Source organism: Hirundo rustica, chromosome 1, assembly GCF_015227805.2.
Source record: "Hirundo rustica isolate bHirRus1 chromosome 1, bHirRus1.pri.v3, whole genome shotgun sequence".
Taxonomy (NCBI): domain Eukaryota; kingdom Metazoa; phylum Chordata; class Aves; order Passeriformes; family Hirundinidae; genus Hirundo; species Hirundo rustica.
The window spans coordinates 126147125-126291303 of record NC_053450.1 but is presented as its reverse complement, the minus strand read 5'-3'; the positions used below and the strand labels follow the sequence as shown (position 1 = coordinate 126291303).

At 38.5% G+C, this 144179-nt stretch overlaps 1 protein-coding gene across 2 annotated transcripts; it reads right to left on the bottom strand.

Moving 5' to 3' along the window:
* Positions 1–77616: 77616 nt before the first annotated feature.
* Positions 77617–142092, bottom strand: SNX13 (sorting nexin 13). 2 transcript variants are annotated; one of them, XM_040061335.1, is made up of 26 exons: positions 141870–142092; positions 120919–121031; positions 116270–116372; positions 112120–112209; positions 111568–111689; positions 109064–109185; positions 108815–108916; positions 108090–108178; positions 107551–107634; positions 105058–105196; positions 104497–104585; positions 103739–103838; positions 102089–102282; positions 100987–101091; positions 99439–99571; positions 98670–98707; positions 94266–94335; positions 91635–91807; positions 89063–89170; positions 88213–88323; positions 86755–86916; positions 85473–85544; positions 84491–84636; positions 82651–82719; positions 81688–81800; positions 77617–81201 (listed from the first exon to the last, which is right to left on the bottom strand). In XM_040061335.1, exons 1-26 carry the CDS (start codon positions 141879–141881, stop codon positions 80954–80956), a joined length of 2907 nt encoding a protein of 968 aa, XP_039917269.1. In that variant the 5' UTR covers positions 141882–142092; the 3' UTR covers positions 77617–80953. The 2 variants fall into 2 exon arrangements, with proteins under 2 accessions (XP_039917269.1, XP_039917276.1); XM_040061342.2 differs by having other exon boundaries at positions 91635–91774; positions 141870–141994.
* Between the last annotated feature and the right edge of the window lie 2087 nt (positions 142093–144179).

Below are 144179 nucleotides of genomic sequence, written 5' to 3'. Positions count from 1 at the left end.
AAATTTCAGAGCATGTCTATGTACAGCTGCAAGAAAGAGATATACAATTTAGAAATGATCATTCACCCCAGTGGCTGTGTTTTTTCAAACTGATAAGAGAAAAAGTTATATAGGAAAAGGCAAAAGGTATTCCCTCTCCATACATGACAAGACACATTCCAGTTCTAGAAGTCTTTGACCTTCTTTAAACTTGGTATGTCTGCTGCTAATGATCAGAAGTTTTTTTCTGTAAAGTACTTTAAAGTTTATCTGTTTCTCTAGCCTCATTTTTAATAACAGGTAGAGTTTAAGAAGATAGATTAGAGGCATTTCTGACCAGCCAAGGCAGCTGCTCATCGTTACATTACCACAAGCCACCAATTCCCATTTTATATTCAAAGACCTGAATAACCTACCCAACACAGTTTGATATTTCTTTGGACTGTCAATTATTACCTGAACAATCTAGCTCTGTATGTAAGGGAATTTTTTAAAAAGTATTTTGTTACTAAATTTAGCTGCAGGGTTAATTGGGATCCTTTTTTCTGGGCTTGTTTCACAGAAGTGGTTTCAGCAGGGAGGAAGCATGCATGTGAGAATACACTTTTGTGTGTGTCATGAAGAAAAAATGTCTGGATAAAAGAGTTAATAGGACTGAAAAACAGCATGGGCCCTTAGAGCAACAGAACTAGGAAATTAGCAGTGTGCCATAAAAATTTAGAGAATTTTTATTAATATTGATCATACTTTCAGTCTTCATGTTGTTTTTAGTGAACAATTAAAAGCCATCAAACTATTCATAAACTGCAATTATAAGATATAAAGATCCAACCTAACTAAATATAGTAATTGTTCATGTTTATGAAAATATTTCTGAATTCTCTAGGATATGTTGAACTGGTAACCAGTCAACAAACCTTCTTTTTACAGAGATTTTTGGCAAAGACATTTAATAGTAAAGTTGCTACAGCTTTTAAGCATCTATGAAGTGAATGGAAATAGAGGAATGATGATGAGCAAAATTTTAGGATTCATTTTGCCTCTAGTTATGCTAAACCATACCTTGTGGGTCATTAAACCAAGTCTCTGCAATCAAGGGTGAGTTGGCCCATAAATAGGAAATTAAAATGTGTAAGTCTGGGAAGTTGTACGGGTAAGGAACCCATAAGCAACTTACCTACAGCACATACAAGGAATGAGAATATTGGCAAAGTGACAAAATTAACTACATATTTTGACTATTCCTGAAACATTATACATAAAGCACAAAAAGTAGGTGCATTTTTTGCATTCTCTAAATTACAAGAGTATAAATCTGTCAGAAGATTCTTCAGTACCGGTTTCTTTGCCAAAACTATGTACGGTTATATAATTCAAAGTGAAGTGAAGTGTTTTACAAAGACAGTAATATGGTTTTTTTTAAATATAATTCATAAGATACATATAGATATGGACATATGATTATATATTTATATGTATGTATGTATAGCACATAAACCTCTCCATAAGCATTGAAAATGTTCACTAATTTTTTGTCACAAATATTTTTGTAAGTCATCCCAAAACAGCCCCATGGTTTGACAGACTGGACATCCCAGAGTTTGCCAGGACAGCCAGTAGAGTCTGGAATTTGTCTGACATATCTCTATCAAATTTATAATAATAAGCAATCTGAAAGAGCAAAAGTTTATGATACTGATGACAGAATTATGGTCTGGTAGAAACCAAAACCACTGGTAGACCCCATGAGTTTACAAGGTGGATACAAGTTGGGTATACGATACTCTGCTTGGAACTTGATGCAAAGGTGTTTCTTCTAGTCAGAGAGGCTCAGAATTTTCTGCATTATGTAAATGACATTCATCCATAAGGATTTTAATGGGAGGAAAGCACAAAAGTTTAAACAGATTTTAGTGAGCTTTTGGAGGCCATTGTACACAGGAGCACACAGCTGGAAGCACAGAAAGCAAGCACAAAGTCTGGATATGAAAGGAGGTGGAGTGGCTCAGCTGGTCTAAATCAGTCTGACTTTATGGAAGGATTTCAGTTTGGACCACATGAGATCAGAGCTCTAATATTAAGAGGTTTTTTAAAGGGTGAAGAGGAAATGCCACCTTCAGAAATTAAGATAAGGAATCAGCCAACTTTACTCTTATATGTAATGTTTTCAGAAACATTTAGTTTTTGGACTTTGATGAGATTATTCACTAATCTTTCAATGAGCAGATCAGGACTAGTGAATTTTAGACTAATAATTTCCATGGTGTTTCCTAAGGTCAGTCTGCAGCTCTCCAGCTAAATTTGTCCAAAGCTATGTAAACGAATGAACTCAGAAAATGAACTCTGTTCTCTGACTAATGTAAATAAGAGAGGTAAAACCACAGATAACATATGGGGACAGAAGGGTAAGGAAATAATTAAAGATTTAAGGAACACTATAATACGCAAAACACTAATTCTTCCAAGGAACTATCTTCCAAGGACAACTCAAGGAAGTAAAGTCTATTTTCAAAATAAATGTTAATTCCTTAGCCTGAAGCAGAGAAAAATATTAAAGAAGGAGACAGCCATTGGATTATCCCACATTTTCAGAATTACTGGTCTTGTCTGCCAGATAAGTCATTCAAATTAATTATTAGTCATGACCAGGATGTAATTTTTAAACAGTAAGCGTTAGTCCATTTCTTTATCTTAGACAATGCATTCTTCTGTTTTCTTCAAGAAAAACAATTTAGACCTGTCCCTTAGCTTTTAGCAGTTTATCTTGGTTGTGAACAGAAATGGATTTTTATGAGCAAGACCAAAAAATCTTACTTTGAAATGTCATTTAGAACAATTACATTTCTTTTCCTTTTGTGCACCTAGGGCTTTATTGAGTTCCCAGCCACACTGAGGAACATTACTCTAAAAAATCCCACTCAGTGAGTGTCACAGTGTCCCTCATGCCTAGCTGGCATTGACCACAGGCTAGCTCAGTCCTGCACTGCAGCTAATGCAGATTGGTCGGGGTTGCAGGCAGGGCGAGCAACCTCCTCCCTGCGGGTTTTGGTTCCCCACACCGGCAGCTGGACCTGATGGTGTCGCAACTGCGGCCACAGACAAAGGGTCGACTCTCTCCTGAGCAGGTGTAAAGGTAGTTTATTAAAGGGGAATCTGGCAAGGAGCTCCACCTCTGACCATGCTGCCTAGAGAGAGAACCCAGAACAAAGCTTTGCAGCGACTTATAAACAGAGGAGGATCAAGGGGTGGCAACAACAGGTCAGCTAATCAGGGAATGTGGGGGTGTAAGAAGGGGTGTTAACTTTTGAACATCGGATGAATCACAAGACGGGAGAAGGGGATTTCCCAGGCGCCAGCCTATCCCTCGACGCCTCCCCTGGACCTTTCCAGAAGCCAGGGAAGGGCCCCGATGTGACAGACAGGATGCCCAAGAGGAGAGAGAGAAGATTGACAAGGACAGGTGGGAGAGTGGGGTGATTGACATGAAACGACTGGTTATATAACAAACTCAAACTGGGGAAACCATTACAGAAAACGGGGGGCACAGTGGAATGAACCATTACAAAAAACTTCTTATAAAACCTACAAAAATTACTTAAGAACTTAATAAAACACCACATAAAACAACACGCTTGCATCACCACAACTGAGGGCAGTGAAAACACCAGTGGGAGAAGCCAGAGAAGTGCTACACCAGTGGAACATACTGATGGCACCAGACTAAGCAGGTCGTCCAGAGCCTTGCACTGACAGGTTCTCAGGACACCCAGTACAGAAGACCAAGCACATAACAGGCATAATTTCTGAGCAAGCACTGAAGCATCCTGAATAGAAGTCTTCCTCACAGGGTTCTCAGTCCCCGTTCCAAAATGTGTGTCATCTTGTAGAATAACCTAAATGATTTTTGACAGAAGGAAATCCAGATTTCCTTGTCCTCTGAATTTTGTGACATTGAGCATCTTTATAGCAGTCACTTTTGTGAGACCACAAATGTCTAATTGAAGTAAAACAGCCTCAATAAGGCATTTCTACTCCTTTCAGTCATTGCCTGTCCCTTCCTCTGCAGTTATATCCATTGGTAGAATTATCACAAGCTCATTGCATTTGCTTGGAAGCTGTCAAAGACTCGAAATTCAGCAAGAAGTACAAGGAAATGAGTTTGGTTATCATACATTTGCATGAGAGTCCAAATCACTGAATTATTGAATTAAAGATGGGCAGTGTAGTATCATGACAGCTACTACATAAGGAAAGGTACATGAGAAAGGCTATCCAATTGTGACGTGTCCCCACCTTCAGGGGAGTTTTCCTCTTCATATAATAAATAGCTAATTTCCCACTCCAAGCTTACTCCAGGTCCCACAGTTCCACTGCTTCAGATGTTAAATCTACCATCGTAATGTGTAGTGGTGGAAGAGTTCATTTTATTGAGTTATTAAGTTATTTTTGTAAGATTTATAAGTTATTTTTGTAATGGTTCAGTCCACTGTAGCCCCTGTGTTCTGTAATAGTTTCCCCCTTATGAGTTAGTTATACAACCAGACGTTTTATGCCAATCATTCCTTCCCTGCACCTGTCCCTGTCAATCCCCCCTCTCTCCTCTTGGTCACCCTGTCTGTCACTTCGAGACCCTTCCCTGGATTCTGGAAAGATCCAGGAGAGGCGTCGAGTGATAGGCTGGTGCCTGGGGAATCCCCTCCTACCCTCCTGTGATTTGTTAATGGTTCAGAAGTTGACACCCCATGTTACACCCCCATGTTTCCTGGTTGGCTGACCCGTTGTCAGCCCTCCCCCATTTACAAGTGGCCGCAAGGCTTTGATCTGGTCTCTCTCTGGGCAGCAGTGGTCTGAGGCGGAGCTCCTTGCCGGACTCCCCTTAATAAACTACCTTCTACCCTGCTCAAGAGAGTCGACCCTTTTTCCGTCGCCGCAGTCGTAACTCCATCAGGTCCACTCGCCTTTGTGGGGAACCAAGAATCCACTGGGAGGAGGTTACTCGCCCTGCCTGTAACCCCAACCGATCCACGCTGCCGCAGTGCAACACTGAGCTAGCCTGTGGTCAACGCCTGCCAGGTGTGAGGGACACTGAGACAGGTAGGGTAGATTTTTTTATATTTTCCTATAGTTTATGGTGTAGGTGTACTTGGTGAAGAGCTGACACATCTCTTAGAATATGTAGGTCCATGTTTTTGCCAAGTAGAAGATGGCTAAACAGTTATAGTTTCAAAGAAAACAAAGATAGACCCACTATCATCAGAAAATCCAGTTTTGAAGATAAATAATTCAGGTATCACATCATGTTTATTGAGCTACATTCCTACTGGAACCCAAGCTGGTTACTAATGACTGGGCAAGGTATGGCACTATATCACAGATTCATACCAACTAGTTGGTCATAGTTTCAGCTTTCTAACATGGAATTTAATTATTTCCATCTAGCCATATCATTGCTGATGTAAACAAACACCAGAGACAGTGTTACTTGAGAATATTTTTATCAAATTCATCATCTTTTGAGCAAGTCCCCAAAGCAAAAGTTTGATCCTGTCATTGCAATTCTGGACTAAAAAATTGCATTTAACTCCTGCATCGTAAGAAATCACCTTCACTCAGTGTAAGCAACAATCCATCCTATCATAAGTTCACTGTAAAAATCAAGTATTAAAAAACTCTTGAGGACAAAAGTGTTTCAGAGAAGTGCTGAAGATTTTAATTCGCCCCTTACACAAGACAAAGGATTCAATTTTTAAGATGTACAGTTCTACTCTACATAGAAATCAGCCTTAAAAACATATACTGCACAGATTTATAGCATGGCATGGACCAATTTTGGAGTTAAAGGAGACCATGCAGATTATCAAGTCTAATCTCCTGCAGAGATTTTGGAAAAAATATTTTTTTTAATAAAGGCACACTTTGAACAACCTAAAGAAATTCAACTTTTGTTTCACACAGTGATATTAAAATCCAAGAATAAAGCTAAGAAAATTCATACTTAGGGTTCATAATTACAGCTTGTGGTTAATAGAAGACCAGAATGATGTCTCTCATGTAAACTTTTTATATATTTCCTAATTAAAATGGGTCTAGCTTTCTCATAACTCTCTGCTGGTGGTCTGGTAATGTGACCACAAACTCATTTTATCCTCTTACCTCATTGCTGTGAGTGCCAAGTAAAACTTGTTTGTAGGTCTTCTGGAATACATATTACATTTACTGCTGGACTGCACAGTTTTTTTAGTGATTAAATAGATCTCACAAAGCTCACTAAACCTGGCTTTGCAGACAGAGGGAAAGTGAGTGGATGGCATGTAGCAGAAAATTAGAATGGCATGCAGGAGCCCAAAGAGCACTATATAAATTGGGAATGGGAGTAAGGCTAATGTTAGAAATGGAGAGAATATTCAGAACAGCAGCTGGAAGGAAGAGTAATCCTAGAAGGCACAGAGCTAGATGAAGAGGATGGAGAAGCAAAAGAAGCAATTACTCCTTGCTTTGAAGGCTGTGTACACAGGAGATGAGTCAGACACAAACCACCTCCATCTCATTAGGTGTTTAAAAGGTTCGATTCAAAAAGAAGAAATAGAGAGAGATTTCTACAAAGGGGAGAGAAAAGCTGAAGTCTCAAAACAGTTTGCTGTGATAGAATGGAACAAGCCTGTTTCAGCTTACTGTATGCAATACAGTATATAAAAAACTAAAATATATTATTGCTAATGTAACAGAAGATTGTTCCCTCCCCATTGGGGTGGAGGAGATTTTTTTTACTTCTTTATTTTTATTTAAAGTTACAGAAGTTTTGAAAACAATATAAATTTGCAATAAGGAAAGACCAAAGTAACATGTTAACAATTATTATTATAATTAACTATAAAGAATATAAAGTGCAACATTAAATAAAGATTGGGAGCATCAAATGCAAACATACTTCCTGTAAAAAAAATTGTTATTTTGACACAGAAGCAATGATTTAAAATGTAAAATAACTGCATGAAGATGAAACACTATATTCCTATGTTTCAATAGCTATTTGTAGACAGAAATGTTAGCTATTTCTGGAGTTTGTAGTTACAGGATCAGATACTATAGAGTAGCTCTTTTAGGAGATCATCACCAAGAAATATTTAGATCCAGTGGTTGAGATTATGATCAGGTTATTTCTGACATCCAAATCCAAGACATTTGGCAGTTGCTTTCCAAGGTTCTCTTTGCAGATATGAAGTGTTTATATTAAAAATATTAACACGACGGACACTCCTGTGATACTGACAAGAGCTTGCAGCAAGATATCTCTTTTTTAAAATACAGTATTTATCTTGTTAAATTTCACCTCACATTTAAAGCTCTGAAAAGGGAAAGAAAGTTTACTCAAAGGAGAAGAAGATGAATTCTAAGGTCTGATCATCTCTGCCACCTTACACTTTCTGAGATGACACTTGTTCAATAGGGTCTCAAAAAAATGTTCTCTGACAAATATTGTAGCATTTGCAACCAAGACTGGTATCTCTGTGCCTTAAAAATTTGGTGCTTCTGCTTTTGTATTGGAAAGTGAGAGACAGAGATTGAATTAATTGTGTTTGCAAAAAACTTCAATGACAAAAACCTGGTATTTTTAGATTTCCGCTACTTTGGAGCAAAACACAGCAGCACAATATATGGTACTTTATGGGTCTGACCTCCTCAAAGGCTGCCCTGCTGTTTCCTGGAGCTGCAATTCTGGGTTCTCAGCCACTCCCAAAAACAGATTAATTTTTGTGCCTTAAATATAGACTCCTCTATATCAAAACCTTATTTCAGCTCTCTGTGACCTGATTTTCTTAATTGCGTTTTGTTGTCATCACTGAAGAAACAGCTTCCAGCTTTTGTGCTTAAAACCACTTAAATCTAATTTGGCTTCCATAGAGGACCTTCACTCTGTGCTGACTCTCTGGGCACAGTTACCTCATGGACATATTAAAAGCACAAATCTTACTCTTGAATTTCTAAACAAAACCACTCTCAGAGGAATTTTTAAGATGCTCACAACCTTTGCAGTTTGGGAAGGATGGACCTCCCATCAGTTTCTCTCAAGTCTGAATCTCTCTCTGGCTTGGACACATGGGGGCCAGCTGGCTGTCCTTGATAGCAAGAGTTAGTTTTGTGTCCACTTTCTATAATATTGTGTTAGATATTTGTCTGAAGGACATCTTGGCATCTGCAAGTAAACATCACATTCAGGAAGGCCTGTGTGTACACAGTCTTAGTCATTTATAGAAGAGCAGGATGCTTCTGAAGAAAATGCTAAATTTAGATTGAAAACTCTCATTCACCAAAAAAACCCCTATTCAAATTAAATTTTTTTTCTTCACTCCCCTTCTAAATATTTCCTTTTAAGTTTAACAAACCTATATGATTTTCCCCTTAAGCATAGTAGCAATTTTTTTCATGCAGAACCAAGGAGAAGGTAAGCAGGATATAGTTTCTTTTTTTTTTTTTTTTTTTTTTTTTCCCTCAGCCAAGATGTGTCTTTGATTAAGTACTTTTAACTTTTGTAATGAATACTAGAGTGTCCAATGTTCTTTTAACTAACTTTGATATAGCTTTGGTTGAACTTTGAAAACAAAAACTTACTTGCTAAACAGCTCAATCTAATGCCAAACTATTAAAAAAAAGACATTAAACGCACTAGTAGATATGCGTAGCTAACAGAGCAAAAATGTTACTCTCCTTCAAGTGCGCTTGTGCTTTCATTTCCCTATTGCACTGAAATTTGTATTATTTTACAAAAAGCTTTCTATTGGATGTAGAACTATAGCTAGGAATTATTATACTATATGGTTATATTATTATAATTATATATAATATAGAATTTAAGCATAAATGAGGGCAGATATAATTTATGCTTGCATTCTATATTCTATATCTCATTCTATATTCTATATTCTATATTTAATCTATACTCTATACTCTATATTCTATATTTTATATTCTATATTCCATATTCTATATTCTATATTCATCTCATTTCTCAAAGGAGAAACAGATTTCAGAACAACAGGGAGAGAATGGGACCAGGCTAAGTGGAAAGAAGCTCTTTTACAGAGAGAGCACTCTTGAAACATGCTGTTCTGTTAGGAACTTTCATGTTTCAAGTCATTGGTTTTAAAATCATGCTGTCCTAGGGTGACTTTATGATGCTTGGATCCCCAATCATCTGTTCTGTTTGTGCTATATATTGAGGTCTGTCAATTTCTCCCATATGTTTACAGATAAATTGTTCTAACTATATATAGAGTAAGATCTCTCTGCAGCTGATGTGGCATTTCTCTTCTGAACCGTCAACCCATCTGTATATTAAAGCCTTAGGCAGCAGCTTTAATTTCATTAGGCAAAAAAATAATTTAGGTTTTCTGTCACCGATAGCTGAGAGTAATTGTGAAGTGAGTAAATAGACAAGCTGTCCTTTAACAAAGGTATTGCTGTGCTGGAAAGGGTAGAATTAAGATGCCAGATGACATGAAAAATACACTGATTTCTTTGGTTAGTGCAAAATCTTTGCCACCCTGACTATTCTTAATTTCAGTGTTCTAAATATTGTAAATGGTGACACTGCATCTTCTTTAACAACATTCCTTGGAGAAAAACTGTGGGTTTGTTGGTGCCCAAGTTTGCTTACAAGGTGGAGACACCGAGGCGGTGGGACAGTGTGGAGCCAGAACAGTGGGGAGGGACAGATAGCAGGTTTTTCTGTACAAGCACTCTGTTATTGCCTGGTGTGGTCATAACCTATTCATATCTATTTGCCTTGACATAAGAGCAGGGGAGCCAGGGGTGCTCTGGGCCTGGCTTTGTGGTGCAATGGACCAGCAAAGAACTGCTTTGCCCTTGCCTTTCCATTTCTTGTGCAAATAGTTTAGAAATAACCTCATTTCTTCCAGGTTTTGTTCCCTTCTTCATCCTTTTCAGTCACTATGATAGAGATCTGCTTTGTGTTCTCAGAGATATGAACATAAATTTCATCTCACTCAAAAAACTATTTAATTTCCCCTTTATACCTCCAGAGTTTAGATAATTTCTGATTTAAAAAAAAAAAATCAGTTTATTAAATCTAAAATATAAAAATATAAAGAAAAATAAAGTTTTGAACACAATTTTCTTAATGTTAGTATGACCTAATAGCATCATTAAACATAATACAAAATTTCACAAGTTTTTTTTGCTTCTGGTGCATGGTTTTGATTCCAGTCCTTGAAGAAACACTGTAGGGTTTGTAGTTTGGGATGCTAGACTTTTAGAAAGTCCGTTGCATAAAGGGGAGCTTTCTTTCTGCTTTCATTCCTGCAATAGGAATTTAACTCCTGAAGCAGAAAGGCTCACTGTAAGGCAGGCATTACAATATAGGATAATATTCCTGACCAAAAAAAAAAAAGTATTCCATCTTTCTGGTTTCACCACCTCTATCTAAGTCCTAGTCTGTATATGCATAAAACAAATATGGCTGACAAAGAGGCATGCTATGTGCCTTTTGCAGTGCTAGAATGTAACTTCAGCCCCTTTATAATCTGACACCACTCAGGATGGAGGGACTAATATAAAGTTTAATTGCTGGTAAAGCCTACAGTAAATATTTGCAAAGTTCTTTAACTCCCTTCCCACAGCTCTGTACAACACACAAAACCTTGGCAACCTCAAGTTTCAAACCAGAAAACAAAAGCACCATTGCTGAGATAAGTTATGTGTGCCTAATTTCACCAGGGTGAAAATCTCTGGTTTAGAGAGAGATGGCAAATTCACAACTTACTCCTCTGGTACCAGAATCAGAATTTTCTATCCCAGTGACTCTGAAGGAAGAAGAGTCCAGCTGTCCTGACTTGATTCTCTGTTATCTTGAGACCTGGCAAAAATGTTATCCTCAAGACCTCATATGAGATGTTTCAGTCTTTGAAGAAACGATTCAGCACCTTTAGAGTCAAACACAGACGTGTTTTTTGGCAGCTAGATGGAGAAGCAACACGTGTTGGGAACATATGGCCTTGGCGAGTTCATATTTAGCCATTTTTACTTTCCAGAAATATAGCATTAACTCTGAGTTGGTAGAGCAGTGAGTTGTTCTCTTTCTTTTTTTATTTTGACAGACCAGGAGATATCCATGTTCTTTACTGTCTGGAGATTTTTTTAGTTACACTTAGAAGCCCCAAATAACACAGGAGTCTCACTCTGGATCAGGACATACGATTGGTTAAATGTGAAAAGGATATTCACATCACAGTCAAAGCCTGCAGTCCTGTGTCCACAGTCTGAAATGTGTCTATGTGTGTCGCCATACTGAACTTAATGAGGCAGCTTACCTAAGCAATGTTATGGACATGCATATGAGCATGACTCACCCCTCTGACAGAGAAGTAGGTGGGAAAAAAATGTCCTGCATAAATAATTGAAAAGGCTTTGGAGTCAAAGGCTGCAGGCCAGCCCATCCTCCAGGCCCTCCTTCTCTTTGAAAAGCTGTCATCATTAATTACAGTACAGCACATGGAGCTCTGTTTGAACGGGCACGGCCCCTGACATGAAAGGGGGGGACTGGTACCTGGCAGGGCAAAGCAGGGATGTTGCAACTGTGTCAGTCATCAGGGAAGAATTGGTGAGTGAAAATGAGAAGAGGCAGCATGAAGGCGTTTTGTGCTGTGTGTTTCGGACAGGCACATGGCTCTTTCAGTACACCAGTTAAAGTTATGCTCAGATTGGAATCTCACCTTTATAATCTCAAATACCTTTTAGGCTGAAATATCCCTGAATGCACTTCATTTAATGATGCCACGATAATTCTTAATTTCCTATTGTATTTTCTTGAGCTTTTCTAAATATAAGGAATGTAATTGAAAATGCTCGCAAAATGTTTTAAATCACACCTGCACCTAAGCTTCCTTTGTTCATCAAATATCATGTGCCTTACTAAAAAGGAAAAAAACCCACATAGTGTAGGGTTTTTGAGGGGGAGATGTTAAGTGATTGTGAAACAGTGTGTTTATGAACCCTTAATTTTCCTTTAAGTAAAGACACACAATTTGTATACACTGTACAGGAACAAGAGATTCCTGTGGTGTTTTGTACTGAGCGGATTCTTGTTTTGTGGGTGTTTCAGTGGACACAATGCAAAAAACAAAGCTGTGATGATTTATTAAATGTTTTCTTGGTATGCATATCTCTTGCCACTCCCTTCCTCTCCTTCCTCTGGCCAGGCAGAGGTCAGGAGGAAAGCAGGCATGTAGTGGAAGAATGAACTGTGGCAGTATTGGCTGGATCCTCAAACAAAGGCAGAAATACTACAGTTGGCCTCAAAAGCCCAAAATAAAGTCAACTCCCCCTCAGATATGCTTCCTCAGCACCCTCCATGCTAAGAGCATGAGGAACGTAGTTCAGCTATGGTTTGCAGGACAGGAAGGGCACATATTTCACTAAGAAGCAGAAGTTTATTCACTTCCAAGGAAAAAGCTACTAAAAGTAAACCACCATTTTCCCACTGAGACAGGAGAATGCGTCACTCCCACACCCAGGTTGCCCAGGTACTTACTCATACACATACACGTTCATGTCTGTCCTGTGACATTATTAGATAATAGAACAGTGATAAAAACAGACAGTCAGACTAATCCCAGTTTAGCAAAGCAACAAGTGTTTAAGGTGATTAAGCCAAACAGGTGACATGAAGAGCCTCCTGCAAGGCACAAGGAAAGGGTTTGGTGAAAACTATTAATTTCAGTCCAAACTTATATAATTCTTGGGATAAAAGCAAATATCAGACAGTGATTCTACAGCTGAGATATGGGAAATTAAAAAAAAAAAAAAAAAGCTAACCTGTAAGTATTCTTCCCTTTTCCTGTGTGGCAGTTCAGCAGCGATCACAGCACGTTGCTTTCCCACAATAGCAAGAAGTCCCTCACACATTTGTTGTACTGGAAGGTGACAGCATTGCCAGAGAGGCAGCAATCTGTGCTGAAACGTGCAAGCTTTCAGAGATGGACATTTTCCATACAGCCCGTAAGTGACTTTGGGGAGCTGAGGTTGATGCATTCTCATTTTTCTGGGATACGTGAGAGCGTTCCTTCTCTAGCTGATAAGCTCCACATACCAACACAACTGGAAGATCTCCTGAGCTGTCATTTTGAAGATGGAAAGTTCATCAATGGCCCAAAAATGATTTTGTGGGCCATTGTTGTTTATGTTGGGCTGTTCACTCCAGGAGTTATTTTGGAATGTGCTTGCATTGGGGTTTGATGCTTTTCAGAAAAAAAAATGCTGGCTTATATTTATGCTTAAAATATGCTTCTGAGGAAGAAAGGGAAGAATCCTTTGTTTTGTACATTTATGCAAGATGCGCTTTACTGTTAAATTTTTAGTTCCTTATCCTGCTGTCCTATATCTTTTTGTTGAAGTTTTGACCTAAAGCATATGGTATGGGCCGCTGAGGGACTCTACTTGTCCTTTTCCTACCTTACCTTCTGCTGCTCTTGTGCCCCCGCTGAATAAATAAAAGGGAAGTTATTTTTACTTGAATAAAGGTCCTAATCTCAAGGAAATTACAGGATAATATGATAAAGCCCTAGCCACCTACAGAATTGGTTTGGATCAAAAGACTTTGGAAAACAGTGAAATCACGAATCCAGATAATTTTCTTAGGTAAAGTAAGTTATTTTAAATACCATGAGCATGTTTACAACACTTAAAATTGTAATGTCATTTACCCAAGAGTTTATTCATCCCATTTTTCCAGCAGTAAGGGAGCTGTTTAACCTATGGGCTGTAGTGTTAATTGTAGTTCTCTTAGTAAATAAGGGATTCAGTGGCCTTTGATTCAATACAAATATGTGATATGGTGTATCAACAATAATTAAAAGACTTTTTAGCCACTCTACAGCTTCTGATTCCCTGTGAAATAATTTTATCCGTAACTAAATTCCATTTACCAATGGAAACAAGATCTTAAGTCTAATACTCATAAATTAATATATGAAACTACTGTAAGTAAAACATAAAAAGAGATTTTAGGCACCTGTACAATGAAAATAGTCTTAATAATTTTTAAGTAATTCCAGGAGGCTCTTAATGAAATAACATCTCTACTGAATGCTTCACATATCTACTTAAAAGATTAAAGCTGAGAAAACATGAGGGTTAAATCTGCTATGCTACAATCTCTGTAACATTTCCAGTGCTACAAAGGAACAAAACGCCAGACAAAGAGGAAGAGCACAATACCTCTGTGCTGTCCACTTGAGAGACCCAATACTGAAGGCCTGCAATGAGGATGCTTATGGTGGATCCAATGTATGGGGAGATTCCTCTGCTTCAATATCTCCTGGAGAAAACACAGTGAAGAAAATTTTGCAGAGTCCTGAGTAAAGTTGTACTTACCCATACTGTGGGCAAAATAAGGTAGACAAAGTAGACAAGAACATTCCTTCTTTCTAAATCATCCTCCACTTTTAGACAGAAAATAGTTTAGCCAGAGCAGAGCATCAGGGTCAGGGTATGCTTTTATTTTGATACAAAATATCATGGCCCATTTAAGCTTCGAGGAAAGATATTGCATTCAGATAGATTTTTAGCACAGACCACAGAGAGGCTATTTTGTACTTTAAATTAAAAAGGACATGCATTCCAAATCATGCTCTGAACGGGATCTGGCTTTGGTGGAGAAGAGAGGTTTGTTGCTCCCACGATGAGGACTTACGAAATATTTTAATAAACAATAAGGCTTTGTTTAAAGAGAGAGCCTTGACATCCAGTGTGCAGAACTCATATATATGAACAATACATTCAAACTGAACCACTGTTGTATTCAGAGAAACCATGGCAGACTAGTGGATAAAATCCTTATTTGCACAATTGTGCACTTATTGAAGTGGCCTTTCCCAAAGTACTTTCACAGGGGGTTTAACTCCATGCTGGTCATGTTTTCTCCTGTCTTCTATCCTGACAAACATTTTTCACTCTCTGAGTAACAAGGGATCTTGTGTGGGAAAATGTTTTCCCTTTATACCTCACAAAGAATTGTCCTTTCATTCTGAAAAATTATGTTGTTAATTGTGTTAATCCCATGTTCTATGTGAATGCTTATTCCAAGGAATACTCTCAAAATTTTATGGACCATAGTTTTTCTTTGTTCAGGTTACTGAAAAGCTACTTAGGAAAACATTTAGAGTATAAAAACTGTGACTTATTTTGATTTTTGCAACACCCAACCAAAATATTCTACCTTTGGATGCAATAACATTATTCACTGATGGCACAACTTTTGTTTCTAGTACTTTTAATACAAGAGAAATCAGTTTAGTTTTACCAGACCTCTGCACATTTCCAGGCTTTGAATACCCACATCTCTGGCCATACATGAGATACATCAGGCTCAAAAAAGGCGGGAATCCAGAGTCAGAATTTTGGGTACAACAGCATGGGCCGTAGCTTAAGAGTTCACATATATGAATGTACTGCACACTGCTCTCTACCTTAGCACTGCTAGAAAAGAAAGAATTTAGAAGTTCCGCTTTGTACACTTACATGGAGATTGAAGGACATGGAGACACTCTAGGAGTTTGATTCCAGATTTCATGACTCACTAATGGCAATGTTTTCATCTTGTTTTCCAAACTGTCTTGTTGTTTACTTGCAGTGAAGTTGCAGGCAAGGTTTCCATTGACTTCAGAGGAAGTCGGATGGCACCAGTGAGGTTCTCATAGTTTTAGAAAGCTATCCAAATTTGTCACTAACTTCAAGAATTTGGTCTAAAAAGTCCTTTTATATGTGGGCTAATTACTGTGGGAATAAATACAGTCACAGTATGTACCAAGATATTTTAGCTTCTCTTCATACTGTAATTATATGTATTATCTTACATCACTAATTAAGTTCAAATGTTCTTTTCTTAACCCCATCATTAATAAACTGTAAAAAATCTCTCCAGAACAAAACTAAATTAAAAATCCACTGTACAGACCACTTATAAGCGGGTGATCTGGTTGGGTTTTTTAACTACTGGGTTTCAGATACAGCCTCAGGGACTCCATTTGGGTGGTCAAGTAATTCTGTCTGATGAGTAATAAACAAATAATTCTACACCCAATTCTGTTTTATTCCCACTGAGTGGTAGCTCCTTATGGAAGCAGTTCCACTTCAGGATTTAGGCATGCACTTAATCCCAGCTATTTATATGGCTAAACACCACTCCCTGAAACAAGGGATATGGTATTAAGCCATGTGTAAAAAGGCAGAAAATTGCCCAGCAAAATGCAAAAAAATCATATGTTGAAAAGATACATTACATTCATGACTCAGACATCAAACTTATTACAATTTTCCATTAAAAATAAAGCTTCTCAACACCATATCTTAATGCATATTTTTTCTCCAAATTTGAGGTGAGCATTCATAAGGTTCACATATCTGTTTTTTGAATGGCAGTAATTTTTTTAGTAAGTAAAACATCCCTGCTGTCTTGATCTTTCATGTAGTCAGTGTTAATCAGGAGTTATTTTGGTGCCAAGACTATTTCACTGAATGTTAAGTGTTGTTTTATATTATCTTTGAATAGCAACTGTCAAGTTTTGCAGTTTCAAGGGAAGAAGATTGTTTATTGGAAAAAAAGAAGAAAAAAAAAAAAGACATCACTGTACCTTCTGGGCACCCACACCAAAACTCTTGTATGGAAAATACAGAACTATTTTCTTTATTAGTTGGTTTAGCTAAAAACAGACTTTGGCAGCTAATCTTCTAAACATCTAAACCTCATCAATTACTTTCCTCTGCTGTTGGAGCAAAAGTATGCCATTCTTTGGAGAAAAATATTCAGGATGTGAAATATATATGCATACATTTTCGTATATGCATACTCTGGCAAAGATTTTTTTGGAACCATGTCACCACAATTCAAGTTCAATAAAGAACTGAACAGTCCAGTCCACAAGTTTTATCTTTCAGTCTTTAGGGGTGAGATTTTGATCCCTTTATTCAACCTAATAATCAGAATTTTCAGTGAGGTTTAGTCAGTATCAGTGAAAGCTGAAGCTGCCAAGAGAGACCCATGGGTCAAAACACCATGGAAAATAGGCAGCTATTGTGTTTTTTTACCCTTGTAAACTTGCTGTGTTATAACTGTAGGTAGAAAACACGGTCAGCCTCACTTTCCATTAATATTTAAGCACCATAAAAAGTGCTATACCTGAGGATTTTTTCCAGAGTCCCCATTTCATAGCACGGGCAGGAATAAACTCATATGCAGCTACGTGGCCATGTGCAGTGATACACAGCACAGACTCAAAGGGTCCTCCTGCAAATCTCCTTCTATCTGGAACACCTTTATCACTTTTTTTTTTTTTTTCAGATTTCAGTTCAGTCAAATCAAAGACAGTTTACTTAAGGAACAAAGAGCCTTACTGACACTTCTGGCAGATTAGAGAACAGCACCTTAACCTCAGATTTCACAAACAGCATAAAGAATCTTGATTTAGGCAACTGCCTGTCTTGCTGAACTTCAGAGCCTACATTCTCCTCTGCCTATTCTTGAGCCCTTTAAAAATTAAATTTGAAAAGGCTCATGCAGCTGTGTCTGGCATAGTTTTGCCTCTGCACTGTAAGACTAAGTTCTACCAGCTTGTCTTGGTTGCTTCAAATCAAAAAATTCCCAGAATAAATCTCAAAAAACTGCCAGGAAGTACAATTTAAAACCAAAATGTATAAAATTGATGATATAAAAGGAAATTAGGTATGTTTTGCTGTGCTTTAAGGTAACTTTCCATCAGTAATTTTTAAATGGACTTCTATGCTTTAGGATGGCAGAAACTTACAAAAAATATATTATTCATAATCTCAATAATTCCCAGGTATAATAATAAAAATATTACAAAGGAAGTTTAGAAATTACAATTTTATATCAAATAGGAAAAGGATATTTCCTAGAGCATATATGCATTTGAGGCTAACTGTAGTAACTGGCACCTCTGCATTAGCTCTAGAGATGCCATATTTGCCACAGAAAACACACATTAAAGAATTAATGAAGAACATATTCAATACTGCAATAATAAGAGAAGATAGAGTGAACCAGTGACTCTCCATTTCTTCTGGACAGGCACTGTCTTTCTGTAGCATAATTCTGTAGAAAGACGCCTGCTTTGTCATCTGACAAGCTACCTCAATGGAACATGGGAGAGCACAGCTACCAACCTCTGACACTAACAAGATAAATTCCCTGATTTGGGATCTAGCCAACAGCACCTTAAACTCTTGTCCCGAGGCTTTGGTAGTTCAGCTTATCCAGTGTGATTTTTATTGTATATTTAGTTGAAGCACAGACTGAGTTATCTTGGGGAGATTTTTTACTCTGAACTGTGAACTGGGAGCAGGTGGGGGAAAACCTTTTCTTCTCTAGAGCTCCGTTTCCTTGCTGAATTTACTGGGAACAGCAGAAGTTCAGAAACAGTAAAAACAAGCCTCTGTTATTTATTCCCCTTAAAGTTTTGTAACACTGCATCTTGTTGTCAAAGTGCATTAATTCAAATTAATATAATAAATTGTGTGTTTTGTGGTTTGGCTCAAAACAGCCTTTAAAGTCTTTAAAGTTTATTTTGCTTATGGATTTCTCAGATGCTATTATTACAGTTTGTTTTTTGCAAAGTAGTCTATGAATAGAATAAAAATGAGGATTGTTTGACAATTAGCAGAAGTATGTCATTCAAAGCACTGAAAATGCTCATATTCTTTCTCACCTCCACTAAGGGTTTCTTCTTTGTTTTTTCCCCTCACTCAAGACAGAAATATTCTGGAGCCAGTGCCCACAGCCTGTCTGTAAGCGTAGCTGTTGTTTCTTTTAGGACAGAGGACAGAAAGGCTTCTTACCCAGATATAAGCATAAATCTCAATAGAAGGCATCTGCTCCAGCTCAGTGTGCCACAAGGCTGGTTTTTGCATTTCATTTGTTTCTTTGAAATCATCTGAGCAGGGAAGTGATTTGGACATAGCTGTGCCCTGTGATGAATCCCATTTTTTCAGAGCTCTGAAGGTTCCCTCGCAGAGTGTGAGAACCAGGCACACCCCTCTTCTGTTCATTTCAGATGATGCTATTTTTTTTAAAGATGCTACTAACATTTTGACCACATATTATTTTTCCTAAAGAAAAAGGTTCAAGTCATGAAATTATCTGAATTTTGATGTCCACACCTGTTATACAAAGCCACTGTCATCTCCAGTGGGAGTGGAGCTGTTTTAACCACTCTTTTCTACAAAAGACAGGCAACCCTCTTTTAATGTCAAGATACAGGAGCACAAAGGCATGGCTGTACTAAAGAGATAATGGCATACAGTCAAACTAAATCAACACACTTAAACAACAGGTAACATGGAGAATTTTCATCTTCTGGAAATTCACTTGAAAATAACTCTGAAAACTTAAACATCTCATGATATGGGTACTAATGGAACAGAATAAATGAGACTGGGAGAGTTGCACAGACCCTTGAAAAAGCAAGGTAAAATCCATAATTAGTCACCCAGCAAGTCAGGTGGTATGCCATAATGTCCTTCTTCAACGAACAGCAAAAGAACAAGATGCAGCACACTAGTAAGGACAATCCGGCTGTGTTGCCTGTCCTAGGAAGTGGAAGTATACAATGTTAAAAGATCCACTTAACTATTAACAGAGCTTCCCAACACAAGTTATTGTCCTTACATAGAGATGTCCAAAAACAAAGATTAAAAAAAACAAAAAAAAAATTTGTTCAGCCACTTGGATTATTTGTATACTTGATAAGGAAAAAAGTTCTTCTATCCTACACAAAAATAATTAAATAGGCATAATTACCCACTGCTTAAAATTCTGTCAAATTTTAAATATTTTATCCAAAAATATTTCAAAACAGGTGGAGTAACATCTAAAAATAAAAAATGACATGGGATTTTATTTCAATGAGACATAGAAACATAATTAAAGACATTAAAATTAAATGTAGAAAATAATTTTGGGAATCTGGTTCAGTTAGAAAAACATCAAAGGGTTTTTACTGTATCTTGAGTTAACTAAGCATGTTGTCACTCTAACAGACTGGTTTTAATTTGCTGAAACCACCCTGTTGGGATGATTTATATCCCAATAATTTCTGGCAAACACATTTAGTAGCGGTAATTTTCTTTTCTGAGAGGCGCAACAGGTTTTCGTTGACTCAACTGCAGTACAGAATATCAACATATAAATTCAAAAACTTTGAACAGGCTGTTAAAATTGGGTATTCTAATTAAGCAACTGCAATTCCAATCAAAATCTCCCACTTTCAGGTTAGAAAAGGCTTTTTAACTTTCTTTTTTTATGATCTTCTTTGGTCTGGGGGCAATTTATGGGATGAAATTTATGGGGTGAAATGAGAGCCTCAGTGACCCTAAAGCAACTCTGCAGTAGTTCACTACCCCTTCAGCCACACCAAAAGAGCCCTTTACGGGAAGAGGGATTTTGATTTGGGTTTTTCTGGGGGGAGTTGTTTTGTTCATTTCAGTAATTCAGTTCACTGAGTAGCCCCATATGCTGCTATTCTTGTGCAATGGGGATGAAGTTTTTCAACAGCTTAAACCAACTTTGCCACCAGCATCCCCATCTTTCCCTTGTGATCTCAACGCCTCTGCTGCTGGCACTGGAGATTCCCAGCAGCTCAGAGCTGGTTCAAAGGGCTTAAAAGAAAGCTACCAGCAATTTCTGTAGCCTGGCATTCTCATGCCAGGAGTAGTACAAGAGAGGGGAGAGACACAGAGCAAAGTATGAAGATGGGACCATGACTGAGCTGACTAAGCTTTGTTTAATTCATCACAGAAGTGAGACCTGAGGGCATGGTAAACACCAGCATGAAGGATACAAGGCACTAGGGCAGAGGGGGTGACTGGAAACTTCTAAAACCAACCTTTCCAGCAATGTCAATGTCTTGAGTAATTTCAGCCACAGGGCTGAGACTGGCGTAGAAGGAGCCTGTGCTCACAGCATGTCCTGGCACAGCTGGTCCTCCTTCAGACCTTGTGCCGTTGACTAATGTAAGGGAGAGAGGGGTGAGAAGCAGAGAATCAGCAGATTTAACACAGCTAGGAGACTATTCCCTGAAGGAAACATCTATGGGACATATTCAGACAGCTTTTAAATTCTTACCCTCTTTCAAGTAAAATAGTTATTAAATACAGTGCCGGTTACAACACTTCGCAAGTTGCGTTGCTGCTTGTCTTTTTGCTCTTCCACACTTTGCATCTTCAGTATTAACAAGCATTAATAGCTCACCCTATTGCTTGGATTCCTTCTGGGGGTGATTTCTCACCGGGATCATTTTTGTGTGCGGAACTGCAGACCAGAGTGAATACTTGTAACCCATATTCCCTAGTAAAGGGTATTCATGTTGAAGGAGGGAAAACACAATCAAGTCTGCAAGGATAATGTTATGTCTGGTCAGTGGAGGAGGCGCATGCACTCCCCTTACACTCATAACCTCATTAGGAGAGATGCACAGTGAGGTTTCTAAATCTTCTTTTAAGCACAGCGTGCAAGAACAGAGATTGTCCCAAACACTGAATTTATGCCTTCAAGGGAGAGCAATCTGAGCATTTTAGGATTGGAAGGGATTCTCAAAAATTTCCTAGCCATCTCATCAGGGAGAAAATCAACAGCATCACTGAGGGATTCAGTTGTGTTCCATATAAATTAAGCTAAAAGTAGATGGAAGACAAAGAAAAAAAATATGGCACTTATAAGTTGTTTGTTTTGGCAAGCATCACGCTCTGTGCAACTCCATAGAAACTTCAAGAGAGTTTATAGAAAGTTCAACATTTTTCTTTAAATCTTTTTGGCCCATTTCAGGGGACAGTGACCTGTGGGAAACATTATGCATGCTTACTCAGAAAAATATCTGAAATACCACTGTAGACTCCAGCTGTTCAAATGAGAAGGAAAAATGATTTAACTGCTGGCCATGACCAAACTTGGATGACAATAGTTAATGTGGGATTCCCATCTCAGTAGACATTTACTTCAGCATCTGCAGCCTTCAACAATAGAAGGAAATAGTGGAAACCAATAGCAGGATTTCCTTTGAAAATTCACTTTTATTCCTTCTTCCCTTAAATCCCTTTATTCTTTCCTAGTAAAAATTGTATACGTAGTAGCAGATGGAGGGGATGCAAGGTCAGGCCTCAAAACACTTCAATCCATCAGCAGAGAGGAGTGGCAGATGGTCAGTCTGCTGTCTTGCAGGAAGGAAGTTGTAGTCTTCACTGGGAGTCACGAGAAGCAGCCAAGGAGGGAGGCATCCATGCTTAGATGGTGGATGTGGCAGGGTCAAGATCTGGAGGAAAGTTGTGCACAGAAAACACTATCAAGCAAAGCTGCTCTATCATCAGTTTACAGCAAATGCCAACGTATATCTATGTTCACAGCAAGGAGCTGAGATCTGTCTGTGTCTGCCTTGACAAGTGATGGATTGTAGAAGACAAAGAAGACAAAGTTGTTCCTGAAGAGCTAGATTCTCCACTTTGCTCAGTAGAGAGGATTTTACAGCAGATTAGTTCTAGTCTGGCCCAACTGGTCAGAAGGTGTGGGTGTAAGCACATGAGTAACCAGCTGGATCTCTTCGCATTGAAAGCTCTCCAGTTTGGTCAACAGTGTAACATTGTCTTGGAATGAACAAACTGAAGAAAGTGGGCATAACAGGAGACTTGTTTCAGAAGCAGTCTTACAGCAGCTGGGTTTTCTCTGCTTCACTAGTGAATGAGTTGTGAGATCAACATCCTGATAACAGGAGATGGAATGGCATTACTAGCAGCGATCCTTGGAAGGACAGTTCCTATCACTTCCCCTGGGGTCACATCAGAAGGATGACTTCTGGTCAGGAGTTCTGAAATCACAGCAGATCCTCTGCTGAGAATACTCAAGCAGCTACAGCATAACACAAGCTTTCCATTGCAACCAAACCCAGCTGTGTGAGAGGGTATATAGTTCAATGACACGATAAATCTCCCTTGAAAGTCTCTCCCATACGTTGCATTTACAAGCTTTTTGAAGTTTCTTAAGAATGAAGGCTAAAAAATATTTAACCAGACAAGAAGATCATGTTTAGAGCTGGTGAGCACTCTCTGTTCCCTTTCCTTTTCAGAGCTTGTTATTGTGCTATGTAGTAGCATAAACACAACGAACAACACTTGGTTGCACAAGGTAGCTGAAGGATCCTGAATCAGCTCTTGGTTGGCTGCCTGGCTTCCTCTGGGTTTGCAGCAGGCTCCCAAAGAAATGCTTTGAAGAGTTCAGAAAGACCACTGCAAAGAAAATTATTATATGCAATAGTGTCTTCTAACCATTGTTACATAGTAATAAGGACAAACCTTTGGAAATGCAAGTGATTTATCTTCAGAAGACTACAGGAGAAGCAGTGGTTTTTTTGAAGAAACATGGACAAACAACTCGGCGACCCTCATATTGTGTCCATTCTACTGATACAGGAAGCAAAAAGGAAGAAAGGCTGATCTTCATATACTCTGACTTGGCATTTTGACAACATGCTGTAAAAAACATAGTCAAAGACACTGAAATGTTACAAAACCCAGTGTTAGTGTTCTTTCTTGTATATATACAAGCAGAAGGAATCAAGAATTATGACTGAAACTCCAGCATCAACTCATGAAGTCATACTCAAAGAATTCTGTAAAAAGACAGGGATGCTTAGGAATATAGAGATCCAGTTAATGATAAGAAATTAATCTAAACCTGCATTTCCAAATTCAGCAAACTACTATAGTTGCAGATGTATTTAATTTAATTTTTGAGTAATTTTTCTTCCACTTAGATTATCACCTCACTAAGAAACATCAATTGCTACTGTCACAATTTCTTCACTAAATGCATGAAAAGACAAATTTAATTCTTCTTACATCACACACTGGGGGTAAACAAATAGGAAAAGAAAAAAAAAATAAGGATCAACTGAATTAATATTAATTTATATGAAACTACATTGATTTTACTGGAGCTGAGATTATCCACTGGTCCAACAGCAGAGCAGGGAATGAGACCAGGTCTTTCTTTTAGTATTTTCTTTCTATCTTGTGCCAGTATGTTGCTATTTGACTCTGTTGCTAGTGCCTAATATGCTTTAACTAGCATGAGATTCATTACCATAAGATTCTTAAAATTAAGAGGACCTACTGATTATTATTGAAATCATTACTTTAGCAAAAATCCATTTTGCATTGTCTATGAAATTGTATCATGGTTCCCTGGCCCATGGCAATCCTTGAATCACTATTCTCCTTCATTTTAACAAGAAATCTTTCTCTGTAATGTCACAGCTCTTGGTTTTGTTCATTTCCATAACTGATGACTTCTGAAAATTTCCAAAGTAGTATTAAGAAACAAACACAGTGAACTTTTGTGTTCAATATCTACTGAAAGACATGTTGTAATGTCTTATCAACTTCAATCTTTAGAACAGAACGTGATGTTCTTGGGCTAAGAGAAAAAGCACAGGGAAACAGCTCACTGGGGCTGAAGCAGGGGTGTGAGCATTAAGCATACATTTCACTGTTAAGTCATCCTCTGTATTCTAAATTTGAGTAATGAAAACTATTTTCTTCTACCAGTGATCAAAGCTTCCATTAAAGCTAAGTGGCTTATGTAAAACTGGATGAAATCACAATTCATAGCCTCAAAGGAAACCTCCAAAGGCATGCGTGTGTGCACACAGACTCACACATATCACCACCTTTCAAAATGCTTCTATCTTGCTGATCTCAGAGTATATCTGTGGGTATCTCAAATCTGATATGATTGTATTGAAATTGGACACTTCATAAAAGGGCTTAGAAAGAGCAAATGGAAACATGTGGCCTAACTCTCCTCTCACACTCATATCAGAGCAAATTAAATCTAACACTGGATTAGTTTGTTTGACAAGCTTCAGAAGCTGTATAAAGCTTCTGGGAAAAGCCAGGCTTTTGCAAATTTTTATTTAGCCTGACCAAAAATTTCTAATAGGAAAGTATTTTTGGCATTTTGATGAGAAATTATTTTCAATTTGAAATTAATTTTTAACATAAAGAAGTGTTAAATAAATATTAAAACGTATAGATTGTTTCTTTGCCCTTTCTGCAAATGGGAAAATCTTACATGAGGTTATATTTTCCATTTCTGTGGTGAAAAAGAATAAAAGCAAACAGTTTAGTATTGTGCACAATTGAATTCAACATGTGACAGCACAAAAAGTAATAATGCACTCTCCTTCCAAGGGTCAATTTTGCTCAAACACTAAAATCAATTAAAATTTTCAGACTGCTTCATTACATATCAGTAATGATCTCCAGAAAATTTGATCAATTCCTTAAAGATTTGTCACATTTAAACAGATGACATTTCAATGAGATTTACAGAAAATTTATACTCCTATACCCTGATTAAAGACAAAGGATTCCCACTTGCAGTGAGTACTCTTCACTGTTTGGAAAAAAGAAGCAATGTAAGGTGTACTTAGTTCATTCCAATTTATCTTCACTTAAATTTTCCATGTCCCTCTTGGAAACATTCTAAAGGGTCTTAACATATACTATAAATCTAAGATATGCTGATATAAAACTTCTTTCAATTATATGGTAATGATAGTTTTGTAGCCAACAGAGTTCAGAGCACTCAGCCAGACCCTATTGGCTCCAGCTTTGACACCACTGAATGTTTCACATCTGGCCAAAAGGGAGTTAAAATTGCAATCCTTGAGCTAACCCCTTGTGATTTGGAATGATGCCTCTTTTCTACTCAAGAAGAGAAGCAGATGCCTCTACTGAAAATGGTGTTAGCTATCAGGGCAGGTTTTGTGATGGGTCCCTCTCTACAACTACTTTATTACTGCAAACAGGGTTTTTTTTATTCAATGTTGACAACTTTCAGAGCTTTTCAGTCTAACACTGATTTGAATTGCAAACAAAAATTAAACCATTGGGAATTCAGTTTTTTCCAACCCAGATTTTTAAAAACTTCACAAGACATGTATGCATTTATGCCCAGTTTGCCTTGTGTAATCTTCAACACTATCATGAATATTTATCAGTATCATTTGACAGTCTAGACAGCATGATGTGGCCAGAGAGCAGATCTAGTCTCCTCTATAGTCAAGAGAAGTCTTCCCACTCTCTGAGGGTTTACTTCTTGATTTCTCTTTTTTTTTGTCAAATATTTGGCAGTCCATTTTCTATTCTTAGTCTTCATTGAAAGACAGAATTTTAAAGGTTAAATAGGTCATGAACTGTAGCATGGACTGCTGTCAGGGATGTTTTGAAAGCTGCTAAAATAACTCCTTCATTTTCTTAGCTATCAGTCTATCCATCTAGGTGTTACAGGGAAAGGGTTGAAAGCAGAAGATGTGGCAAGGGGGGAAAGTAGGGTTGTCTTCTCTCAAGATGACCTTGCAGCTGGGGAATATCCAGTGTGGAAAATTTTGAGCATTGTGCTTGATTTGGGGTTTCTCTTTGTCTTGAGAGGTGGAGTTTTTATAAAGGATAACAGAAAGCTGTCAAAGACTTGAGGCATTCTTCATGGCCAGGCTTGTTAGAGAGATAAGGAGCTAGGGGTTATGGAAAGCAAAGTGCTGTGAAGCACTGCACATGCCCCAGGCCCTTGGAGATGCTGAGGATCGGAATGTGGTCCCGGCTTTTTGCCCCTGCTAACATGGTCTAAGTTTAGCAGTGCATGTGTCCCCTCTTGTTTTTGGAATCCTCCAGCTAGCAGGGTGATGGAATAAATCTGCTCTTTGCACTTCAGCTGTGGGTCGTGCTGGCCTTGGTTACTTGCAGCCATCAAAGCACACACCAGGTTAGACTGATGGACAACTATCCACACAAGACAAGTACGTGCCAAGGACAGAGGGAGGGAGAGAGTAAAATTACCAGTTCTAGATGGATAGAGTGTATTGGCATAATTTTTGGATAACTGCTTGTTCCGTGCACAGGTTAACACTTCAAAACACTCTCTGATGGGAAAATTGAAGAATGCACACAGTTTCAAGATGCTACTTTTCTCTTACAAGGCAAAATGCCTTTTGAGTATTGTCACATAGATAAGCTGCTGGGGAAAAGCAGGAGTGAAGTCATAAGGATGAGTTTTGTTGTGCCAGCTCTCATAAGGAAAGAAAGGATGTTGCCAGGCCAGCACCATTAACAAGTTCTCAGACCTTTACTGCATGCTGTGAAGGACTAAGGCATTGTGTTGAAGCTGCCGTGCATTTCCTTCCCAAACCTATGGCAGGAAACAGGGTTCAAGGAAACAAAAGAAGAAAGAGAAGTCCAGAGATAGTTCCATTATAACCACATGTGACACTGCAAAATACTTCCTCTCCTCCATAAAAAAAAAAAAAAAAAAAAATTAAACTGAGCTATGAACCTGGACAAAAAGTGGTCTTCAGTCCTCCTTGAAATTGCCCTTTTTTACTCCATGTTCAAATTTTGTCACATGATTGGCATTACTTATTCTTTCCTTTCCTGCCCAGCAAAAATTTTAAGTGTCTGACTAGTCAGCCAGGAAAAAGACAAAGAGAGACGACTAAGTTAATAGAAAACCCTCCTGATTATCTCCCTCTCAGTTTAAAGGGGATACAATGGATTTATTGCTTAAAAATATAATGCTTTTTTTGGTTTTAATTGCTTTTCTTTTCCTCCTTTTCCCTGAGCAAAATATTTCAATTTTTTCCTGGAAAGATATCCACTCTAGTCCAGCAACTGAAGATTGCTAAATCAAAGGCACCGGAGGAATGCTTGCACTCCAAGCCTTCATTGACTCCAGGAGACTTTGTACTGGGAACCTCTAGGGGAAATATAATATGAGACTAAACAGGTTTTCCAGTAATCACAGTTATTCATTCTTCCTAGTGCAATAAGATACACCCAAAGCTACTCCATATAAACCAAGAACATTTTTAGCTTTCCAGATATATTTTGCACTGTTAAATGGATAGATAAACAGCTTTGGAGATTCAGTTTGATAGGTCCCCTCAGTATTAAAATCATCAAAACACACACACAAATATTATTCAGACTTCCACTGATATAGTTAAATAATATTTAAAGAGAATCTTTCCATAACAGGATTGGGAATATTATCTCTGGGCTAATGTGTACAGTTAAGGAAATTAAAAGAGACCGTAAAGCAAAAGTAAAAGTAGAGCTGGCCCTTACTGAAGTCAGTGACAAAATTCCTTTAAACTGCAGTAAGACAAGAACAAACCCCAGCAGCCTGGAGTGACTACAAAGCCAAGGGAGATTTTAAGACATGAGTAATAAGAAGAGAGAACAGTACAAAAATTATTAATACTAAGAAACTAGGAATCACGCCTTTTAATTTTTAAAATACTTCTCCAAATACACATTTTAATTTGTCCTTAGGATCTGTACAATGTTTTCAATACAAAAGAAAGGATCTATCTTCTTAGTCTGATTGTGTTGGTTTTCCCTCCACAGTATACATACAGTGTAAATGCATTCATACTTTTGTATATCTTTACCATGTGTGCCTGCAGAGAGGGAAGGACCATAGTTACATAGGCAGGAAACAGAAAATGTTCCATTTTCCAAGCTTATCCTTGCCTTCGAATCATTACAATGCCAGATTTTATCAGGAACGTTGCTTTAAAAAAATTAAAGAGAATTTCAGTTCCAGATGGAGTCTACAGTGATGTTACAAAGATAATATAAGAAACAGAAAGTGGAAACACATGTGTCATTTTTGAGGAGATGGATTATATTAGCCTAAAACTCTCCAAATGTTCTGTGAGATGTGACATCTGCAGGAGTATTTTCAAACCTGGGTAGTTCTCTCCCCTTCCCACTGTGGGTTTCTTGTTTTGGATGGTCTTTTCTTCCATTGTAACTTCATAGATTGTAAGGGACCATCTAGCCTGATCCTTTCACAGGCTGCAGGACTTCCCACAAATAAGCCCTAAAAAAAACTTGCCTTGAATTGCAGCAGTGGACAAATTATGACAATATTTTCTAGCCATACTAATTAACTTTTTGTAGATAGACAGACAGGCAGAAACCAAATGTTTCAGGACTGTGATCCTGCTCACAGGATTGTTACCATGTTCCTGCTGTCATTATCTCCTCTGTTGCATTGCTGCCATCTTTCATACTTTGATTAATAACTTTCCCATACAAAAAGAAATTATCCTCTTTCTTTCTGCATCGATACATCAGAAAGTAACCACCTGTCCTCTGAAAGCTGCCAGAAATTATTAAAATGTGAGCTATCACAATGATGTTTTAGTCTGTGCTATATTACCCTTTCATGTCTTAATCAGAATGCCAAATGAAAAAAACACTTCAGTGCCATTGCCTTTAACAACCAAACTTACCTCAATTTATTCAAAGCAAGATACAAAAGCTGTTTGCTGCAAACCTATGTCAATTGATGTTGGCACTGGGACCTTCCTTTCATTTTGCATGTAGAAGTTCCAGCTTCCCACAAATCCTCCACCTACTGCAGTCACAATCTTGTTCCTTTAAAACATTAGTACGGTGTTAATTTTTCCCATTTCTAGATTAGAATAAATGTTTATAGTGAGGCTTATCAAACTAATGTAGTCTAAAATATCTAACTTGAATGGTATGTGTTTGATGTCTTTAAATACGGGATGACTTAAATGACTTAAATTTAATACTTAAATTACTTACAGAGCAGTTCTGCCTCTCTGGGTCATTATAGACAATAATAGCAGGTTCTTTTAGCAATGGAACAATATGATTGCAACTTTTCTTAATATATTTTAAAACTTTCCTTGTACATGCTACATGTTCTATCTCTGTGGTTTTTTGGGGTTTTTTGTGTGTGTGTGTGTGGTTTTTTGATTGTTTGGTTTGGTTTTTGTTTTTGTTTTTTCCCTCAACAGCTGTTGAATAATTTCTACCTTCTTTAAGGTCCCTTCGAGCCCAAACCATTCTATGATTCTATGATTCTGACTTGTACCACTTTCAAATTCGCCTTTCATTTTTATATAAATTTTCATTCTTCCTGGGTTTATTTTGTTTGTTTGTTCCATATCTGTTTCCACTTTCCCTTTGAGCCAGGGTTTCATTTTGTTCTGTTTTGTTTGGATGGTATTTTTTTTTAAAAGCAACATGGCCTTCTCTCTCATTTGTGGTTTTTGAAGCATTTGGTAAAATATTCCTAAGCAGCTCCCAATTATCATTCACATTTTACTGTTTAAAAGCTTTTTCCCCAAAGATTTAGCTCTTAATTGTTTTCAGCTTTATGAAACTGCTCTTTCAAAGCACTAAGAGAGGGGGAACGTGAAGTTGTTTTTTATATTTTTTGCTAGTTTGAACACTCTTTTGCTTTGATATGCCTAATATAATTTTGCTGAAGATGCATGGCTAAGAATTAACAACAGCATTAACAGTGAGTCTGAAATTCCCTTTTACCTAACAAGATTGGGTTAGTAGAGGGCTCAGTGCTCCAGAAATATTTTCTGATTTAAGAAACAGTTAGAAAAGAAATTCCTATAACTTTTTTAATGTTGAAAATAATTATTTAAAGAACCAATTGTCATGGTCTGTTCTGTTACTTGGTGCTGCAATAAGAGCAAAGTTAAAAGCAGGGTTTGATTCATCATTCAGTCCCAGGTAAATAGATAAATATTATTCCTGCAAGACTGGTCAGATCTTCTCAAGAGACAACACTCACCACTACACTTCAGAATTTCACCATTCCTTTTAAATGTTCCTCAAGTGTCTTGACTTTTGCTGGGTGCTTGGTGAAGAGGGATACAGGCTTTTCGGTAGAAAAACCTCTTGGGAACTGGGGGGAATGGGGTTTCAGAGAGCAACAATACATCAGTTTCTATATTAAAAAGTAATGTAGTTTATATATTTGAAAGAAAAATGCAAACAAAGTTTGAGCTTTTGAATGTACAAAGAACTGGACTGTATCTATGAGCGGGTGAATAATCACACCGTCATCCCTCTGAGTTGGCAGATCCTTCCATTTGCTCAGAAGAATTATGACTGGGTGACAATAATTTTTTTAGAACTTATCCAATCTCAAATTTTTAAATTAATTTAGAACTGACAGGGATAAAAATAAGAAACAGTGGCAGAGAATAACATCCTCCTTCATACTTGTATTCAAAGTTAAATACATTTGAAACTGATCTTTAGTTCTGACCCATTTCGCTGCCGTGAAAGAATTTCAGAAGATTTTCCGCAGTGTTATAAAATTCAATTATGGGCTTTGTTTAATGATTCAGAGCAGAATTTAGACAATTTTTCCAATGATTTCCTTAAAAATCTAATAATCACTAAATAATCATTATTCTCTTAACAGGATTAAAAGTTATGTAGCAACTCAGATGAATTACAAGAGTATTAGTGACAGTAGTCATTTGAAGAGATCCAGTGTGAAATAGGCAGAAGTAATATGGGTGTCAAGATCAATTTCCTTATTATTGTAACAGATCTTATGCTTCCAAAACTAATGAATTGAAAGACTATCAAGATTATACTGCAAAATATTTTAATAATTTATTTGGAAGGGATGAGGAGTGGTCACATACGGGAGAGGTTCAAAGACAGCTAGTCTTTCAGGTTTAGTGTTATATCAAAACTCTTTCCAGACGAGCTTTTAGGTATGTGGTTTGGATTCTCCCTTTAACATAATCAGCTTCATCTCTCAGTGCTAACATGCTTTTTCTGTGTCTGGTCAGCAAAGAAGATCCAAAAGGGACCTGGATAGTTGGGGGAGGCAGAGTGCTTTATTTACAGTGCAGTGTAGTTTTCCCCACGAGATTAAACAGCCGCTGATGGCAAAAGAAGAGTCTGGCTCTCTGGCACCGGCTTGGGTATTACAGCTTTCATTTTCTTAAGTCCTGCTCTGGTTGCTGGAGACCTTTCCCAGTGACTCGGCAATGCCAGAGAGCCCTGGCCCCTCCCCTGCCGTGGCTTTTTCCCCCAGGGAGCAGGGCCCATAGGCAAGACCCAGAGGCACCACCCTGTTGGAGTCCAGGGCATTCCTTTAGCTGCCCTAGAGGGTCAGAGACCTAGACAGGGGAGTCTGGGACCCTGGCCCAGAGCCCAGAGGGACATTAGCTTTGATCTCAGTCCATGGGAAAGGCTTCCTTCACTGCAAGAAGGATTGCAAGCCACAAGAGTGTGAAAGACAGTAGTTTAGCTTATCACAGGGTGAGAAAATAGTAGATTTAAGTTTTTTGTATTGAAGCGAATGGGGGCAAGATGGAGGATTTGGGGCATTGTCTCCTGCTTCTTCTTTCTTCTTCCCTCACTCCATTTCAGCAGTGACAGTGGCAAAAAGTAGTTTAAAGAGATTGGGTCAAAGTAAAAATGACCTGTTTAGTATAAGTGATAGGTATTGGCAAAAAATTATAAATAAAGAATACGTAGCAATTAGTATAAAAGATAGCGACAGCCCCATGCGGGAGGAGTCGAGGAGTCACCAGATGCCCGAGCAGCTGCATAGACCTTTGTTGGGCAGTGAGAAATTTGTAAGATAAGAAACAATAAACGAAGCATGCAACCTTGAAAAATCAGAACCTGAAGACTCTGTCTCTTTCATCCGTTTGGCTCAGAGCTTTGCAGAGGGCAAAAAGACTCTAAAACCACCTGAATCTCAGAGAAAAAACCCACGACCACCCAATCGATGATAAGTGGGAAGGAACAGGATTAGGTTACATCTCAATGAGGGGGATGGGCACTGCTGGGCAAGGACAGATAGAAAAGAACATTACAAATCCGATGAAATATAAACCAAATTAATGCATTACAACATTTTCCCTTTTTTTATTAAATTAAGAAGGAGGAAGGCTCGGTTCGTGGGAGATGCTCAGAGTTCGGACCTTGAGTACCTTTAAAGTTCCAAAAGAAAAATGACCTTTAGTGCAAACTGTTTAGAAAGACACTGTCAAGGAATAATGATAATTAGAAGGAGAAGGTTCGGCGCTTTCTCCTCCTCCAGGCAGTACTGGCCACTTGTGGGCCCTCTGCAGAGGGTTTTTTGGGGATGAAGGGTTTCACCCACTCAGCTGGCACCCACTTGAGATCTGGGGGAGTGGACACATAGGCGTACCCATGACCCCAAGTGACCTGATCATGAGGACTTTTTGTTTCTCTGGTCGCTGGATCCTTTACTATCATATCCGGTGATTTTTGCTGAAAGGCAGAACTGGTTAAAGCAGGATTATTTAGTTTAACATTTACATTTTCTAGTTTCTTTGAAAAATTTCCTTTAGACCTTTGAGACCTCCCACCCCATTGTCCCGAAAGTCCAGAAATGGCTTCGTTAAAGAGCATTGAGATGCCCAATGTCCAGCCTGATCACACAGGAGGCATGTTGTTCTTCTCTTGGGCAGTGGCCGTGGTACACAAAGCATGGTGTTTGCAGCAGTTTTTGTGGTGGCTTGACTCTGGAATTGTGGTTTTGATGAGCTTTTATGAAGGGAATCTTCCTGGCACACACCTGGAGTATGTCATGTAAAGTTGGAGCTGGTTCTGTGGACAGGCTGAGGATAGCTGCCTTGCACTGTTCGTCTGCATCAGCCAGAGCCATCTCCTCCAGGACCCGCTCCTGGGTTCCCTTATTCTTAACCTGTAACTCGATAGCTCATGTTAATCGCTCCACAAATGTTACTAAAGGTTCTGATGGAAGCTGCTTTATTTTACTATAAGGTTGGAAAGACTTATTGGGCTGGGTTGCTAATTGAATTGGCAGATTCTTATTATCAACAGCCATTTCAAGATTTTGCCAAAGCTCCGGAAGTAAATCTTTTTGGAGGTCAAAGGGAACTGTAGTATTTCTTGCTAAATTTGCTTTTGAACAGTTGCAAAAATATTCTCTTTCATATTTGAATTTGGCCTGAGCTTTGCATAAACCCTGAATCACTTGTTGGGGGAAGGGGTCCCAATTACTGTGGGCAGCACCCCCTCTTTTTGATTGTTGATATGTGAAAGGGGTGGCAGAAAAGTCGGGATCGCTCCCTGCTTCTGGGTTCCCAGCTCACCCACCCCCCCCTTCCCTCCCCCTCCCTCCGGGGCACGAGAACCAGGACTGTGGGCGGGGAAACTGTGGGAGCCAGGGACAGGGAGGGGCTGGAGGCTTGAGTCACATGGGGAGGAGTCGGAGGGTGGAGGTTTGAGGGTAGGGGGCAGAGTCAGAGGAGAGGGCGGTGCCGGGGGAAGTACCAAGAGAAGGAGGGGTCAGGCAAAGGGAGAGACTCCTCATGGCTCGGAAGCACATGGCTTCGGCCATTTTGGACAAAGGAATCCCCTCCATCCTGTGACCCCCCCACCTGGGGACTACCGAGATGGGAGGTTTGAGCGCTCGGACTGCCTGCAAAGGTACAAGCTGGGGAAAATCCACTAAGAACTGGCCTTTTTTCCTTTTTATTTTGCTTTTGCAATGCAAACGTAATTTTTAAGCTATAAAAAGCAAAATTTACATTTTCTTTATTGTTAGAAGAGCCAGATTCAACTATTTTTTTTTTTTGTTACAGCCTCCCAGAATTCTGGGGAGCTTATTTGTACTAATGATAAGTGTGGAAACTGAGAAAATAACCACAGAGTTAATTTTTTCAGCTGTTTCTTTGAATAATGGGTCTTGTCATTATTCAAGGTATATAAAATGTAATAATAGACTCTTTTGTGAGGAACAGACAGCCTTGCACCCATTTTTGGCTCAGATATTGGGTTTCCGTGTCCTCTCTATTGTGACTGAGAAACTGAAGGGAAAAAAACTTGCTGGAGAGAAGGAAAGCCAAAAGGGGAAACAGTTTCCTTTTCCACCCCCGCCCCCCCCAAGGCTGCCAAAAGAAGCGTGCTATTTTTAAAGCACTTTGAAGGTTTATTCTGAAAGCAAAACCTTCCCCAATAGAGGAAAAAATCCTTTTCCCTGAGGAATCTCACATCTGAAAAAGATTTTCCCTTAGAAAACCAAAAATAATACTCACCAAAATTCCAGCGTTCCTTTCCTTTCTTTCCCAATCACTCCTTTTACCTGAAGACTGACTGGTTTTGGTGCAAAAAGAGCTTCCTGTCTCTGATCCCAGGGTTATATTTCTACGAACATGTGGTCACCACCTCTGGGAGCTGCTTGCCATTCGTTAGGGCTTCTTTGCAGCACTCTGATGGGATTCTTGAGTCCAAGGGAGAAAAACTGCGGCCCTGGCCTGTAGAATCCTGTGTTTTGGAGACTCCACTGTGAACGTCAAGCCTGACAGGTCTGTATCTGCATGGGTGGGCTACGTTTCATGACTTACGTACCTGCATGAGATTCCTCGGCCACGTGCTCCCAGAGTGGTTCTTCCAGCTTTTTGGGAACCTTTTGTGGCTTCAAGCCCCATGTTGGGCTCCAGTTGTAGTTTTCTCCACAAGATTAGACGGCCGCCAATGGCAAAAGAAGAGTCTGGCTCTCTGGCACCGGCTTGGGTATTACAGCTTTCATTTTCTTAAGTCCTGCTCTGGTTGCTGGAGACCTTTCCCAGTGACTCGGCAATGCCAGAGAGCCCTGGCCCCTCCCCTGCCGTGGCTTTTTCCCCCAGGGAGCAGGGCCCATAGGCAAGACCCAGAGGCATCACCCAATCAATGATAAGTGGGAGGGAACAGGATTAGGTTACATCTCAGTGAGGGGGGATGGGCACTGCTGGGCAAGGACAGATAGAAAAGAACATTACAAATCCGATGAAATAGAAACCCAATTAATGCATTACAACAGTGCAGGCATGGAGATGTTTATTCTTCAGTGGCAAACACATTGACACATCAACCACGGTGCTGAATGTTCCCACTTGAGAACTATTTCAAGAATAAGAGCAGACTCTCTCTGGTTAGCCACCTCTATTTTTTCAAAGCAGTCAGACTTTGCTTCACTTATTATGTCCACAAAGTGAATGATTTAAGCAGGTAATCAGAAAAGTTTGATAACTGATTCAAATAAAACAAAACAGAACAGAATTACTAGAAATAAAAATAATGTTTTGGATTAAAGGAAAAAAAAAAAAAAAAAAGCTTTTCAAAGAAGGTATCACAGACAGAAAGAAAATTTTGTTTTAGAGAGTGTGTCCTCCAAAGTGTCTGTAGTAAGAGTCTGAGAAACAAAAAAACATATTTTAAAATGCTTAAGGTTTTCTCTTAATAGCCAAATAAAAATCATTAAATGTTTAAAACTATAGGGACTTTGGTTCCATTTATTAAGGAATTTTAAATCAATGTAATCTAGTTCCTGAACAAATGTCTGAACAACCAGGTTATAGACTGGTTTTGAGAGTACCCTCAAACTCCTATTGTTTTTCCTAACTACATATTAAAACTCAAGACAATAATTGGAAATAATCACAGGTTTGAAATTTGCTTTCCAATCTCCCAGGGCAATGGTCCAAACTATGAGGCTGGAAAGTAATTTTTTTCTGTGCTCCAAAAAAAAATCAGATAACTTATATAAAGCAAAACTCCACTGATAAAATGGGTCAGACTTTATCAGGACACTTAGACAAGATCACTAGAGCACTCTTTCATGTGTACAGTGCTGTTAAAAACATTTTAAGTTGAAGTATAAGGCTCACAGTTTCTGATCTCTGGCTATTATTCAAAAGACTGCACGACACACAAACCCCAATGTGTTAAGATTAATCCTATGTGATCACTATGTATTAGGAGCCTCAGAAATCACACAACTAGAAACAAAACTTTCAGAGAACTTAGGCAAGAGGAAGTCTAATTCCTTGACTTCAAACCTCATTAAGCAGAAGGCAGGCTACTGACAGGAATTTACTCAAACCAGATGAGCTTCTGGTGCACACTGCAGTAACCAGCTTGAGAGGCTGAGATTGTCTTTTGCCAGTCCTTTTGGGGAGTTGTTGCATCAGGTACGCTCTCAGTAGTTGCATCATGTTTCTATTTCTCCATCCTCTACATATGCACCAAAACTGCACCTTTCCCGCTACTGCAAACCTTACTTGCTTATTTACAGCTTTGAAGTTATCAAAGTAAATTACCATTTTCTGCAGGCACAGATGTGTTCAGAAAGGCCCGATCAAACCATTCAATACCCTCCCAGGCTTCTGCTGGATTTCCATACCCCAGGTGTCCACCGGAGTCCCACCTTATGCTGAGTCTCTCCACAACTGAGGCCAAGTACAATGTTTGGTGGTCTTCTCTTCCTTTGGCACCTCACATAGAAGGCCCAACCCCCATCTCCGCTCTATTCCGCTCCAGCACGATAGTAGTGACCGGAATCTTACTCCTTATCTGAACCCGCCCTCTATTTAACTCGAACCAAACCGCCCTCACTCTATGCCTGTGCCTAGGAGCTCTTTCCGCACTATTTGCCGCTACATGGGCCCTCACCCAAAATGACATCAAAAAAATCGTCTTTTCCACCTCAAGCCAACTAGGCCTCATAATAGTCACCATCGGACTCAACCTCCCACAACTAGCCTTCCTCGATATTTCAACTCAAGCATTCTTCAAAGCAATACTATTCCTGTGCCCAGGCTCCATCATCCACAACCTTAATGGAGAACAAGACATCCGAAAAATAGGAGGATTACAAAAAATGTTACCAACAACTACCTTCTGCCTCACCATTGGCAACCTAGCCTTAATATGAATGCTGTTCCTTGCAGGATTCTAGGTAGGTGGAACCAGGGTTCTAGGTGGGGCAGGTCTAGGTAGGTGGAACCGCGGTTCTAGGTGGTGCGGTTCTAGGTAGGTGGAACCGCGGTTCTAGGTGGTGCGGTTCTAGGTAGGTGGAACCGCGGTTCTAGGTAGGTGGAACCGCGGTTCTAGGTGGTGCGGTTCTAGGTAGGTGGAACCGCGGTTCTAGGTAGGTGGAACCGCGGTTCTAGATGGTGTGGTTCTAGGTAGGTGGACCCGTGGTTCTAGGTGGGGTGAGATGGGGGAGGGTGACCCAGAGCCTAGCAGCAGAAGAGTCCATGTTTGCCTGCTGTCCAGGGCAGATCCAACAGCTCCAGGCTGTCCTTAAAGTGCCCTGCTGGAACTGTGGTTCTAGGTAGGTGGAACCGCGGTTCTAGGTCAGGCGGTTCTAGGTAGGTGGAACCGCGGTTCTAGGTGGGGTGGTTCTAGGTAGGTGGAACCGCAGTTCTAGATAGGTGGAACCGTGGTTCTAGATAGGTGGAACCGCGGTTCTAGGTGGGGCCATTCTAGGTAGGTGGAACTGTGGTTCTGGGGTGGGGCATCCAGAGCCCAGCAGCTGCACAGAGTCCATGCTTCTGCTGTCCAGGGCAGATCTAACAGCTCCAGGCCATCCTTAAAATGCCCCCCTGGAGGATTGAGGAGTGGTGAAAGAGGTAAGAAACACTGCCTCACCTGGTTTTCATGGCTGGGCCATTATCAGAAGGTATCAGTCTCCCTCTCCTCTGGAAGGGTTAGAGAAAGATAAAACGTGTCCCAAAAAACTGCTTTCCACAGATGAAATAGAACACACATTTTTAGATTACATAATCCAATACATTCAGGTTCTTGCTCACAGAATCCGGGGCAGGGTGGGGGTGCTCAGCACTGGGAGTGAGTTTCTTGCCATGCTTAAATCACTGACACCAGCTACAGGAATTTTGTCATTTACTCAGGCTCAGAGCAAGAAGTTACAAAAGGAGAAGCTCATCATTGCACCTCAGCATTCCTACCAAAGACCGCTGTGTTGATTTGGCACAGCCTGGTTTTGTGGTAGCAGCAGGGAGCCCACAGAAGTGGCTTCTGAGAGAAGATGCTAGAAGCTTCCACTGGGTCCAACAGAGCCAGTTGCTGATAGCTCAGAAGATGGGCATGCCGCTGGCCCAATTAGAAAGGTGGGTAAGGCCTCATGGTCCCATTGACAAACAACATCAAAGCAGCCCACGGGCTGTTGTAATGAATTGATTGGGTTTATATATGTGGTGTTCTTTTTTATCGGTCCCTGCATGACGGTGCCCATCCCCCTCGGGCTGGGTCTGGTTTCCTCCCACCTACCACTGATTGGGTGATGCCTCTGGGTCTCGCCTATGGGCCCTGCCCCCGGGGGGAGAAAGCCACGGCAGGGGAGGGGCCGGGGACACACTTGGGACCGGCGAGCAATCGGGACAGTTCAGGAAACAAAGCAGGACATGTGAATAAAGGTGTAAAATCCCAAAGGAGCCGGGAATAGACTCTCTTATTTTGCCATTGGCAGCTGTCTGATCTCGTGGGGAAGTTTACAACTGGCGTCCAAACTGGGGCTTGAAGCCACAAAAGGTTCCCAAAAAGCTGGAAGAACCACTCTGGGAGCATGTGGCTGAGGAATCTCACACAGAGACAGACCCGTCAGGCTTGGTGTTCACTGTGGAATCTCCAAAACACAGGATTCTACAGGCAAGGGCTGCAGTTTTCTCCCTTGGACTCAAGAATCCCATCGGAGTGCTGCAAATAAGCTCTAACGACCAGCAGGCTGCTCCCAGAGAGAGTGACCCACGTGTTTGTGGAAAAACTAATCCGCGAGACCAAAACTAGAAGCCCTTTTTGCACCAAAAGGGTCAGTCTTTAGGCAAAATGAGTAACGAGGAAAGAAAGGAAAGAAACGCTGGAATTTTGGTGAGTACCACTTTCGGTTTTCTAAGGGAAAATTTTCTTCAGAGGTGGGATTCCTCAGGGAAAAGGGTTTCTCCCTCTATTGGGGAAGGTTTTACTTTCAGAGTAAACACTTTCAAAGTGCTTTTATCAGCTTTGGGGGGTGGAAAAGGAAACTGTTTCCCCTTTTTTTGCTTTTTTTCTCTCCAGCGAGGTGTTTTTTTTTTTTTTTCTTTTTCTTCCTTGCAATTTCTTAGTCACAATAGAGAGGACACAGAAACTTAAAATCTGAGCCAAAAATGGGTGCAAAATTGTCTGTGTCTCAAAAGAGGGTCTATTACAATATTTTAAATGCCTTGGAGGACGGGAAAACCCATGTTTCCAAGAAGCAATTAAAAATTTTCCTTTGGTGGTTATTTGCTCAATTTCCAGAGGTATCTGAGCAAACAAACTCCCCAGAATTTTGGGAAACTGTTGTAAAAGAATTGTCTCAATCGAGCTCCCCTAATGATAAAAAAAAAGCAAATTTTGCTCTTTGGAGCCTGCAGATTCTATTTGCAATGCAAAAACAAAATGAAAATAATAAAGAGCCGGTTCCTTGTGGACTTTCGCCAGTTTCCTCAGTTTCTCCCTATACTGACCCCAAAATCCCTTCCCCAAAATCGCATATTCCTCGAGAAACCCCTAAGCTTTCCCCAAAACTGCCTTCTTCCCCAGCTTGCAAACCCAGAGTTAGGTTTACTTTTGCAGGCAGTTTGAGTGCACAAAACCCCCATCTTAGTGAATCCAAAGCTAGTCTTAGTTCGGAAGGAGGATCACAAGATGGAGGGGACTCCTGTGTTTCCCAAAATGGCCGAAGCCATGTGCTTTCGAGTCACAAGGAGCCTTTGTCTTTGTTTGTTCCTCCTTCCCACAATCCACTTCGTAATCCCTTCCTCCCCCCAGACCCCCCCTTTCTCTTTGGTACTGCCCCTGGCACCGCCCTCTCCTCTGACTCTGCCCCCTACCCTCAAACCTCCACCCTCCGACTCCGCCCCATGTGACTCAAGCCTCCAGCCCCTCCCTGTCCCTGGCTCCCACGGTTTCCCCGCCCACAGTCCCAGTTCCCACGCCCCGGGCTGGGGGGAGCGGAGGGGGGGAGGTGGGGGGAGCTGGGAACCCAGAAGCAGGAAATTATCCTGGCTTCTCGGCCACCCCTGTCACATACCGACGGTCAAAAAGAGGGGGTGCTGTCCACAGTAATGGGGACCCCTTCCCCCAACAAGCGATCCAGGATTTGTATAAAGCTCAGGCCAAATTTGGATGCGAAAGTGAATACTTTCACAGCCTTTTAAAAGCAAATTTAGCAGGGTATCCTATTGTTCCCTTTGACCTCCGGCAGCTTTTTTCTGCCCTCCTTTCATCCACACAGTTCAGGCTTTGGGACTCCACATGGAAAAAAAGATTAAGAGATTTACTTGCAGAGCTTTGGCAAAATCCTGAAATGGCTGTTGATAATAATAATTTGCCAATTCGGTTAGAACATCTATGTGGTGATGGTGAATGGGTTGCAGCACTAAAACAAGCTCAAGAAATTCCTTTAGCTGTTTTAGAATGCATTAAGAGACTGCTTTAAAAGTATTCTTTTCAATCCAACCCGATGGGTCCTTTCAACCTTATAGTAAAATTAAGCAGCTGCCATCAGAATCTTTTGTAATGTTTGCTGAGCGACTAACTCGAGCTGTCGAGCTACAGGTTAAGAATGAAGGGGCCCAAGAAAAGGTCCTGGAGGAGATGGCACTGACCAATGCAAACGAACAGGGTAAGGCAGCCATCCTCAGCCTGCCCATGGACCCGCCTCCAACCTTAGATGACATGCTGCATGTTTGTACCCAGAAAGTTCCTTTCATGAGTGCACACCTTAATCACAGTTCCAGAGATGCATTCAGACCACTGCAAAGAGCTGCCGCTGCAGATGCCATGCCACCTGTGCCTGCACCACAGCCACCACCCAAGAGAAGAACAATGCGTCTCCTATGTGATCAGGCTGGACATTGGGCATCTCAATGCCCTTTAAAGAAGCAATTTATGGACTTTCAGGACAATGGGGGCGGGAGGTTTCAAGAGCTCAAAGGGAATTTTTCAAAAAACTAAAATGTCAGTGCTCACTTGCCCAGCATGCCAACATAAATAGGGCAAATCAGAGGGGAGGGAGAAAAAAACTAAAAAATGCAAATGTTAAATTAAATAATCCTGTTAAAATCAGTTCTACCTTTCAGCAGAAGTCACCAGATAGGACCCTTTCAGATCATGACGTAAGCAGACCCTGTCTAACCACAGAATGCCTCCAAGAGCATTTTAGGTTGCAACTGATAGAATCCTTGCACTTAAGTGACACAGACTGGCATTTAGGTTCATTGGATCTACAAGTGCTAGGCTCCTGGCAACATGTTGGCAGTAAGTATGTCATCCTTGGGGACACCAAGTACACACCGAGAGAGATCGAGATCCTTCCTGGTCTCATTTCATCAAACCCCAAACAACTAGTTCTCTGGCTGCGCTGTGTTCGCCCACCTTTGTTTCTGCCTAAGGGGCAGATAATAGCTCAGGCAATTCCAGCACCTGACCCGTTCCCTGGAAAAAACATCACAAGGAACAAACACCTTGAGGTTTGCCTCACACGACTTATTGGGAGGGACGAATTCATAATAGGGTGTGAAGTCCATCACAGTGGGGAAGTAATAAACCTCAAAGGAGTTTTGGACACAGGTGCGGATGTAACGATTGTACCAGAAAGGATGTGGCTCTCACACTGGGAACTGCAAAATGTGGCCGGGCACATAGAAGGTGTAGGGGGAATGAAATGGGCAAAACAATCAAAAAGTGTTGTGCAAATTAAGGGGCCAAATGGACAATTAGCTACACTGCGTCCATTTGTTTTAGATTATTCAGAGCCCTTGGAGGGGAGAGACCTGATGGCCCAGTGGGGGTCACGATTGGCATTTCAGATGCCCCCCCAGCAATGCTCCCCCAAAATTGGAATTTGGCAATTATTGATATCAAAGATTGTTTTTTCCAGATCCCTCTGCACCCTGATGATGCCCCAGGTTTTGCCTTCTCAGTTCCTACCCTCAACTGAGAAGCCCCGAGGAAAAGATACCACTGGAAATTTTTTCCCCCAGGGATGAAAAACTTGCCATCCATTTGTCAGTGGTACCTCTCTTCCCTGTTGTCCCCAGTGCGCGCAGCTGTAGGAGAAGCCGTCATCCTGCACTACACGGATGATGTGCTCGTGTGTGCCCTCAATGATGACTTACTGTCCCACATGCTTGACTTGACAATTGATTCTTTGGTTGCTGCAGGGTTCGAGATTCAGGAGGAAAAGAATCAAAGGATGCCGTCTTGGAAGTAGCTGGGTCTGGAGATTGTGCTGCAAAAATTGGTTGTCAAAAATAACATCAGGACCTTAGCAGATGTCCAGCAGCTGTGTGGGTCCTTAAATTGGGTAAGACCTTGGCTAGGTCTGACCACTGAAGACCTAGACCCCCTCTTTAATCTTTTAAAAGGGGGAGAGGAGCTAAGTTCTGCGAGGACCCTCACCCAAGAGGCAAGAGTACAGGTACAGGACTGTATAGCCACCAGACAGACCAACAGGTGCAAATCAGACTTGCCATTTAAATTCATCATTTTAGGCAAATTGCCACACTTACACGGGATGATTTTTCAGTGGGAAAGAGTGGAAAAATCAACAAAGGACAAAGACCGTAGGGATCCCCTCTTAATCATAGAGTGGGTTTTCCTCAGTCACCACTGGTCCAAAAGAATGACCAGGCCACAGGAACTGGTAGCAGAATTGATTCGGAAAGCCAGGACCCGGATCAGGGAGCTGGCAGGAAGTGATTTTGAGTGTACTCACATCCCAATTGAGATAAACTTGGGCCAAATCACAAAAGCAATGTTGGAGCACCTGATTCATGAAAATGAAGCTTTGCAGTTTGCTCTGGATAGCTACACAGGTCAAATTTCAATTCATCGGCCTGCTCACGAATTATTTAGAGAACAAATTCAGTTCAAATTATCATTAAAAATGTTCAGAGCAGGAGGCCTTTAAAGGCTTTAACCATTTTTACAGATGCATCTAGAACATCTCATAAATCAGTAATAACATGGAAAAATCCTCAAACTCAGCAGTGGGAAAAAGATATTGTCGAGGTGGAAGGATCGCCTCAGGTAGCTGAGTTGGCTGCAGTTGTTAAAACTTTTGAAAAGTTTCCTGAACCATTCAATTTGGTCACAGATTTGGCCTATGTAGCAGGTGTAGTATCCAGAGCTGAACAAGCTGTACTGAGTGAGGTCTCCAATTCTGCACTTTTCAACTTGCTCTCAAAACTAGTAAATCTGATCTCCCACCGAGAGCAACAGTTTTATGTGATGCACATCAGATCACACACCGATTTACCAGGATTCATAGCCGAGGGCTGATGCTCTTGCTGCGCCTGTGGAGATGGCCCCACTCCCAGACATCTTTGGACAAGCCAAAATCAGCCATCAGCTTTTTCACCAGAATGCACCAGGCCTAGTCCACCGGTTCCATCTAACTCGGGAACAGGCTTGGGCAATTGTGACAACGTGTCCCTTGTGCCAACAACACGCACTCCCAGCCCTGAGTGCAGGAGCAAACCCCAGGGGATGGAACAGCTGTGAGGTATGGCAGACAGACGTGACACACATCATGTTCTTTGGTAGACAAAGGTACGTCCATGTATCTGTAGACACCTTTTCTGGAGCTGTCTATGCCTCTGCCCACACAGGGGAGAAGTCTAGTGATTCCATGAAACACCTAATACAGGCTTTCTCCTTCCTGGACATCCCCAAATCCATAAAAACTGATAATGGACCCACGTACACATCCAAGGAGTTCAGAAGCTTCCTGCAGCAATGGGGAGTAGAGCACAAAACAGGCATCCCCTACTCCCCAACAGGTCAGGCCATCGTGGAAAGGACCCACCAAAATCTCAAAAGGGTCCTAAACCAACAACATCGGTCTCTAAAATTAGAAACACCCCAGATCCAGTTGTCCAAGGCCCTGTTCACTCTGAACTTTTTAAATTGTATGTTTGAAAATCTTAACCCACCAACTGTGCGCCATTTCAGAGAGAACTGTCAACTGCAGCTGAAAGCAAAGGCCCGGTAACGGTAAAGGATCAAGCAACCAGGGAAACCGAGGGTCCTCATGATCTGGTCACCTGGGGTCATGGGTACGCCTGTGTGCCCACTCCCTCAGGTCCCAAGTGGGTGCCAGCCAAGTGGGTGAAACCTTTCATCCCAAAAACCACGAAAACACCTGCAGAGGCTCCACAAGTGGCCAGTGCTGCCTGGAGGAGGAGATAGCACCGAACCTTCTCCTTCTAATTATCATTATTCCTTAACAGTGTTTTTCTAGACAGTTTTGTTTGTATAGCAGTGTTTTTCTAGACAGTTTTGTTTGTACTAAAGGTTATTATCCTTTTGCAGCTTTAAAGGTACTCAAGGTCCAAACTCTGAGCATCTCCCACGAACCCAGCCCTCCTCCTTCTTAATTTAATAAGAAAAGGGGAAATGTTGTAATGCATTGATTGGGTTTATATAAGTGGTATTCTTTTCTGTCGGTCCCTGCCCGAGGGTGCCCATCCCCCTCGGGCCGGGTCTGGTTTCCTCCCACCTACCACTGATTGGGCTAGGCCTCTGCGTCTCGCCTGTGGGCCCTGCCCCCGGGGGGAGAAACCCACGGCAGGGGAGGGGCCGGGGACACACTTGGGACCGGCGAGCGATCAGGACAGTGCAGGAAACGAAGCAGGACATGTGAATAAAGGTGTAAAATCCCAAAGGAGCCGGGAATAGACTCTCTTACTTTGCCATCGGCGGCCATCTGATCTCGTGGGGGGGAAGTTTACAGCAGGCAGTTTGTTCCAGGGGTTGGGAGGCGCCTTGCCGGGGCCCATCCTGGCAGGGCACAGGGGTGTTACTATGTTACTCAGCTGCCTCTCAGATTGGTCATAGGGAAAGATTTAAGAGAAGTAGCAACTCATCTGAATGCCAGCAGTTTTTTCAGAAGAGGAAAATACATTTTCTTTACAAAAACTCAGCTGCCTCAATGTGGCAGAAGATGTCTGCGAGATTAGTTAGGAGACTGAAGCTTTGCAATTGTAAAAGGCTCCCTTCTAAATCAATACGACTTATGGGAGATCTCTTTCCTCTGCTGGTAATGGGCATAGACAGCGATGCAGTGTCACATCTGCCCTTCTCCTTCTCCCCATGCCAGTGACAGCACTGATGCTGCTGATGAAAATGAGGTTTCCTGAGGTGCACATAGTGTCTGAAAACCAAATAGGAAGGGACAGTGTCAATGAGTTTTTTTTATTAATTGTAGGAACACTGAGGAAATTGTCAGAGAAATGAGGGTTATGAGGAGACAGACTGCACTGAAGACTGAAGGTGATGTCTTGAAATTCTGAAGTAAAAGGCAAAACTTCTCCTGGCATCTACAGGGCCAGGAGCTCATCCTCTGTATGTAAAACAGTGAATGTAAAACTTACTAAAGGGAATAAATAAGTTCCACCTCAAAAAAGAATTCTGTTAGGGAAATCACTCACCCTGATAAACATACCATGTTTAAAATGGTTTAAAAGCAAATCTTTACATTGCTTACAAATGGTGATATAAATTAAGCTTAAAATGACCACAACAAAGAAGCTTCTAAAATTATTGAATGCTTGATATGGCAGCATGTTAACTTGTGACAAGATTCACAAGGCTTCTCCCAAGGCTGAATAATTTGGAATAAACTTCAGAGCACAGCAGAGGTATGTCAGTTCTGGTATGTCAGGAGAGTTACTTTGAAAACCTCTGTACACACCCAGGCACCAATATGGTCTTCCTAAGATCCAACACAATTGAATAATGTAGCTGTAGCCAGCCTTGGTCATAATACATATATTAATCATCTTATTTTACCTAGTAACAGGAGAAATGTTACTGCTGCAATGAAACATTAGGAACACCAATAACCCAGAAGGGAATTAGCCTGGATGAGAAGCTTGCATCCTGATTTCCAAAAGCTAAAATCTACCCCAGCTTCTTCTCTCCTTGCTCATTTTCCTCTGCTGGAAAGTGACAGTGATTGATATCTTCTCCCACCCTAAGTCTGCTGTGGTTATTTCTCCTTATGGTTAGAATTAAGCTAACAGCCCAGCTCGAACACTCACCCATTTAGATGAAGTACTTATTAGCCACGAATCCTTCTGTTCTTACACCACCTCAAAGTTCTTGTGTACGTCACTGAGGGACACAAAAGGAAGGATTCTGGCATTCACTCGGAGGCTCCAGCACCAAACCCACTAACAAGGCGAGCAGGCATGGAACGGCTCCGAAAGCCCAGATGTTTAAACCATATGAAGCTGCAGAAGAAAATAAAGAGCAGCTGAATTACAAAGGAGGGGAGGATACAATGTTTGTGTATGGTTAAACTACTGTAAACTTTGAAATCTGTATTATGGAATCCATTAGGAAACCCATAACTTTGATTTAAAAGTAATAGTCGTAAGATTCTTACTTCGCCATTATTTATGGTATAATGAGAAGGTATGTTACTAGAATCCCACAAACTAAAGAGATGGATTTCATTAAAACTGTCCTGATGAAGAGTAAAATCGAAGGAAAAAGGAAATAACAACTTTTATTTTATGCCAATTTATTTTCATAGGCTGCTTTGCACAGCAGAAACATAGGAAGATGAAAAGACAGGGAAAACTTTTCCCTCTCTTCCATAATAGAGAGAAACTTTTTAATGGCATTTGAAGGGCGGAAATGACCTATTTCCAGTTGCTTCTATATTAAGAATCTAGTTACGTATCCAAGAGTTGCCTGAAGAATCAAAGCAATGTACAAATTCAAATCAGGATTTATTTGTCAACACATTGGTTGAATAGAAAATTTGTTGCTAAAGAATGTGCTGTAAAAATGAATGCTGGAAAGTCTGCCCCAGGAGGGTCCTTCAGGGACATAATTCCAATATTTGCCTCGTCTCCCCCCCCCCGCTCTCTCCTCCCCTCCCTTCCTCTCTCCAGTCGGATGACTGTCCTGAGGAAGCAGAAATCACAGGAGCATTACGGCTTTATGCCCACCTTTCAGTTCAGCTTTTTACTCCAAAGGACCCACAAATCAAGTCTGCACAAAGTGCAGCCAGGACTGTTATGGGTATCCACTGGGGTGGTTTTTTTTTTTTTTTTTGCAGGGATCCCCTTCCCACCCAGTGAAGCCCCAGGAGTTCATCAGCCCCTCCCTGCCCCAAAACTGTTCCTGCCACAGGTTTTTTTCACAAGACAGAGCTCAGCTCCTCCAGGAAAACTGCCAAGACCAAAATGAAGTGACTGTCCTATCTCATGGATGCCATTTTAAATAAGCAACTGGTGAAAGAGATGGCAGAGGCCTGGAGGGCTGGTCTCTGTGCAGATAAGCCAGCACAGCAACGAAATCTGTGCAGGGCATGCACAGAAAAGCTGCTCTCCTCTTCCTCCTCCCCAAGAACAGTCCATAGAGGTTTATGCTTGGGATAGCATGAAACAGATGATAGGTCACATAGCATCACTTCTGAGCTGCACCTATCCCGTTGGTGGGAGGAAGAGGAATGAATGATCCAGCATTTGCATGTTATTATCTCATGCGGAAACAGAAAGGACACAGGCAAGTCCAGAACTGTTAACTTTAGTCTTGACTTATAATTATGGATGTCACATAGTCTATAGTTAATTTTACAGTAATCAAAGGGTGCTGTCCACGAAAATCTATTTATTTCTCTGCTTTACAGCTCAAATGGCCACTATTCCCCAATTAGTCCATGCTGCCACTTTCCTGCACCCTAGGCTCTGTTTCTGGCATGCTACAGTTGGCTTCCCAGGCATGCCAGTGTTTTTTCCATTTCAGCCCACACTCACCACCTCCCAAGGCAAAGGACTAGAGCTGGGTGCAATGCTCTAGGTGAGTGTTCAGCCAGCCTCAGGTCAGAGGTGCTAAAGCTCCTCCAGCTTCACTGGGAACTCTTCCCCTTGATTCTACGCCAAACGTACTTTTCGTGACTTTTCATATCATGAGCCCATTTGATTCCGGTGTGACTTGAGCCGCCTTCTCATCTCTTCAGTTGTAGCCTACAGACAAACTTTTGGCTTATTCTCCCTAAGTCTGAGCCTTTGCATTCCATTTTGATTATGTGCATCACCTTCAGATGGCTGGAGCCCTCATGCTCCTCTACTCTTGTAGTGCTACCCTCCAATCCTTCTGCCCACAAGAGCATGGTTTCCAAATCTGTGTCACCCCTCATAAGGGCCCCCAGTGTGTTATGCTGAGCCCCCAAGATCAGTGGAAGCTGAAATCTACAAGCAAACCCCATCTCACTGAATACCTGGAAAAATAGATTTTTTTTTCCCCAGCTTTTTCCTTATGAAGTTGCATCCACTGGTGTGCTTCTCAGATGTACCCCTGTGTGCACATACATAATATGAGCATTAAAAGAGTGGGCTCTAAAACTGCTCAGTCTTTTTGGTAGTTTTGCACTCTCAACTGTTGAACTAATGGCCTGAGCAGCTGAATTTTGTTTCTGATGACATGTTTTCCAACAGGCTGTAAATTCAAACTATGAAGAAACTTTGATACTCCCAATTCTTGTTCTTATTCTGATATTTTAAACTCTTCTTGTTGATTTATTAGGAGTTAAATAATCATTGCAAGAAAATTAGAGCCATTAAGCACTTCTCACTCATTTAATTTTAAATTTACAGACTTTTGACCATAACTGCCTTACAGTGACATCTTCTGGAAAATCTAGGACGAGTGGGAAAGCTGCTCCATAAAGAGCGAGTGTGTAGGGGACAGACATGAATCAACACAGATCAGTTTTGGAGCACTTATTCCTGGCATTGATGTTTAAATACCTGTACAGTGCTGTTAAAGACACCCTACAGTTCAGCTCTCTCTAAGAAAACAAATCTATTGTTGTGTCATTAATCTGGCCACATTTGTTTTCCTCCATAAAGTGGTGTTAAAGTGCAGGGTAGTTTTAGTATCATTCTTATCATCTCACAGAGATAAAATAAAATAAAATTAGTAGTAGTTCTTTTTGCTGGTTTAACACTTACTCTGTTTGAAATACTGACTAAAAATATTTCTATATGCTAAGAGAGACATTTGTATTAATACTAAGTCTTTAAGGGGCAACCGTGTCTGCAGTAACAGGTTCAGCTGATTCGGCAAGCAAAGCAGGGAAAAAACCCTCAAAGTTCATCAGAGAAGACTAGCAGAAGATGTGAAAACAGTTTACACTTCTAGAGAGCAGTTCAGCTGCTGACAACCTACTGTCATGGCAGAAGTCCCAGATTCTGGGAGGCCCTCTCAATGTTTAGCACACAAAGGAGTTACACTGGCATCAGCAGCAGCCTCTGAGAGCACGCTCAATAGAGTCACAAGAGTGGCTGTGTTCTGTCTCACCAGATTTAGACAAAAAGGAGGCTTTGAGGCTGGCTACCATTTAGGCAAATGAAAGTTTTACGAGGAAGGTCTGGGATCTGGGGATGGTCCCATTCAGTTCATTAGCCAGGTTACGTTGATGAGCAGCTTGTGCAAGAATGGTGTAGGAGTAGAGACAGTTTATTATAAAAAGCTGAAATCTAACTGAAAACAGAGCTGTTAGGCCCCCACAAAAGTATGGCAGGGTGATTTTCCAAATTCGCAACTACTGACGTCACAAGAACCAACTCCAAAATGTCTCAACATCCTTACTCACGTTGTCACTGATGACCCTTGTGTGATGAGTCTCCATCTATTTGTATAACAGTGCTAGCTGTAAATTTCCAGCTCATTAGTTATATATGCAAGCATGAAATCAGCACAGCCATGATAATTTAAACCAGATGAGGGTTCACCTTTAATTTGGACACAGGATCATGTGGAAGAGGAAATTGTATTGCATGGGGAAGAGTCATCACAACTATCAAAATAAAGCATTAATCAGGTGAGCTTGGCTGTACTCAAAGGATACTGACCCTTGTGCCCAAAGCCACCAGGGCTGGCTGGCACTGACTCAGCCCAGAGCAAAACACACCTGGGTGATGCATTTTCCAAGCTCTCAGCCCTGAGAGATGGGGCAGGCTGGCAGTGTGGTGGCACCTGCCACCCACGCAAACTGGCTCTGCCTGATATACCTGACAGGGGACATTCACAGAGCACATTTCCCATCCCCAAAGCAAGTCAGCCTGCACAATTCATCTGTTTGGTATCGGCATGTGGCCAAAACCTGCATTCAATCGCAAGAAACTGAAAATTGTCCTAGTGCTTCCCATAAGAGAAGACTTCAGTCTTCAGGAATGGGAGGACTTTACAACAGAGATCTTTCCAATGCAGATTAGTTCAATTTCTCATTTATTTCCAAAGGTTTCTGTAATCGTTTGTGTGTTAGTATTTTTCTTTATTTGATTACATCAGAAAGGGTACTTTACGATTCGCATACATAGTGTTTAACATCACAAAAAGGAAACTTTGCTATGGAGATCCAGTTTCCAGAGGAAAAGAGGAGAAAAATCCACTGAGCAATAAAAAAAAAAAAAAAAAAAAAAAAAAAAAAAAAAAAAAAAAAAAATCAATCCAAACAGATTTGGTTTAAAACCTATGAAGTTTCCAAACTTGTGACTACCAACACTTAGAATTTATTTAGTTAAATACTCCAGCCTCACCTAGGTGAGGTCTTTAAGCAGACAAACCCACAGCAGCTGGGGTTTAGAAAGTACCATGTACTGTAGGATTTTCTATAAAGAAAAGAATGAGTCAACCCCAATTGTATTTCTAAATAAATCTAATCTCTTTTTGCACGTCTTGTTATTCCAAAGGCTGTGCTCTTTTGTAGCAGCCCACTACAAAGGATGCCAGAAAGTGGCACACAATAGGAGTAATATGGAGAGAGCAAGATGAAGGTAAACAAAACATGGACTCACAGAACTCATGAGAGTAGAAAGGGAAAGAAGGAGTAGCAGAAGGTATGATCTACGCCTAGAGAAGAGATTCCACCGCAGTGGTGTAATTTAAAGGAGCTTAGTGCTGGAATGCAAAGTAGTGGCTCTTAAAATTTGATTTCTGTTTTTTAAAAAGGAGGAGTCAAATGTCACAATAAGCTCAGAACAACTCACAGTAGCTTCCCCCACTGAGGCTCTAGAAACACCACTGCAATAGAAGCATGAGAAACTGGAAGAAGAAATGGCTTTTGCAAGAACAGCTTAAGATGGTGACTATGAGATTTTATTTTTCGTCAAGAACTGCTGAATTGTAAGGAAAAATTATTCAAGATACAAAGGATGTATGCATTTTTCATTGATAACTATGAGAGTCATATAGCTGTAATAAGAAATTTATTTCAGCCTGGATACAAACCATTGGTCTTGAAACCATGAAATGAAGGAGAGAAAGAGAGACGGAGACTGAGACACAGAAAGATAGAGCCTGTGTATTTGCAAAAGGACACAATATGCTGCCTGTTACTGCTGGGTGAAGGACAGGGAGCCTTCTGTACTGTCAATGTAGTTACTATAATCTGCCCCTGAGAAAATATTCAAATGTAAGTTTCTTTTCAATCCAAGAAACAATCTTCAAAAAGAACTCTTTTAGTTTAATAGTAATCCATGTTAATTTACTACAACAATAACCAGAAGTCCATTTGCCAGTTGATGTTTTGCTTTTACTATAAAGCTTGAAATGGAAATTGTGGCCTCGATGAAAATGGTAAAATTCCAGTAAATGGGATTAGTCATCCTTTTGTGTGCCCCAGTTCCACATATCAAATAAAAAGCAGTGACACCCTCAGCTAGCAAGTGGAAGTAAATATACTTCAAAAAGGAAAAAAAGCCACAGAGAGGATGAGTAACATTTGACATTTTCATGTACGGAATTTCTGTAAATGTCTCTCCCAGAGGAGAAATAACTTCCAAAATATTTAGTTCATTGTGGTATTTCTCTTTGATAGAGTACTGTGAAATCCAGAGCGTTGAAGTCCTTAATTAAAACATCTATTAACTCTTTGTAGCCTGGGATCATTTAAGGCTTTTCAAATCAGAATTAGTATAACAAACAGCAAAGGGGAAATGTATTTCAATCTTTAAGATTCCTGCTGATTGTGGAAAACTTCACTGCATGATCTCTCTCCATCTGTGAACCTTTAATTTCACCTTCAAAAGGATTTCATTGAAAAAGGAACTGCTCCATTGTGCAAGCAAATATTTCTCACACTAATACTGTATGTCTAATCACTTTGATTTTGATGGAATATGGTTAATATTTTCCTCCCAGTACTCACTGGCCCCAGCAGAAACCTCATATATTCAGTTTCTGCTGATCTTGGTTACAGAGTGTGTTTTATCAAAGCATGATGCATGCTTGCAGAAGCAAGGAAACTCCATTTAAAAAGTTATATATATATTAAGTTTCTGGGTTAATTAACTGTTTCTGTTGAGTAAAGTACCTGACTGTTATAAGATTTTAGCATTTTGAATGGATCTTAAGCAGATTTCCAGTCCAAACATGCTGTCAGGAACATGTTATAATAGGTATAATTCTTTTGATCCATAGTCATATTACAAGACAATAAAAATCCATTTAAAAATTGCAGTTACAAATTTTAGTATTTGACACAAAATGAAAACAGCTCTAACAAACCCAAATCCTTGCCAGTGCATACTGGTTTTGTAATTCTAACTTCACATCATGGATCAGAAATAAAAATCCCTACATAGTACCTTGCCAGTATCAATTAAATCCTCACAATTCCTGGTAGCTCCACAGCACTGGAAACACCCTAAGTCATTTCTCTCCACCTTGCAAGGAAGCCATGCTCTACAGCAACCCCAGCTTTCAGCCTGATAAAGAAGGACCTTTCTCCAGAAACTCAGCCCTTCTCTTGTCAATGTTAGAAGGAAAGTCAGAATAGGAGAGCTCCAGCATCCAGGATACCCATGGCCCATCCCTAAATGGACAGGTGAAGTTCAGAGAGCGGGAACTCTTCTGCAGTGGCAGGATGTCACAATAAAGTCTTGGCACCCTTGCCAACTGGCCTGTCAGAGGTGAGGAATGGACTGAAGTCATAAAAAACCCCACCTGCTTGGCTTCTCTTGGACACCCACAGGAGTAGATTTACACCTCAAAAAGCTTTGTTTTAAATAACAGTCCCAAAAAGAAAAGATCTTTTCTTTATTGCTGTTATAAACATCAGTTGTACCACGTTCCTGTTAAAAAGAATGGAAATTTACCTTGCCTTTTGAGAAAGCAAGGTAAATTTTGCACACTGCATACAAACATTTTGTGGACTTCAGTTTGGGATCTACTGTATTTCAGTCTTTAGTTTTCATAAGTTAATGTCTTACATGTCATAGCAGCTTTTACAAAAGTTGAATGGAGAAAAATACAGCACCTTTCACTACATTCACTGGCAGGCCATGGCAAGCAATGCCTGTAGAGGAAAGGACAGCTGGCACAGGCTGGCCAAGGTAGTTTATGTAACAGTAGGAAAAGGCTGCGTTCTCCAGGCTCACAGTAATTATAGCAGTTAGGGCACAGGGAGCACGCATATGCTGCACAAAGCCCGGCAAACCCAAGTGGGGCTGCAGGCAGAGCTGGCCTCCATGCCAGCAGAAAATGGAAAACGCCATCAAAATTCTCCTTTTAAGCTACAGCTGGCTGCCAACTCTTTAGCAGCAGCAGAGGAAAGGAGGAGAAACAGGGAAATTTTACAATTTAACAGCATATAGCTTTGGTACAACTAATTTCAAGGAGAAATGGAAGAAGAAAGCAAACACATTAAATTCTCCCCCTTGTCCCCACAATTTTAAAGGGAAGTAAGAGAATTGCAGGGAAATTACATGGCCATTTACAGACACCCAATTTCTCTATCAGCTGAAAGACCATTGATAACAGAACAGAACAGATTATACCTTTAGCATACCTTTAGCTACATAGGAGAAAGGCTGGAGTTTAACTGCTCTACAAATATCTAAAGCAAACCTTTCTAAGTGTACAAAATACAAATTCACAGAACACATAAATTTTGACATTTAAAGAAAGCTAAGGAAGGTGGAGAGATGTCTCAGGACACCTGAATCAGAGCATGATTACCATGTGAGACACAAGACCCACCAGTGCACTGCTCTAGGCTCATAGCGTCTGCTGATGAGAAGATGTATCACCCATTAAGCTAAAAAAAGATGCACAAAGGAAGAGTGGGTTCTGGGAAAGAATTTTCAGTAAAGCCACACCGGCATGAGTAGCACAGACCACATAGTCAGACACATCAGACCCACCACAGAATAAAAATTAGTATCAGAGCTACATGGTTCCCCAGGCTGCCTGTTAAAGGGGACCAATGAGAGACCCCAGAGAGAAAATACATGGAAAACCGGTGCAGGAGACCAATAGGAGACCACAGAGGAGAAAATTTGGAGAAACGTGTTGCTGGTTTTCTGAACATATTGATATGGGAGATTTAAACTCATATGCTAATTATTTTCTCATTAAAAGGGTGCTGTTGCAGTATTTGCAGACTAAGTTACTACTCAGCATGTGCACTTTGTCCCCAATCTGTCCCTTAGTAGGAACATATTGATACACATTCTCTCATATGGAACACATTAGACGTTAAATATAAAAGCTGTTTTTGTTTTTATATAACTTCACACACACAGAAAATAATATTCCACAGACTATATATTAATCATGTTTACTGATCTCTGCAGAGTATTAGTAGACTTTGAAGTCAGCCTATTGTGCCAAGGCTCTGTCAACTGAAGCCATAAATTTTCTGCTTTACTCCTTGTGTAACTTTTCCTTTCTCTCCCCACCCCAACCCTCAATGAGGGAAGGTTAGATCTTAGCTAGATGCATTTCTATATTAGCCTGCCAAATCATTTGAGATGTGTGAATGGATGACTCCAATTTGAACACACTTGAAATACCTAAGTCACCTTTTCCACCCAGTAAAGGTCTCAAACAGTCATCCTTTTTGAATGGTTCTGCAACAGAATGAAAGCTTTCCAAAAGCACAACTGTGCCCATCAGCACATCGTTAGATAGCCTCATTTCAAGTCTAAGGCTGAGTTACCTTTAGAAAGCAGCGATTATAAATAAAACATCTGCGATACGGCTTCCCCCCCATATTGTGAACCATAGCAATAACACATCTTTAACTGCATTTTGCATCAGAATACAAAAACATGTTCCAGTTTGGAAAAAAAAACCCAAAAACCCAAAACCAACCAAACAAACAAAAAATCAAACCAAACCAGACTAACACAAAACCCCACACAACCCCCCCACCAAACTAACAAACAACAAAACCAACAAAACCAGTTGCTAAAACAAAGTGGAAAGATATGCTGAGAAAACTGAGCGTAGAGTTGTGCAGAATTTTCTGCCCTAAGACACCATGCCATCTAGCAGTGGAAAAGGAGTTGTCTTTCAGCCATCAGCTAGCATGGGCACGCACAGACATGTGTCCACAGGATAATGGTACCAGCCAGTGGCTGATGTTCCCAACACCTCTCTGCAAATCTTGGTCCAGTGGGAAAATCTCTTGAGAGTCTCTCAGCAAGAGTCACTGAGAATTACGAAAACTGTGCATCAAGGCGCTTACTGGATGCCAAAGCAGAAGCCTTGCTTGATAAGAGCAGCTCAGGGAGGTCAGTCTAAACTTTACATGCTTACACCATTAGCACCAGCTTCGGTGGGGCAAACAAATGCAGTACTACAAAAACATAATCCTGTTCCTTTACTCAGAATAGAAACAGAGTGCATGTAAACAAGAAAGACACACAGAAATCTTGCCTCTAGCTGGCTTACAAGTCAAAGTTAAGGAAGCAAGACAAATTTTCCCAAGAGTCCTATCAGCACTAGTGATTGTTTGTGGCTATGCATATTTAATATCTATATCCATCTGCATTGCATTTAAAAATCTAGGCTTCTGATTTTGACCCTCTGAAGAGTACTGAAGCAAGCTGCCTACAGTAGCCTGAAACCAGTGGTGAATATACATGACCCTCAGTATACTTTTCATAGCAAAAATTATTTCAGTCCCTAGTTGGCATTTGTTGTTTAGGACTAAAGATAGCTGTCTCAGCTGGCAAGGACAAAAATTTAATGGCTTTGAAATCTTAATGGCAGTCTCTTTCCTTGTCTTCCAAAAAGACAGCCCTCACACAGCTAACCAAACAGAAGTTGACAGGACAGAGTACACAGAAAACTAAAGTGCCTCTGAAACTCCTGCTAGCACCAGAAGTAGCAAAACTAGCAAAACACAGCAGACCACTTCAAACTGATTAACTGAACTTCATTTATTAATTGATTTATTTAGTTATACTGGTGTGAAGTGGACTTACTGCAGGGCTGACGTTAAAAGCCAAGCTGCTGTTCTGGTGGGTGAACCTGTTCCTTCCGGATGGACCCCGACTCGCAAGCAGGGAAAGAAAACTTTCCACCACTTGGGGTGGGGGAATCATGAAGGGTTTTGTATTTGCTGAGTAAGGTCTCTATGCAGCCATGACAAGGAGCTGCTCAAACACCACTTTTCTTTGTTGGTTGGTTAGGAATGGGAGCATGCAAGGGGCATTTAGGAACACGGATACACCACAAGGTTCTCCCCCCAGCTCTGGGAAACTGTCATTAATTCAACAACCCCTGGAAAACCGTTGGTTTGACTCACCAACAGACAAGCAAATGTCCTTTTTCTGAATATGCAGCCGAACAAATACAGCCTCTCTGACTGTCTGAGCTGTGTGATCCCACGCCAAGGCCTGTGCTGGCTCTCAGCAAGAACAGGCTCGAGAGGTATCTGTCTCCATCCCATTGGAGCTGCCTGTGTGTATAAACATGGAGTGCCAGAACCTTTTCATAGCCTGGGATCCTCACCGTTTTCTACTTTGCTTTTTTCAGGCATTTTCTGGAGAAAGGAACCTCAGATTTTAATTAAAAAAAGCTAAAATATTAAAGAAAAATGCTACATTCATTTTCAAACTCTCAAAAAATCTTAAGAATCTGAGCCCGTTGTCTTCCTAGTACACCCTAAAAGTATACACACTGAAGAGGAAAAATTACATGATGGTTGGTATCATCAAATGTATTAGTAGGTGAGGCTAGTCAGTGTCACATGATTATGCCATGAAAGATTCTGACAATAAAACAAAAGCACATTATTCACAAGGGAGTTATTAAAGAAACAACAAGCCACCTGAACTCTAAATTCCCACTTTTTACTTTTATATCTGTAATTTAACTTCATAGGAGTTTGATTCAGTGCGTTAAATAGAATGGCCTCCCTGAAAAAACGTACCTGCGAGCACGCTTACTGCATCCCTATTCATAGCATGCCCAGAATGCACACACTCTTTTCAGCACAGTATGGATAAAGATAAAAGATCAGAGATGCTTTTGAGTGCTCTAGAATTTGATTCTGCTTTGAAAGAGTTAGTTATGAGGGCAGTGATACAATGCAGAGGTAGTTTTCTGACGAAGCTGAAATGGCCACTCTCCAGGGCTGGGAAAGGATGTTACCACAAGGGTTCCATTAGTCACCAAAGCATTTTTCTCTTAAATGTGCCAGTTTTTGACCTTGGAGGTCAGTAATAGACTGTGCATCTGTTGTGGGTTGGTTTTCCTGAAGACTCATATCTAAGAGTTCAGGCCAATGTTTCCCTGATTGCATTTCCTTTCTACAATGATTTGCCATGGCCCCATTCAAAAAGGGGTTCATCCAACCTGGAGGTGTTTTTTGAGGCACTTGGGGACAATGTTCACCCCATTTGTCCTGGCTGAGAAAGGACCACCAAGCAAAGCAATCACAAACCTTTATATCCCAGTAAAATTAACCAAAGGGATCTATTTGGAGCAGAGGAGGGGGAAAAAACCAAAAATAATATACAACTAAATCAGAGCTAGCCCACAACAGCAAGACACAAGGTGCCACAAGGGAGCTTTTATTTGCAATCTGCTACAGGCAGAGAACTCCTAGTATATGGACAACAGTATAAGGAGGGAAATTACAGCAATTATTACCAAAGTAAACAAAAATCGCAGGAATGAAATACGGACTTTTTTTCCCAAGTAATTCAAACTGATGGATGAAAAAGAAGAAAATTTTTTTGTAGTTAAGAATCTCTCTTCTTGCAAAAGACAAATAGCTCAAAGCAGGAAGCAAACACTGTGACACATCAAGGTTATTAATGGTAAATGTTTTTGTTTCCAGTAAGAATTTAGTGTGTTTCAGATGACTTACATGGAAGTAAAAAAATACAGAAAATTCTTCTGCCAAATACAAAGAGGGAATCTTTTTTCTTGCTTTTCCTTCACTGCTGCTTGAATTGCTCCCTTTTTTCATTGCATAGTTTAAAGCAAATACCTTTTAAAAGCTGTTTGCATTCAACCAAGTTGTGATATAGAAAAAGGGCAAAACACTAAGTATCCTATATATATCTTCTCTGTGTGTAAGACCAAATATTTGCAGCACACATCTCTCTGAAAAATTACACAAAGAAGAAAGCAGTCACTATGGGAATGACAGACACAAAATATGGATTGATATTGTAAATCTGACACCTGAGAGTTCTCTTAAAAAAAAAAAAAAAAAAAAAAAATCCAGAGAAACAACCAAACCTTCACCACTAAAAAATTTAAAAAACCAACAAAAACGACAACAAAACCCCAACACAAAAAAAACCCCACAAAACACAAAAAAAAACCAACAAAACCAACCCACTCAACCAAATAAACATAAAAATAGCTTATCTGCTCTTGATTTACCAGTGCCATATCCTTAAATCCCACCAGTGAAAATGTCACTTTGGAACAATATTAAATGCTCAAGCCACTCCTGTGATCATGATTGAGCTTAAAACAAATTTACACAGAATGGGAAAATTTTCAAGAGGTCGTAAAAAATAACTTGCACAGGTTTTCTAGGAAATTACATATCTGGAAAAAATAGTCCATTACATGATATATATGTGGCAATACTTTTTCAAGTAGACAAGCCTTTCCACAAGGCTAAATACAACCTGTATTAAATGCCTGAGAATTTCAAGCTTGAAATCCAATGAAAGTACATTTACTCTCAAAGCTACTCTTTCAAACTTTAGGATATATTTATAAAAAATAAATTAATTTAGTGGAGAGTTGTGTAAAGGTGGCTAATTCTTTCCTATTCACTAGGTGGCACTAGGAGACCATCAGTGAATTTAAAGTTCATCAGTATTTCCTACTATAGTTGTTGAAGATGTCTGTCTGAAAAAGCAATGTTATCTTTCTAGGCCTTCTTTAAGAGCTCTTCTGGAGTTTAACTTGGCATGTTTTGTCATGTTAAGTAGAAAAGTAATTTTTCCATAAGAAATTAAATCCACAAAATGCAGCATGTAAATCACTTTATATTTATATTGCTCTGAATGGTGATAAAATTTCATAAACTGAAAGATCCAGCATGGGAAGACAAAGAAACCAATTTGTGCCTTAAGCTTGACATTCCTAAATGTTTAGATAGAGAATCTGAGCTGCAATAATATTATTAATGTATGGTATTTATTTTGTTTGCATCTGTTTACTTGCTGTTTACTAAAACCTAAAATAATAGCGCATGTAGTAAGTTTGCTGATTTTTAGTGAGGGAAAAAAAAAAAAAAAAAAAAAAAAAAAAAAAAAAAAAAAAAGAAAGAAAAGAAGCAAAAATGATGGGAATTGAAGTTAGAGCCTGATTTTTCTTAACCTGAAGAGCAAATAGCTTAGGACACAACACCCAGTGCTTTCCACTGAAGACAGCTTTCAGGGAGGGTGGATGTGCCAGCCCTAGGGTTTGTCACAGAAGCTCGTGGCAGGACTGATGGTACAGGAGAACACACTGAAACCTGCTCTGATCTCCAGCATTGGCTTGGCCAGCAAGCCAATGATTCACGAGGCTGATTACCAAGAGAAAGGGGGAAAGAAAAGATGATTTTGTTTCAATAGCGAAGGAAAGCAGCAGACCCTGCTGTATGCCTGTGCTGTTTCTCCAGCACTCTCGGAGGGTTACTTTTCCTGAAGACCCATCCAGCTTGTCTGTCCATGGGCTGTGGATGCAGTAGGTGCAGCCAGGAGCTGGCATAGTCTGTATCCAAGCACCAGCCCATGGAGAGGAAAAGCAGAGAAAAGCGAAGTAAAGGCAAGATAAGAAACAGCTGTGGCTCTGCCCTGTCAAAGTGAAGACCCAATGAACAGCCAGAGCCCACTCCCCTTGGGGTCTTTTCCCTGATGTAAAGGTCACGTACATCATGAGCAATATTTTTAAGTGGTCTGTGGTCTAGCTCCAAAATAGAGCTAATGGCAGACACTGCCATATGTGGGACATGAAAAGGAGAGGCCAGGATGCCAGGACAGGTCTGACAGGTACCCAGCACACGGGGCAGAGATGCACAACCTCTTGCAAAGCCTTATGAAGGCCACAATTCATATCTCATTTGTGTGCCACAGAAAAGAAAGGCCCATTCACACGTGTGTCCCAGCCTTCCCACAGGACAAATCCCAGCCTTGCTCAGAGAGTAAATCATGCACTGCGTTTCCAAATGACCAAGAGCCCTTTAGGGTTTTGTTTTCAAGTACACTTACCAGTTTGACTGCTTCTGAAAATCTGTATCTCAGGTGATGAAATAGGAGATGGGGCAAATCTGACTCTTAGAAGGTGTCAGAATCATAAATATGAGAGATGAAAATCCCTCCTAAATCAACCCTTCTGTATTAAGCATATTTTCAATGTTTCCAAGCACGATATTTTTTAAAAATAATATATTACTATTCAAAGGAACATGTGCTTATGAGTAATTCCTGAGGTCCTTTAGAAGTGTTTATTTGAATGTTTTTCTTCTTCCAGTTTGTCACTTGCTCACATATCAAAGGTTCAGAAAAAGGCACAGAGCACCACTGTGCTCCCAACCAGCTCCTTGAATAGTCCCTTGGCAGCTGTAACTCAGCAGGAAAGCTTAGCTGCTTGGATGTGTTAATTAGTTGGCAGCTCCCCTCAGATTTTCAGCAGTAATGCTTAGTGCTCTGTCTCCAGGCATACACTTTCATTTTGCTGTTTGACCAAGCAAACCCTGAAAGAGGAAGAACAAGTGCTGAATTTAACAGGAGTTGATGCATTACTTTGCAAGTGCTTCGTGGCTGAGAGTCTCAAGTCTTCCTCCCAGCAATGTGCCTGAGACAGCTGCAAATCTCCAAGAAATGACCTCTGCTAAGTGAGTCAGTCAGTTCAGTCCAACTCCCAGCAGATAAATAACACCATATCTCTCCCTTTCAGCTCTTTACCCAGGCTGGGGAAGGACACGGGGCGTGTGAGCCTTGTCCTGCTGTAGCTGAGCACAACCAGCTCTGCCCCGGTGAGTGAGTGTGAGGTTAACCCTGCGACTGAGACCTTGCAGTCACACTCTGACTGGATGTTCCCGTCACACAAAGTACCCGAGAGAACTAGCAGCCTCCAACATCCATCAGTTTGAACACATTTTAAAGTATTGTGCTCAGTCTCCTCAACAAGAAGGGTTCTTTCAGGCAGCACATTACCTGGCACCTCACACGTTGTGTGCACTGCAGGAGGATATTTCATTTTCCAGAAAAAATGCTGGATAAAACCAGAGTCACCTATGGGCACCGGAAGGGCCCAGGTTTCAAAAGCTTGGGAATTCTTTTATTCCCTGTTTCAACAATAAGCAAAAATAAGTAATTAGCGCCCTCAGTATTATTTCTGCATCCATTTTCTGGACTTCATTAACGAAGTGTGCGCTGGAAAACCTTCTCTCATGGGTAAGTTTTCTTTTGCAGCTTTTCCTTTTGGCCGGGTAACAATGTAAGAGAATTTCAGTAGGCTGTAGGGAGTAGAGACAAGCTCAGTTAACCTGAAAAGAGGTATTCTAATACAGCCATATATCATATATGCACGAGGCAAAATACATCACACTAACATATTTAGAGGGTGGTTAAGGTAAATGGCATTTACCTAGTTTTCTTTGGATGATAAAGCATTTAACCACTGCTCGTACACTTTGGATAAGTGGATTTATCCTTCGTTTGGATGTATGTCTATACAACTCCCATACAGTCTGTCTGTTCTTCCCCCAGAGTTGAGAAAAGGCCAGGGAAGTAACTTCAGCCTAAATAAATATTTTTTAATTATGATCTCCTAGCAAAAGTGCCATTTCAGATGCCATTTATATGGCAGAAAACAGCTGACAGTAAGTGTGGCCATTTGAGACAACAGGGTAAGAAGACAAGTTATGTTTTAATGAAAACAGTGCAAAGAACTAAAAGTGTTGCTTGTCCCTGTTATCAGTGTCCAGAGGAAGATATCAGTCACGAGGAGAAGCAGTAGCCAAGAAGCAGCACACACGTAACTGGGCAGCTGGGGAGAGGACTGGCCGCTGCCCCCCCTGCATGGGCCAAGGCAAAGGCACCTGCCAAGAGAGGGGACCCGCAGCCAGGCTCTCCACCCACAGTGGTCACAGCCAGACAGTTTTGAAAAATACTCCCTTTAAAATCATTAGGGGTATAGTTTCTTTATAAAATATTGTGTCTTGAAATCTATAGCTTCTTTTTCTTTAAACTGACTTATGCCAACAGTTAAATATGTGTCTTTAAAAATAGTATGTGCTGTAGGAATGTAAATGTAAGGTTGCTTGTTCCACCAGAAAAACACCAGATCAGTGAAGTGATTCAGGTTTGATTGCAGCTCCTACTTGTTAAGGGTGTCACCCTTGGTTTGGAGCTGAATAGGACTGCAAATATTTAACCATATCACCGTACATTGAATATAGAGATACTATCACAGTGCTTAAAACAGTATTTGTTAGGTTCATTTCCAGACATCAAACTGGGAAATTAGTACAAAATTCTGAAAACAAAGTGCTACTTGGTAAACATCTACATTGCCCACCACTGTTTTTTCCAAGAGATAGTTTAAAGAGCTCTAATATTTAAATATTTACCTTTTCTTATCACTACAGAAATATTTGAGGCGCTGCAATTATTTTCCACTTTTAATGCAGAAAAGACAGCTCTAACTTGTTGGATTTCCCACAGCTATAATTACTTAATATCTCTGAATTTTTCATTATGTATGCCCCCCTGGATTCTGGGGCTTGAAAGGGGCCACAGAGCTGACTAAAGGTAATAAACATGACTGTGGTGGCTTCCTTGTGTGGTGCCTTCCCCCTCCCAGGGGTCCCAACTCAGCACAGTCATTGACCAGGCATGCAGTTAGCCGGCAAAGAGCCAGAAAAGCATGCATTAATATTGTCACATAAAATCTGTTCAAATATGTTGCAATCCAGCCAATTCAGGGCAGTTTCCAGCCAGGAGGTGGCAATCTTATTTCGTACTTGTGCTGTTTTCAGCCACACTCCAACATTAGGACTTTGACCCGTGCGCGCCTGCCAAATAAATAACGAAAACCAACTTCATTTTAAACCGGCAGCTACGTCTTATTATAGGCACAACATCAAAAGAGAAAAAAACTCCTCATCTCTAGAAATAAAGGTATAATTAAGCCAAGTATTCCAACTGGAAATATCAATTTTTAAAAGTTGTTCTTGGTAAGTAGAATTATTTTGCAACAGGTCTCTTATTTATAATTACATTTAGGGCTGAGAAACTGTTCATAGGCTTATTTTATAGGCAGAACTTTTAAAGTGGAAGTAGGTTCAATGGAAAACTCTCCCTTTCTTTACAGGTGGTCAGATTTGCCTTCCTCACAAAATGTTCACAGAGGTCGGTATGGGAAAGATATTGTAAATTTTGCTTCCTGAAAGAACCTTGAGTAAAATAAAGAAATTATAGGTGTCTGAACATACTAAAACATTATTTCTTATGAATAGGTACACAAAAAAATGCATACACTACCAAGTAATTCAGCCCTGGTTTGCAGAAAAAAAAAAATGAAAATTTCCTACAAATAAAAAAGAAGGAGCTACTTCTTACACAGGGCCTGATCCCACCTGTAACACCTTACCCAGTGATGGAAATGAGAGATCTACCACAACAAAGTTGGTGATCCCTGTTGAGCAGGAGGAAACACGAGTCTGGGATGATTTTTCGCTCCCTGACCTCTACTCTTCTGCCACAGCATTTTTGTGCACTTTGGGAAAGTTTGGCCATTCTGCCTTCTCAAGGTCCTGGGTGTAGACAGAGACACACCAAGAGACAGAGGTGCATCACAGAGAACAGTTTTACTGGGAGCTTTCACAGGCATCACAGCTGCACTTCTGCTCTCCAGAGGGATAATTGTAACACAAGCAACATGACATATCTTGGTGTTTTTCACCTTGGGAATGTTTCAAGAAGTTCTGTGTTTGGAGAAAAGAACTTTGTCTTGCAAGCTGTTTGGAAAGCCAAGAGATCAGCCTCTACAGAGGTTTACCATTAGTAACAAGCCGTTTCATTTCAGATGTTGCAGATTCCAAAATATTCAACACTAAGGGAAGAGCTTGCTCACAGGCAGCACCAGGAGCTGAGGCTTCTCAGCAGTGTCTCATGATGTGCTCAGTGTCAGACTCCCCACCGCTGCCAAGTCAGGTGTTTGGTGCACCAATGCATGGCTGCACCTCCCAAAACAGCAGCTGAAATGAGCTGCTTTCTCTGGGAGACTCAGCTGTGCCTCGCAACAGGTGTGCTGTCATCATCGTGTTAATCTTTTCAAAGAACCGTCCTGAGAAGCAGTCCTATATTAAAGGAAATAAAAGCACACAAGAGTAGAATCAAAGACTTTCTGGTGCTCTGAGACATCATCCATTCAAGCCATCTTGTGGCTGCTGAGGCCCAAGGTTCCTCATCCCTGGCTCCAATAGTTAATGGATGAGGTTTTGCCTGTTACAGCATCAATCCCTCTGTCCCCTGCAAGAGGCTGCTGTCCTGGGCATCAGTACAGCACAGTGATTGTAAAGGACAGAAAGCAAGAATTAGGTCAATAAATTATATGTTTCAAGGCACAAGTATCATGTTTTGCACAGACATTTGCTGTTCATTTAATGAAATGAGAGCAAAGGCCCCAAGACCAGAGGGCGTGGAAACCTTCAATTCACAGATGTACACTAGCTGCATACCAATGCAACCTAAGACCAAAATAAATCACTAAGATAAGAGAAGATTCCTCCTGAAGGCTGAAAAACACTGGAACATCTGGAAAGAAAAAAAAAAAAAAATAGCTGAATATCTGTTTTGGATGCTTTGTAGGAAAAATATCTGGAAGAGACTGTCATGTCTTTAAACACTGAACATTGAGATCCAGGATGTTTCCTGGGGATTAATAACTACCTAGGAGAGTTAATGACCCAGAGAAAAGCTGAGGGTCATTAAAACCAGTCAGTTGCCAGGTCATTGAGAAATGCCCTCTGCTCAAGTTTGTTACGGTTGCTGACAAATATAAAAAAAGAAAATAATAATTGATAAATAAGAGCAGCATAATTTCTTCATTGCCAGAAAGTCCTGCAGCCATCCTTCTGTGAGAGGAAATGCTGGGGAGGCACCACCACTGTGCTAAACCTTGCAAAAATCCCCAATATAATTTTTCCCATTGAATTCAGATAATATTGTTATATTTCAGTGTGCTTAGATTAGGCATGGTTGCACATGAAAAGTTTAGGTCACCTTTCAATGAATGCTTGATATCCATCAGTTTGAGTATTACTTAAGAAATTTTTTATATGAAAGATTAACTTTTTAAATAAATGCCATTATTGCACTTCTAGCTCAACAGAGACAAATTTCTGTCTAAAGGCACCCAAATATTATCAGTTATTAAACCCTGATTTGCCAATAAACTTTGGGAGAAACACATTGCTCTGAACATTTCCTTTGTCTGAGAACTAGCCAGTAAGAAGGGAAGTACAAGACAGGCAACAACTATAGTCATGTATTTCCTGCCTTAGTTAAACACCATGACACTGGCAGAGGAGTCAGCAGCCAAAAGCAAAGCCACAATTATGCTGGAAAATATGTTCTTTCAGGGAAACCTGCGTCTGTGTTTAAGTCAGTGTAGTCAGCCATAAAAACCAGAGGCAGAAAAGTTTCCTTTAATGAGTAGATTTGGTAGTGAAGCATGTCTAACCTAAAAGTGTATGTTTACAAAACCTGAACAGAAAGAGGCAGGGGGGCACAATTAACAAAGGTACCTTGAATAAACAGCAGCTCTCAGTCATTAGGTATGGACATCAGAAGATCTTAAACACCAATTTTAATTCTCAGCCATGCAAAAAGATCCAGGTGTACATGGATGGCTGAACCAGTGAAATAGTGCAGCACTGCAGTCCTTCAGGCAGAAGGGAGTGCCCAGGCCACGTCCTTCCAGCAGCACAGCCTTCAAATTTCAGAGAAGCATGCAATCATTTAGATAGAAAAAGATCTTTAACATCATAGAGTTGAACCATTAACCAAGTTCACTAAAACCATGTCCCCGTGAGCCACATCTACACATCTCTTAAACACCCTAAGTACAGGAATGGCAACTCCCTGACTTCCCTGGGAGCCTGTGTAAGCGCTTGACAACATGCTTGGATAATAATTTTTTCCTAATATCCAATCTGTACCTCCTCTGGTGCAACTTGAGGTCATTTGCTCTTGTGCTGTCACTTGTTATCTGGAAGAAAAGGCTGACCCCCACCTCACTACAGCCTCCTTTCAGGCATTTGTCGAGAGCCATACCGTCTCCCCTGAGCCTCCTTTTCTCCAGGCTAAACAATTCCAGCTCCCTCTTCGTAAGACTTGTGCTGCAGACCCTTCCCCAGCTCTGTAGCTCTTCTTTTGTCACACACTTACAGATTTAGTCCCTTCTTTCCCCATTGTGCTGGGCTGGGAGTGTAGCTGTGTGTGAGCAATTTAAGAGACACAGGACAAGAGTTGTTCAGGTCTAACAAAAAAGTCATATACAAAAAAGTCATAGCAGAGTATCCATATAACAGGGACCTTCTAAAGCAGGCAATTATTTTAGAAGGCTCAGTTCATAGACTTGAGTCACTTGTTCAGAGCTGATAAAATAAATCTCTGTATTTTCTTCTCTAGAGAATCTTGCTGCACTTGCAGCCAGGAAACCTTCTTGCTTCTCTTGTCTTAACTTATGGCTCCTTTCAGGAGAAGCCTCTTCCTCCGTGCGGGAAAAGGATGCACCACTTCTCCTTACAGACTTTGTTTGGATGTTGTTCCTCATAACTTTTATAGATGTGCTGGGCCGGAAATAACTCAGAATAGCAACTTTTACTACAGGAAAAGAGGAATAATTAATTTTAAGTGGTCTTACTTTAAAGCCAAGTGCCTCAGTCTTTGTTTTATTGTTCGGGGATTTCTCTGCACTCAGAAAAACAAAAGTTCATCAGAACACAGGAGGATCTCAGGAAGCTCAACCCAGCCTGCTCCCACAAGGCATAATTAGGCAAATAAATTTTCCCAAGTGTTTACTTCTCTTCTAAGCTTCACTTTTCCTTATCTCAGTGTGACAATCTTAGGCAGCAGTAATCCTTCATTGGAGAGAGTGGGAGAGAAATTCAGCAGCCTCAACACATTAACCTGCACAAGCTCAAGTTTAACCTGACATTTCTGTCATCAGCAATAGACATACAATTAAAATTTTTTGCCATATCAGCCCTATGATAGCTTCTTGATAGGGCAGTGTTCAATGTAAGGGTTAAAATAAAGATGAAAAAATAAAGAGTCAAAAAAAAAATCAGCCTAATAATTTTATTATGGCAGATCTGAAAGACTGGGAGAGATGAAAAAGAAATATGAAAATTCAAAACAGAGAAGCTTCTGATTTCTATGGCATAATTTTGCCGAATATCAGGCACAACAAGGCGAGCAACCATCAGAAAAATCAAGAAAAATTAATCTCTATCACTCAGTGGATGTGTCTATCTCATGCCTTGCACCTGGGTGATTAGGAAGGTGATTAGGTCTGCTATGAGCAGACCCAGGTCTCCTACCAGTTACTGAAGCAGCCATCAGACTGCACCGGGGCACCAGACTCTTCACATTTGCTCGAAGTGTGTTTGCTCTATACAGGATGCAGGTCTGTGAGAACTATAAAGTAGTACAGCTGGAACAGTTTCTTGGGGGAAAAAAAAAGAAAAAAAAAAAAAAAAACCAACAAAAAACCCCCACACCTAAAAAGACTATTGCAAATCAAAATGAGCATGTGGAGGTTTTTTTAAATATCTTTTGCCAAAAACTGCCAAAGTGTATTTTTCTGACTTTGTTACGGGATCTCTCTGCAGCTTAGTTTTTTCTGTTACTGTTACTGCTTCTACAGGTTCTGGGGGACTAAAAAGATCATGTGCTCTCAAAACAACTACAGCAGGGAAACCAGAAAATTATAATAGCTCCTGTTAAAAAGAAGGTCTTTGTGGCAATACTCTACAGAGGTAAGATTGCCCTTGCCGAGGCTGGGGGACAAAACAAGCAGCAATAACCTATATGATGATAGCCTCAACATGTGTTAAGTTTCAAGCTTCAAGCGGTCACCAGCTGTGACAAGAGTGACTTTTCTAAAAATTCCTCTTTAGTCATCATGTGCAAGCAGAGACTTACTAAAAATCAAAACCTGAAGACTGAAAGATTGTTTCTTCTCAAATATCCATCCCACATCCATGAAATACATGCAGAATGGGGGTAACATTTCAATAGATGTCAGATCCTTTGCCCACCAGGAGCTTTTACACAAAGCCAAGAAAATGATAGAGAAGGGCCACAGAACCTGACCTTCTGAAATGAAACTCAATATTGGGTCATCCTTAATACAAACAATGCAATTGTTTGGGGTTTGGGAAAATGAGAGAGACTTTCTAGATCCTCCTTAAACAGCTTCTGTGAGCTGGCAGGGCTGACAGCCACTGCCACCGAGGTCTTTGCCCTTTCCACCTCCAAGACCATGTCTGCTGCCTGCCCTGCCAATGCCATTGGTAACCACAGCCTACGCTGACCAAAACTGCATCTAAATTAAATATTTTTAATTTTTTTCCATCCAAAGCCACCAACCCCCCCCCCCCAAAATCATCAACAAACAAAATAAACAAAAATTCAACAGAAAGCCCGTCACGCAGCTCTTCAGTTTAGAATCCATTTTCAGAAATGCATTTTCAATCTGACTACTTATTCAAAGGCAACTGTTAACATTTTCACTCTGGAACAATTAATGGAGAGGAAAAGAAGCAGTATCACTTATATAGGGACTATACTACTACATGGGACTTTCCCCAAATTAAAATGGGAGAAATGGCTAACAGTAAGTCAGAGAAATTGTGACAATTATTTTTTGTAAAAAAATGAGCTTGTCTGGATGGAAGTATCCTTAGCTAGCACATTTCAGTGGTAGTCAGAGCTGGTAACAAATTAGCTTCTGTACAGCAAATTAACAGCCTATTTAATAATATGCACTACAACATACACACACTATAATTTTTAGAAATTCAGTGAGTTGACAGAAGACAAAAAACATTTGCTCAGGCAGAACAGGGCTGGGCAATTTCCTTCTTTCCTGACCCGGAATGCCAAGATCTACACAAAGAGAAGCTCTGGCAATAACACTGGCTTCTGTATCTTACAAATTCATCATCTCTCAGTCTGTCCGTTAATTTCGCCAGACAGTCATGCGACTTATTTTTGAAGATAGCTGTTCTGGAGAGGAAGGATTAAGCTATCATAGCCTGAGGTCCAAGAAATTAAATTTGTTACTTCTCTGAACGTCACTCTGGGACTGTCTTAAACTTTTCTGGGGCATGGGGGTGGGATGTTGGATTTCTCCAGCCCTGCTGTTTTTCATGTGCTTTCACACGGGAGAGAAGGAGAATGCAGCCCTTACACGTGACACACTCAGAGTACAACTGCCAGGCAGCCTTCCCTCCTGCAAATGCCATTAGGAACCTTTCTCTTCAAACAAACCAGACTTAAAACAACATTAGCACCATAATTATTGCAAAGCTGATGAATGGGCCACTCTGTTACCTAAAGTCCATTTTAATCCCAAAACAACATAGTTAGGATGGGAAAGACTTTTTAAAGGTATTTCAAATATGCATATTCCGTTTCAGGTCCAGGGAATCAAGTTACCGGCCTGTAAGTGAGATAAGGCAGCAAGAGAGTACCCAGATCCTGGGCGGCTTCGGGACTTGGGTGATTTGCTCAGCTCAGTCCTCAGGCTAAGCAAAGCCCCCACTAACGCCAGCTGGAACGTGTGCCCTGCAGCCCTGGACAGCTGGAAGGAGAAAAGGCTAGTCACAAATTAAATTAAGAAGTGTAATATGGTGTGAGAAGAAAAACAAATTGAGATTGTGAAAACAGGTGCCAACTGACATTTACTCAATACTCAGTCACACTTTCCTTTCTCTTTCTGTGATTAGCAGCTAAGCTGAATTAGGATAGATTTCATGCTTCTGTGACCTTCTAGAACCCCCTTACAGAAAAAGAAAAACACCTGTAGCAAGAAGGTTTTTTTCCAAGAGGATAAAAGTGCCAACTACTGTCAAGCTGGGCTGGCCAGACTGATACACCAAAACAAAAATATAGTGATGCAACCAGTTAAATTCTATTAAAAAAAAAAAAAAAAAAAAAAAAAAAAAGCAAGCAGCACTAAACCCAGGCCTTTAAAGCAGCACCAGGCTGCAAAAGTAATGAAAGTATTTATCTGCATAATTCAAGGCTATCCTACTAGTCATTGTTCAGAGAATAAGCTGAAACCCATGAGCACCATCCTGAAGTTCCTGGGAAGGACTGAAATGAAAAGCAATGGACCAAATTCCCTGCAGAGCCTTATGCTCTTTGTGTGGCCCTGAAAGCAGAACCATGATTTTGTATAAGCTCCATTTGGGGCTCCATGTGAGATAGTCGTTACCTGTGAGGGTGCAGGAGATCACCTCAACACTTCTACACCTGAATGCCATTTCCTCCAGTCACACCAAATGTTGGGGTGGAAAACTCTTCTTCCACTGCCTGGGCTGTGTCTCTTGCTCAGACATGGAGGCTCCCATGGGCCCACTGAGCCACTCTCAACTGGAGGACTCTCCAGAGGTTCCTTCTTCAAGTCTTCTGCTCAGTGCAGGATCCACACAAACTGTTCCTGCCCAAAGTTTTTTTCCTAGGAGGAAAACTATGGCACATTTTCAGCAAATCAACCTGCAAACATATCTCTCTTGATCTGACTCAGATGCCTAGGAGATCCCTGACTTTTGGGAGGATAAAGTTAAATAGAAGATATGCCATGTCCAACTGCTAAATGCAGGACGACATCCTTGTACACCCACACCCCATGTAATTTCAAAAAATCCTCTTCTGGCACAAAAGGATCGGCAGGACTTTGGAACAGAGAATTTCAGAAGTCAGCTTTCAAAGCAGACCTTTCCCTCTTCCCAAAAGCACCAGAATTATTAGAACAAATGCCTTTGGTGAAGCTTACCTCTGTCTGTGTGAGGCTGTGCCCATCTTGCATCACACCTGGCTGTAGCAAATAATCAGCCCTATCCTGTGGGGCTCAGAAACACAAATTCCTGCACACCTCAAACCAAAGTCCAAAGCATGATCCTACCCACAAACCACCACAAATGTTACAATGCACAAAGACCTTTGCTTTGGAAGAAAATACTTCAAATCACACCTTCCACTAGTTTTTAAGATTACAGACTTTTGTGCAATCACATGAAGTTTTGGGACTCTATCAAGGACAGCAGAATGGAATTAACATTTTTTTCTAAAACCCTCCACAGCTGAACAGATGATGGCAAGCGTGTACCATAAGACCACTTTATGAAAATGTCAGGGGTCTTAGAAATAGTTGACATTCTCTGGCCTTCAGTTTCATGATCTTTATCATAGTAAAATGTTTTTGCTTATTCCTTGCACACCTGCTGTGTGTCAGTTTTCCCCCAGTGGAGCTCCCTTACCACACGCACTGCTCATACTGACATACACAACCACTTTCTTTATACCAAGCAGATCTCAGGCACTACTGGACCATCACACACTGATAAAAACCACAGAACATAAAACACTTTGTGAAGAGAGAGGAATGCAGACCAGGAACATGGCTCAGGGTTAGAATAAATAAGAACAGAGGCCTGGAACTAGCTGCCATGAAGCTTTGGATGAAAGTCCATAAATATTTCTGAAGTATTTATTTTCATCTCATACAACCAATTATTCTTATGAAATGTCAGCAGCAAATCATGCCAGGAGACAAGTTTCTTGAATTTTGAAGCCATAAAGCATAACCAAAACACTGCAGGGAGTGGGAAGGATGGACAAGAAGAAGGGGTATAGATCCAAGAACTCCAGTGCCTGACCTCTTTTTAACCTCTGCAGTTCAAGCGGGTTTCAGCTCCTCTACTCCACTTCTTCTTAACTGAGTTCAGTAACTTCACTGTCTGTCCACAAGTACCTTGTCACATGCATCATTCAACTCTACATTTGCACTATGCAGTCACCTTAAAAATACTCCACCTTTTAGAAACATACTGTCCTGTGCTTGTATTTACAACAAAATAACTTGAGGAATGACAACAACATTAATTTTTGACTGTAGAGCTGAAAAAGAGAAGAACTTAAAATGTGTTTTATCAGGTTTAATTGTATTTGGAAATATTTTACATTCTTTTGTAAGTAAGTTTACGTTAGTTTAACAAAAAATAGTCTTTCAAACTTATTCTTACACTGAGTAAACAGATGTTGCTGTAAAACCTACTGAGCACAAACAATACTAGAATGGTCTGGTTTACTTCAAACATAATTAAATAAAAAAAATCAAGACGAATATTTTTAACTTGATGTGTTAGGGTAATACACTGTGCAAGAATGGAAAATCTCAGGTTATTATCCTTGCAATATTTTTTATTAGGACTTGTGAATTGAAATTACCTAAAAGATGCATCAGGCTATTAAGAACAGAATTTAGCTCACATGTGTAATTGTTAAAAGGAGAGAGAAGATTCATTTAAATGAAATTATTCCAGGCCCATAAAAAACAGGCACAGAAACAAAAGTTCTAACTCTGATTTCTTTCTTATGTAACTTAAAGGAATGGGCACTATGTAGAAGGCAAAAGCATACATGGCCAAAACAGGCTCACACAGCAACTCACGAATCATACAACAGAGTATCCTGAGCTGGAAGGGACTATAAGGATCATCGAGTCAAACTCCTGGATCCCTGCACAGGACACCACCAAAAATCACACCATGTGCCCCAGTGCTGTCCAGATGCTCCTTGATCTCAGACAGACTTGGTGCTGTGATCATTCCCTGGGGAGCCCATTCCCATGCTCAGCCAGGATGCACATTACTGTAATCAGCTTCTGCTAGCCAAGATTTCATTCTGTCCTCCTCTGCTTTGAAAATAAACATCTCCAGTGCCTCCATGCTCTGAACATCTGTAATGCCCACAAAACACAATTCTTAGCCTGCATCTCCTCTACAGACCTAACCCCTCTGCCTTTAAGCTAGTCCTGCTGCTGTTTAAGCAATGCATGGATGCGTGGCACCACTCACAGTAAACATGTTTACATTTGTCCATATTTTAGGAGAAGCTGCACGAAAACATTCCAAGTAGCTGAAAACACTCAGTGTAGCCAAAGGAGACATGCAAATGTATGTCAGTCCTTTCTCTTTTTCTGGGCCATTTCTCATGTGAGGGATTATTACAAGTTTAAAAGTACTGATCAGATTAGAAAAAGAAAATAATCAACCAAAAATGATTCTTAATAAAAGGCATTAAAATTGGCATATTTTATACTTGAATAAAATCCAAAGCATAATTTTTAGTTTCCCCATATTTTGATTTTAAAACTGCACAGTTCCCCTAAAATGGTTCAGGAGGCTTGTACTTAATTCTATACTTCGCAACACACAACATACACTTATGTACATATATATAACCTAACGCTATGTGTTACACTTCCTTGGTTTAGGTTTCCTTGTAAGAAAGAACATGAGATTTGCTGATGGATAAAAAATAACCAGAAGAAATGAACATTATCTCTGGCAATTCCTAGTGGTGGCACTTAGTCTTTTTCGTCTTTTAACAAAAGGAGAAGTATTTTCTAGCTGACCAAATTTAAGTAATTTTGATGTGATCAACCAAAGTAGTTTGCAAAGAGTAGGCAGTTTATTTGGAGAGTGACTCCCTTCATCTGTGATAAAACCTACAAATAGGTAATAATGGGAAAGAAAACAAGTATTGCATGTGAAATAGTATTTTTCTGATGTGAAATGCTCAATACAAAAGATGTACGTCTCAGAGGTACAAATGCACACAATACTAGAGTTGCACAAAAAAATCAATTACTGTCTAATTTGTATTAAGAGTGTAAAAGCTTGAAGTATTGGAATGGGTTATCAATAGAGGTTTAAGTTTTCAAAATAAATCTGAAGTTGAGAGATATTTCTGACCTACCAATTTTTCCTCTGAAGTGATCTCTTTTCAGATTATCCAATTCTCTCTCAAGTTAATGAACTGAGAATATTGTACTTCACATGCTGTTGCTAAATGAGTACAAAATTTTACTGTTTGTTTTCTAAGAAATGAATTAGTAGACCCAATATGGGTGCCACATCTCTCTCGGTTTAGGAAGTGATCATTTGACTTGGTATTGAATAAATAAATCATCAGTTAAAAAAAAAAATCCAGTTAAAATAACTTTTAAGTTATTATTCTTAATAATTAATCTCAATTATTATTTAAAATTCCTCTTATTCTTTTTATTGCTTCTTATGGATTGTTTTCAGCTGTAGTTCACAACACTAGAAGAAAAGTATTATGACTGTCAAGGCAAGAGTCCACCTACACAACCAGCTCTCTATCTAGTATTACTACACTCCTTAGGCTCAGGGTGACACAACCTCTAGAGACGACGATATTCTTGGCAAGAGCAATAACCACTGACAGAAAGTGAAAAAGGATGGATTTTATAGCAAGTGGAACAGCATAAATATTTCTGTGTGGAATCACTTGGTATCACTCAAGTGCTTCAGTAAGTTCTTTCAGTGGTGACAGCCCCATGTGTTGGTCCTACAGAACCCCTGTCAGTAACACATTTCTACCAGCTGGACTTCCCTCATGAGCAGAACAGTGAGGCTCCAACCCATTCAGAGGTGTTTACCACAGCCTCAGCAACACTTCGAACCCACATGCAATAAATAGAAAATTAAAATATTTTTCCTTGAGCTCCACAGGAGAACCGTGAGTTCATGTTTCCTTCACAAGCCACTGCACAGAGTCAGCAACACTGGTGAATTTCCAAATGCATGACATCCTGGTTTCAGTTTGCACTGACACAATTCCACAAGATAATTCCCTCCAGATACCCATGTTTTTACATTAGGCATAAGCAGTCTTGTTTGTTTGCAGAAATGACGTTCGTGATTAATAGGAAACCAGTGTTTTAAATCAACATAAATAACATAAAATTGAGTAATATGTGAAACCAATTTTTTAAACAGACTATAAAGGAATGCTTTGTATGAAGTTCTTGATAACAAAAACATTGCCTTTGGTAATCAAATTCCAACTTTACCGTCACACTGAAAAATAACAAACCTTTAGGGGAGATGACATCTGCAAAGTTTTGTACTTACCCTAATACAGGCTAGCTATTTTAAGGAAAAGAATAAAAGAAGCGAAAGGTCTGGCTATTCTGTGCATGGAATTACCAGGTAGCTTGCAGAACCATATTCTACATGCTCCAAATGAAGAATGTTCCCAATTCAAATAATTTTGATAATCTCTTACCTAAAATTCCCAGAAGTTGGTAACAGAAAAATTTCATCATTATCTCTCAATTCAGTACAAAAACCTCTAAAGACTAATTTGGACTTGTGTTTAAAAGTGTTATGGTTAGAAAGAAAAATACAGTTTTTGAAGTCTACATTCTTTATTTCCATTTAGTACATCTTGATTGCCAACAAATTCAATATAATCTTGTTCTCTACTTAAACCCAACTCAGAATTAATTTGTGGACTAGTCCAATTCTAATATGCGAAATGAGAATTCCATTTAGCCCTTCCTGAACCAGGTATCAAATTATTTAACTGACCCGTGCAGATTCTCCCAAGTCCAACATAGTAATTCAGAGACATGGCAAATATCTCAAATAACTGGGAAATAGTTATTTGAGACATCTGAATACAAAAGTAGTCAAACGCATTTTGGGGAGGGACACACTGTAGTGGCATACATGTTTCAAGTGTTTACTAAAGCTTAATTTCTTTTGAAATACATAACAAAAGTGAACTAATTGTGTTCATGAAATAATTTCCCTTCTTCCAGGAGACAAACCATGGAATTTGTAGTCATGTCAAGGAAGACTGATGCTGCCTACTAAACTTCACAAAAACTTTAGCAACCACTTTAGCATTAGACATCAAAACCAAAGTTAAATAATCTGATAGACTGAAGATTTAAATAAACCACAGACACATATAACCCCCAGTGAACAAAGGGCAGATAGAGACATTTTTTAAAAATAACTTACTATGGAGTGTATTTTTGCCATGCAATTACCCTAGGATAACAGGTTCAACAAATAAGAACTTCCAATCAGCTAGTAAAATTCCTGCTATGTGTCCGTATCTTGTAGCAAGAGAAAGTGGTAAACACTTTACTCAAGGGTCAAAGAACTAATATCTCTCTAGCCCAGGACATCTTTTTGATGAATGTGAAACAGCTGGAATAAACACATCAAGGGTAACAATTGCGATCCCATGGTAGACCCAGCTGCTGCAAAAATAAACCCGGGGGGAAAAAGCCAAAGACTTAAAAAAACTGCAATATAAAGCCCTCCTACACAATACAATCCCACTGTTTCTGCTTCTTTTTAAAAGACAGGATTCTCTGTAAACACTGGTCAAACATGAATGTAGAGATTAATTTGTTAGAAGCAAACCCAGTTTATAAAATGTTAAAAAAAAGAATTAAAGGATGGTTGTTTTATTTATATAGCAATAGTTTAATCTTTAGCGACATTTCATACCTGCTAGTGAGAATGTTATTTGAAAAATAAATGAAGACTCTTAGTAATCCTGTTAATACTTTATTAGTGTCATTTTTTAGCTTTCTATTGGACAAAACATAAATGCAAACTCCAAAAAAAATTCAGAGTCCTCTGCCATTCAGTAGAAGTGACCATGGCAGTGACCATTTCATGTTCATTCTTTGTTACAGAAACGAGAGGAGGGGGAAGGGAGGGGAAAAGCATCAATATAACAATTAGGCACACAGCTGACACTTACTGTACAATGATATGCACAAGTAATTTATAATAGCTCTATGAGCTTATGAGATGTGTTCTTCAGATTCTTCCCTTGTAATATATGAGCTTTGCTCAGGAGAGCAAGGATCATTGAGAACAAAGGAATAACAAAGGAGTAACAAGTAAGACTTTTAAAACAAGTCCTTAAATAAACTAACGTAACAACAGAATGCAGAATTGTTCAGCTGAGAAGACATTTTTAACTTAGACTTCAGAACATTAAAAATTCATTTATTTTACAGCTATTCAAATACACATGCATTAAATGAAAATATTGCACAGAATTAAAATTTAGATTGTGGAATTTATATAGTTTCATTTTGGTACACATTCTGGTAGCACTTAAAATTTACTGTTTAGTTCTAGCAAACACCAGCAGCACAAGCCTGAGGATGAACCAAATGAAAAATTCAATTGCTCATTTTCTCTTAAAAATAATTAAGGCTAAAACAAGTGCATTTGTTGACAGTGGCACAATTTTCAGTGGCCAGTTACAGCACCCAAAGGCCAGAAGATACATCCAGACACTTCAGTGCTGTATATTAACATTCAGTTTTGGAGACTTCCTAGGATAATAGGCTGCATGGGTTCACAGGGTTCAATACTTCAAATTGTCAACAGGAAAACCTTTTAAATAAAGATACATACAAACTCGCTTTAACAAAAAGTTCTAATTTCTGATGGTTCTTGCCAGCCAACAGGCACCACTGAATTAGGAAGCCACATTCTGTAATTAAATACAGAAGACAAAACTTCAATACATATATACATATGCACACATGCGTATATAAATGTGTGTATAGGTATATGTAATAAATTCATTAAGTAAAATCACTAATAAGCACGGTGCATTATGTTCAGTTCACATTCCTAGACATATTATTTTATTTTTGTACAGAAATGTACCAGATAACTAAAAAAAAACCAAACCAAAACAAAAAATAAACACCCCAAATTTGTATATTATCATTATCCTCTTGAAATTTTTCATGGTACCTACAGATAGATAAAAGGTTCCACAGATTTGACAAAACAGTATTTGAACTTTACCCTTTCATACTGCTTAACAAATTCAGTGACTTAAAAGACATAAATTAGATTTGGTAGGATTAGTGAGATATTTACTGTATCATCAAGAACAACTGCTGAATGATCTTTCATCAGTCAGATATCAGTTATGCTCGAGCACCCTGACATCAGAGGAAGATACAGGCATGTAAACAATAGGAGCTGGCTATGTTGATTACTTCACACAGAACTCAAGAATTTTGTTAAGTTCAAAAGCATTTAACTGTCACACTTCTACAGAACCTGCAGAGAGGAAGGGAGACGGGTTCTTCTATATTTACCAAGTTGTCTGCCTAGGGATTACAAAAGAAAGGGATTTAATTTACAGCATTTAGTTCTGCAATAAAGAAAAAAACAAGTGCACTTGAGCCCATGCATACTGTATGAGAGTGTTAACAGTACAATATGATCATCATTAAGTAGTATGATAAAAGGCTACATTTCATTAATAGAGTCCATAAGAAAAATTATCTATATAGAGGTGTCAGTCAATTTAATGAGGTCCTTTGAGAGCCTTCTATCTTGTCTCAGAATGCTTTCATCAAAGGTCAATGCTTCTCTCTTGCATAAAAGGACCATTTGTTCCCATTAAGACACAAATTACAACAAGGATCCTTGGGATCTTTGATCCATAACTGTATTTTACGCTGTGTTTAGCTTTCAAAAAAAAAAAGGGACTCTAAAAGATTACCTTCTATTCACTCAAGACAGTAGTGCTCAAACAGTCGGGGACTAAGAAAAAGAAAATACAAACTGAGATACGCTGTGGCCAAACAGGATTATTCAGATGTTACTGTATTTTTAATTGAACAGAACTTCTTCAATGAAACTAAACAGATGGATGTGGGGCCTTGATGTCAATTTTTTATTAAAATTTTACACTATGCAAAAAATAAAAAAATTATTTAAAAAAATATTGTCGTTTTATTTCCTTTTTATTTTCATATATACACTGAGATGCATTCAGAAATTTCCAAGTGTTTGCATATGACTAATGAAATTTTTACCTGTGAGGAACCAAGTAATTCTCACATTTTTCCTTATGAGGCTTACACACTAAAAGGTAAGGAATCTTTCAATTAAGTAGGACATAGTTCTTTCACATCCCAAAAAAGCTCCAGATTTTAGTGGGGAGTTGTGTGTAAACTGTGTCTTAGTGCAATTTCCTCATCTTCAACACAATATCTATCCTCTTTGAAACATATATCCCTTTCCTTCTACAACTATCGATTTATGTTCCAACAGATCAATTGAACATAAATATGATGCTCCTCCACTGAAATTACATGCAAAATGTATGCCAGGTGCTGTAAGAGCAGTTTATGGCCCTTAAAGCTATAGAATAATCAGAATAAAGGGTTTGTTTCTACTGCACCCCTGCTTTTACTAAAACCCCCATTAGATATAAGGTTAGCTTAATCTTCAAAATATGAAAGGTGATGCAAATGTGGCATCAAAGCCACCTTACTTCCACTTTTATTCAATAATGTACTTTCATGATGGGGCTATAGCTATTTCTCCCCGCTCCTATGAACCTGCAATTCCAAAGACTGCTTTTCCAGTTAACTCAGCCTTTACAGGAATGTTAAAATAGCCCTACAGAGCCTCAACACTTGTAATTTCGAACTATTCCACCTGACTCTCACACATTGCACTATCTCCCAGTGCCAAAACACCCTTTTCTTCAATTGTGTCACCATAGTTGTGCTTTACTTGAACAGTCTGGCACTTTTCATTGCTGGCAAAACATCGACTCAGGAACGGAAGGGATCAGCATTCTGATGTACCAGGCCAGTTTTCTTCTCAATGTTGCATGAAGACGCACCAAATCATTTAAGACACACAAACCATTCTGGTAGTGGTTGAATTACAAGTGAAGATGAGAAGATCCACAGGTCTTACAGATGCATTAATAATCTAATATGTGACACTAGAAGACTGGTGCAGAAATGACAGCATGTGAGTTTGAAGCCCCAGAGAATCTGCCCAAGTAATTAATCCTGGACAAACAAACACCAGCTTAATGGATTTGAAGTGTCACCTTTTCTGTAAGGAAGGCGCTTGAGTAGAGTGTAGTCTCTGCTTATATCTCTGCATTTGCTTTGACCTTGAATGCAGTTTGCTGAACAGCTCAGGGAACTTATTTTGTGGAAATAAGGTTTCTAGGAATCTCTCCAGAAACACATACACCATTCTCTTATTCAGCTGACTATGCTGGAACATTTCAAAGACCCGAAGAATGCCTTTCCGCGTAGTCTCAGCGCCTATGATGTGTTTCAGTTCATCTACAGAAACAGAAGTCACACAGAAGTTTAAGATAAATTCTACTTCCATGTTAACAACAAACTTAAACTGAATATTAAGTCTTTCAAACTATGTAACCTGAAATTCGAGGTAACAGTGCCTCTACACAACATGACTAAACTAAAAGTTCTCTTACAAAAGAGTGTTTCTAAAAATTACTTCACTCTTACCTTATATATGTGGAAACCATGTTGGCAAGAAATTGTACTGGTTTGGAATATACATATTTCAGGCACAACTTAAATCCTCTAGAAACTTAATACTGAGTTGTCTCTAAGACAATTACTCACAATACATGTGAAAATGACCAATGCTTTACTAATTAGAAACCTGTTCACTTAAATACAGTTCACACATCAACATTTCTTTTCAGTACTTAAAACGATCAACAATGAATGAATACTGACATTCATTTCAGTAACAATATATGGTATGAATTATTATATTTTAATCCTAGACTCACTTACCTGGCATTACCTCCAGCAACTTGGTTTTCCCTGCCACTCTTGTTCTCATTCTAATAGCTTTGTCCCTTCGTGGAACCGTTTCTGCTAAAATGCCGTTGGGCCAAAAAGCATCTCTGTAACAAAAGCAAATCTGTCAAAATACATTTACATTTTATCAAGTGAAAAGCTCTTTTAAATCTCTTAAGGCTCTCTCATAAAATAAATACAAGAAAGTAACTTGCACACAACCTAACATACACTTCAAATATCAGAAGAGGAAAAAAACTGAAGAAGATGAAGAAATCAAAAGCAAGTAGAACAACACACTCAATCAGTAGCTACCATATACTTTTTTAGTACAGGAATCAGAAGAAATGAAATTTTAGTAAAATAATGCAAACCATTCAAATACCACATAGTTCTTACATAAAAAAGACCTAAGCCTTGCCTTTACCAGGCTTGAGACTCTAGGTCTATTAATTGCTTCATCAAAGTTTTGACACTAGCAGTTAGCCTTTCAACATGGTAAAGCTGAGAGGCCATTAAAACTTTTAGGAAATTGAGAGTTTCATATTCAGGCTTCAGTTCCACTGTATCTATCCAAAATGAAACATTATCTCAGAGCTAGGGCTCTTTTAGCACTAATTGTTTGCCTTTAAAAGCAAGGCATGTATGTGCCTTCATCAAGGCAAAGAGGACACCACCATCACTACAGTGAGAAATGATGAAATATCTAAGTATACCTGTACTCAAGCTTTTCTAGACTGGTTAACAAAAAGGTTTTTAAGCCAGAGGAGAAAACTTAAAAATACTCATTTCCGTGTGACAATTGCTTTCTCTCACAGGTAAAAAAGCAGTGTATGATCCAACTGTATTCCAGAGAATGATAATAATTTCCTCATGTAAGAAGAATAGGAAGACATATAGGTATTAGACATCAATTGGTGAGTGCTTCATATTTAGCATCTGTGATAAAAGACATACCTGAAGCGTTTCACTGCATCTGCTACTTGCTCAGGAGATGTCATCCAATCAACATGATCAACTATTTTTCTAAAATCAAAGCAACAAGTCTTTTGTTTAATTTTTAAAGCAGAGAACCCATAAGTGAAGTATTTTTAAGAGCATTCTAGGGCAAACAAAGTATAATTTCAACTTTTTCCAACTCTGTAAGTAGGTTCTATAATACTGCACAATAGGAAGCCTAACACTGATTCTCAAGATAGAAATCTAAGCTCACTGATCACTCCCTGAAGCTAAAGCTTTTTTTTCTTTTTGGGTAAATATATTATAATGAAGTTGGCTGCGAAGCTAGTGTTGTATCTCCCATCAGCATTAGATAACTGGTTTGCTTGTAGAGCACTCCTCTTCATGCTCTTCATGGATCACTCAAGTTCTGCTTCTGCAAGCAACGGGCCTACTCAGAATCTCAAAATACTTGCTGCAATGTGTACAGTTACTTCACAGTCCTTAACAGGAGATCATTTATCAGGCCTTCATTCAACAACCCATACATACAGGTCTATATCCAAATCTAGGATGCTTACAGAAATGATACATGCATCTGTGTAACACCACAATCCCATGACTGTTTCCCTAACCACAATTTGAATTTAGTTTTCTAAGAAACAGAAAAAGACGATTTTTCTGCAGAATGTCTTTAAATCCCAAGAACTTGCCAGGACAAGGTATGACTGCTGACCAGAGGAAGCCATGAGTATCTGAAGTGGCTCCAAATGCAGAAGCAAACTAGTACTACACTACAGCCATCTCTGCAATAAGGAAGCAGCAGCCTGTGCACAAACTCTGTTGCTTATACTACAATCTGGAAACAGCAGAAAGTATTCAGTTGTTCAATAGGGCAGCATGTTCCTGGAATTAAAGTTCCCAAGACAGTTTTCAACTGGCTATAAGGAATTATTTGAGAAGTGCTATTTTATCACTTGGTTACATCATTACTGCTACCACAAGTCTATATGTTTGTCATGATGAAAACATCACAAATATAATTGTGAAGGGTAAAGAGAAATGATACAGTGAAGAATGTCCTAAAAAAAGTACTAGGAAGCTACTTCTCACCATCTAGAAATTAAATTTTTGATTCATGGCATTAAATTGAAAGTAACAAAGCAGTTCTAAACCTGTATCCAGAATTTGTTGCTCTTTATTCACATTTCAGAAACACATTTTCAGAAGGCAAGCCTGGAAACTGTATCATTCTAAGCTGAGGGCACAAAACATTACTTGATTAGCATTATTAACTGGCTTTGCACTTCCATGAATAAATATACATATGAAGTACAAATAACATGGAGCAGCAAAAACAGACCCCATAAGAGTCCTTTTCCTTTCCCACTTCCATCTTTAAAGTGTGAGAGCAAAACCTTGACACAGAAACTCAGTATATTTCACATAATTTGAAAGTGCCAGTGTATCATTTGTGGCATGAAAGTGATGTACGCAAAAATAGTGCAGAAAGTAATAAATACTATTAATTTTAAAAGGTGTAGTGGTAAAACAGAGCAAAAAGCAGAAATATTAAGTTATATTCACAGAAACTTGAACTCTCATACAGGAAAGCTCTTTTCTAAGTTCTCTGGCATGTAAGAGTCACTGGATTTTTTCTTTCAGTAGATTTTTTCTTTCAGTAATGTTTTGTGTTTATCTCCATTTTATACCACATTTGCACTCAGTTTATTGATTTTCTTTGAAGAGGAATGCATGCAGATTTAAACCACAATCATTCAGTAACACCAAGAAGGATATAAAGACAGCGACTATACAGCATCATTTACATGATTGCTCTATATAAGAAAAACAGTACCTATTAATTGTGTCACCATATGTTGCTCTAATAAGTTGCTGAAGCAGATTTTTTATATTTCTTCTTAACCACTGATTTCTCTCCTTTAAATCAAAGACTTCATCCATAAGTAGGAGCATTACTCTCAGCGGAATATTGTCATCCACCTGACCACCAAGTAAAAGAATAAACAGTAAACTTTTATTTCAGTTCAAGAAAGCTACAGTTTTAGAAGCTACTTTATGTGTCTTCAATATAAGCACAACAATGACAAACACTTTATTCAGTATTTTAGTGTAATACGAAATCTTCCCTAAATCTTCTATAACACCATTGGTAGCAAAAGACTGAAAATTAAATTCAGATACACTGAATTGTTAAAAAAGACAAGAAGCAGCAACTATTTCAGAAGTCAACAGTTATTACAGGAGTTGAATAAAATTAATACATGTAAGTATGTCCTAAAGAGAGATGTCATCCCTGACCTCTTCCTTGGCTGCTGTGCTTCCAACTACCTTACACAAAAACTCAGGAAGGAGCTTTTCTTGGGCACTGTTTTCTTATAGACAGTGCAGTTACATTTCACTGCAATGGACTGCTTTTTATTTAGACATCATTGTAACCTGCATGACTAGCCAATGCTTTTATGCTTGAAGATTAAGAAAAGGATTATAATTTTACTTTTTCAGTAGCTGATGTTTTACAGATTGGCCTACAAAAAACATGTTGGAGGGAGAAGAGAAAAAAATAAAAAAAAATTAACCCCCCAGCCATAAAACACAGAAACACTCTTCAAAGTTATTCCAATGTTGCACAAACCATTTAATTGATAGCAAAAATGTTGATTTCTAAAGGAAGTATGAAAATTTCTTTTTAAGAAGCTTAGAACTGTTTTGAAGTACCTGGTGTAGTGTCAGAAAACCATAAAAGTAACTCAATGCAGAACAACTCATTTGTTTGGTTTTAGAAGTGTCAACCTTGAAAGGACAAATGTCAGACTCACATTGTCATCAATTGGTGCTGCAACTCGGCAATGGTCAGGATCTGAATAAGTTTTCTGCATCAAAGGCGGCACCTACAATAAAAAAGGCTATGTTAATTGCAGAAAAAATACTTTAGAGTATGAATAAATCAGAAAAAAATTCATAAGCAGTTTTGTTATGAAAATATAAAACAACAACATTTGGTCAAAAGTAACTGCAAACTAATGCAGATAAATACACAGCAGCCCTTTCACCTTCCATAACCAAAAACCAAGTCTGTACACATTTTTGTATAGCTACCAAAATTATCAATACCTTTAAGACAAGCCACATCTAATTTATCAAGTGCCTAATGCTTCAACTGAAAAACACCTAAAAACTTTGAGACTGATACTTCTTTTGGTATTTCTTCCTGATCTAAACTCCTGTCTAGTCATGGGCTTCCCAGCAAGTACAACTGCAAATATATTGTAAGTCACACACCAGGGAAGTTACTAGCAAGGAGAAAGTCCAGACAGTCCAGACATTTTACCCTGCAAGTAATTAAAAAACCCCTCACATATCTCCCCCAGGCTCCAAATTATTATTCCCTTTCATGATTTAAGGGTTAATTCACCCATCTCAGTTGCTGTTCTACATCTGCCATATATAACTGCTCTGGTAGCTCAAAATGGAACAATCCCTGACCACAGACTTTACAGCTACACACAGAAAGAGGAACACCAGAGAAACGAAGGGAAGATGAACATGTTCTGAACATAACTATTTTCATAGGACTTCCAGATTGCATGTCATGCTACCATTCCCAAACTCAAAAGTATTGTATTTTATGAATATAAGAGATGAGGAAAGATGGCAGGAAAGACAGAAAAAAAAATTAATTTAAACCAGAATTCAGCAAGGAATAAGCAGAAAAGAAGCTATCTCCTTATTCTGAGTTTCAAAATTTATGGGTTTTTTCCCTAATGAAAACAGTAGATGCAGGAAATTAGCTGATTGAGAATGGTTGGTTAAAAAATAAGAAAAGCCATGAATCTCATGTTCTTCTTAAGTTACGTCACTGAATTAAGTGAAGGAGAACTTTAACAGTCTGTAGATGCTATCTTGAAACATGTTGCTTAAGAGCAAAGACCTCCATTTTTGTAGTAAAATGCCTGCTTGAACCTTATTAAAAAGGTGCAGGTACAAAACAGATTGTTCTTCTGTTTAACGACTTGACTCTATGTAACATTAGTTTAAGTGAGTCAATAGTGACTCTTCTGTTAATTTACTAGTATGTACTAACCACCAGTATTTTCTTACCTTGAAAAATGATTGCTTTATGTCTTGTCCCAATCTCTCTGACATTTTACCCATGTTGTCTGACATTTTAGTCATTCCCTCTGCCAGGCTGTCAGGGATAGACTTGACTGCATTTGATACATTTCTCATAGAGTTACGCAGTGGATTTACAAACGTATCCATCTGAAGGGGAAGATGTTTAACCAGAATTGTATAATCTATGAGGACACCAGTATATTAATACACTATGAGAAGTATGGCACTGTTCCAGAAAAAAATAATATAAAAGAATAACTCAAATTACTTAACTTCATTATAGAATGCAGAATACAGTTTTAATTTTACTTCCATTTATAGTTCTCATTTGTTACAACCCTACTGCAGCTATTTACATATTTCAACAGATGTCTTCCTGAGTAATTTCCATTTCCCATCCCTTGGCTTTTCTTAGCTTAAATTTATTTTCCTTTTCTTCTCCATTCAATACCATTTCTCCCTTCCAAGCTTTCTACTTCCAGATGTTTCAATTCTGCTTTCAACTCTTCATCCCTGCAACATGTCTCTTCTAAACAGCACTGGAATAGTATGTATCATGGCAAGTATAATTAAAAACATAAAGTAGTTCCACAGAAACTGTTACAATTTTTCTTTCAGTATATAGTCTAAATTCAGTCCAAACAGAGGCACAAATACCAGTGTGATGCCCTTTAAAAAGTTACACTTTAAAGAATCTTGTAAGCTGGAGAACACGTCTTAGTCATTATATAAACCTTGATAAATATTTAACTATTTCACTGTGAATTATTTAAGGAATATAGGCAGGACAGTTACTTGAGTTGACAATACAGTTGCAGATGCTTTTTGTATCTAAATCACTAAAACTTTAGAAATTACTACATTTGTAAAGCAGATGCTCACACAGACTGGGTAACTGAAAAAAGAACCATTTGTCTGAAGACAGTTCTGGTGGCCTAACAAAAAAGATGCAGAGCCCAGAGCTCTGAATTTGACCAATGACTCTGGATAGTTACACCTAAATACAGAACAGATGCTTCTGAAGGGAAATGCATATTGTGTTTTGGGCTGAGGAATGGAAAGCATGGTAACAGCAGCAAATACAGAGTAAAGAACTATAGAAAGAAATCAGAAGGAATAAGACTCTAAAAAAAAAATCTCAGATGTCTGACAAAACAACTTGCAACAAACACACTTTTAGAGTACTCAGTGCAATTCACTGTGTCCAATGTCAAAATTTTATTTCCTCGTCACACAAACAGATTTACGTATTATAAAAAAGGTAATTTTTTGGTTCTGCATGTCCTCAGATACTTTGCCACTGAAAGTTTTAAAGCAACTCACTTGCAAGCTGTTTTCAAAGTGCTATATAGCTTTTTAATATCAGTTCAACGTGTCTGTTTAATGCAATCATTGCATGAATGAATGCTCTAAAGTTCCCTTGACTGTACAAAACATTCTTACCTTCCGTGCAAAATCCCCCTTCCCTTTGCTGTAGGCTTTATTCTCCAGGAAGTCATACACATAATGGGCTAAAGCTGGAGAGGCTTTCATCATTTCAGGATTTAACAAGAGCTGCATAAAATAATTTTTAAAAGTTATTTTAATACATAATGAACAAGACACAATCAAAGACATCACATCTAGCAATGTATTTTTTCATTTCTAAATTTTTATTCCAACATTACATTAGTCTCAAGATGGAAACAGCGGGCTTCTTAGTAATTACCATAATTTTAACCACTATGGTAATTGTACCATCTCACAGAAAAATATACACCTTTATCATCAAACTGTCATTTCACAGTATTTTACGCAGCTTCGTTACTTACTGTTAACATGTTCACTGACTTGGTCAACATATTTTAGTGCTAAATGACCAGAAAGTCCCTGTGAAGGAAGACAACTGAATTTCTTTCTTTCTTAGGGCTGATCTGAACAGAGGAACTGTGTGGTTTTTTACACTGCTGGCGTGGGTGCTACAGAATTCCTTACGCAGCAGCACAAGAGAAAGTGACCACAAACATGTCAGCAGGAGAAGGTCAGTGGCATAATGCACAAAACCAACATATCTGGAACCTCATCAGCTCAGAAAAGCTGTGACAGAGCTGGCTGAGAATAAACCAAAACACCAAAGAAAATGCAAACTTATGAGATAGTATCAAGTTGTTATGGTGTATTATTTAGTTTTGTGTACCAACTGCAACACAGCTTTTTTCCCCCTTTTTTTACAAAAGAAAAAAATCACAAAAGCAAGCTACTTCTAAAAAAATAATTCCAAGCACAGAGCTAAAATAAAAGAGTAATAGCTTACCTGCAAATAAGCATTTAAATCCTTTTTCCTCTTTTCTAAAAACTCTCTGTCCATATTGTTGAATGTTTTTTTGCCAGGAAGTTTTAGTATATTTGCAAGGTTTTCAAACTAGAAAAAAAGAGAAGAAATTTAAATTCTGTTTTCAAGAGATTCAAGTCTTCATATAAGGACATTCTATTCACCTATTCTTATATACCATCTAACACCTGACAAAAAGAATTCTGCACCATGCCTGGAACTCAGAATCCTTGGAAAAGCCAAAGTGAAACATATGCTGTCAAGAACAAATGCATGAAAATTCCCAGGAGACTCTCAAGGGTAAAATTTAATTTCTTGTGAAACTCTTCTTTTGAAATACACTTTTGAAATACAAACCAATAGACTGTGCAAAAAGCTTAGGCTCAAACTTTATCATTATTATTTGAAATTAAGTTACTAGGATTATGAGACTACATAAAGAGTAAAGATTTTCAAGAGAACTTGTATATCTTTCTAAAATCTCTTTCCTTTCCTATTCTGATCAAGCCTATTAAGGAAAAAATTAAGCTTTCCTCCCTGGAGAGATAGCAGCACTCAGTTTACACACAGGTTAGCACAACATGCACTACATGTCATGATCTGAGCCCTTTCTCCAGGTAATGACAATGATTGGCACTGGTTGACATGTATTCTGATTTAGTTTTGCAGGAAGAATGGCAGTCCCAGGGAAGCAAAAGGGAAAACAGAGGCCCTAACACTTAATAAGGCTGAATATATTTGGTAAAACACACAAAAAAATAAAAAAGTGACAAGAACAAAACTTGAAGAATCAGGACTATTCCCATACAGAATCCAGACTTCCTGTAAATAATACCCTTAAGGTATTATTATATAATTATAATATTAAATTTATATTTTCATATAAAGAGAGAAACATACCGTAATCTAAGCTTTAATAAACAACCTGGAAACAGGTTGCATCCTTTTCCTCTAGAAAAGACCACAACATTACAGATTTAAAGATATGGATTTCAATCAGTCCCTGCAAGATTAACTTTGGAATTTAACTTTGGAAGGCCACAAAGCTCATAAAAAAATTTATGGTCTGTGGGAAGCACCAAAGAATAGCTTTTTACAACTTTACAAATCCCATTCCCTTGCCATGTGGGAAAGTAACTGAACAGAAGATGGTCTCATTTTCATTTGGACTCTTGTATCTAAGCAGAAGCAATGTAAGCAACTAACAGCCTCTATTTTAAATATAGGTATCTACTTCAAATGGTATTTATTATATGACTGATTAAAGGAACTGGTGTGAATATTTTCAGTGCTCTAAGGAAAAGAAACTCAAATACTTTGAGCTGTTGACTTCAATTCCATTTTGGATCAACTGTCTATTTTCTCTGAAAAACAGTCCCTGCCCTTCTCATTAATTTCATATCAATGATTCTAACTTTTACCCTTAACATGTCAATAAAAATATTTCAGACAAGCACACAAGACAATAAGAATGTCTATTTTATTGTCAAGAAAAAGCAAACCTGTTGGGAGCATCTTAGGTGCTACAGTGAATCACAGGAATTTGTTTACTTTTTGCAATCTCAGTAGTCTAGGGTAACATTCCTAGTCTCTGTAAATTCAGTCAGACTTAGCAACCAGAAATGTTGAGATTTTGTTATTTTGAACATCTTTGCTTTTGCCATTTATTTCTACTCACTTAATGTTATCTTAGCTTTAAATGACTGTTCCATATCAGCAGAATGCTAATTCACTCTAAGATCCGAGATTCTTCAAAACACTGAATTAATTTAAAAAAAAAAAATCAATTTGAAGGACTACAAAAACTGGTATTTCAAATTTACTGAGAGCATACTAAGATCATCAGAAATTCAAAGAAAAGTCAGACTTCAGTTATAACTAATCCAAATATTCAACATGTCTACTTTTATAATAAAACCCTTTCAATTTTTATTACTGCTGTAATTTTAAAATGCTAACTTACCTGCACAGAACTTGTTCTCTATGACTCTCAATTAATAACAGAGTAAAGGGATATAAACTGACACTTCTGACTAGTTCAAAGGCTATGCAGACAAATCTGACTTCTCCAAAGGCTTGGTTTAAAAGCACTTAGCCTCCTTTTAAAAGCACTGTGTTTTCATCATTTTTTCATGTCAGTAGGTTCTACTTTGCACTAGCGGGTGAATTAAAACTTTCTATTTCTTCCTTCTTTCATGTTAGGAGGGTTAAGAGTCTGAGAATACAAGTAGAACAGTAAAAGGTAGACAGCTAATAGTATGGTGAAGTACTACCAGTTCTGCCTTTTGGGACCCCACCAGTTCTTAACATTCACTTAAAACCTAAATACTTGTTTCCCAACCTCAGCTTTTATTTCCTAATCTCTGTCACAAATATAACTCCCTCAGAGACCAACAGCAATTCCATGCAAAGATTTAAAGTAAAATTAAACAATATGGGAACAGGAGGGGGGGACTTTCTAAATTCCATGTCTTTTTCATAGAGCAATCATATAGTCATTGGTTATTAAACTACAGAAATGTGCACCTATTAAGATTTTCATGAGCTTGGTTACCTGCTCAGTGATCCTCATGTGAAAGTCATGGAAGTCGCTGTAGCGCCGATACGTCTTCCACATCTCCTCACTGTTGGCGTTTCGCCGGTGGACAGTGATGGCGTACAGCGCGTACGTCTTGCCGTGGTCATTGCACACTCCTGCCACAGCATATGGGTCAGAGTCAGCATAGACTAGTAGTTTTAAAAACAAAAATAAAAAAGGAACAAACAGAAAGAAGGAAGACGAAAGGACACAAATGTGAAGTGAAGAAATGTCTGGAATGACAGACTTGAAAGACAAAAATGGACATGCAAGCAGAAGACTATCCCTTTAACTTAAATACTGTACGATACTCCCCAAAACTTACTATGTAAACTTAAATAGAGATTAAGCAGCTTTAAAGTTAGACAGGTTTCAATGACATGCAAAACATAAACAAACAGAAGAATTTTCCACTTTTAAATTGATCTTTAAAAAAGGTATTTTAACCTAAAGAACTCAAGATGGGGGTGAAAGACAACCGTGGAACCAGAAGAAATTCCAGTCTGCAAAGTAGTCTAATCACATTGCAAAAGTCTGCCCATCAAAAAAGTCTATAAATAGAAGACAATGATTGCAAGCTGCAAGCATTCACTGTTATTGGCATCAGTAGTTTGTTATTAACTCAGCAGTAAGTTATTAACTCAAGATAAAAACACTCCATGCTAATTTAGTCAACTATATATATACAGACGCGTGTACATATATATAAAGCATTCTCAGCGTGTGCACACACACATTGTATGGAAAAGTCAATTCATAAATGAAAAGAATACATATAGCTATCTGAAATAGAAGCAAACGTCTTTCTGATTTCCATTAAATATTTAAGACCTCTTGGACATTCCTCCCTCATGGAATTTTCCCAGTAGTTTGTTTCAAAACCCTTCATTTTATTTAGAGAATTTATTTTATTAGAGAATAACCTAGAACCAATATTGTTTACACTGCACACCACTGAAATTGGCAGCATGTCTATGTTTTGAGCCAATATTCAGTACCTACAATTTTCCAGTGGCTAGATGAAAATATTTTTAATCAAGATCTCTGAATTTTTCTATGCACTCAGACTGCATAAAATACAATTCTCCTGAGAAATCATCAGTTCCATCCTCTGTAGTACTTTCAGTCTTGATTTCTCTGAAGTATAATGGTTTTGTCTAAGCAGCCAGAGAACACCTGTAGGATAGTGGCAGCTGCTGCCAATGCAAGAATTACACACTAGAAAGGTGAACAGTGGACACAGAGCATCTTATCTTTGCCATCCACCCTCTAAAAGAAGAACGTTGAGTGCTGAACCCCCAGGGGAACAAGCATGCAGTCAGGATGGTGCCAAAAGACTGCCCAGAGAGCAAAGCCAGGAACCCCCAGCCCCATAGATACTGCACAAGCCCTGTCCTCTACACTCACACTGACCACTTGGCCCTGCAGCCACCAGACCACATCCCAGAGACACTGCTAAGTGGCATCTTCAAATCACTTCAGGCAGAAAAAGAAAGAAATTGTCCTACTGGCCCTTATGTCATAGCCTCTTACATAGTATTTATTTTGCAACCCAAGACAGCAAGAATCCTGAAACACACAGCTAATCCTGCCTGTAAATAACCCTCATGCACAGTAAAAGATAGTAACTGAGTGAGGAAAAAAACCTGCTCACAGAGGCAGTTTAATACTGTCTTGCAATACAAACCTGTATAGATCTCTTGCTGTAACTGGAGCATCATGTATTCAGAGTCAGACTGGTAGTTATCAATACATGCTGCCCTCAAGATTATAAATTTTACAATTTATGTGGTTCTAAGTTTACCATTTTTTCTTAGGCCAGAATGATGAAACATCTAAGTTTAATTCAGAAAAAAAGTACCACATGCCATTTTAATAAAAAAGCAGAATGTGGTTCTTCTAACTTCAGCTCATTTTCCCCTTTCCCTGAGGACTTGGATTGCACACTGCCCTCACACTGGGTTGGAACAGGTTTAACTAAAATGTAAAGTAGCTGAATGCATAGATTTAAAAGCATATTGCATAGTAAAATGTACCAAAAAAGTATCTGAAGACCACAATTTAATTACCCAATGCAATCTCATTTAGGGCAAAGTTTTTTAAAAGATAACCAAAAATGCCACCACAATAAGGACAGAAATCATTTCCTAAAACTAAGCTAAGTCAGTAAGGAAGCACAAAGAATAAGGGAAAAATATTATACTAAGAAAATGAAACACTGAAGAATTATAGTTCTGTGACTAGAAAGAGAGATGGCTTTCAGAATTTCTTTAAATAACTGCTAAAATAAATCCTACTCAACAGTAAGTTTAATCAGTGATTCTCCAGAGATAAAAGTAGTAGTTAATAATAATACCATAAGCAATAAAAATTAAATCACTTTTTAAGTACAGATATATAGTCTGTACTTACAGACTATTCTTAGTTATAGACCTACAGAACAAATTCTGTAAAGATTTCCAAAAGGGCTTAATGGAAAATATGAATTCAAATGTTTTATGAGGCCAAAAAAATGAGACAATCCAGGTTTCAAGGGTCTGCAATATTACAAAACCTAAAATAAATGGTGGAAAAAAAGTAAGCAGGCATCATAACAAATTCACTTACCAGTATCTGAGATGTATGCATGGAGCTGAACTGTCTCATCAGAAGGGCCATTTGAAAGGTCATCTAAGGACTGAAGGGTGGGGAGATAATGTAGGAGGAAAAAATGGGAAAAAAAAAGAATAAGATCAGAAATACGTCTTATTTGAGATGTGTTTTCATTCATCTATTTAATTTTCAAACTTTCAGTTCACTATACTAAAAGCTCAGTGCACTGTAACAGCGCAGGTGTTTGTACTACCTGGTTACCAAAGCTGTTCTTTTGCACAGTACAGAGCCTTTCACTTCCCCCTTTCTGTGAACACTCCTATTTGATCAAACTTATTTGCCACTTCAGTTTGATATCTCAAATCTAATGGAAAAACAGCTAAAAATAGTCTTTTACTGAGCACTGGGAAAAAAACCCAAAAACTGATCACACAGTGAAAACCTCCCAAACAAGGGAAATAAGATGTTGTGTAACAGGTCTTTTGGCTTTTGCCTTCATAGCATTCTATTTTCTTTCAAATGTCTTTATGTGCTACACAAATGATACACAGCAGTAGAAACTGGATGTTTTTCTGCTTTATGTAAAAAAACCCCAAAAACGAAACCAAACCAAACAAACAAACAAACAACCCCCCCCAAAAAAACCCCAAAACAAGCAAACATTTTTCTCAGGAATATTTGCTGTTGTTAAAAGGGAACAGGTACATCCTCAGCTGGTTAATGCTCAGTCTACATATTTAATAATTACTGGGATCAAAAGAAGACTAATGGGTCTTTTAGACAAGGCCTGTTTTTAATTAAAATTAATACATCAGATTACTAAGTTTTAACATAATAAAGCTCTTCAAAACTGTTGAAAGACTTGCATATGCAACTGAAAGAAATAGATGATGGGCCACTATGCATTCTAATCTTAAATTACCAGGTGAAAAAAAAAAATAAAGAGCTGGAGCTACCTAAGTAGAATTCACAGACACTGGGATCCCAGTTACTTTGTATATTTCACCCCTGAATTCTAAAATTCTCCAAAGAAACACATTCAGAATGAACATAGCTATCTGCTACTTTTTATAATTTAACCAAGCCAGTTTAATAGTGACTTACAAAAAGTTACCTACAATGGGACTTACTGGTTAGCAGTGCCACGCCCATATCAAACTAAAACCTCTACTTACATCAATTCAGTTTCTAAATCTCCTCTGTTTCCTTAAACATAAAATAAAATTCGAGGTTACAATCAAAAGATAAGTTGGACTTAAACATTAATTATTTAAAGACTCTGCTCTTGCCCCTTCTTCATCTGAATTTTCAACAACTCCACAATATCCCAACATAATACTCCATTCTTTCCTCCTCTAGTTCTTCATAAGGAATGGCTCTTTTCTGCTTTAACCACCTCAATCAGTCTCTGCCTAAATGTCTACTACTGAATGCAAGGGAAAAATTTCTGTTATAAAGTCTAGATACCAAATAAAAGGCAGCTTCAAAGTGTCTGAATAACGTGTGTTGCAGTTGGGAGTCTCCTGAATATCTCTGATATGCTTGTAGACTTCAAGTACTAAGGTCCCAGACTGAGAAAAGGTAGAAGAAAGAAAAGCCCTTTTTGGGGGAATCTGTTTTGCCACTACATGCTATGGTGCTAGAAGTTTATGTCTGTTGAACGGTAGAACAGATGAATTTATGCAAAAATATTTTGACAGCAGACATCATCTTTACCTCAAGAATCTATAAGTTACTGGATGCTGGAGAGTTATTCTGGTAAAGTATCACCATAAGTGGGTGTTCCTTTAATTTTAGGCTTGCTTTCAGTGCTGTTGGACAGGACTCTGACTTAGTCCATTCTTGAGCAAGTCCCTTGGACAGCAGCAGTCAGGCGTGCTGCTCTATACTGCAGTGTTCAATTTAGGAGCAGAGTATCACCTGAGACTGGCTAACAGAAGACATTTATGGAAGCTTGGATAAAGTGCTTGATGTTCTGAAAGCTCTAGGATTTGATTATCAATAAGATGGAAGTGATGTGATGTTAGAAGAGAAGACAAGTAATTGTCAACTGCTCAAATGTTTTGTTTGATACAAAATACAGACATTAAGGTAGCCATATTTTTTTAAAGGAGTAATTATTTCTTGTTTTCCTGCTTCCCTTCACTGTCACTCAAGTTCAGATTTCTCTGTGATTACTGAGTGGGGTTCAAGCTGACATATGCTAATGACAAAAGCATATGCATTATGCCAAAAGTTCAACCCAGCCATTTCTGCTGCCCTTCAAGGTCTTGGAACACCTGTGTAACTCCTATTTACTCAATGCAAAGCTCCCATTATGAACCCTTTAGAGGAAATCTGCAAGAGTCTATAAATATTTACAACTATTTTATCCTCCCAATATGTGACCCACTGGTTTGATATAGTAGATTAATGTATCAAATCAAAGACAGAAATTCAGATTTTTTGATAACAACTTTTCCTCAAAACAGTTTTGACCCTCTCTTCTAATTTTTTCTAGTCAAAGTATGAACTGCAGACAATTTATTTTATAATGGAAACTTTAGGAAACACTCGACGGCTGTGGCAAGGCACTATACAGCAACTATTAATACAAGTAAATTAAAAGGTTGAAACCTGAACAGATAACACAACAGACAGGCATTTAATATGAGATAATATCTCTGCCATTAGATATATTCATAGGAACACAAGTTAATTAAAAACCTAAAAATATCACATCACAACCCAATCTTATTTAATACACTGTCATTAGTCGCAAGTACAGAAATTCCCTGACCTTTGAAGTGACCTTTCCAAGGTCTATTTTCCTTATGTAACAGACTAACACAAGGGAGCTAAACTATGTGTACAGAAATTTACTCTGGACATGGAATTCAGCCAGAGAAAACTAATCTGCCAGTATTCAAACACCTGTAAAAGCACTGAACACCCTGAACAATGTGGATGACAGAAAAGTAAAAGTAGTTCTGCATAAAGAGAAATTTACTTATGTATTTCTCCTAGAATGTTCCTAACTCTTTACAATAAATGTAGTATTCTATAAATACCCTTGTCACAACAAAACCAAATATCAAGTCTTTGAAGAGTCCCATTCAAATACCAATTTGTACTGCAACAGTGCTTGGTAAAGACTTCAGGACTGTCTAACTTAGCTTGGAAATTTACTTGAATCAAAGCAGCAGATAACCACTGGTCAGATAAACCACCACAATGACAAATCCTCATCCATAAAACAGAACTCTGGTGTGTCACAGCATTTTTAGAAAGCATTATTAAAAGACATTTGAAAGATCTTTTAAAGAGATTAGTCAGTTAAAAGGCTTTTGTGAAAAAATATGGCTAAATTAATTTCTTCTTCTGAATCTACCAGGAGTTTGCATAAATTGTATCAGCTAAACACCTCCCCTTTTCTTTAAATTTCAAAATGTCAACAACAGGAAAATAATAGGAAAAAAAATCCCAGTTTAAGTTAAAAAAACAGCCAAAACCCACGAAAAACCAAATCACATAAACAACCAACCCCCACAATGAAACATATTTACATCAATATTACATGTATTCTTTTAGAAAACACTAATTCCTTTGCATGCAAGCATGACCAGCACCTTCCGAGAACAAACCAGAAGGGTCCAGGCACCACATAATCCAGGAAATTGCACGCAGATTGTAAATATCTATGTAAACCTTTATGCAACTAAAAGGTTTGGAAATATACTCTCATATGCCCAGCTGAATCTTATGTACCTTGTGGCTCAGCTACACACTGCAGAAACATGGGGAGTATATAATATCAAACTTTCTATGATTTTTCCTTTTTAAGTAACTGTATTTGTATTTTTGGTTTAGGTACACTCATTTAACAAAGAAAAGGTTTTGACAAGCTGACACAGGTAAAGAATCACTTAAAAAAAAATAAATTGCACTTCAAATTGGACAAATTCACGGCTGGAATAAACTCCAGATATTTAAATGTTTCCAAATCAATTCCTAATGAAAAAAATAAAAAAAATCAACCAACAAAAATGTAATTAAATGCCTCATTTTAAAGTCTATTTGAATTTAATCCTTTGACATTTCTGTTTCAAAGGATTTGTATTTACCTATTATTATGTAACTCCAAATTTATATCTATTTAAAGAAAACAAATAAGGATAAGAAAGTATGCTTTCCATAAATTAACTGTTTTTGTGAGAAACAACATAAAATTTCATTAAACATGGGAAAATACAAAAAGGAGAAGTTTTATCTTACAGAGTAATTAATAACTTGTGTGTTTCAATTTGATTCAAAAACTTTCAGAAATTCAGCTGCAGTGAAGTAAAACCTGTAATGTACATTAAGTTAAACTATTTTATCACATTCTCTACTCTCTACTGTTGAGGACAAAAAATATTAAAAAAAAATCTAAGTACTTACCAGATTAATGCTGCCAGTAGGAGACCCATTAAAAGATTCTAGGAGCAGTGAGGGAAAAGGAAAGGAAAAAACACCTTAGAAGATTTTCCGCTATCGTAGGGCCATACATAAATAAAAATGCATCCACAAAACAATGTGGAAAATGAAGGAGAACTGTGGCACTGGGCAAAATGTTGCATGCAACATGCAGTGTTTCAAATTTTTAGTAAAGACAATTGAAGAAATTTAAGTTTAAAAATATTCTAAATAAATATTTCTGATAACATTTTTTCAGTTTATATCCCCACAGAGTATTGTTTTGCTAAGGAGCTAGTTTAACAGTGAAAATAATTTCCACTGGATTTGTACTTCAGTTAACAAGAAAACATTATTTCATTTGCTTTAAAAAGCCACATCTCCTAAGTACTTTCAATTTCTATTTTCAGAGAGGAGCATAGTTATGCATTAAAAGAACCCAACTCATTGAAGAGTTTTAAGTATTTTCTAGTAAAAAGTAGAATGGAAGAATCACATATTTATTTTAGTGACAAACTAGTTACCAAGATCTGACAATTTATATAGGATTAATACACTTATTATAGTGAAAACCCTGTGTGAGTCCCAAAACAATTTACACACAAAAGCACAAGGAGAAGAATTAATTTAAATATCAGAGACACCACAGGAGCATTTAATTTCTTACAACATTATGGATATTTTTTTTATTTTCATTCTAAAGCAGAGAAAAGAATGGTTCCATGAAATACCCCTTACAGATAACACAGCTCACCTCCTTCACCATCATCTGATCCTCTGAAACTGGGATCCTTCAGCATATCCAGCTCAGCTAACATACGCACATACAAAACGTTCTGCTTGAACGAAGGGTAGAACCTCTCATCTCGCAGCATCAACTCATACACCTTTATGGAAACAAAAATGCCAACTTCAGAAACGCTCACTGAATTTTTTAATTAGTCAGAACAGTTTTCATAAATACTACTTGAACAATAAGTACCTCTGCATACGTGTCTCTGACTTACTCTTAATGGAGAGGTTATCAGAAAATATCTAACCAGTCAGACATGCACGCCTAGGAAGGGAAGTAGCACAACAGCTGTAAATGCTTCTGTCCTCTGCTCTTAACCCTTCCAATTTCAGAAGAAACCTATTTGGTCTTTATCCACTTCATAAAAGGTTATCTCAGTCCTTCCTTGTGGATAAACTATACATGTAGACCTGCAAACACTTAGGGCAAGAGGTAAGAAGAGGAAAGAAGGGGAGGGAAGACACCAGTTGTGACCTTTCCGACAATTTCTAATTTAGCCTGTAGAAGATAGCCATACCTCACAAAGATTTAACCACACCACCTCAAACAATTTCACAGCCTATACAGTGTATACACATATACACAAAAATATACATAAGCGGCATTAATCCATAATGTTTGGATAATCATGTCAACCCGAAAATATTTTAATGGTTTTTTTTTCCCTGGGGCACTGTTCAAGTACTATCATCCAGTAAGAACAGAAAAAACCCCAATCCATCCAGGTTTGAGGAAGTTAATTTCTTTTGTGACATTTGGAAAATTTATGCTTTTCAGCAGAATTCACAAGCAAGGCCCAGATTTCACAGGGTGCTTTAATTATTCTTAAACAGGAGTCCCAAGTACAACAGTTTGATTCTAAATTCTACAGCTCATATCACTAATTTTTAGCATGAATGAGAACATCAAAGTAAAATGAAAACATTTCAGATGGGGTATGTAAATTACTGCCAGAATATTAATCATTCACTTTTCCTTTCTAAATACATATATTAGACCTGAGTGATAAACTATACATATGCAGGTAGTAAATATACTGGTTCTTTCTTCATTATGTGCTGTTTCTGAGTCCTTCACTGTGTTGTGGAAACGGACCAGTCAAATTAATTTCTTGGAACAGCTATAGGATTTAATATTGGTCACTTACATTCATCTTTGAAGAGAAGTAAAACTGAACAAAAACTGGATGTCTTGGTCTACTCATCACATTTTTCTTAAATTGGTGCCTTAACACATATAAAAACATACTAATTCTAAACCGTGTTTCATATTTAGATTCATACAAGAAGGGCACCTACTCCTTCTGTCTACTGCTTTGAAAACAATGGGCTAAGAAATGGCAAAGCAAAAGTTGACAATTTTAGAGTGTGATTTTCATAGAACAGCAAGATGGTAACACAGGCTTTAGGGTTTATATATATGACTTCCTTCTTTTTCAGCATCTGTAATTAGGTTTTATACTCAATAGTATTAACAATTCTTATGAAATAAAGGACGAATAGAGTATACCTTTCTCTGAATGTCATCAAAGATTTCAGGTGTTGGATCCTCATGGTTCAGTGTTTCTGCAAGTTTTGCTACTAAGTTGTCATCAATATTAACTCTTGGAGATGCCTGTCACAGAGATCTAAATCAACTTTTGCAGCATAAAAATAAGAAAGTTCTACTTTAACAAATAAAATACAATGCAATGCTGCAACTCTCTTAAGTAAACTAAATTTCTTCTTCACAAATATCTCTGCAACTGTCTAGAACATACAACAGAAGTCAGATCCCCTTCACCCCCAAAATTAAATTCAGTTTGTATTAGAACTTGGAAGTTTCACTATTAAACCCTAGAAATTGCCTCAAAAACAATTTATCCATACATTTTGAAGAAGTACTTAAACCAGATTTATCCAGACTTATAAACAGTTTTTATTTATTTATGAAAAAGATTTAGATTCAGAAATCAAGAACAAGCCAATAAAAAAGTAATAGGATGAAGTCCTGAAACATCTGAGGAAAGGTTAAAAATTTGTCAACTGCCCGTTTTTGAGTGAGAGATGATTTTTACACACACACAAATTCAGAACAAAGGTGCTTTGTCAATACAAGTTGATGAGTGGTTTCTTCCACAGAGAAATCCTTACTGACTACTGAAAGATATCCAGTGGTGATATCTGAGCAATTTACAAGGACAATTGAAGAGAGACACAGGTAGCTATTTCAGCTGGTAACCCAACCTTAATCCAAGTTTGGACAAATACTCAGTTCCATTTTTTTAATAACACTTCTTAAGGGGGCAGGCAAGGGTGGAGGGCAGAATAAAAGGAAAGGAAAGGACAGCATATGCAGAGAGACACTTTTTTACTCTGTCTTTACATTGTGTCTAGTTTGAGTATTTTAGAAAGTCAGCTTCTGAGGAACACAGTGCATCTGACAGGGCAGTAAGTGTCAATATGAGTCTGCTTGACATGAGAGAGAGAAGATACACAAGCAATAGCATAAATGTCAACATGTAAGCAACTTGTGCCCCATAACAACCATTCCATATTAACTTAGCCATAACTATCAAAGAAGTATCAATACAAAGTATAAACACCAAACTGCATAATGAAGTTACTCCTACCTTTTCTGATAAATATTGCTCATAAACTCCAAATGCAGCTGCTCTTAACAGACCCTTGGTCTGATTAGTCTGATGTTTTCCATCTTTCTGCCGGCTTTGAAGTACCTCCAGCTGTTGCTGTGCTGTAACCCTGTATCCTTCCACTGTCATCCAGAAAAACAAATGTGCTTGGCCACCAGTTTGCTGCATGTAATCTACAGAAAACAGACACCATATGACCTCAGTTACTGTTGTGCATCTTGGAATAGGAATTCTCTATGATGCTGACTACATATGGAACACCAGGATCTGGTTATACTGTATCTGGAATACATATATATTGGTGATAATCAGTAAAAACCCTGAGAGCAAAGTCTAGGAACTAAGCACTGAAACCTCAAATGCACATATAAAAAATGAATCCATCATAACCATGTGAATATAACAGGCCTGTTCAGCACGATACGAATGGAGACAAAGTTCAAACTGAATTTCTAAAATACAGGTTTCACAGAATCACAGGATCATTTTGATTGGGAAAGATGTTGAAGACTACCACTCTAACACCAAGTCCACCACTAAACCATGTTCCTAAGCACCACATCTACATGTCTTTTAAATACCTCCAGGGATAGTGACTCAACCACTTCCCTAGGCAGCCTGTCAAGCCAATGCTTCATCCTTTTGGTGAAGAAACATTTCCTAATACCCAGTCTAAACTGCATCTGGCACATCTTGAGGCAATTTCATCCCACCCTGTTGCTAGCTGCCTAGGAGAAGAGAGCAATCCTCACCTCACTACAGCCTCCTTTCAGGCAGTTGTAGAGTGATAAGGTCCCCCCTGAGCATCCTTTTCTCCAGGCTAAGCAACCCCAGTTCCCTGGGCCACTCCACATAAGAGTGCTCCAGACCCTTCCCTAGCTTTGTTGCCCTTCTCTAGACATGCTCCAGCACCTCAATGTCTTTCTTGTAGTGAAGGTCCCAAAAATTCAACACAGGATTTGAGGTGTGGCCTCACCAGTGCTGATACAGGTGAACAATCACTGCCCTAATCCCGCTGGCCACACTATTGCTGATCCAAGCCAGGATACCATTGGCCTTCTTGGTCACCTGGACTCACTCCTGACTCATGCTCAGCTGCTGTCCATCGGCATCCCCAGATGCTTTTCTGCCAAGCAGTTTTCCAGTCACTCTGCCCCCAGCCTGCAGCACTGCCTAGGCTTGACACAAGTGAAGGACCTGGCACCTGGCTTTATTGAATCTCATACGAACGATCTCAGACCATAAATCCAACCTTCTTCCCGCTAGAGAGCCTCCCTGCCCTCCAGCAGATGAACACTCCTGTCCAACTTAGGTGTCATCTGCAAACTGACTGAGGGTGTTCATTTTATGCCCAAGACAGCCTCCAACTATCACATCATCCTGTTTGCAAACAACAGGTTCAGACAGGTGCCTTTTTAGGTTGGCTGCCTCACCAACTGTGTCAGGAAATACCTCCCACGCACTCCAGGAACTTCCTGGACTGTTTCCATCTACTGCATTAAAAGGACTATAACCACCAACAAAATTGATGGATATTCTTAGCACTGACATTTAGCAATTCCACATATACACTCTTGTGAGCTAGCATATTTTTTATAAATAAAACAGACCAGATAAATTGACACTTACCCATAAAAAACTGTAGTGCAACATTGTCTACCAGAATATGGTCCAGAGGGACTGTGCAAAGTTTTCCAAAGTTTGCTGCCAGTTTCACAGTATCTATTTCCTGTAGGACACAGTTCAGTGTGTTCATAGGCTTTTTTTTTTTTAAATTAACTTTTAAAACTTCTACTTACCAGAAAGCATATAAGTTAAAAAAAATTACATTACATATAATAAAGTAGCATCTCAATGACCAGCTATTTTCAAGATCACTAGTAAATGAAGGTCTAGATTAGAAGGCCATGATTTCTTAATAATTTGCCTTCAAAACGGGCTTCAGCTTTCTGCTACATAAGCTGGATTTTAATACTGCTGTTCATGTAATACTCTACAGGTCAAATTAATCCCAAATACCTCATCAACAGTGACAATAGCAGAAAAACAATTAACAACAATTAATTTCAGCATTTGATGGGCCGCAGGTCAACACAAATTAAATTCATCTGTTGCGTCTTCTCCTGCCTATATGACATTTCTTGCCATTACAGCAATGCCTTCTAGTCCAGCTACAGAATGCTTGATTCTTTTAATAGTCAATACATGCAGAATATTACACTATCTTGGAACCACATCTAGGCCAAATAAGGAGAGTCAAAAAACTAAGTAAAGCCAAACATACCAACTCCATCAACCCTTAATTATAAAACAAGCAAAATGAACAACTAGTCAGTCATTTGCAACATCACCCTCTTGAAACCAAAAAAATATTTTAAAACACTTACTTTTCCTGACTGCAACCTTTGAATTCTTGAATCACATACTTTAATAACATATAATAAACTGTTTATTTGATTTTTTATAGTGTTGATATCTGAAAGCAAAAACAAAGACAATTAAGCAATGCAGATGACTAAATAAAATCTTGTTGCTTTTTTTTTTCCAGTTTAAACACGTTGCTAATGAAAGTGAACAAGACTGAAATACTTTTCCCTTTTTCAGATTAATTATTAGATTATCAATTAATTTTCAGATTCAGGTTAACTGACTACTTAATACCTTAAATATTACTGAAATTCAGAACCACCAGTGAGGCAGTTTTGATATAACAGAAAGACACTCAGCTAACCAAATTCTCTATACCTACAAAAAGGAATCAAACACACCAAACAACAAAACATTTATGAAAATGAAAACTCGAGTTTTATCACTTCTTATGCATTTTTTTTAATAAAATACTTCCTATTATGCTTCATAAGAGCTTTCGTCTTTTAATTGTTGCAATAACCTACAGAGATCATGCTGGTAAATGTATTTCACATTTTGCAATACAATGCAGCACTAACCATCTCCTGCTGTATCTAGAGATCGAAGATATTGCAGTTCTTCACTTGCTTTATCTTTCACTGCTTCCAACTCTCCTATATTATCACTTAATTTAATAATATTCATAAAGGCCTCATAGTTACAGTTGGAATCACGAATCTGAAACACAAAGTTTTACAGTGTAAGCAATGCAAAACAGCTAAAAGTACAAGACATGATTTTTCTTCAAGTGAATTAGTTTGATACAGCACTGCAAAATGGCATTTTGAAAATTCTCTGACAGTTCTAAATCTTTCTTTGGGTACTGAAATTTTACATGGACTAAAACAGAAAAAGCATGCATAGTCAAAACCTATTTCACACCATCACTTTCTGCTTTCAAGAAGTACAACACAGACACATGGAAAGTCCATCAGCCTTCTCAATGAAGATCTCCAAAATTCAATCCACCTTCTTCTGCTATTATCTCCTTAGCTAAGTAGGCAGAAAATGGTGAAACCACTGAAAAGACTCAGCTTTACCAAGATGCCCTGCAAGTATACATGCTCCCAGAGTAATGGCTTCTTAAGATACAGGATTACAAAAGAATTAAAACATTCTACAAGGTAATCATAACCTATTGAGGGGGAAAAAAAAGTAAATTACTCCTCTCTGGAACCCTAATTCAGATACCCTGGCAAATACTATGAAGCTATTTAAATACATACTATTTTACCAGTATTGGCATAGAGTGAACCTGCTCTAGGGACTCAAAAGTATTCGTGCTAGTGAAGGAAGCCTGCTGTGCTGCCAAGATCACTGGAAACTGTGCTGTGAATGCAGCATGGAGATCAGGGAAAGGTTGGCAGTTTTACAACACATACCCACAGGTGCTGAGGCTTGAGTTCTAATGCTGTCTTTACCGTCTGAAGCTACACCCACCACTCTTATAAATGCTCACTTTGATATGGAAATGTGATACTTGGTCTGTACTGAGGAAGTGCATTGACATGAGCTGCACTAAGCAGAAAGAATGAAGACTGGATACCATTGACCAAAGTTAATGGAAAAATCTCCCTAGAAATCTGTTTTTAAAAGTAATAATACAGGCAATACTTGAACTTAAAACACTATGTAAATCTGTGAATTTCACAGTGAAGAGAGTTTCAATTAACTTCTAATTTTATATTTAAGCTTTGTATTTTATGGCAACTGAATTAGCATTGGACTGTGGCATGCCTAGAAATCTGGAATTAAACTTCTTTTTTCCAGAAACTGATCTTTTCATTCAAATCTGACTTTACGTCAAAGGTTCCAAAAACAGCCAGGATTTATTTCAGTTATCTCTACTTCTGACCTTAATTTCTGCAACAATCTCCATTTCATAAGGCTTGTATTAATTTTTTTCCTTATCATTTGCCCAGCACATTTGCTTCTTCATCTCAGAAAGCAGTTTTGAAAATTAGTTATTTGGGACATCACTATCATAACAGAAAGCTTTATAAAAAATTCAGAATCCTATCTCTGGATGCAGCCGGGGGCAGCGCTCAGTAAATAAAGAACGAGGCCAAGTTACAAATAAAGAACACTCGTCGGAGGAAAGGGGAATCGAAAATTGAAAATTCTGGTCCAGATGAGTAATATTTTTTCTTACTAAAGCTAAGTTCCTGTAGAATGCATGCAAACTTTTACGTGAAATGGAGGAGGCTGGAGTGAAGGAAACATTGTACACAAACACTTGAAGTCATTCCATAATTCCATATGTAAAAAGAACTTTGAAATGCAAGGGTGTTTTCAGCTTAGAATTTGAATGCGCACCATAAGACTAAAATATATGAATAAAAAGAGAGAAGCTGGGGGAAAAATTAAACTTGATTCATGAACTACAAAGGATAATAACATATAGGAGTAAGTTTTAACTTGCTTTGCAAAGAATCAGTAATGTTAAATAAAGAACAAATATTCTATTTATGTTAGCTTTACCATATAATACTACTTTAAAAAGTTTGGGGGCTTTTCTTGCAGGTGCATTAGAGAGTTCTCAAAGTAAAAAAAATGTTTCTGCCCAGTCAATTGAATTATTTAGGGTTAACATAAACAGTCATAAAATAATTTCCCTGAAATTCCTTAGCAGAAAATAAATGTTTCTTAGTTTTCCCTCTTGAGGCCTCTTAAGCTTGAAAGGCCCAACTGTAAACACAGGCAGGGAAAAACACCTCCACAACTACTGCCATATTTCCCAAACAGCCAAGCAGAACAGCCAGAGGAGTGAATTTTACATTTTGTGATACATTTGTCCTCAGTCAGGCAACTTCTGCTGAACAATCAAAATGGAGAGTGCAGATATATAGACTCTGTGTGTGTGCATGTATAAAATTTAATATAGCAGCCCTAAGTTCACTATCTCTGCCAAGATATCCATTGGTAACTTTCATACCAGACACCGATGCATCATGATTATAGGGAACATGAGTAAAGCCTTATATGAAAATGTTCTGGAAAATACAAATAATTTTAAACATTTTAAATCTTACCATCCATATGACATACTGATTAATATAATCAGGATCACTGAGCTGGTTTATTAATGGAAGAAGAATTCCTCGGGAGAGGATTTCCTAAAAACAAAGGATAATAGACCATTTTATAAATTTATTCATAAAGCTAGTATAACTGCAGCAATTTAAACATCACTGCGTAGAGTTTAAAACAAAGAAGTGTAATTACAGAAAACATTTAATAGGCACTACCACATTCTCTTCCAATTAACACTACAAATGCAATTTGTAATTGCAAGAAATTACAAGAAAAGCCTCCTCAAGAGAAAACAACCTCAAGAAAAACAACATCCACTTTCTCATGGTTTTGTCATGAGAGAGCTAAAAGAACCATCAAAACCATTTCAGACAAACTGTTCACTGCTATTAAATACTTACCAAGACTCTACTGCCTTTAAAATACCCTAATAGTAAATTAGATCAATTTTAGAAAATAAGACCAGCAGCTTAGAGCTAAAATTTTTTTTATGACATTAAACCAAAGAGTTGGGATGTCCTTTAGAGTCTGTACCTACCCTGACAAAGTATCGCATGATCTTGTTCTGGAAGTCTCCAGGAGGTAGCAATATATACAGTAAAACCTCACACAGATCCCTTAGGAATCCTAGAGAAAGAAAAAAAAAACAAAACCTCAGCACAATTTCCTATTTTGTTACTCCACGTCTTACCTGATATCACCGAATCCCATAGATAAATCCTTAATTCTGAGTGCAAACATACAATCCTATATCTCTTACATTCCAAGCACTACAGTAACACCTTTCAGATGGAATATAAGCAGCACTGATGAAAAAGATCTACCTCAAACCCCAGACAACAAAAGCCAAATTGCAAGATTTAAAAAAAAAAAGCCAACAACCTAACTATTTTATTTTCTTTACTTAACATATACAGCTTTCTTCCCCCTTCTTCAAATATTTGCCTTAAAATATAGTAGTTTTTGAAGGAAGACTACAGAACAATGATGAGGAACATCTTAAGAATCTGCAAAACCATCCCTTCCCTCCCAGGAAAAAAAAAATTCATCTTAAAATTCTTCCAATGAAAGGAGGAAGACTTACATATGCACATGCTTCGTTTTAGTTATAGCATTAATATGTACAAACCAGTCTGGTATATAGCCACACTTTGAAGACATATACTAAGATTTTAATGCATTTCATATAGTGAGTACAACTGTTAGTATTTTAATTTAGTCTCCCATACTAAAATATTTACTCAGAAGATAATATTGAGAGACCTTCTTCATCTTTGGGAGAAGTGCAGACTAGATCACGACAGACTTCTTTTTCCATTTCAACTTCAACCTCAAAGAATGTATCTACAAGTTCCTCAGCTTGATCTATGCAAAAGAAAATTAAAAAATACATGTTTTTGTCAAGACCAGAAACTTGAGAGAGAACTTGAATTATAAAATAAAGCTAACTACACTTCACACACATAAGATACCAGCCTACTCAGACTCAAATAAAAGAATACTTCACATTACCTTTCATCTGATCACCTTTCTCTGCTATCCTTTGCTGAGCTTTTCTGAAAACTCGAAGATGAGTGCCAAAGTCATCAACAAGTCGTGTAGTGAAATAAGGCTGCCAGTCTGTTTCCTTTGACCTATTAGTAAAGGAGATCCATGGAAATTAAGTACTTTATTGTGAACACAAAGGGCAGTAATAAATTTCTACTTCTCCTTCCTTCCAGACAAAAACCACACTGATAGTAAACATGGAAAAACAAAGAAATAAATCAGTTTCCTAATCGCCTATCCACTGAAAAACCGAATATTGTAAAATACCACTCTTGCACCACATTAATATTTATGCTTGATTTAGTTGAAAGTCAACATTTGCATCTAGAATAGTGTTCTGATTTGTGATACTGCCAAATATCTGTGAAAAGTTCTGACATAAACAGTTTGTAACGTAAAACTAAAATACTCTCCATGTCTTTTTCAGCTGTACTTTCTACCATTTTGGAGGGCATCTAATAAAAATAATTTTCTTCTGTATTTGCAGAATATGCACCAGTGAGAACATACACATTTCACTTGAAACTAAATGTAACCTAATATTACCCACAATTGATTCCACAGCCTATATGAGTCACTTAGCATACTCTTCCAACATCACACATAGGTTTAGATCAGAAAATAGTCACTGTTAGATTTACATAAAACAACTTCCTCAGTGGTGTGAAAAGGGTAGAGGTATATTTATGATATCTGTGCCTTTCTAGGCAACCTAAAAATGTGACTGTGCATTACAGGCAAAGAACCTTGTTGCTAATAATATTTTTTACCCTGCACTAAGTATTTTATTGTCTGAACTCTCTCAAGATGCCCACTTTGTTATAGCAGGAATCCTTCTACAACACTTCCTTTTTTTGTGTTTGTTCCCTTACCTGCTGTTTCTTTTCTCAAGGAGAGAGAAAGAGATAAGGAATTCTGGAAGAAAGCAAAGGCTACTGCAAAATGTAGACGTGTAAAAAAGAATAGAGCTGGCCCAAAGGGCCCTCAATTAAATAGTCCAGATCCCCCATCTGCACAAGACAGAACCGCCCAAAACCTCTGGGTGGCAGCCTTACACCAGGCTCCCAAAGCTGCAGCTCTTGGAAGAAAACATTCCCAGTGTACTCATTCTCCCCAGAAGCTGACACGTTGTATGAAGCTATAGGTGATGGTACTAACCTAAACTGCTTCAGCTATATCCAGCTACATGCATTATAAACACACTACATCATTTTTTCTGCAGAAGAACTGCTGCAGGCCTGTGAAATTGATTTGCTTTCTACAGCAGAACACAACTGCACAGGAACAGTGCTTATTTTTGAAGAGCTGTAGAACTGTAGGAAAGAAAAACACACTTGCAAGAATTTGACCTACTTTGACACAAACTCAGTGCTCGACACTGTCCAAACAGACAAAATCACTGAAGCTGGGTAGCCAGGTCCATTTCAGATAACCGTAAGTTTGCTTGCTATAACAGTTTACTTAGCATAGTTTTCACCACTTCAATACGGTTTCCTAGGATTTTCAATATTTTTATTATATTATATTGTATATTACTATATTATATATTATTAATTATTATATTATAATTATAATTATTATATTACAATTAATTTTTCCTACTATTATACCCAGCTCTCCATCTTTGACCCTGACTATCAGAAAAGCACACTAACCTATATTTTTAAGTCAAGAGAGGGAGGGTATAACACCTTAAAATTCCTAAGAGGTTACTTATATTTAGGTGACAACCTCTTCTGCAGAGAAAGCAAGCGGAAGTAAGCAGAGTGGGATGAATACCTGAAATAAAAACTTAATAAACAAGTATATGGATATAAAGGCACATGGTACCTGGGCTGAGAAATCAGCCATACTAAAGAAGTGAATTTCCCAGACAAGTTGCTTAATCAAGTAGCAGGAAGTCAGGGAACAGCAGTAGAAATAGGGGGTAATTAACACATTATTCATTTGTCCTCAATCAATCCTGTTTTAAAAAAAAGATTTGCATATGTGACATTCTTTTTCATTCCCTACTACTATTCTTTTTAAAATATCCATTTTTCTTATATATGGAAGAGCCAAACCACTTCCAAAAATCACCTGAGGTCATACCTATGTTGAATTCAGACTTTTGGACTGAATTCAGACTAACCTTAGGAGTGACCCTAGTCTTTACATGAAAAACACCTGAATACAAAGAAGTAATGGTTCACAAACTTAATGCTTAAGCTGGGAAAAAAGAAAAATATTTTAGACATTAATCTAAATGTTGAAATGGCCATTTTGCAAAAGATCATGACTTCACACGCTATCGTCCCCATTATTTTCCTAGGGGATCAGCAAAAGATTGTATTTCTTACATTATAATCTAAAATTTTTGTATGTTCTTTCTGTAAAATGCACTAAACTATGCTAGTAGATTAACTTAATCACTTAGGTACCACCATACAACCCACAATATAACTAATGCAAATAAAACAAAATCTTACCTGGCAGAAAACTGAACAAGTGCATACTGAAGAGCCTGCCTAATTTCCAGAAGAAAGGATTCATCATCACTTAGTGTGTAATACCAATACTGCACATAGTCTCTCAGGGAAAACTGGATTACCTGAAATTGGGAAAAAAAAAAAAAAAAAGAACTAATGAAAAAAGACAAAAAAATATTCAAAAGCTTTTTGTCCCTAATAATGCAATAGCAGTTATCCTAAAGAGTTACCAGAATGAACGATAGTCCTTTGCCATTATGAAAATGGGAGTGAACAATAAAATTCACACACTGAAACTTCTTTTTCAGACTGGTTTGCATACATTGTTTTTATCACCACTACACTAAGGAAAAAAAACAACAAAAAACCAAAAACATACTCAAATATTGCCCAATATTATGGCTCATCTTCCATGGCTTTTTCATTTATCCTCTCATATCTGGTAAAATTTCGAAATTCTATTTGTCACTCTGTGTAATACTTCTGTATTACACAGTCAATACTTGCAAAAAATAAAAGTAGGTTAAATAAATAGACCTGGTTAGAACTTACCTGTTGTAAAGGCTCATCAATTATGTTTGCACCGGTCAGTCTTCTGTCAATCTTAATAGGTCTGGCTTCACGTTTCATTTCTTCTATGCACTTGAAAGAGATTGGGAAATGTAACTTTGCAGGGTTTATCTCTAATTAAAAAGCAGCTCTAGTGCTTATGATATATATGTATACTTATAGTAATGATTTTATATATATTTTATTTTATTATAATTTATAGAGAAGTTATAATCATAGAATCAAATAATTATTTGGGCTGCAAGGTCTAGTTCAACCCCCCTGCAATGAGCAGCAACATCTTAAACTACATCAGGTTGCTCACAGCCCTGTTCAGCCTGATCTGGAACATTTCCAGGGATGCAGAATTTACCACCTCTCTGGGCAACAGTATTTTCTGTATTTTTATCTATACAGTACATAATGATGAAGAACTCCAGAAAACCTACTTCTTGCTTATTATAAAGAATCAAGTGTTTGCTACATTACTAAATCAGAAGGAAATAAAGCTGGAAAAGGAGGGAAGGGGGCGACACAAGAACAGCAAAAGATAGTTTTTCTGAAAGACTCCAGTTCCCCTCTTGTTTGTGAACTTGACTGTGCTCTCTCAGGCAGATAATTTTCAGCTGAGTTTTTGGTTTCTTTATCCACCTCAGTTTATTCTATATGCCAGAAGAGAAATCACGTTTTTGTACCTTTGTTATTCAACAGATGAGCCTTTGGAAAGTAAGTGATGAGGAGGGAAAGAAATTATAGAAGGATTTGCAATTCTAAGCAGTTAACTCCAAGAATGACCTCATCAGAGCTGACTTTTGGCAACTGACATACTGAAAAAGAACTCCCTCTATCAGTGCTTCTCTCAAGTGGACTAATGCAGTGTCTTTCTATAAAATGTCGATGAAATAAGTGATCAACTCCTCTATTTTCACAGAAATAACAACTCAACAACTTACACTATTGTTCAAATAAACCAGTAATTTATTTATCAACAGAGAAAGTTATGACTACATTGGAAAAAAAGAACTGCCAAAACCATAAATGAAGGAATTATAAACCACATATCCAAGGTTTTCTTTCTATGTGATTTGCCCTAAGTATCTCTCATTCAAATCTGCAGTGAAATACCTAAGGCTAGGAAAAAACCCATCATCCTCCTTTTAAGCAACTCTGTATCACAACACAGAAATATTTTGTTGCAAAATTCTGGTTTTTGTTTTTCTTAACTTTAATGCTACTTTAATACAAATAAGACTGGGTCATATTCAAGCAATTAGTATATTCCACCTATAGACTAATGAATTTACAGAGTATTTTTGTGTTGATTGTATCAAACCCACCAAAATTATATGGAACCAAATAATGAAATATTTTTACTAAGCACAGCATAGTACAAATTACCAGACAGACTTATCAAAATATTTTTGAAGGACTGCATGCATAAAACCACATTTGGAAAACAGAAGAAAATACAGCAGTAAAAAAAGCAGCAGCAAAAAAAGCAGCAGGCACAAGAAAGAGAGGGACACAGAGAATATGCAAGATTACTTGGTAAAAATTTGAATGTTCATATGCTCATGGGATCCAGGTTTTGACCTGGATTTCAGGAATTCATCTTGTCCAACCTTCTGCTCAAAGCAGAGCCGACTACAAGGTCAGACCTTTTTTTTTTCATATTCTTTATCTCCAGTGAAATTTTTAAGTACCTGCAGTATAATTTAATTTGCTTTCAATATGCAAAGATATGTCTGAAGACATCTAAAATTTAAAGTATATGCTTTTATTCCATTATAGGTACAACAGCTAACGGTACTCTCACTTGGAAAGCATTGCTGGTTTTACTTCTGCCTTCCAGACACTGACACACAAGACAGGCTTAAAGGAGGGACCCAACTCACATGACAACTGCCCCATTTGACTGTCACTTCATTCACAATTTGTCTCATGCCCTCTAACAATATTAAATTATTGGTTAGGAAAAATGGGTATCACTTCTTATTATTACATTTGACATCTCCTTGCTTCATTTTAAGCAAGAAGGAAGAACCTGGGAGGAATGCAAGACACAGACTGCACAAAGTGAGATGCAGCACAAACAAATCCAGGCTCCTCAAGCAAAAATGGCACTGATTGAGTTATTTCAGACTTTTGTTTCACTGCACTAATGGGTATTTTTGAGGTCATCTTTTGAAACTGTTAGGTACCTGTAAAAGATGGCTACTATTCCCTCAATTGCAGTCACAGTGTTTCATGAGTGGACAAGACACAGGGTATTTGAACATCTGCCTCAAATCTGTGACGTAAGATGTGACACAGTGACTTAAAGAGACCCAGAGACTATTCAGGTATCCAACATGCAACTACTGCTTGTAAGTTATCACTGTTTTCTTACTGTACTTTGGCAATATTGTACCCAGCCTACAGAAACTCCGTGTTTTGGGTGAAGCTTAGAGACATCAACTTTGGTTGGGACCCATCTCTACTTGCACTGCTACTGAAAAGCTCACCTACGCTTGTTAATGCTACTTTAATGCAATGGCAAAAGAGAAAACACTATTGTAGGAAACAAACAGATTTTATTTGGTGACCAGCTTCAAATAGCATTTCATAAGTCAGCTACAAACAAATACCTTTGTATTACAAAACTTAAATCCAGAGATTAGTCGAGATAGGTCAGTTGAGGAAAGTGCTGTGTCAATAGTCTATCCTCAAATCAGATATCCAACTACTAAACTTGCAAAGATTACCCAAAAAACTCTGCAAGACTTTATTCTTTTATAAAGCAACCAGAGCATATATACATACTGAACTCCCCAAAAAGTAACACTAATATTAAAAAAAAGTGTCAGCATGCAGAGAAAATTAAAATAACAGCAAAACTTCTCTAAATCTGCTCTCAAAACACAGGACATTAAGTAACTCTCTACAACCTATATAACAGAAGCACTAAAGTCTATATAGCACCAGGAATCTTAGCCATCCAAAATGATGTTAATTCATTAACAGAACAGAAACGTTAGCTGACTGCTAACTTGTCCTCTTTCAGCCTTAACCTTTGTACTTTTCATCTGGAGCAGTGACCTTACATTACAGTTTAGGGTATACCTTCAGATTTATTTTAAAATATTCAAAGACTTAAGTGAAAAGGCCACTTACCAAATGAGCTATGAACCAGCCACAGAAAAGGTTCTGTGACTTCTAGAAAACATACTGTTGAATCACAACATAAATTTCTATGTGCTAGTGATAATGCCGAACACTCACCCCCTTTGACAGACAACATGAAGGGTAGTGAAAGAAGCTAAGAAAGAACAGGATGCTTCAATCGGAATAGCTGTGAGATTAAATGTAACATAATTAGCAATCTTTGGGCTGAAATGTTTATTCTATTCTGATGAGTGCAAATGGATTAGGCCAAGATATACCTAAACTTCTGAGCTAACAAGATGCATTGGTTCATAAACCAGGAATGCCTAGAAATTCTATCTCTTGGCTATTAACAACTTTTTCTGTACTAAACAGATGCAGATTTATCCAGTTAGGAACCCTAAACTTAAGTCCATCAACCAAAATGATCTGTCTGTTGGGGAAAAGAGCTGAAACATGGATTCCACTGCTGCTCTGTATTCATCTATGCCTTTCCAGCATATTTGCTTGGTCTTGAAGAAAGCCAAAGACAACCTCTACATCCTTGAAGTACTGCAAATCCAGACTTTGTAACTTCCTTAGACAGGCAACTCTTTGACCACAACCGAAAGTGAAGAACCTACAGATCCATTGACTGAAGACACATAAACAGTCATGACAATCTTGCACAGAAAAGCAAGGAAGAGCTATTCCCCAAAACAAACCAAGACACCCAAGTAGTCTAGAAAGGCATGGTTTAGTAATTTCCTCATAGATTATATCAGCCAGTCATACCATACTAATTTCTCACAATGAAGAAACAATACTTTAAACAAACTTTCCCTAACCTATTAAAAAACTTGTATTTCATACAGGAAAAATATTGCATCTACATACTGCATCTGACTCAAAAGATAAAAGCAGGCTCTTCGACCTTGAGAAATGGGCACAATTCCTACATTAAAATGGATTATTTCTAACCAGGTTATAAAATCTGATCTAGAAGTTAAGACCAGAAAATTTTCCTTACCTTAGGGATCCCAACTGAAGTACAAGGGAGAAATGAATGTTCACACTGCTCAAGGTATTTTTCTGAATTGCTTTTTCCAAATAAAAGAGTAACCACAAAACCCCTAAAATAGAAAAAGACAGACCAGGTATAACGACAGCCACATTTTCTCATCTTTAGAAAATATTTAACAGCAAGTTGCAAAATGACACTACATGACAGTCCTCATTGTTTACTCTTGTTCTTTTTAACATTGTAACATGCTGCTCAAAATAACTGACACAACTCTAAGTATGAAGTTTCCCAGTCTTGTACTGTCTGTCTTGATATATTCTTACCACAGAGAAGATCTATAATAATACTGTCTATGCTACAGTGTGCCTGCTGTGATGGCACACTGCCTGTGCTCACAAATATTAGCACTTGGGAAGAGGGGTACATACAGAAGTTGCTTTGGTTGCATTTATATGAAGAGTCTCCAGCACTACAAAGTAAGCTCTGTAGGCTGCTACACTGTTGTAAGCCACAAAATCACAGTCCAGGAGTAAACTGATGCAGCAAGTATAACTAACCACTGCATATGTTTAGACATTGTGCTTGCCCTTGCTAGAACAGCAAGAATTTATTCATAGCTTATGACACTAGGCCACAAAATCATATGAACATCAAGCTGGTTTTACTAAGAAATAGATGAAAACCTAGTGTCTGTCCCAGTTCTAGTGTAAGCAGAGCATGTAGCCTTTGAAATATCAAGCAAAGAAGAAAAGAAAATAGATTAGCCTTTAGATGACTAAACACACATAGCTTTTTACACAAATTTCAAAGCATTCAATTTAAAGGCCAGCTGACCAGCATTTGTGACCACAGGAACTCACAAAGCTATTCCAGGCTTGAAATGTGCTGAAGTAATAAATTTTTTAATATAGATAGTTGTTGATATATGATACTCTCATTTATAAGATTAAAGAAAAATCCTATCCAAGCTAAAATATGCCATTTAAAGGTTTTAATTCCCCAAAATAAAAAAAAAACTTCTTTTTTAGTCAGCTCAGTAATTCAGAAGGCATGAGGTTAATTCCATAAGGGGGGAGGGGTGGTGCAGGAAGCTACACAAATTATTATCAGTAACTTGACAATGCATAAGAGGGGTTCACTGGATTTTCTAACTCCATTACAGTCTTCTTTACCTGCCATATGACAGCAAGAAATAAAACCAGGTTCAATTGCCCTCCTGCTCCCTTTAAAATCATGTAACTTTAAAATTATAACACCGTTCAGGGTTCACAGAGAAGAACTTGCTAATCTTAGTATTAGTTTCACTGATGTTTTGTTTGTTTTTAATTATTTAAGTTTGGATTTTCTTTTGATTATCTATGACTTTTCTATTATAGAAACCTCAGCTGTCTTTTAAAGAAAACCATATGCTCAAGTTTGGCCTAACTTTAACTTCAAACATCCATCAGCCAGTTGCTTCTCTTCTTTTATTCAAAAGGACTGAAGCCTTGGAAATAACTACCTATAGATTATATCTGTTTTCTCTCAAATATTTTGATATTTTAAAAGTTAATGACACATTCAAAATTACTAATCGCACCAACATGGTTTAAAAAAATGCTAATATCCTTAGATGCCTTGAAGTATTTTCAGTTTTATGCTAGAAATACTAGGAGCTTCTTCTTCTCTGGCAGAAACTAACACATTTTATTGTCTAATGTAAAAATCTTGTAAGCATTAGAGAAGGATGCATAGTCTGACCATTCAGGGCATCTGTTACTTAACCTGAATCTTCTAGTGTAATGTTTATTTAATTCATCAAGAGGATTTTCAATACATGAATGAGAAATCACATTAGTCTTCTCTAATGAACAGAGCAGAAAAAGGAGAAGACTGTATTTTGCTTCATTTTTTAAAAAATCTTCCAAAGATTACTGGACAGCCAGCTTTTTCAAGGGCAGATTAACAACAGAACAAAGATAGAAGAATGAAGACCACAGATTTATCACTTTCCCCTCAAGTCTGAAAAGTAACAGTCTCAGCTGAATGCTCTGTGAAAGTCAAAAACCGGCTAGAGAACCATTCCTGATTTGGTCAGCAGCTACAATCATTAATGGAGCCAGACAGTCACATACATATGGATACGAATGAGTATCAATAATTATGGGATTTGATGACAGAGCAAATTCTTTTAAATGGTAAAGCAATTGATGATCCAAGAAATTTCAATTTTTGTATTTAGCAAAACCACAATTCACATCATTTTCATTTCACTTCCTTAGAGCTGAAGAGGGAAGGAAAGAGAATAAGATAAGAAACACTCTTAGCAGGAAAGGCAGATGGTAACAGACAGGCTCAGCACTCAGTTAAAGGGGTCTACACCAGTACTTGAAGGAGAGGAAAAAGAATAACACCACCCTGTAATATTCTACACAGGTTAAGTAAAGAGTATCTATCTTTAGCCTCCTGCTTTTGAGCTCAGTTCCCTAACAGAATGAGCTACCAGATCCTGAATGGAAAAAGGCTAACATTTTACAAATCAGTCTTGAAATAAAACAAAACAAAATAAAGAGAAAATGTGATTTTGAACTTTTATTCATATATACAAATGGTTTTGCTATTGTTCCACGTACATCAAAAACAATAGTACATTTGTTACAAGCCATCTGTGCAATCACACAATTGAGTGCAAATCAAAAAGAAATAATTAGCACATAATAGGATTAAAACAGTAGAAAGAGATTGATTACATTGATACATTGACACAGATATGGCACGACCATTGTCTTCCTGTACAGCTCACTGATACATTATTTAAATGCTTAGGTCAATACTAAGAATACGACCAGCTGTGATTCAGCATTTTCTTTTGCTAAAACTGCAAAACGGGACAGAAGTTGGACTTCTGGCTAGTGGAAGTCAGAAAACTTTGATAAAGGCCACTTCTTTTTTGAGTTAAATATAAAGACCTAGAAGACTGAGACAAATTGGATAAAAACTCCGAGTTTCAACAAAAAATTCGACCACAAAAATCCGTGTACAAAATTGCTATTTTGCTCCAGATAAGGGAACAGTAAATATTACAGATACCAGTATAATCATGTACCAAAACTAAATTTTTGTTTTCTAAATTTATATATATGATGTTACGACATTTAATTGTTAATCATAAGTGCAAAAGTAACTTCATAACAATTTCTGTTTGCTTCTAACAGAAGCATGACCAAGCATTTTGTGAAACTTCAAGGGAATTAATTAAAAAAAAAAACCAAACAGGCAAGAGTAATTTAGATATAAACCCATTTGGCCTAGTTAGCACTCACAGTTCTGTGTTCTGAATGTTAAAGTAAGTGTGTCACTCTGAAAAAGAGTAACAGTGTAAAAAAGGGCCAGATCACAGCCATAGCCAAGATGTATATGTTAAAGTAATGAAGTGATGACATTCTACTGCAAGGGCTGAGACTTCACATCTATATATATATATAAGCAAACACCCTGCTCTAACAGATACACTACCACTAGATTAATTTATCCTTAACAATATCAATGTTTACTAACTAGCTACAAAAATGAATCAAAGCAGCACAATAACCATAGCAAAGAAATGAGAGCTGACTCGAGAATGAATGAGCTCAGGCACCTCATGCAGTTAATGGTGCCAGACTGTAGCTGACTTCAGACATGGTCTGAGACCCTGCTTTGACTGTTAACTTTGAAAAGCCAAACAACTTAAACTGTGCAAGAATGAAGGATAATGTCTTAAGAAATTATATCCCATGTTATTTTCCATACCACAAGTACTAAGGAAGTGGTAAGACAAAACAGCAAGCAGATGCATTCTCGCCCTTTGGATGAGCTTTGACTTTTGCCCTGGACAAACAGATAACGAAATATGCCAACCATACCTGTACCAAGACTTAACAAGACAAAAGCATTTACCTCAAGTTAGTTTTACTTTAACTAAACCCCTTTTCTAACAGACTAACTATTCTGATTTCTCAGAGATGGAATACCAAGCCTAATACCAAGTTGAAACCCAAACATAGCAGCTCTAATTCTAGCTACTAAACTCTATTACATTTTTGATGAGATGTACAGGAATATACACACATTCTGTATGGTATCAGATAAGAAGGTAAAAAGAATATCCCACTAAGATATTCTAACTTGCCATTAAAAATGTTTTAATGGTTACAAGGCAAACATCATAATCTACAATGTAATAATGGTGCTGAACTTCACCCATTTGCTCCCTTCCTGCCTACAGAGATAACATATGAAAAGTCTACAGCTGCTGAACTGATCTACTTGTTTATTTCCACACACCCGTGTAACATCCACTCCCATGCATCAAGTGCCTTAGATAGGAAAATGAGATTGTGATAGAAAACAAAACCTAAGTACTTACAAGTACCTGGGAAAAGAACTGACACTAATACAAAGTATGAACTGAAATTACCACTGTTTTTATGTGAGCATTTGTCCTCTAACATCCATGAAAAATAGCGAAATTGAGATTTCAATTACAAAAATTTTGCTCATAAAGAGGTGCTGAAATGCGGAAATATTAACTACATAAAGCCATTTCATATTTTCAGAGCAAGCCCTTTGCTAACACACCCATTAAAATTTTACTTTCACAGCAAATTAAACAGAACACTAAGTAATATACTTACCCACCCACAAAGCAGAGGATATAAAATGCAAAGTAAAATATAGCGAAGGGTCCAAAAGTTACTAGAAAAAGCACAAGGCCAAGACTTCCCCATCCCCATATGGAAAGACTGGTCTGTAAACAAGAACATATAGAAAAAGAATAATTAATATTATATTCATACAACTTTAAGTCTCCAAGCAATACTTGTAGTTTCTATAATGCTTGATACATTTTAACCAGATATAAATTCTGCTTGATGAAATAAAAATTGTCTTTGTTCAAATATGTCCCCCATTATATTGTGGGCCAGTAATCCAGTTTAGCTAACATTAAAGCATTTTTTTTCCAATACTGTTTCTCAGCTCTCATTTCAGATAAAACTATCATCCTTAAGGTGTCACTTTTTTCTTTTCTATTCTCCTTTCGTGCACTTTTGTTTCTTGAGATCCCTTCCTCCTCACCTCTTCCCCCATCCCCACCCTGTGAAAAGTTCTCCCCCATCTCCTAGGAAAAAGCAGGCTTTGTGACAGAACAGGAAGAGACAATACAGCCTTGTTTTACACATCTAAACATGTTATTTTCTACAGCCAAGCAATGCTGTTTCTTCCTTAGATCAAAGGAGGTTCAAGACTAAAAAGGTGTCCCTTTCTCCAGTCAAGTCACAGGTGGGTCAACAGGTGCATCAAATAATTGGCACAAGTATACTTTTACTCTTCCACATAAATAAAAGGGAGGGAAATTTCAGCAACTGATACAGGGCAGTGGCAGAGAGGCAAGGGTTGTTTGAAAAGGCCATGATGAAGTTAAAATCAGTCACAAGAGCACATGTGAGGCTGGTGAGATTTTGAGGGTTGATGTCTGGCATAAATGCAGCAGGAAAAACTCCACCTGAACTGGCAGTCAGCAGCGGTATGAAAAAAGCAGCAAGATTCCAGTTACTGTCCCAATATAGATTGTAGTGTAAGTGCATTTATATACATCCATGTATACACATACATACTTGATCAATCAGTCTATCTATCTAGACAGATGTGTGTCTGTAAATACCTATACATATGGTAATCTAAAAAAGCAGGGCAGGGAAAACCTGACTGATCTGAGCTACAATAGTTTTTAGACCATGACAATACTGCAATGCAGTCAACAAAGCTTATATAAATTTAATTCAATCTAGTCTCTAGATCAATATGGAAAGCATCTTACAGCCAAGTCCCAAAAGTGTGAAACACAAGGTTGACAAGTATTTATAGGCCACCCATACTCTTTCAGCTTAAAGATTCTCATTATTTTTGTTGTCTGTTTTTTTGTTTTTTTTGTTGCTGTTATTGTCTAATTTACACCTTTCCTAACAGTGATCAAATGACACCCTGATGGGAACTCAGACAACTGTGTCAACAAGTAACACTAAGAAAGTATTTAAAGAAACACGTCTTGCAGTTTGACATTTAGAAAACAAACAGAAACTGAACACCAGATTTACAGAGAGCCCTTTTTTAGCTTTTAATACAAAGGAGCTACAGCTCATTTCTCTCAAGGAACTATTTAGATTTCATTTTTTCATCTTGGGCACAGGATTAAAATGAAATTCAACTTTTTTTTTTTAAGTTTCAAAGATCCCATAGACCATGAAAAATAATACAAATTAAGACTCCTATATAAAGCAGCTTTGATCATTTTTTGAGAGCAAAATCAAAAAGCAAAATCACAGCTCTGAAGAGAGATTGTTTCACAGATCTAAACTGCAATAATCGGAATTATTTAATTCTTTCTAGTTAAAAATTTAATGGAACATTGAGATGAAATTCTATTTTCTTCATAGTTGAACTTTCTTAGCAGGAGATAGAAGATAAACTGTCTTTGTTCTTAATGTTTGAGGCTGGGAAAAATTAAACATACAAGTACGTAGATGAGTGTAATTAAAGTGCTGCAATTAAAAAAAGTGTATTGCAAGTTATTCAATTCTCTTTAAGCAGAGGAATTGCTTTAATATATAATATAAACAACAAAATCCACACAACTAAAATGCTGAATTTGCACTACTAAAAACCACAACTGAGTAGAAGATTTTGTTGCTTTGTTGACTCATAATAAGAAAATGCAGTAGATAATTGTGGTCTTCCAGTAGATGAAGACAGAGCACAAGAAAGATATACTACTCAAAAGGGCATGTAGTGACAGAAGAAGGGGGAATGGGTCCCAACAGAGATTAAGTTTAGGTTAGATATAAGGTGAGAGGGTGGTGAGACACTGAACAGTTTTGCCCAGAGATGCTGGCAGTTCAAGGCCAGGTTGGTCGGGGCTTCGAGCAACCTGGTCTAGCAGAAACTGTTTCTGCCCAGGGCAGGGGGTTTCTTTAAGGTCCCTTCCAACTCAAACCATTCTAGGATCCTATGATAAACTCTTTGGAATATAGAAAAGAGAGAAAAATCAATTAAAAAAAAAAAAAAAACAAAACAAAACAAACAACAACTAAAACATGAGATCCCACTGCACATATACATTTCAATACAAAAAGAAGATTCTGCACCCTCAGAAATACATTTTAAAACTTCTGCAGAGCACTACAAGCATGATAAGGAAGATATGCACACAGAAGATATCATTTAATGATGGTCTTTTTATGTCAAAACCCCATTATACTTAATCACATAATTCAAAAATGCTTTAAGTTCTAAATATGGGAAGCACTCTAAATGACTTAATTAAACTAGATGGATATATAGTCAGAGTTGGATGAATGCATAATTAACAAAGAAAGCTCTATAATGCTAATAAATAAAACAGTGACCTTTTGTCCTATGCTCCAGTTTTGCAATTTAGAATATGGGTACAGAGATTCAAATCTCATTTGGTATTTTAATAGGATTTCTTAAAAATTGTACAACTTGGTACATTGCAGGAAGCACAACAGATACTGGCCCAATTCTTGCATAATTTAAATGAATGGTTTATAGTCTTAAGGCTTCTGAGACATTCAAAGGGATTAAATCATCAGGATGGTACCCTTCTGCTGACCGTAAACAAAACTTTCCTTAACTCCCCACTTCTTGAAGGGACTTCAGCAGTAAAACTCCTAGGGAAAAAAAAGCGAAAACTTAAAGTTCTTTATACATAAAACAAATTGTTTTTGAACAGAATGTCCAAATATACACAAATATGACTATACAGTTAATCAGTATTAAAACAGTTCAGGTATTTAAATTCAAGCCTCAGCTTAAATAAACTTAAAGCTTATTTCCAAATTTTATTTATAATGTTAATTTTTTAGAGGATTTACAGATTTAGTGAAGCTCTGTTAGTCTTACTAAAGTTAGCTGCAGGGTAAATGCTTATCACTCAACACAAAGAACAAACCAGTCTTATGAAGAAATGGTGCAATTGCTAGTGTTTAAGTCAGAGTTATCTAGACCCTTTAAAAGAAGCTGACCTGCCCTACATCAGCAGAGCAAACCTCCAAGCTGATCTGGCATAGTGCTGTTCACTGTTCACTGCTGTTCAAGGAATTAGGGACAGCTGCCTAAAGCCTGAAGAGATACACATCCTTAGCGCTGTGGTAGGCATGGCTGGCCTGTGTGTTTACATATACTGTGTGGATACACGTGGATAAAGAATGTTTGTTCCATGTCAGCAGCTGTACCACTTCATCAGTTTTAGCCACTTTTGCTTACCACCACTACAGATACTCTATGTTTGTCTCACCCATGATCACTTCTTAGCTTTCAAGTCTAAGATTTTACTAAGACTTCTGCAGTATATTATAAGGTCATACATATATAAGTGGGTTAATGTAGCATTGTGGTCAAACACGGTAATTTTCTTCCCACAGCTGGAGTTGCTTCAACAAAATAAACTGCAGCTGAAGTACAGGGGTGTCTGTAAGTTCCAAGGGTACACTGCAGAGACACATCAGGTGTGAGAAGACACACAAAGGTGAATATTCATATGCGCTTGATTCAGCTTTTACAGATAACAAAACTGTCACTTCAATGACACCTGTTTACCAGGTTTGGGGTTTTTTTATTAGTTTTTTTCTGTTTTTCACACGGAATGGTTTTTCCACAGTATACAGCCAAGTACTAAAAGTAGCACATAAAGATTTTGCCTTCTCATGCATATATGCTTTTTCTTTCTTTGGTTTCTGCTTCCTAATCAAGGCAACATGCCATTATAGCTAGTAGTGCTGAGCTAAGACTACGTGACTTAACATGACCATTCACACAGACAATTGTAGAAATCCACAATATACAGCAATTATTTATTGCAGAAACAAAACCAACCATATCTTACTAAAAAGTAGCTTCACTACATTTCTTATTTGTTAAATCCATCTGACAACCTTTCATACCTTTGCCCCACACCTACTTTTAAGCAAGATCTTCAGTCTTGACACATCTTCCTCTAAAATGATTCACCAAGGTAATGTAGGTTTGTTGTTTGGATTTAAACTAGGGCTGTCAGTTTTAGCTTGCAAGTGGCGGTAAGGTAACATGTGCCTGGTTTAGAGCGAAACAAGTCTTACACCACAAGTCCAGATGACAGGTTCTCCTTAGCCTCCTCTGCCACCGAACAGAGGACAAGTGTTTCCACTCATGTGACTCTGGTGCCACCACCCTCCTACTCCAGCGAGAAGCTCCTGTTCCAGGCACTTGTCTCTCTTCACAATTCCTACACACATTCAGAGAAACTGTGGTTTCAAATTTGGAGACACAGTTCAAGAGGAAATAAAGAACACCCTTACAGTAAGGCAGGGCTCTAGAATCATCCATTTATCAACCTTAAAGGTGCAGCAGAAGATGATTTAAGTCTGACAGTCCAAAAGACTAATACCACCTTGGAAATTATAATTTATGATTATTTTCAAATTTAATGGTCACAACAGAATAATTTAAGCTCTGAAAGAACAGCAACATTTAAAGACATGTTTCTTTGCTCACAATTCTTTTACTCTTATCAAATTACATTTTTCCATTAATATTTTAAAAGTTACAGTAGTTGACCTGTTTCTAACAGACACTGATAAACTTTTTTGCCATTTGGGTAGTTTAAATTACTAGGTTTTGTTGGGTTTGGTTGTTGTTTTTTTTTTTTTTTTTAATGCCTCCTCTGGGCTGACATTAAAAAAAATTATCAGGAATTGCATTTACAGTAGATGTCAAGTTTAATTTTGTTAATTCCACACATCTGCCTTTTAATTTGACTTCCATTTTGAGTGCAAATGGAAAATGTTCACATATAAACCTTTCTATAATTAAGGTGAGTGTCACTTTTGTCAAGTGATTAAAAACATTATTTTAGGTTTCAAATTACTGTCTCTTCACTAGCATGACAAGTAAAATTGGAAAGCCACGCTAACTGGAGTGCCAATTTCAGTGCAATGAAATTGCTATGTTACACTACTCAGAGAAATATTTAACAATTGTGAAATAAACCATTAACAACTTTCTAGTTACATTCCCCTATCTGCCAAAGTTAAAGCCGTCATCTAAAATAAATGTCAACAGGGTTTTGAGTTCTGCATATCCTGATTTCCTAACAACACTAAAGGTCTCTTTTTAACCTCTTCCTTCTTATCCTTTTGTCCTTTTCCTTCCTTAGCCCAAAAGGGCAAAGGAAAAAAAAACACCCTAAACTCCACTCCTATTTCCCACTATGGAAAAATAATTGTGGTGAATCCACACAATATTTTACTGCAGTACTCCCAGAAGCTCTTGAGATTTAAAAAAAAAAAAAAAAAAAAAAAAAAAAATATATATATATATATATATATATATAAATAAATAAATAAAGTATTTCCCACAGTCTATTTTGCTTTTAATGTTCTAAGTTTAGATTGTTTTGGTTGTGGTTCATCCCTGCTCCCCCACCCCAAAGAAACCTTAAAATACTAGGGCATATAAATATACACTAAAAATCTTTTAATGTATATTTAAATAAGGTAATGTTAATTAATGTTAAGAAATTTGGCCAGTGAAGTGTCTCCTAGAAAAGTGTAGTGTTCCTGCAGATTTCCCCTGGTTACAGAGGCTGGAAACTCTGTTGCAAGCAACAGTCCATCTGTCTCCTCTCGACCTCACCTCCTCATCTTCCACTAACGCACACTCTGTATGTCAAATGGCTTAATTACTTCACAGTTGCATTAATTCAAACACAATCATGTCTAACTGTACTGAGTTTGGGGTTTCCTGCTGCTCCTCACACTGCCTGAAAGAACAAAGCTTTTGGGATCATTTTCCCTTACTCTCCTCGCTACTCTTCCCTATGGCTATACAAGGCAGCCTCTGTATTTCATCTGTGTTCACTATTACTGCAGTTTTGACTATTCCTGAAACCTATTTTTAGAAGCGCAAACATTTAAATGAAAACACACGCTAACATTTTCTTAAAACGTGTAACATTATAGTGTGGAACTAGAAAGATTAAAAGTTTTTGTGCACGTTACTGCGATTTCAGCATTTATCAAGAGAACAACAAAATCCCTTACTAAAACTCTACAGTTTGCAATAATCACAATTTACTACACAACTTGTAATATAATTAAAAATAAAAACGTTATGTTTCATATTCTGATACAACTGCGTTTTTTGCAAGAAAAAGACCAATTTTCTGATTAAGACTTACACTTCTTTAAGAAATGGTAAATATTTTCAGCATCAAACTTTCTTTTCAAGTGAACACAGTTAAGATTTTTTCTTCCTCTCTCACACCTGGCTTTGCCACCACTGCTGATCATTACATGAAATTAGGAAGTGAAAAGTTTAATTTTAAACTGACCTTCATTTTACTACGTTTATTTCCACTGCTATCAGCTACTTAATTATATTAGCAGAAGTATCAGCAAGGGACAAAGTTTCATTCCATGTAACCTTTTCTTCAGTGGCCCAAGTACTTAACTTGCTGTGAAAAACCAAAGAGGCTATCTTCACAGACACACAGACTTTCTGATAACATGCTTGCACTAAAACCCACTCTGAATCATGTTCTAGTTAAAGTATATGGATTTTTGGTGAAATTTGAAAGAAGCACTTGAGCATCTCGGATAGCAATGGGAAATAAGATGCTAGCCCCACTTTCTGCTACTTTCCTGAATACAAAAGTAACATACCCAAACTCATCTTTAATACAAATTCCAAGGAAGTGATCCTTTTCCTTTGTAACAATCCATATTGACTTGTATCCAAGCTAATTTATTTATTTGGACAGAAAGCAATACAAAAAGATAAAAGCATTTTGGATCACCTTAGGTGATTGAAACAAGGCCAGGCTTGACAGGACTGCCTAAGGTGATCTAAAATGAGAGAATAAAGTAATCCCTCTATCTTGAATTCAAGCCAATGAGATAATCCAGACTGTTCTACGTTCAGCCTTTGGATAAACAGATTACATCTATTTCAAGTTTTTCTGGTGCAAAATAATGGCAAAGGGGAAAGAGAGGGAAGCCTCCTGGATCCAAAAGCTGCAGATGAAAAAAAAAAAAAGTCTGTTCTATTTGGCTCAAAATAATGAATGCACTAAGTCAAGAAACTGTTATTGCATATTTCATTTGTGACTACTACTCAAGCAGCATCTTAAGCTTTTTACTTTCCTGCAGCAAGGAGTTACCTAAAAGTTCTTTTCACCTTTTTTTTTTTTTTTTTTCTTTTTTTCACTCTTAGAGAAACCTGATTCTAGTGAATGAACTTTAAGAATCATGAACTTTGCTTCAAGAACAATTTCTACCACTCCAGCTCCTAATATTTATCTGTATGGATTAAATAAGTCTCTCTCCACAAGAATCAGATCCAGTGGTCATCTCTTTATGATTCTAATAAAAACATACAGGCAGAGCTTATGGATATTACAGAAACAGTTGAATGGGACACACCTTTCATCATACATGAAGAGCTATGCTTTTGGTAGATAGGGAAGAAGTCTCTTTAGTTCTAAGCTGCTCTTCCATGGTAGTGGTAATTTCAACTCCGCATCCCTTCTGCCAAGCAATAAACATCTGCCTACTCTGGGAATTTAAATCTCCATTACACATGCCAAACTTATACCATTACTAAAAAAAAATTATATAAACACTATTTTGTACAGAGTCTCTTGTTCAAAGGCAGTGCATTATTGTCTATGATCTTTACAGGGAGGGCAAAGCAGAAAAAAGATGGGTTATAAGAGGTCTGATGAACAGTAATTTCTTCTCTTATAGTAAATCCATCCTATTTCTCTATGGAGATACCACACAATTTCATAGCAGTGGCTGTGGGCAAAACAGTTTGTGCAATCTTGAACTGATACAATCAGCTTAGAATAAATACAAAAAAGGTGCACAATGATACAGTATCCTATTTGGAAAATCTCACTAACTGCAAACAAATGCCCCACTACAACTAAAAATGAAATGAAGTGAAAGTGCACATTTTTGCAAATACAGAAGTGTCAAAGACATGAACATATAACATAAGATAAATTATATAAAATTTGGAACATTTTGGAACTGCACACTGCAGCAGCAGTCATTGAGCTTTATTGTTTTGCTTTTTCCCAAACAACTCATCACATGTAAACAGCAGACAACACCTTCAAATTTTATACTGACAAAAATACTAGGACTTTTGTTTCTATCACTTGGTAACTTGCTTGAAAGCAGCAATAAGCAAATAAAATTATTTTCAAGAAAGTTCCTTAAAATCATTAGTTTCTTCTAAACAGACTGATAAACCATACATTTCAATATATATGTGCAGGATGTGTGATTTTTTTTTTTATCTGAGACCTAAACACACTATATGTGTTTATACATATTTCACATATACATAAATATTATATATACACACATGAAATCCAGTACTTAGGTTTACTGCAGAAAGATTTAGTCATTAACTTCTGATCAACCTTTTAGTACTCTGGATTCCTCAGGCTACAAAATTAATTTTGTTTAGTTCTTTAATCCACTGGTAATATTATGTTGCTATTTGCAGCAAAATTTTCAGCATTATTCCACTAAAGTTAAGATGCAACTGCTTTGGATGCAGTATTCTTTGAATAGTACATACCACAATCTAATAGATCCCAATTAAGCAACATTCCTCATCTTGATGAAAATGTTACTTTAAAAATACTAAGCTAAAAACATAACTTCAGAATATTTTTATCAAGGACTATACTAAATATAGATTGACTCTACTTCCCTTATTAGGTCAGGTTACAAATCTGAAAGAATACAAGTGGATAAGCCAATTCACATTATCTGTCATAACTGCCAAGAGTCCTCCAGTAACAGACATATTCAACAAGACTAAAAATTTATTTCCACATTGTCCCTAGTGATAAAGGCTTTTGTGTCTAAATACAGTTGTCATGCAACCTATCTTTGTAGAATTATTTTGGCAAATGAAATAATGTGTTTAAAACATCCCTATCCTTTTTACTACCCATAAAAAAAGTAGTGTTTTTTTTTGTTGTTTTTTGTTTGTTTGTTTACTAAAAGGAGGAGAAAAGCTGTAAGCAATAAGGTAGTGTTCATAAAGGACAACCATACTGAGCTTCTCACCTGTTATGTAAAAAGTCACTTTGATTAAAGACAGTACTGTAATTGGTGTCATGGAATCCAGAAAAAGGTTAACAGAAAGCCACCGTAAATGATTTCTCAGACTGTACCGGCAGCAGAAGACCATCAGCAAGAAAGAAGGTAGGGAAGAAGGAAAAAACTATGCCAGTCAGCATCACCTCAGTCCCTCAGAAGGTCCTGAGCAACCAAAAGACATTTACCAAAAGCCAATCATGTTTGACCAACCCAGTTGCTTTCTACGGTGAAGTGAGTGACACTAAGGACAAGGGTGGGGCCCTAGATGACGTGCACTTTGCCTTTAGCACAATATCCCACAGCTTCCTTACCACTAAATTGCTGAGCTATGGACTAGATGAGTAGATTATAAGTGAGAAATGCTGGATGCAAAGACATGATCAGTGGTACAGAGCTCAGTGTGCAGTCAGTGACTAGGTGAGAACCTTCATGGATCGATATGGGACTGACAATGCCTGAGCAATGTGGGTGATGTGACACAGCGAACTCTCAGTAAAAGGGTGCACAGAGCCCTAAAGTGAGGTGAGTGGTTCTGAGCTGTGTCAACAGGCTGGAGAAAGGGGTTGACAGGAACTTCATCAAGCTCAACAAAACAAGCACAGGTTTGCATCTGAGGTGGACTAACCCTGGGTCACAGTACAGTCTGGGGCCCACTCTCTGCAAAACAGCCCTGCAGAAAGGGACCCTGAGGTGGCCTCTAAGGTGAGCAGGAGTCAGCACAATGCCATTGTAGCAAAGGTGGCCCACAGAATTTTACTCTCTATCAGCAGAATTGTCACCAGCAGAGGCAGCAAAGTGAACCTTCCTCTCCATTTGGACATGCCTGGAGTCCTGTGTCCAGTTCTGGTCTTCCTGTTACAATACAAACCTATTTGGAAACCAAGGTACAATATCCAATTCCACCACGAATAATTTTGTGCTAAAATAAAATTTATCCATATTATGAAGCCACACACTGACTACACTTGCCACCAAGAGAAGGGTAGATTTAGAAAGCTTGCTAGCACTCCCAATTAACATTCTGACCCCCTTTTATGTGACTGAGAAGTAACACAACTTTTAAAGTAATAAAGGGCATCTACTGCCTGAACACTGGATTCTGAAAAAAACAGCTGCCAACACAGTATTCACTGATTTTACTATTTTGGCAGATTGTTTTGGTTTTATGTTTGATTTTTTTTTCCTAGACCTCCATCAGTGCCAGCATCATGAACAAGTTTCAGTTTGGACTCCTGCTTGCAAGGATCGCCCCTTTGCCATATCTGATTTCCTGTCAAAAAATGTACTGATAGTTCCACAACAGTTCTTAAAACTATGTAGTGCTTTTTAATCAGCACCATCATTTACAGTCCGGAAAATGAAATGTATATTAAAAATAGAACTCCAAAGATCAGAGTATCCACCACAAAGAATACATTGTCAGTACACAAATAAAAAACAGAATCCCAAGCTGCAAAAGTAGACCATTTTAAAGAAACTTAAAACTACTGACAGAAATACTAGCACCTTCCTCTAGAGATCGTGATGTTACTCCACTGTTTTCTTCAAAAGTTAGATTTTTATGCAGTTCCCTGAGTGCCACAGGTTTTCTCCAGCTACAAAATACAGAAACTCTGATACAACTACTTTCACTACAAATTCCCAGTAGTCTCTGAGAACACATCTGAACGACAGGGCTAAATTTCATATGACGCATGCTTACTGGATGGACACAAAATAACCATGGAAACAGCTGTTATACAAAGTGACACAAACCTTTACAAAGCTAGAGCAAGCCTTAAAACTTCCTGTTACTCTCTTTACCAGGACAGAATATCATTCAGTTGCACAAAGTAAAGCAAGAAAAAGAGATAAGTTCAGAGTCAGCAAGTTTTTCAATAGTCTGCAATATACAAAAAAAAATCTGCAACCTCTTTAATAAGCAGCTGATGCCTAACTCTTACAGAATGGACAGTGCCAAGACAGAAAATAAGCACTCAGATTTTGCTTTGAATCAGCAAAAAAAGCCCTTAATTAAGAAGGGGAGAAATTGTTTAAATATTATTGTCTTTTTCCAATGGGACAAATCTAACAGGAATGTAACAGAATACAATCTTTTCCCTTCATGTAATTAATTTTTAATTTTTTAATTAATGTATTTCCCCCTTTTCCAATATCTCCTACAGTCCTTATTGCTTGTGTGCTTTACCTGCCTGCTTTCCAGAGATGTTTGGCTCCCCGTCCCCTTCGGGAAGGCTTGCTCACAGCTCTTTCACAGTCCTCTCTGCCCTTTTACCTTTTCCTTAACACTATTATTGATAAAACTGCTGTCTGCTGCCTGCACAACCCTGAGAAACTCCACAAGTTTTATTGAATGATTTGCTACAGAAAGCTGCTGACAGCACTGCAGCTAAGTGTAAGTACAGTGGAGCCTCCTACAACTTCTCCCAAGACTCTTCTCCATGAACGCTGTCCATCTGGCCTCTCTATGGAAGCAAAGAGCCTGCTGAGTATCCTAGATGAATCTTTTAGCCTCAAGTAGTCGTCTTCTTCCTCGTACAAAATCTGGACCCAGAATCAGCATGTCAACTATTTCCTGGATATCTCCCAGGTTCACATACTACTTCTCCCACAAAAACACAGAAGAGGAAAAGCAAGTGTGAGTACCTAAAAATAACATTTACATAAAGGGGAGTTCTTTGAATTTGCTGGAATACTTCATTCTCATGCATGAGGGCATGGAATATTTCCAACAAATTTCAATTAATTCAGAGAGGAAGGAAACCACAGAAATGGTGCATCAACCCTTGCCACTTCAAGATTATAGACTGAAACTAATTATAGATTAAACTAATTGAGTCATTTGAATAGCTAGCTCCCAGAGCAAGTTTAGAGAATATCTAAAAACTTCAATGATTGCCAAATGGCCAAGAACAAAAAAAAAAACCTAACTGGAACTACCAAACCTTATTCTTATTTTTTTCTGGAGGCATGCATTCAGAAGTCACAGAATGAATAGCAACATTCTCTGTTTTCAAAAGTACAGGAATCATTTTGGATATTGACTCATTTTAGATCTACACAGAAGGAAATGAAGACTAAAACTACGCACTTCCCTAGCACCAAACCATGCAGCTGTTGATTTGGCAACTTATCCTGTGTTCCCACCCCCATATCCCTCCACAAGACTGGTTCATCAAGGCAAAAGAATTCTTCATGCGGTTGCTGCTTAGCTGCTAGACCTGAAACAAGAAGCTGTCAGACCAGCTTGTGTCTGGTGGAGGGGAGAAAAACCACTTTAGCAGCAGCCAAACGAGATCCGGTGAAGTCGGACATGAAATGGCACTCCTAGCATCTTGAATACCTTTATGCAAGGATGATATCTAAGGAAAAATATATGGCCATCCCAGTGACAGAAGCAGGAAAACAAAAATATATAAAGAAAATAATAAAGATGAGAGAGGGCAATACATGAGAGAAGCAAAGAACAAACAAAAGAAGAACCACACGGACAGCAAGGTGGAAGCATTCATAGACCAGCCCAGGTACACAACTCCACACAGAAACAACATAGCTAGTCCTATCATCAGAAAACAACAACAACAACAACAACAAACCCCATTTGGTATAATGCATCAAAAATAGAGAAAAAGGGACATAAGAGTTATGGGCAATTCTCTAGAAATCTAGAGGGAGAGAAAAAAAAAGAAGACTGCAAGAATCATGTTATATTGAGATTGTTAAAATAGAAAAAATATTTCCAACAAAAAAGTGCCAGTAAAATAAGATTGGCAACAGACAACCACCATTAATTGGAGGCTTCAATAAAGGAAGATATCCAATAAAGTAACGGAAGAGCTTAGAAACACTCATGGATATATTGTTTGCTTGGTCTCACTGTTGCTAACTCATAATCTTCATAAGAATTTTTAAGCAGCTGCAGCATGGCAACTGCCAACTGAAAGACAGAAGACCTATACCATTTAGAGTCCAGACCTTAAAAACAACATAAAGAAATAAATATAAAATTAATTTCAAAGTTTTAAGCACACATGCAAGTCAAACATGAAGCACAAAAGAAGAAATTAAATACACAGTTGTAAGAACATGAAGCAAGGTACCAGTATTAAGCGCTCGTATACACAAAGTAAGGACAAATTATTTTAAACACACCTACTGCATACTATTCAGTTTAGAAAAAATGGGGACTGTGAAGAGAGAAACTGGTAAGTGTGAAAATTTTAAATAAAACTTTTTTCTCCTAGCCTAATGTTATAAATAAATAACTTCTTATCAAAATAATAAAAATTATATTCACATACATGAATTTGTTCTCCACAAGATTTTTAAAATTATATAGAAGAAACAAACAAGAATAAAAAGTAATTACCATTTCATTATATGTACCATCAAATTAAATTTGTAGTTCAGACATTAAATCACAAGATTTAAGACTTCCATAGTATATGATTTTACTTTCCAAAGTTAATAAAATTTCCATTTGTTACCACTGTGATCAAAAATATTAATTTGAGTATATAAACTATTTTTTTAAAAGAGTATTTTTCTTCCAAAAGAGACGGGATACCTCAATCCCCAGTAGGTTTCATTAAAAATTAAGATATCTATCAGTAACAAATACACCAAGATATACTGGAGGGGGCAACAGAACAACCACTTGCATAGATTTTTAGAAAAAAAAATAAAATCACACAAATACAGATAAATACAGACGTGATTTCAAACACAAAGAGTTCCTTCAGTGAATAAGGAATATATATAATCTTTACCGATCCCATTATTTTCAAGGCATCACAAAAAATCATTACATAGGCTTCAGAAAAGTAAGCTGATACAGCAGCATGAAACACCACAACCTTTGGGGAAACCCAAGCTAAACAAAGTTCTGATTTATTATAATGGACATGGAATGTAAAGGTTTAAGTGGGCCTCACACAGGAGAAAAGACTCAAGACTCAGATATTTCAGCCGGCATCAACTGCTGTTAGAATGGCAGCAGGGCAACAAGCAAGGCTTCCTCATTCTCTCCAAGTCACACAGTTCCAAGAGCATTCTGACCATCAGTGAGACTTCAAAGCACTCACTCTTTCTACAGTAACACGGGTTGGACACTTGTTTCCCAAGGCATGTACATTACCAGATTTTCAACTCATCCCTGCAGTCTGGAATGCCAAATCCTGAATAAGGGGTGACTGGGAATACCATACACATTTGTTCCCCATTACTTTTAGTATCACTTAAGAGGTATGTGAGAAGTCATTGCAAGTCCGAGGCACTGTTTCATAGTCAGATGGACAGCTGCTGCAAGAATTTTGCTATTCTAGATTATTTTCTATTTGGCCTTGTATAACAGTGCTGACTGGAAGAGTGGAAATGCAGGGTGCCCTACAGGATATGTAGCAATTCAAACTTCCTGCTCAAGTTCACTCCCTTACATCACAAAAGATAGCCTAACCTGCACTGCCTTAGAATCACCAGCACAAGAGCCGAGTAGTCATTCCCTAGAATTGCAAAAATATACTGATAAACAAGAATACATGATCTTACAATAGTGACATTTCTGAAATCAAAACACTCTGACACAAACAGATTTGATTAAAATAGAATCAGGATCATCCCCTTCCTCGAAGAAGCATGAGATTAAGGAAAGAATGGCAAAGGAACAGACATTAAAAAAAAAAAAAAAAATTGTAACAAAAGCTTAACTGCATTTAAGTAGTAAATACTCTTCAAAGAATGTTCCCAAACTTATGAACATTCTTGGAAAGAAAATGCGTGCAAAGCTCATCCTCCTATTTAGAACTCCAACCACGACGGGATACTGAATTAAGCATTTCAGACAACAATGGTACCTGTGAATTTTAAATTAGGCCATAGGAGCCCTCACATGAACAAAGAGCTATTTCCACCTGTGAAATAAAGAAAAAGTTCTTGAAATTTAGTATTTCTGATTATAAAAAAAACCTTTGCAAGTGAAGTTGAAGAAAGGACATCATACAAACCATCTGATGCATGAAGGGATTTAATGGGATTCAAGCCAGCAGAGACAATTTTATCTCCATCTCCTGTTGCCAGCTAGTGGACTGGCAAACTGGTGAAGTTCAAATCAAATTAGTCTTGTGCTCACTGTCCGAGAAAATAGGCAAAACAGCAGGACTGAAAAGATTTCAGTGTCACTGGTCAAACAGCTTCAAAATAAATTACTGTACTAACAACTAGGGTCAAATTCCATATTTCATTCTAGGAAATCCCTGATTTTAAATAATATCCCACTTGAAAAAAAAAAAAAAGTAGTTGAAAATCTGTGGAACTTTCTAAATGTTTGTAAAATGTCAGTATTAGAATAGAGCAAGAAATTTGGCTCACACTATTTTAACTGCAACACTGAGATCACATCCCATTCCACACACAACCCAAAGTCAATCAACTGTGCAACTTCTTTAGAAATCCATCTCCACCCTCTCAGGATTTTAGAGCTACTCCTGTTTCAGAGCAACAATAATAATCTTTAACAGGTCCTCCCAAACTGTGACAGTGTAGGAATTGACCTCTTGTCCAAAACAAATGGCAGTTATATAAGGAGTTCCCCTGGCTGAACATACCTATAAGCTATGCTTACTCACAGTACAAATGAACACCCATTTCACCTCAAACTTGTAAATCACAATCACGCCGTCATCATTTTGAGGTGCAATTTCACAGAAATTAGGTAAACAAGATAAACAAGTGCTCTTGTTCAAACTTGTCAATATGTTTACATCATGAAATAATGTCTTGTTTTATTAATTCAGAAATCAGACCTTATATGGTGTGGGCAAACATCAGGTCCAAGCTTACAATGCCTTGTACTTCTTGAAAGTTCTCACTCACATAATTGCAAGTGCCAACTGCAACTGATTTTTCTATCATTCCAGCCTTGGCATTCTCAACCAAGCAATGGGGAAAATTGCTAGTAAGACTTCTAAATATTAATTCTTGCACTGTTGCAAATAACATAGATACAATATCAATGACTTTTCTAATAATAGCAATTCGCCCAATGCTAGCTCAAAGAAAACATGCTTTGTCATCTTTGTAAGGGTGGGGAGAAAAGACAAACATATTTAAAAGAGAGATAATTCCCTAGAGTGCAACCAGACAGAGGAAATTATCATTTGGAGCTCCTTCAGCTGTCTAACCAGACAAGCTATCACTATTTTTTGTTGAAGTAAGGAACTTCATGCTTTTCTTCTTCCATGCTGTTTTGGGGAATGATCCAGACTGACATTTTAGAGTTATTGCAGAACTCTGCATTCAGTCTCAGCAGTTTAGGCCCAACTGTACACTCTAAGAATAGTCTTGAGTGTTTAGACACTATCTATCTTTTTTTACTAGTAGCCAGCAAAATATTTAAAAACAAGTGCTTAGGAATATACGATAACTGTTCTTTGCAAAAGGTTAGTTTTCTTAACTTTAGCATTTCTCACATACTTTCAAATGACACTTCATAAACTACAGTTATTAAAAGAGCTGTAATAGGAACAATTAGGGACACAACACAGACCAGCTGTAGGGGAAACCTCATTGACAGAAAATACTGAAGGAGAAAGAGGCTTTTTACCTCCCAAGGGCTTGCAACTAACGCTCCAGCTCGATCTCATCTAGCAAAACACTGGCACTAAAGAAAGCTCCAGCAAACAAGTTTCATAAAAGGACAGGAAACTAATTTATTTCAGCACCCTGGTAAATGTCTACACATTTAAAAATGGCTCTACCTGTGGAACAAAGTTCAGACACATAAAGCACCAGAACAACCTGCCACTGACATGCGTCAAGGAACAGAAAAAGTTAATGCTAGAGCATTAATCAAGCGATTAACTGTGTTCTGCATCTTTCAGTGCTGTACTAATATACTTTACAATGTGCTACTGTTGCAGAAAGGCTAATTCACTATTATTCTAGAGCAAGTTAAGCTCTGAGTCAACCTTTATTCTTAAAAAAAAAGCTAATTTACTTGGTTTTGCTCAGAAACAGCTCTCAATGGCTAGCAGTTACCAAAAATTAACAAAACAAACAACAAAAAAAGGTTGTTAAACCTCTCCCATAAACAAAATGTACATTGTTTAATGGAAAGGAAATATTGCATGTAATTAGTGAATTATCTTGACTAGTTGCAATAAGAAGAAATACCAACACGTCAAAATGAGCTCATTTAGTATGGCTCATTTTTAGTTGTGGATAAGAAAAGAAGTCTTCCTACTTTGTCTAATTTCAAAAAACCTTCTCAACTTTCACTAGTACTGCAACAAGTTACTCTTGCTGAGAATTAAGCTGTCAAAAATTTAGCTGCTGATAAATTCTGAAGTCCTCCCTAAGCATCTCAAAGAAGTTTAATGAGCAGCTGGGGAGAAAAAAAAAAAAAAAGGAACCTAGTTCTCAGCTTAGATAAAGCTCATTCTTCAGAGGTAGCACAGGCTGCAAATGCAGACAGCACAGGCCACCAGTCTGAAAGACATCTAAAACTTCCTGTAAATTAAGTCAAAATCCTACTGAACATTTATTCCATCAGAATTTAAGACACTACTGACCACCAAGAGCCAGAGCTGTAAAACACCAACTGCTTCCCTGTAGCCCATGCAGTGCAGTTACCACTGCACAAGCAGCAAGCATGATGAAGCCAGTTGTCCAAAAATACAAGAGAAAGATCATTGCAACTTGTGTCTGTCGTGGCCTCGCCAGATGAGAAAGTGCTGAGGCAGTAAGTCACACGGGAACTGGCCACGCTGGCCTGGAAAGCAGAGGAGACATCTGATGAACAAGAAAAGGGGAACAAGTGAAAAGGCACAGAATGGCCAACACAACAGACTAGGGAAATGATCACCACAGCAGGACTCTAAACACATCCTAGCAGAATGTATTTAACATTACTGCAGAAATAAGTTTGATGGTGAAAAATTTGGAAATGGCATTTGCCAGCTAGGTAAATAAACGTATGCACTTGGCGTCCAATTAGCCTGGGTTTTGAATGTAACTAAAATAAGATAAGCAGAAAGGGTCAAATAAAAACCACACAGAGTTTTTTTTTTCTGGACAGGAAGCGTGATCTTCCCCTGAAATTACTGATCACAAAGTCCTAATCCTAACTGCATTCACACAAAGCTGAAACGAATCTGCTGGGGTCTGCATATAGAGATACAATCAAAGGATGTAGGAAACTGACCTTGAGAAACTCAACACTATGTTACTGCATGATAACAATACATGCAAAACCCGATCTGCCTTTCCTTCATTCTTAAACATATTTAAGAAAAAATAGTTTCTATATTTTAAAGTTATAAATCTAGCACTTATAGTAGGGGAAATGGATCTAAATTTTTAATGGCTAAAAAAACCAATTATGGTCACTTTGGCCACTGTCAAGTTTGCTAATCTAGACAGTAGCTAACTTGACAAGGCCACAAATATCCAGCACCAAAACCTAGTGCAATTTTTGCTTTTAATGTCAGTTCACCATACAGTCAATCTCAATTTTCATATATAAAGAAATCACATACCAGTCAACTTGAAACAATCTGCATATTCCTCCAAAGTGTGGTAAGGGTTCATGGGTGTAGATGTGCGCCGTTTCCCCAGGCTGTTGTAGCGGCCAAGTCACCATCAGAACACCCAGAACAGTGCACTGGGAAAGGACTCCTCCAGTTCACCCTAAGTGGGTACTCCTGATGGTCTAGAGCTCTCTGACTGCCTGAAGAACTCCCCACAACTGCTTTTCAGGCAGGCAAAGCCTACAATTTTGCTAGACTCCCTTAAAATTTAAATTCTTCCCCTTGGCAGAGACCGAGGCTGGAATACTTTACCTTGAAGCGTCTTGTCTACAAATAACATACAGGAACTAGAAGTAGAGAGAGTCCTCTCCTCCTGACACCAATGGTAAGAGTCATAACTGATCATCCCACACGAAATCAGTAAGCTTTACCTCAAAAAGCCAATGGATTGTCATCCACACTGCTATTCTCAGAAATTCAACACTGCTAAAAAAATCAAAAAGCAGTTCCAAAATAGTGTCTTGGGATGGGCATACTCAGCCACCATCAAAAGGAACAAACAGTCCAGTAGGAGGCACTGACCCAAAACGTTCTATGTTACTCTTAAAATAATCTAAATTACTATGCTAATGCTTATGCATCACACTCACCAACTCTCTTTAATGCAGCTTATTAATCCTGACCACCTAACAAATACCCTCAATTCAAAAATAGGTCATAGATTTTTACAGGTTTAACTCATTCTGCAAATTTTACCCTCCTGGGGAAATCTGAGAGGTCATGGCTCTACAGAACTGCTTTCTTAATGCCCCAAAGCTTTGAATTGATACAAACTAAAACATGTAAGATAGTGTTTAATATCATTCAAGAAAGCAAAACTGAAATGTTCAGGTGTTGGAAAGCAAGCCTTTACTGTGCAAGACTTAAGACAACTCACTTTTGGATGAATAACTGCCACTGTAGAATAAAATGACAAATTATAAAACAGGGGTAACACAGTCATTGTGTTACAGAAGTATCTGTACTCAGGACACCTTGCTCATATTAAAAATAGAAAATCAATTGCTCTTTGTAGACAAAACAGAATACGGGCTAAAGTCTAATTTCCAGCAACTGGAAAGCGCTGCCAGATTCCACCTTTTAGAATGCCTTTGGACACAGCAGACATTTATAGCCCACACTGATCCTCAGATACCTGCCTGCCTCACAGCCCTGCTGCTTCGGGACAGAAACGCTCCACCAAGCAGAGGTGAACCGGGGCAGCCAACTTCTAAGGATTACCTATTGACACAAACTCCTGCAAGCACAGCCGAACCGCTCGGCTTAAGCCCTCCAAGTAGAACACAAACACGGAGCCCTTACGAAGCCACAGCGGAGAAGGAAGCCAGAGGGGCTGAAGCCGGAGGGGACGTGCGGGGCCCAGGCGGGGGCATCTCCCCGGCGCGGCCCAGGGCCAAGGCGGGCTCCCCCTCACCAGGTGCGCTCCGCTCCGCTCCGCCAGACACGGGCCCGCCGCGGGGGCGCGGCCCCACGGGCCCTCGTCGGGCAGCACAGCCCGGCCACCTGCGGACCGCGTCGGAACAGGGACCGGGCCCGGCCGCCGCGCGGAGCGGGAACGGCGAACCGGGCTCCGCCGCGGAGCCGGAGCGCCGCGCTCCCGTCCCTCCCTGCCGGGAGAGGAGGGAGGCTGATAAGAGGGGCCCGGCGCTGCCCTGGGCGAGCCGGCCAGCGCCTCTGCCCTCCGCGGCCGAGGGGGAAACTGCCGGCCGCCGAGAGAACTCGGGGGCCCCGGCGGAGGGCTGAGCCGCGGCACCGAGCGCTGTCCGCTCGGGCGGACAGCGAGCCGCTCCCCGCGCTCCCGCACCTCGCCGGCAGCGCTCTTACCTCTGTTAACATTATTACCCCGCTGCGCTGCGGCGGCGCCTCGGCGGCTCTAGCCCCGCAGCATGGTGAAGCCTGGCGGCCGCGCGGAAAGCTACCCCGCACCCCGCGGGGAGGCGAGGCGAGCGCCGCCAGCCCCCGCCGCCGCCCCGCTCAGCGCCCGCCCGCCGGCCCCGGCCCCGCCGCCGCCCTCGCAGCCCGGTCCGGAGCGGCCGCCATCTTGGGACGGCTACGTGCGCCGCCGCCGCGCCCCGCCCGCCCAGCGGGGCCGCCCCTGCCGGGGCCGGCGCTCCGCTCCCCGCCCAGCCCGGCCCGCGCTGCGCCTGCCCGGCGGCCCCGGCCCCGGCACGGCCCCGGCATCGACACCCGCAGCGGGTCCAGCGGCCCTCGCCGGGGTCCGGCCACAGGGCACAGAGCTCGAAACTGCGGCTCGGGTTTTTTGCCCCATGTCCCTTGGTGTGACCTGTCTTAGAGCTCTTCGGTGTCAGGCAACTGTCCAGCGGACGCTGACCGAAATATTTTGTTAAATTTCTGACCAAGCAGCACATCTCTCACCCACTAGTGACGTATGCAGCGCTGCGCGTCTTTCCCTGTTCTAGACGCTAAGGAAAAGCGCATGTCCTATCCCGAGAACAAGTGCTTTGAGGGGCGACTGAGGAAACTGGGGGTGTTTAGCCTGGAGAAAAGGAGATTCAGGGGAGCCCTTATCGCTATCTACAACTGCCTGAAAGGAGGCTGTAGCCAGATGGGGGTCGGTCTCATCCTAGGCAACGAGAGACAGGGCGGGAGGACACAGCCTTAAACTGGACAAGGTGAAATTAGGCTGGATATTAGGAAGAATTTCTTCACGAAGTTATGTTTAGACTGGAGTGGGCCGCTCAAGGAGGCTGTGGAGTCACTGTCCCTGGAGGAGTTTTAAGGAAAACTGGATGTGGCACTCATTGTCATGGTCTCCTGGACGTGGTGGTGATCGGTCATTGTTTGGACTCGACGATCTCAGGTCTTTTCTAAACACGTTGATTCGGTGAAAGAAGCTTCTATAAGCCTGTTACCTACAGCATTGTTAAGAAATGGCACAAAGTATGGAAAAGAAACACATGTCCTTAGAAACAGAGCCATGTCTGCCACAGCCCAGAGAGCCTTGAGTTGGTGCGCCCTCACAGCTTAGTATTTGAATATACAGAAAAATTCCTGTCTGAAGCTTGCTCTTCCCTTAAGCACTGTTCTGTGGGGTTTTCTTTGTGTGCTTGCTTTTTCACTAGACTTTAAGTTGCACAGTTAACCTTAGGTGTATTAGGAGAGTAAAAACAAGTTGGGATTTTTTTCCTGCTTTGGCAGTAACACAACATGCACACCAAAGAAATAGTAATCGTTTGCAGGAAAGATGGAGGAAGAACAACACTACTATTTTAATGTGAAGAAAACCAGCCTTCAATACAGTGTTTTTTTCTCCCTCAATAAAAGCAGAATCTGTTTTCTTGAAGAAATGTGAAGGGCATTAAACAGTTCTTAAGGCTAATGGGTTTTGTAGAAGTTTTGTAATTCTCCCAGGGATTGTCAAATACTTAACATTTCAAGGTTGACCACTTCTTAGTTTTATTTGTGATATTACTAAGTTTCAGTTTTACTCATACAACTGTCTTTCCCCCGTTAGAGACCTAGCTGTTAGTCATGTGAAACAAAAAGAGCAAACCCTTGATACTCATAATAACTTATTTGGCTTTTGTAAATATTAAAAATTACTAATTTTTTTTCTAAGTGTCTAATACACTTTTTACTTCTGAGTCTATAATTTTGAATGTTTCATGTCAGCACTACTCTTTCCCCCAAGCTGATCCCTCAGGGAAAATCCAAATCTTACAGCATGCACTATTATAAACAATAGGCTTGGCAATAACAGTGCCATGCAGAGGTCTTGCACATGATATTTCACCACCTTGATAAATTATTGTTAAAAAAAGAAGTCAAAACCATTAAGAAATAGGAGTTGCAAAATACCAATTCCATTGCATTGCTTCCGTCCCCTAAAATTTTGTAGGTGCTTATTTGGGAGACATGTATGTACACAGCTAGGATCCATATTTGTGGCTTTCACTGCACTTCAAGTCCAGCAAAAATGCCCTGTGCTCAGATCTGTGTTACAGGTAATCTTGAAGGTACCAATAAAATAGCACACTGATCAGTAAATGATCAGTAGTGTGTAATTATGAAAAAACTTCCACACATGCTTAGGTAGATAGGAAATAGAGTCAAAATACTTAAAGTACCTACTGCTTGACATGTCATTGAGTCAATATGTCCTCTAGGCAAGGC

Excerpts from the sequence above, each read along its gene's own strand:
- SNX13 (XM_040061335.1), bottom strand. Across the intron at positions 109,186-111,567 it reads CTTGTTCAGTTTTCTGCCAG|GTCAAAGGAAACAGACTGGC; the intron begins GTAAGATTTTGT and ends CTTTACTAATAG. Across the intron at positions 103,839-104,496 it reads AAAGGTTGCAGTCAGGAAAA|GAAATAGATACTGTGAAACT; the intron begins GTAAGTGTTTTA and ends TGTGTCCTACAG.